Raw genomic sequence first — 144,179 nt, 5'->3', positions numbered from 1 at the left:
TGATGTGGTTGGCATTACCTTTTCCTCATTGTTCATTACTCTGAAGCCACAAAGTGTGTTTTGGAGATGTCCAGATATTTTGAATGTCAAAGTATGCTCACAAGAGTCATGAGAAATTTATTGTCATGGCTATGACTCGCCTTTATCATTGTTAGCAAGCCAGCAAGTAATAGGCTCAAGGAGAAATGTTCTCCTTGTAATTTCAACCAATTTAGTCTACAATCTACTGTCGGTTCAATAAACTCAAGAGCACAATTATTTCTGAAGGTGGGGTGACCTGTGTTTCACCAGTACCCAGGCAATAGCCAAAGAAAAATGAGCCTTGGTTCTGTAACATAATCTTTTATTCCTCAGATTGTCTCACCAATCATCCAATCCACAGACAGTGCTGTGGAATTTGTGGAGTTATCCTTGTGCGCTCACCCTGCCCTGTGGTTTCAGGCAGTTCTTAGTGCCTAGAGTGTCATCATCCAAGTCTGCCAGCCAATGCTGTTTCTAAAGAATCCCTGGTCTCTCTTTGCAGTTAATCATTATCACCTGCACATATTCTCAGCTCTTATCCTGGACACTTACCTAGGCAGGACAGCTGCTGTCCTCTCCTGACCAAACCACCCAGTTTGCTCCTAGCCATGGCTTGAATGTCTGCTTTCAGTTAGAGGTGTTGCTGATTCTTTTCATCCAAGAAATTAAAGATCCTCAGAGTTTTATAGAACACGGTGCACTTTAACTTCTTTAATAATAATTTTAATAGATACAAGGTAACATTTTGCCACACATATCGAGATGATTATTGTGGTCCAGGTGTCCTGTCTTTGTCATCTTTTTGTGTACATGTGATAAGAACACTTTAGATCTACTTAGCAAATTATAGTCTAGTATCATTAACTATAGGAACCAGAGAACAGCATGGTGAGTACACAAAGATGGGAGAAAAGAAAGTTACAGAGAAATTCTGTTTAAGTTAATCTTTCAGTGTCCCTTGTTCCTTAATTCCTGGCCTGGGAAACTGGCACGCAGTCTTGTTCTCAAGAGCAGTATGCCCCTCTGGAACTTACTCCAGTTAGTTTCTAAGACTTTTCTTGGCCAGTGCCTCTCTATTAGGGCAGCTAAGCATACCAACTACCAGTGATGTAGTATGGGTTTGTGGGCAGGAAAACCCCTTCAGAGAAGGCTTCAAAAGGCTGAAATATAGGGAACACATGGGAACAAAGCCCTTCTCTCCAGCTCTTCCACAGAGTTAATAGTGTGATAGAATCATGGACTTTCAAAGGTGAGACTCTTTAGCCTCGACTGAAGAGAAAATTTAGAAGAACAGAGGTGTCACCTTGGCTAAATTTTACCAAGGGGCTACAGAGAAGGATGTCATCTACATAATGCACAATCTTAGATTTTGAGTGAGACAGAGACAGTAAGTCAGAAGCCAGGACCTGTCCTGGTATAGACTGTCCCAGAATCCCTGCAGTAGAACAGTCCAGGTGAGTTGGGTAGATAAGTGGTTGTCTGTCCAGGTAAAGGCAAATATGTTCTGTGACTGGGCATCTATAGGGATAGAAAAAAATGCATTATTGAAATCTAGGACTGAGAAATTCGAAGTCCCCAAGGGGATAGTGGAAAGAAGTGTATAAGGATTAGCCACAGCAAGATGGAGTGGAACCACTGCAAAATTAATGCACATGGTGTGTTGAACTAGGCGATGGGTTCCATCAGCCTTCTTAACTACTAGTATAGGGGTGTTAAAAGGAAAAGAAGTAGAGCAAAGAAGTTTTTTCCTTAAGAGGTCAGAAATGATAAGCTTAAGTCCCCCGAGACTCTGGAGAGAGAGAGTATTGAGCTTGGGTTATATACCTGGTGAATCCAGTAATGGGATGACAACAGGTGAATGATGTATAGCAACAGAGGGGTTCTAGATGTCCCAGAGTCAGGGATCTAGCTGAGAAGCTGGTAAAGGAAACAACATGTTCATGTTAGTAGGTTGACTGTCTAGAAGAAGGAGTAGAAGGACAGCTGGCAAGCTTGGGTTTAAGTGAATAGGGGTAGCATAGAAAATAAAAGCTCCAAACTTAGCTAGAAGATACCTTCCCAATAAAGGGACAGAACATGTTGGCACTACCAAAAAGAAATGAGTTAGAGGTACACCCCTAAAAATGCAACTAAGTGGTGGGGTCTGGTGAAGAAGGTATAGTTGTCCTCCTACCCCAACAATAGAAAAACAAGAGGATGAAGTGGGTTCCCAAAACCTCATCAGGAATGAATAAGTGGCCCCAATGTCCAAGAGGAAAGATATGGGTCCCTCACAAACCGTGATGGCTACCTGAAGCTCCCTGTTAGTAATGGCAGTGGTCAGGTCAAGGGAGCTTGAGCCTCTTCAGTTATTCATAGCCAAGCCTAGGAGATCAGCCTGAGGGTTATCTGGAAGTGACGTTCCTCTGTCCTACATGGCATGAGGACAATCAAAAGCCAGATCTCCATCCTAATGGCACCTAGGACAAGACCCTTTGGCTTACAGAAGTTAGGGCAAGCCCTCATCCAATGACCCTGTTCACCACATTTGTAGCAGAAGCCTGGTGGTCTCTGAGCCTTAGAAAATCAAGGAGTCCAGGGCAGTGGCTGGGGCTGGTCTGATAGCCTTTGTCAACATATGGTATTTTTGTCTTCGGGTCTTCTCATCTCCCTCATCATGCACTTTGAAGGCCATTGCCAAAACTTCTCCCTGTGGAGTTAGGAGCTCGTCTTCAGCTTTCTAAGATACCTCTAACTTTTATATTGGGGTATCTCTGGGAAAAGAAATAGGTCATTAGAATTTGCTTTCCTTCTGGGTTTTCAGAGTTCAGATTAGTGTACTGCAATAAGGCCTTGGTGAGGTGTTCTAAAAAGTGAGATGGGTGTTTTCCATTTGTCCTGGATGACCTCTTGAAGTTTCTCAAAATTTACTGGTTTTAGGGCTGCCCTACGAAGACAGGATTACAAATTACAAATCTATCTCTGGCTACCTACCTAGAGATACCACCTACAGAATGATAATCCAACAAGGATTTTGGTCAGGTGCTGCCTCAGATCCGATTGGATATATTCTGTTTTGTCAATGTCATCTGCATGTGTTCTTGATTGTTCCCGAGATCACCTGCATTCATTAGGAAGTAAATAATTAGTAAGGATCATATGCACATTGTGGAAAGTCAAGCTATAAGTTTGAGCAATGTATTGAAACTCTTTAATAAAGGCAGAGAAGTTAGAGGTATAAGAACCCGGTCTGCTTTCTATTTGAAAAAGTTCACTCATCGAGAAAGGAACATGCACTCTGACAAGGCCATCTACCCCAGCAACTTCTCTTAAAGGAAGGACCAATGCTGGATCCCAAGAGTGCTGTTAATTATTATGGCTTCAGCATGTTGAGCTTAGGAAGTACTTAATAGATACTAGTGGATCTGAACTAGACAGAACCACATAAGTTGGACCAGGAATATGTGGTCATTAGCCAGTCAGTGAGAAGAATTAAATCCTTAAGGATGAAATGATGGAGGCAAAAGGTGAACATAAGGCCCATCATGCCTGCTTTCCTTCTCAAATAACTCTGGCACATTCCGGTTAAAGGTTGTATGCTGATGTAAGCCATCAGCACAATCAGTTCTAAACCCAGCCCTCTTTCAGAACATTGAAATGCAAGCAAATGAGTCAGGGTTAGTAGATTATTTGTGAGACAAAATGTGTCCAGAAAAAAATGCTTATTTCCAGTCACCATTTTATGAAGGTGACATATTACAGGCTCTTGGAAATGTACCTAAGCCTGTTTCCAGTTTGCCTCTGAAGTGATGTTCTAGTCAAGTTCTTTGGAGACCCATCCCCAAGGGGAGGGGCTGAAATATATGCCTTTGGCGGTGGATAAATCACTATGCTGGTATTGGCTCCTGTTTAAGACCAGCCCATTCTTTAGGAATAACAGTGACACTGTTTGACCAATCTCCCTTGTAACTCAGGTGGTGGCTAGGCACACCTAACTGCTCACTTTGTCCAAGACAAAATAGGTAGTTTCACAGCTAGATCAGGAAGCACTTTTTTCCTCAAGGAAACACTTTTTCTCCATGAACCTGCATGCTTTTTAAAGTCTGTTTTTCCCTGTGTGTTCAAAAGGATTGTCACCACTGGACACATAATCCTGACCTAAACAATGAATAATTTTTCAAAAGAAAAAAAGAAAAAAAGCTTTTTATATTTGAAAGACAAAAGCTCCGTTTAAATGTTTTAAGTGTTGTGGAGTTACAGATGTGTCTGAAGCCAACAGAGGCTGGAGTCCTTTCACAGGACTTCTGACTGAGGGGCCTGCTGGGAATTCCTCTAACATACTCACTAGGGGGCAGCAGAGAGAGGAATTGGGTGTGCTCTCTGAGGTGTTGTTTAGCCAGTGAAAGCCAGGAAACTTTCTTAAATGAAGCCCAGCTGAACAGAGAAAAGTTTATTTCCAGGGTCGTTTTACACAAATTCATTCTTGGAAGACAGAGGACTTGGTGATTAACACCCTTTTAGACTACAGAATGGTAATGAACTTCATATTAAAAACTTTTTTCCCTTTTTTCCTTTTTGATAAATATAGAAAACCATGGGGTTAATCATGCCAGTTTGATATGAGAGTAGCATATATCAAATGGTGTTGCCCATTCTTTGGAAAGTTTCTTCCCAAAGATTCTATTAGTCTCTCTCTCTCTCTGTCTCTCTCCTCTCCCTCTTCCTCTCCCCCCTCCCTCTCCCTCTCCGTCTCTCCCTCTCTCTCTCTCACACACACACACACACACAATATTAAAAAAAATGATTATTTGGCATTTCTTGTCCCTAAAAATGTGTGCAATAGTAGTTATGAAAATATTAGAAACTAGAAATCTTTTAAAAAGTTTTTAACTCTCCAAAGAATACATAGCTAATATTTTAGTTACAATGACCTTTGAAATTAAATTCTTCTCCGGGTTCAGTTGTAGAGATGTGTATTTCAGCATGCCTTATCTGGTGGGTCTGACTGTAGTATAAGATATTTGAAACCCCAAAATTAAATTGCTTCTGGGGTCTAGACAAAGGCTTCATGGCTGAGACTTGCTGATCTTTCAGAAGACCCCAGTTCTGTTTCCAACTCCCATTTCAGGAGGTTCCCAGCCACCTGTCACTCCAGACCTCTCCCGTGGCCTCTGAGGACAGCTCACTCATATGAGCATATCTACACAAAGACACACATTCAAGCACATACTCAGAATTAGAAAAAAATAAATGCTCTTAGCTGTAGTGTCAAACTGAAGTCTGTTTCATAACATGCCACAGTATTACATACAACTTGTACTGATCCCTATACACTTCCCTGACACACCCTTAGATCTCTAACTGGGGCAAATATCCATGGTATAAAAATACACTGCATGGTATAGAAAATATTGTCAAGAAAAAGGACTCAATGTGTTCAGTACAGACTCAAGAGGACTTTTAAATTATTTTTGATCCGCAGTTGATTTAATTCACTGATAGAGAACATGTAAGTATGGAGAATCAACTACATTCAGCAAGGAAATAGAATAAGAGTCAGGAATCCTAAATTTTACACTTGGAGGAGCTGCTGTGTGTGTGCATGTGTTTTTTTTTTTTTAATTAAACAACTTTATTTAAAAAAACAAAGATAAATGTACAGATTTTAAAAGCATTTTTGCATAACATTTTATAAAAACATTTTTGTCAGTACTTGATTTTTTTTTTAAGGTTTGCTAGTATACCTTAAAATCTGACTAGTTACAATGAGCATGAAGTACATGTAAAACAAGATGTAACCTGGAAATAGTCAAAGTATTCATGATGTATAAAGATTAAGCATAATGATTTTTCATTTTTTTGGCCTTTATTTTTCTTGAACTTCATATATTCTGTAAGTTGTTTCTGGGGTATTCAGAGCTTTCTGGGGTTAGTATCCAATTATCAGTGACTGCATATTATGTTTGTTCTTTTGTGACTGGGTTACCTCATTCAGGATGATATTCTCTAGATGCATTCATTTTCTTAAGAATTTCATAAAGTCATTGTTTCTGATAGCTGAGTAGTACTCCATTGTGTAAATATATCACAGTTTTTGTATCCATTCATCTTCTGAAGGACATCTTGGTTCTTTCCAGCTTCTGGCTATTATAAATAGAGCTACTATGAACATTGTGGTACATGTGTCTTTTTAGTAGGTTGGAGCTTCTGTGGGGTATATGCCCAGAAGGGAATAACTGGGTCTTCGGTTAGTACTATGACCAATTTTCTGAGAAACCACGGGATTGATTTCCAGAGTGGTTATACCAGTTTACAACCCCACCAACAGTGGAGAAGTGTTCCTCTTTCTCCCCATCCTCACCAGCATCTGATGTCATCTGGATTTTTGATCTTGGCCATTCTGACTGGAGTGAGGTGGAATCTCAGGGTTGTTTTGATTTGCACTTCCCTGATGACTAAGGATGTCGAGCACTTCCTTAGATTCTTCTCAGCCATTCAATATTCCTCAATTGGTAACTTTTTGTTTAGCTCTGTATCCCAATTTTTAATAGCGTTGTTTGATTCTCTGGTGTCTATCTAACTTCTTAAGTTCTTTGTATACCTTGAATATTAAGTCTCTATCAGATGTGGTGTTGGTAAAGATCTTTTCCCAACATATTGGCTGCCATTTTGTTTTCTTGACAATGTTCTTAGCCTTACAGAAACTTTGCACTCTCATTAAGTTCCATTTGTCAATATTTGACCTTAGAGCACAAACCATTGGTGTTCTGTTCAGGAAATTTTCTTCTGTGCCTATGTGTTCTAAGGTTTTCTCTACTTTCTCTTCTGATAGTTTCAGTGTACCTGGTTTAATGTGAAGATGTTTGATTCACTTGAACTTGAGCTTTGTACAAGGAGATAAGAAAGGGTCTATTTTCATTCTTCTGCATGATGAGTGCCAGTGGACCAACACCATTTGTTCAAGAGGCTGTCCTTTTTACATTGAATGTTTACAGCTTCCTTGTCAAAATTCAAGTGGCCATATATGTGAAGGCTCATTTCTGATTCATCTATTCTTTTCCATTTATCCACGTGCCTATCTCTGTACCAGTACCATGCAGTTTTTAGCACAATTGCCTTGTAATAGAGCTTGAGGTTAGGGATGGTGATTCCCACAGATGTTTTCTTGTTGTTGAGAATAGATTTCACTATACTATGTCTTTTGTTAATCCAGATGAAAACACACATTGCTCTTTCCAGCTCTAAGAATAATTGGTTTGGAATTTTGATGGGGATTGCATTGAATCTGTAGATTGCTTTTGGTAAGATGGCCATTTGTATAATAGTGATCCTTCCTGTCCATGAGCATGGAAGATTTTTCCATTTTCTGAGATCTTCCTTGATTTCCTTCTATAGTGATTTGAAGATCTTGCCATACAGATCCTTCACTTGCTTAGTTAGAGTCACACCAAGGTATTTCATATTGTTTGTGATTATTGAAAAGGATATCTTTTCCCTTATTTCTTTCTCCACATGTTTGTCCTTTGAGTAAAGGAAGGCTACTGATTTGTTTGAGTTAATTTTATATCCAGTCACTTTGCTGAACATGTTTATCAGCTGTAGAAGTTCTTTGGTCGAATTTTTGGTATCACTTACATACACTATCATATGATCTGCAAACAGTGATGTTTTTACTTCTTCCTTTCCAATCTGTATCCCTTTGATTTCCATTTGCTGCCTAATTACTCCAACCAGGACATTCAGTACTATGTTGAATAGGTAGGGGTAGAGTGGGCAGCCTTGTCTAGTTTCTGATTTTAGTGGGATTTCTTCAAGTTTCTCACCGTTAAGTTTGATGTTGGCTATTGGTTTGCTGTATATTGCATTTACTATGTTTAGGTAAGGATCTTGGATTCCTGTTCTTTCCAAGACTTTTAACATGAAGGGGTGATGAATTTTGTCAAATGGTTTCTCAGCATCTAGTGAGATGACCATGTGGTTTTTTTCTTTGAGTTGTTTATATGGTGGACTACGTTGAAGGATTTCCATATATTAAACCATCCTTGCATCCAGGGAAGAAGCCTACTTGATCATGGTGAATGATCGTTTTGATGTGTTCTTGGATTCGGTTTGCAAGGATTTTGTTGAGTATTTTTGCATCAGTGTTCATAAGTGAGATTGATCTGAAATTTTCTTTCCTTGTAGGGTCTTTGTGTGGTTTACGAACAAGGAATATTGTGGCTTCAAATGAGTTAGATAGTGTTTCATTTGACTCTGTTTTGTGGAATAGTTTGGAGAGTACTGGTATTCGGTCGTCAATAAATGTTAATAAATGCAATTGTGCACTGAACCCATTTGGACATGGGCTTTTTTCAGTTGGGAGGCTTTTGATGACTGCTTCTATTTCCTTAGGCGTTAAGAGATTATTTTGGTGGTTTACCTGGTCCTGCCTTAAATTGAGTATCTGGTATCTGTCTAGGAATTCATTCATTTCATCCAGATTTTCCAGCTTTTTTGAGTATAGGTTTTTGTAGTAGGATCTGATGATTTCTTGAATTTCCTCAGTTTCAGTTGTTATGTCCCCACTTTCCAATCTAATTTTATTAATTTGGATACTCTCTGTTTGTCCTCTAGTTAGTCTAGCTAACGGTTTATTAATCTTGTTAATCTTCTCAAAGAACCAACTCTTGATTTTGTTGATTCTTTGTATGGTTCTTTTTGTTTCTATTTGGTCAATTTCTTCTCTGACTTTGATTATTTCTTGCTGTGAACTCCTCTTGTGTGTATATGCTTCCTTTTGTTCTAGAGCTTTCAATTGTGCTGTCAAGTTGCTAGTGTATGCTCTCCTCAGTTTCTTTTTGGAAGCACTCAGAGCTATGAGTTTTCCTCTCAGTGCTGCTTTCATTGCATCCCATAGGTTTGGGTATGTTGTGTTTTCATTTTCATTAAATTCTAGAAAATACTTAATTTCTTTCTTTATTTCTTTTTTGACTATGCTATTGTTTAATATAGCATTGTTTGTGTTCCATGTGTATAAGGTCTTTTTGTTGTCTTTGTTGTTATTAAAGACCAGCCTTAGACCATGGTTATCTGATATGATGCATGGGAGTATTTCAGTCTTCTTATATCTATTGAGGCTTGTTCTGTGTCCAATTATGTGGTCAATTTTGGAGAAGTTGCCCATGAGGTGCTGAGAAGAAGGTGTAATCTTTTGTTTTAGGAAGGAATGTTCTGTAGATGTCTATTAATTCCAATTGGTTCATAACCTCTGCTAGTTTCACTGTGTCCTTGTTCAATTTCTGTTTCCATGATCTGTCTATTGATGAGAGTGGAGTGTTGAGGTCTCCCACTATTATTGTGTAGGGTGCAATGTATTTTTTTTTTTTTTAGTTTTACTAGGGTTTCTTTTATGAATAATAGTGCTCTTGTATTTGGAGCATATATGTTAAGGATGGAGAGTTACTCCTGACAAATATCCACTGTAATGAGTAAAAAGTATCCTTCCTTATCTTTTTTGAGAACTTTTGGTTGAAAATCTACTATATTCGATATTGAAATGACCACTCCAGCTAGCTCCTTGGGGCCATTTGCCTGGAAGGTTTTTCCCAACGTTTTAATCTGAGATAGTGTCTGTCTTTGTCTCTGAGATGAGTTTCCTGTATGCAGCAAAATGCTGGATTCTATTTATATATCCACTCTGATAACCTATGTTTTTTTTAAATTGGGGAATTGAGTCCATTTATGTTAACAGATATTAAGGAATAGTGGTTGCTGTTTCCTGCTATTTTTGCTTTTAGAGTTAGAATTTTGCCTGTGTGTCTTTCTTCTTTTGGTTTTTTTGCTTAGGAGTTTTCTTGTTTTTACTAGGATGTAGTTTCCCTCCTTGTATTGGGTTTTCCACCTATAATTTGTGGTAGTTCTGGGTTTGTGGTCAGATATTGTGTAAATTTAGTTTTGTCCTGGAATATCTTGGTCTCTCCATCTATGGTGATTGAGAGCTTTGCTGGGTATTGCAGCTTGGGCTGACTTTGTGTTCTCTTAGGGTCTGCATGATGTCTTTCTAGGATCTTCTAGCTTTCATAGTCTCTGTTGAAAAGTCAGGTGTGATTCTGATTGGTCTGCCTTTATGTTACATGACCTTTTTCCCTTACTGCTTTTAGTATTATTTCTTTGCTTTGGGCACTTGGCGTTTTGACTATTATGTGTCAGGAGGAATTTCTTTTCTGGCCCACTGTATTTGGAGTTTTGTTTTCTTCTTTTATGCTCATGGTCACCCCATTCTTAAGGGTAGAGAAGTTTTTTTCTATAATTTTGTTGCAGATATTTACTGTGCCTCTTAGTTGATATTCTTTGCCCTCTTCTATTCCCATTATCCTTAGGTTTGATCTTCTTATTGTGTCCTGGATCTCCTGGATATTTTGTGTTAGGAGCTTTTTGCTTTATCAACTTTCTAACTGTTTTGTCTATGTTTTTCTTGTTTTCTTCGGCCCCTGAGATTCTCTCTTCCATCTCTTGAAGTCTGTTATAATTGCTTACATCTGTGACTACTGATTTCCTTTTTAAGTTTTCTACATCCAGGGTTGTCTCTTTTAGTGTTTTCTTTATTGTTTCCATTTCCATTTTAAATGCCTTCTTCAATTCCTTCATCTTTTTGGTTCCGTTTTCCTCTAGTTCTTTGATTTCTTTGAGTGTTTTTCTTATTTCCTCTTTAAAAGCTTCTAATTCTTAATGCTTTTTCTCCCGTCCTTGTTTAAGGATCTCTATCATCATCTTGAGTTATGATTTTGGGTCTGAGTCTTCTTTTTCTGGACTGCTTGCATTCTGCTATTTGCTGTGATGGGAGAGCTGGGTTCTCATGTTGCCAGGTTGTCTTGGTTTCCATTGGGTAAGTTTTTTTTGCTTTCCTCTTGCCATCTTGTTGTCTCTGATTACACGTGGTCTTGTTGTCAGTAATTGGTTTCGGTCTCTCCCGTGTACATTGCCTGTGACCCTGGATCTCAGCTGTTCCTGGTGGCAGATGACTTGAGCATTTGGTCCACAAGCCCGGGCCCTCCGGGTGGAAACAGAGTCCCTATGGCAGAGTTCCGGCTCCCCGGATCCAATTGGGGGTGAAATGTGTGCTTTCCTGTCACTAGGCCCAGACCTCTCTGTACCCTGGCTACTCACAGTGCAGTCTCACCAGGCATGTGTTCCTGGATCTTTGCTGGTCCTGGTGGCAGATGTGCTGTGTGTGTTTGTTTTCTTACTGTAAGCACCCCCATTGGCCCTCAGAACTTTAGTATTTTTTCATCGCAGGAAAAAATAGAAACATAACAGTATCTGACAGTTTCACTTGGTGATTGTGTACAATAAAGCATGTCAAAGTGTTTCTAACAGATTTAAATAATTGTATAAAGTGTTCTGTTTTATTTTTTAAAATGAGCCAACAGTATGTTTAATAGAGGTTCAGTATGGTGTGGTAGAGGGAGTGCCTCTGTGGGCCCATGTTGAGGCATACCTTCTCCCTGAAGCACCAGCCATAAGATGTATATAGTATAAAATAGAGTTTATTTAGTTCATGGGAAATGGATATTTGAAGAGACAGACAGACAGACAGACACAGAGACACAAAGAGAAGACGCGAGGCAATCCAGGAACATTTGGAGACAAAGGAGGAAGGGAAAGAGGAGAAAAGAGTCAGGAAGAGAAGAGGCAGAAAGAGTAAGAAATCAAGGAGGAGAACAGCCCCTTTTCCAGTAATCCAGGCATTACAGTGGTGTGGAGCCTAGAAGAAATGCTAATATAAGTTTTCTATGTTTAAACAAAATACAAATGCAGGAAAATATGTAATAGAAATGCTAGAGGAAGCATGGTGCTTGTTTCTAAACTCTAAATCACACTCTTTGGAAAATGTTCCATTAGTGATGCTTTTACAGCAAAGGGTTGTAAAAATATAAGAGAAAGGGAAAGGGGGAGGAAGCAGGCTGCAGGCAGCCACAAGGCTGAAGGAGAATGTGTGTGGACAGACTAAATGTCTCCTGTGTTCCCTGGGGAGTCAAGATTCAGAGGCACACAGGGAAAAGCAGAGCCCATCTGGGAATACAAAACCAATTCTGAAATGTTTTTATTGGCAATAATCTGGCGATAAATGCCACTCATCTGTAGTTATCTTTTTAATCCTGTGATTTCTCAGTTGCTGTTGTTTTTTCAATAAAACTATAACTTTGGGGCATTTGATTCAATTGCCCTGTGACAAAAACTGAAGGTAAAGTAACTGAGAAATATTGCCTATGGCTTAATCCACTTTTTGAAAGACTGGGGGAAATAAACAATACCCAGTTATTGTCCAGTGTATAGATCTCTCTAATCAGACACAGAAGAAGAGGGCATCAGATCCCATTACAGAGGGTTGTGAGCTGCCATGTGGTTGCTGGGAATTGAACTCAACACCTATTAACCACTGAGCCATCTCTCCAGTCCCTGTTATAGATTTCTTATACGACAATCTTCTTTGTGATTTCATGTCATCATGTCTTATGGTGATGTGCATGGGAAATGTCTGGTATTTAAATACTTGGTCTCAGTTTGTGACCTTGCTTGAGTTGGTCCTGGAAGTAGTACAGCACTCCAGGAGGCATTGAGTTTATAGTCTCCTCCCACCTTCAGTTCCCTCTTGCTGTTTTCTGTTTGTGGTGGAGATTTGCACTTATGCTGCCTGATAAATACCTCTTACCACTGTGGACCCTCCCTCTAGAGACATAAGCCAAAATCAATTCAGTCTTTGGTAAGTTGCTTTTGGTCATGGTGTTTTATCCCAGCAAGAGATAAGTAACTGATACGAGTCTCATACATTTTTGGGGGGGATTTAATTTGGGAAATTGCCTTTATAAGAGAGGTATTTTCTGTATATGGAAATCGATTCCAGAACTCTTAATTTTAGCAAGAAAACAACAACAACAAAAGCAAAACTAATAAAAAAGAATATTATTTATAATTAATATAAATATAATATTAATATAATTTAAATTATTTATATCTAAACATCTCCACAGCTATCTGTTGCTATGTATTGTAATGCTAAATACTATCCCCCAAGATCTGGTTGCCCCCAACAAAGACTTCCTCAGGGAAGAGAAAATTCCCACATATACCAACTGCTTCTATGTGACCTTGCTTTTCAATTTAAACCCATTGGTTAAATAAAGATACCAACAGACTGTAGCTCAACAGAACAGAGGTAGGCAGGGCTTTGGTTTCTGGGCTCAGGGACCAAGGCAAAGATCATGAAGAGAAGAGGAGAAAAGAAAGAAGAGCAGAAAAGAGAGGAGAGGAAAAAGGGGAGGGGGAATGAGAGGAGAGGAAAGAGGAGGCAAGAGAAATACTCCATGGGGGTAAGAGACTGTAAGCACATGGACATGAGTAGGAGTGGCCCAAGCACATGATACTGGACACCTCGGGTTATTGACAGGGAAGTAGACAAACAGCATAGAGGGTTGAGATCTGCCCAGCTCTAGTGCTTTTAGGCTTTATGGAAATATAAAGGTTTTATATCTTTTATTTAAGGACTAAATAAACTATGGTGCGGTAGAAACTCTGAATTGATTATTATTATAACATGCAGCTCCTCCCCCCACTCTGAGGTATTTTCCAAAGTTCACAGCTGCTTGACACTGAATCTTGGGACAAGCTTTAATAATTTACTCCCTGCCCCAAAAGAAACAGTTGAGGCAGGAATCTATTGAAGAGTCTTTAAAAAAAGTGATAAAAATATTGAAGTGTGTCTTTCCACAGTTGATGGCTTCCTGGTGGGGGTCTTGTTGGAAGGGGAACATTTAGTTTTATATCTTTTGTTTGGGGACTAAATGAACTATGGCACGGTTTTAATGGACTGGTCACTGAGAATTTGTTTGGTCATTCTCTAGTGAGTATACAAACTGGACTTGTGGTGTCTTTTATTTGTTCATTTGTTTTTTTAAGGGGTGGTACAAGGTGGATCTGGCAGGAACAGAAAAAGAGTGGGATGGGGTACACTGTGAAAATTCCCAAATAATTATTAAAAATATTACATTGGAGCAAATGAAAATTTAAACATAACTATGATTTGGCCTCAATCAGAAACCAGTAGAAAGAACCCTGAGACTGAAATCACCATGTTCCTATCCTGGGTCATCTGTATATTGTTGTTTGCATACACAGTAGGACTCTGAAAAAAAAAAAAAAAAAAAAACAACCTTTTGGGAACCATGTTCTTAAACTTCAGACTGCTTTGCCCACACTCCAGCAGCTCTTGACTCACTAAGATGAAGATCTGCTGGGCTTAGCTTACACTGTAATGCCCTTTGCTAAAGTCATGAAATTTGTTCCCAGATAGAATTCTTAGGTAACTATGGAGCTCAGCTCCTGAATTTCTATTCTCTGAGTACCGCATTCTTTTCCTTTAAGTTTGTCTTCATATTTTAATTTTTTTGTTTTATCCCATGTGTCTGTTTGAGTACCACGTGTATGCTGTACCCACAAAGGCTAGGGGAGAGCATCAGATCCCCTGGGACTGGAGTTATAGCTAGGAGATGTGAAGGTCCATGATTCGCCAAGGAATGACACTCTGGACTCAAATAGTATGTAAACTCAAAGAGTGTTTTATTCTGCAGAAGTTCAGCATGCTGGGGTCTCCCATTACCATGGGGTGGAGAGACAACTAAGTGGGCTCACAGACTCCATTTAAAGCACCTTAGAATTTTGGGGTAGATGGGCTTACTCTATCTCTGAGCATTTCAGGAACCATTACTGGGGCATGGAGTCTGAAAACTGTTGCTGAGGAATCCCAGGGTAGGTGGGCTTTGTCACCCAGTGAGGTGGTTGTCTGGAGATTGCTGACCCATTGTCATTGTTTCAGGCAGGTGGTAGAGCAGTTTCTAACTAGGTGCCTGAAGCCTAGGTTTTAAAGCCTAATCTCCTGAGCTGCCAATCTGAAGCCTGTCCAAGAGTCAGGCTGCCTCATCAGAGCTCCCATGTGAGTGCTGGGAATTGAACCTGAGTCCTGTCAAACAGCACCCAATGCACTTAACTGCTTAGCCACCTCTCCAGCCAGTACTATGTTCTGTCCATTATCTAGAAATTATTTTCTCAACTATTTCTATCCAGTTGCTGTGTTACAGGGCCTAGATAAGGTGTCTAATTTCTTTTCATATATTTCTTTAATATTTCTGTTTCTTAATTCTCAGAAACTTATTTCCTAATTAAATTTTTCTATTCTCAGGACTATTGAATTCTCTGCTTGTTAATTAAAAAAATATACCCTCTGAATTTTTGTTTCATTTTAAATATGAAAACCACAGAACGAACCCATTTAAAATGTGTGTTTTTATGTTTTGTCAAGATAAATAATTTGTGATGTTTCTAAGACATCAATGTTTTTTTCAACTTATAAAACTCTGAAAGTCATTTATATAAAGTATTTATAAATTTTCACCTTAATACGTGTCAGTTTTCCTCTCAGATTCATAGTTAGTATTATATATAATTCTTCACACACATAAATTTATTCCTATACTGACAAAAATAACAAGTACAATTGTGTTACATGTTATTTCAATCAAGGAAACAAATGTGCTCTTTTCTGAGTTCTCAGTCTCATTGATAAAGGAATTTTAAAACAGATTCAGAAGGATGCTCTAAGTCTATTTTATTAGAGTTTCAGATAAGAAAAACAAGGTTGGAAGCTGCAAACCTATCTGTTTTCAAGAAGATGAAGATGAGGGGGTGGCTCTCCAAACAAGCCAACGTGGTCCACAGCAAAAGCTAGCAAAGCAGCTTCGTAGAGGAAGAAGAGACCTCGGTGAAAGTACACAGTGCGAGGGAAAGCATGCTCATAGGCTGTTGGCCACTATCTGAATAAAAATAAATTAAAACCATTTTAATTACCAAAAGCTCTGTAAGTAGGTAGGTTGAAGAAGGGGCTTCAGGAAAGAAGAAGTGCTTTGTCTCATTAGGGGAAAAATTGTTCCTCTCATCCCCTTGGCTTGTTTCTAGACGAGTTGACTTTCCTGAAGGGTAATCTCTTGGTCAGAAAAAAAAAACAAAACAAACAAACAAAAAAGCAACCATGGCTGCATTAACTCTTATTGGACCAACCAGTCATATGTAATATTCTTATCTTACCTCAGAATGTCATCTCTACCCAGGGGCAGGAGTAGAATTTAGATTCCATTCTTTGACCAGGAAGAAATAATGTTCCTTGATGTGCTTCAACATAATCCCAATATTTCCACTATGTGGAATATTTCCACCTTCTCACATAGTAGTTTAATTTCTAGAAAGAGGCGGTTGGAATGTTTCTCTTTTCAGTGTTTGCTGGGAAACGGGGTGAGATCCAAAGCCAGACATAAAGGAAGTATCTATTCTCAATGGCCTCCAAGGCTGCTAAGCCCTCTCTCTCCCTCTCTCCCTCCCTTCCTCCATTCATCCATCCATCCATCCATCCATCCATCCATCCATCCATCATCTATCTATCTATCTATCATCTATCATCTATCTATCTATCTATCTATCTATCTATCTATCTATCTATCTATCTATCTATGTGTATCTGTTTCTGTCTCTCTCTCTCCATATATATTCATCTCAACAAGCTATTAATCAAAATCTAAGGAGAAAATCATAATTAAAGGCTTTAATTAGAGCATTACCTTCCAGGTATCACTTTTCAGGCAATATAAGCAGATGTTCCTTTTGAGGGTACAGGTAAAGTTTAAGCAAGCAATCAATACTCCTATAAGACTTTCCTTTAGTCTGTTTCTTCTAACTTATGGGAGTGAACTTATTACATAAATCTGGAAAGCTGTGACTAGTCCCCAGAGACATGTGTCAGAAACTTTGATGAGTTTGTGGCATGCCTCAGATAACCAAGTGAGCTAACTGTCTCTCATGATATGCTCAGCATCTCTTGCTGGAACTAGGACTCTGCTGACTGACTTTGGCCTCTCTAGTGACAGAGACAGCCTTGGAATTAGGAATTATTGATGACATGCATTCAACATAGATGTCACATCCTCCGGGGAAGAGAAATCTCACAGACGTTTTTCTTCCCAGAATGCCTTGTTTATTGTGGAAAATGTCTTTTCACGGGATAGCTTACTTGTAAATCTTATAAAAGAGCCACACATTGGAGAGACTCCTTGTTCTCTCTTATAAACAAAAGAAATGATGTTTTGGTTAAGAATCTTGATAAAACTAAGAAAAGAACTTACAATATATGATACATCATTAAAAAAAATCATGAGCTGATAACAAATAAAAATATTGCCCTCTTCCTTCTGGCGGATTTACAGGACAGAAAACACAGCATGGCATTCAAGTCTCTTTAAGAAGTAAAAGAATAGCCAACTGCAAATGACTTCATATTTTCCTGATCCATTTAAAAGATCATTTTTATTTGTTGTCCAAATGGCTTTTTGTGGTTTTAGATAATTCATAATTACTTCCCACAAAATCCAATTAGCATTAAATACATTTTTAAATTTTGTTTCCATTAGTAAAATGTACTTCTGGATGAGTTTGCCTCCCCTCCACTTTCTCGACCTGCTTATTAGCACTCACTGTACCCGCTGTAATGAGTTCTTCCTGTACATTTCTGCCCTTTCTTCCTCTAGACTCCCTCGTTCAATAAAGTCATCACTTTGTCAGAACATCTTAGCTCAGGCTGCGGGTGAACTTCGTGCTCTGTCCTTTGTAGGTTAAGTCGTTCTTTGTGAAGTCATAGCTTCTTAATATCTGTGGCCAAAAGATATAGTTATAGTCATGGTGAGGACTTACCAGAAATAATTTCATAAACACAAATTTCACTTCTGCAGCAAGTCTCTTTAGTTTCATTATGGTAGTAATTTTAGATGAAATTTATAACAGTGGGCATATGGAATGTGAAGAGGTCACCTCCTATAGCCAATCAGGACCCCCAGTGAAGGGATAAAGACAACAATCAATACATAAAACTTTTGACCACAATTTGGTCCTGTCTACAAGAATTGCGGGGACAAAGATGAAGCAGAGACTGAGGGAATGGCCAACTAATACAAACCCAGTTTGAGACCCATCCCATAGGCAAGAAACAATCCCTGACATTATTAATGCTACTCTGTTGTATTTGCAGACAGGAGCCTAGTATAACTGTCCTCTGAGAGGCTCTCATTGGCAGCTGACTGAAACAGATGTAAAATCGGGCTGTAAAATGAATAGATAAATAAGTTGATGGGGAAAAAAAGTCACCGCTCCTAAAAACATTCTGTTGAAATTCATGGGTAACCAACTACAGAGGTGTTTGATTTCTTCAACATAGTACAGTTATCAGTTTTACTTTGAAATTTTGAACATTTTTCTGAGGTACCTTTTACTTAATTTGAAAAGTTGAATCATGTGTAGATAGACCTTTTACAGTAATGATATAACTAAGGGTGAGTGAAGAGCCATTCATCACTCAAATCTTGTACGTTAGAAGGTCTTAGTACCTACTGAGGAACTGAGATTTAAGCTGGTAGCTGACTTCCCTCCATTTGCACACAGCTGTAAATTAAATGCTATAAAGAGATATCACTACGTTTGATTGATAATATTGTAGAGTAAATGTTGACCTTCTGAAAGGTCACATACTTCCCATATATCTGTATAGCTGAATCCATTTATCAGAGTGTGTTTTGGACTATTGTGTTGGTAGAAGTGGGTACTGATCTGATGCTGCCCCCTAGTCACTGAGACCAGCTTGCAAATGACTTGGTCAGCTCACCAAATATAGCATGTTATCTTCATGTTCTCATCAATGTTTTCAGTAATCATTTTGTATTATAAGTCAAAATAAAAATTCATTTTTTCCTTTATCTGAAACTGTATCATCATTATTATCTATCTTGGACCAGCAAGGTGGCTCTGTGAGTAAAGACTTATGAACCAAGTTTAATTCCTCTGAACTCACATGACAGAAAGACAGACTAGACTCACATGTGTTGTCCTCAGACCTCCACATGTGCACCATTACACGTGCCCCTCATCCCCTGCAAATATTCACCTCTCTGCCACCAGTTGGTTTGAGTTTTCCTGTTGGTTACTTGGCCTCACTTTTCTGGTGAGGCATTCTGAAATATCCACTGGCTTTGTTGCCACTCACTGTTGTAAGGGGGTTTCATGTAAGACAGAGCCCTTGTGTGACTGGGACTGAGGTTAGAAAATATACACAGCCTTGAATTTGGGCTATGGTGAGGCCTGGGGCTATCATAGCCCTTTCAGGTAGAAGGGTCATAGCTGTCTCTAGTCAGACCTGTGGGTGCTGTCTGAACTAGAGGGTAATAAAAACCCCTTAGTAATCTGTATCATTGCATTATGCAAATTTCATTGCACTTAGAATGACATAGATAATGGTTATCATTTTTTGCATATTATTCAGTTATTGTGTGTGTGTGTGTGTGTGTGTATGTGTGTGTGTGTGTGTGTTGTGTAGCTTTAGCTACAGGAATGGGCCACCAGGAATGGGCCACACTGCTAGCCTCAATCCAGCTTCCCTTGAAACCATGGATAAAAGACACACACACACACACACACACACACACACAGTTCTTCAATTTCAACTTGTCTTTGACACTATTGCTAGGAATTATTTATCTCCCACTACCTCCCCCTTGGAAAACGCTAGCCTTTATCAATATTATTATCTCTGCACCTTTTCACCTGCCTTAAACTTTAGTTGCTCAGTTACAGCTAGTATCTGCTAAACATCCCTGACCTCCCTTCTGTAAGACTGGCTGGTGGAGTCACTCTGTTCAAGATCTCAGATGGCTTGTCACCTTTCTCTCTCTCAGAAGCATGGCAAACTCTTCTTTTTTCCTTCCATCTGTCTCTTGCCTCCAGAGACCCAGAAGTCACACCTCTTTCTTATGCCCAGCAATTGGCATATTTTTTTTACAAACAAATCAAGGATCAATTGGGGAGCAGGACCTTAGCATCAGAATGCCCCCTCTCTCTCCCCTCTCCCTTCCCCGCTCTTTTCCTCCCTCCTCTCTCCCCACCCCCAATGTGTGTTATACAAATGTATTGGAGGCTGGCAGGATGACAAGTTACAGAAGTCAGAGGTTTGGTCTGACATGAGACTAATGTACTATTATCTATGTAACCAAAAGGCTGTTCTTTTTTTAAACATACAAACATGTTTACATTTTATTTCTACAAGTATAAAAAAATTCTCAAAATAGTCTGACACATTATAATTTTGTTTAATAGTAAATACTTTTAAAATATTACCACAATACTTTCCCTGGATCTTCAATTTTTCTTCTTTTACAAATTATCTCCTATTTGGGGTCAGGCTTTTTGTGAATAGAGGGAGAAACTGCCCAAGTGTCTGTGACACAACTGTGTGCTAGTACCAGCACCTAGCCATTGCTAAGTCTGAGAAAATCGTGGCAGTTACTCATTTATTCAGTAGGCTGCATGCAAGCTCTGGTATTAAGAAGGCAATAGAAAGCTGCAGTATGAGCTGGGTGACTTTCTAACCTGGACCTTGATTTCACTGGCTCTGTCATACTGATCTCAACTCTAACATTCACGTCATAACTTTGTGTCTTGGGGAAAATGTTTACACATTTATAAGATGTTTATTGTATATGTACATAGTACCCAGTTTGATGGATGAAGATCCCTGTGTGTGCCCTGCTGGCTAGACATCACCCTATTCCACTGTCATGTTACCACGCTGGTCTCTCTAAGCATTTTAGATGGCACATCCACAGACACTTGAGATTCACAGATAGATAATTATATATGTAGATTCTCCTATTATTTTTAATTTGAAGTATGTTCAAGTATAGCAAAATGTACATGTGATATAATTTTCTATCTCAATGACTTTCTTAATATTTATCACCCAACACATGCATTGTTGTATCACCCTAATCCATCACTTTACCTTCTTACAAAGTGATGTCATATTCATTATACAGTACCTCCTGCTCTTTTTTTCTAGCCCCTCCTTTCTAGTACCTCCTGGCAACCTCCCTTCTATTTTTTGGTTTTATAAATGTTATTATTCTGTATACTTTGTACAGATAGAACCATAGGAGGTTTGTATATCTGTCATTATTTTATGTAGTATCATGTTCTTGAATTAATGCCTATCAAAGCCTATGTTAGATCTTTTTCCACAGTGGGGCTGTGTATAATTCTATTTTGATTGAGTCAATATTTTGTCATGGTCTACAACATGCTAATACATGTATCTAATTTTTGCTGTTGTAAATCCTTTCCTTAGGTAGTCATTCTAAACTTTACCTGTCCATTCAGCTTTCTTTCTGGACTTTTTCCATTGCTGCTTGGCTAGCTGGTTGGTTAATGCTGCTGGAAAAACTTTGTTCACGTTGTCTTAGCCACAGTGTATGTACCTGTGCATTCATCCTGAAGTGTGATGGTCTCCTTAGGGGAAGGCACTGCATTCTGGCACTATTTGAGGTATTTGTGAGGGAGCTCTTGGAAGTTATTAGCCATAAACCAGAGATATAATATAACAGTTTTCAGCTGATGATGAATTTTCCCACATCATAGGACATAGAATATTGAAACAAGAGATAAATGAATATTCAAGTAGGTGAAAACATAAACCCTGAGAACTTCCCTTTTAAAAAAGTATGTTTTCTAACACTTTAAAAAAAAAAAAAAAAACCTATTGCCCCACAGTGCCTATAGGCCTATGGTGTACATAGGGGGATGCGTGTATAACCTCAAATCTACGCATTCTAAATGGAGGTGGTATCATGAGGGAAAAAAGTGTACCTTACAGGGTTTTCATGGACAGTATGCATTTGTCCTGAAGAATTTGTAGTCATCTGTCTCTAAGTGCCAGTCCTTGGCTTTGGGCAAAAGCTGTGACATTCACTTAAATGACAGCTGCCTCATGGAAAGGGGTGAGTGAGAGGTAGTAAGGTTGTCTACAGGATGGAGACAAGATCCTGGACTACAGTTAGATCAAGATTCCATTTATATTCCAGTGATAGTGTGTCTAATTACCAGGTCCTGGTACAATTTAAGCTCTTCTATCCTATCTAATTCACTCAGCTGCTGGAGGAATCAGTAATACACCTAGTAAGTCTCTCTGGGAAGGAAAATGAGAAAAGTACCACAAAGTTTCTGTAGGAATTGAGTAAAACAAGACGCACCTAGGAGGTGTTTAAATTTTCAAAACTAGTTTGGCAACCAGTAATTTTGTTCCCATAAATGTTTACTCATTTGGCTTTAGACCACCTCTTTTCATTTGTGTTGACAAGGTTTGAACGCTTGTTTGTATTAGCTAAAATACTTCCCATATATTTTCTCCTTCTGTTGACATTTGCCACAAATCTATAAAGCAATGATAATTATTGTTTAATTAGAAATTTTAGATAAGAGAACGCTAATTAACCTGCTCAAGATCCAATGGTCACTAAGGAGGGAGCAGGGCTGGGGCTCAGCCTCCTCTTGTCCCATCTGTCTTCACGCCTTTGCTGTATTAGCTGTCATGAAAAATTGCTTAAAGTTCTTTCCTGTCATGTCCAACTTGACTGAATTCAGGTCTAAGGGACGTTCACTATTCCTCTGCGGACAACACACTATACTAACATAGAGGGAATCAATACCTTACCCCAGAGCACGAGCCCAAACTCGTGTCCAAAGGCTGCAAAGTTCAGGTATGTTGGAAATAGAAATCCAAGTGTAAAATTTAATTTGCACCTAAGAATTTCATCTCTATGAAATCTCATTTCTCCAATAGTGACTTATTAATCAGCTACACACTGAGCTATGAAGGAGTTGGTGTGTTTCACATAAGAATCCAGAAGGCAAAAATCTAGTATGAAAAATCTTTAGGCAAACGAGTAGAGCTTTGAGCCAAATGATGTGGCTGTGCTGGCATTTCTTTCCTGAATTTTCTCTCTCCCTCTCTCTTTCTCTCCCTTTTTCATTCTTTCTCTCCCTCTGGTGTGTGTGCCATGAAATCTCCCAGATACAGCCAAAAGGCTGGCTGAATACCAGGTCTTCCCCACTGCTGAAAACACCACACCACATACCTCACCTCCTGAGGGCCCAGCTGAAGCTCCCTGTTTGAGATAAACCTTTATGTATCATGAACTTATGCATATGCAGGAAGGAGGCTGTAGAGTAGCACTTTAAATGCAGCATCAGATGGCAAACAAAGTTTGCACAGTGCACAGCTGTACTAACCAACTCAACATCACCCAGTCCTTATTATAATTTCATTTCACTGGGGCCAAGAGGAATGGGGTGTGCAGTACAGTTTAAGACAAGAGAACAGAAAACCGCAGTCCAGTAAAACTGTCATCTGGGTGCATCGACCCAGTTGTCCCTTTATGTGCTGAAAGGATCTACAAGGTCAGTTGTCATCATGGGCAGGTGGCCCATAGCTTAGAAGATGCTGGAGAAGGCAATGCAAGTGTGCCAGAACTGCCGAGGGCAAACTGATTTAGTTGTTTCAGAAAGCAAAAGCCTTACAACCACAAAAGTTTGGTAAGGACCTGAGTGAATTGAAGGCATGGTGGAACGCTGCCTCTGAGCCAAAGCTAGCAAATTAGAAAGAACATCTGTGTCTTGGGCCAGCAAGATGGCTCGAATGGGTAAAGGTACTTGCCAACATGCCCTGGGTTTAAGTCTTGGGGCCCATATAATAAAAGGATAGAACCAATTCCCACAGGTTTTTGTCTGGCCTACACGCACACACATGCACACATACACAAATAAGTGAATTGGTAATTTTAAAAATAAAAGAATAATATATGAATACAGAAAAGTTGTACCACACGCCTTCACTTCTTACAGTCATATAATTCTTTTTTTCTTTTTAGCAGAGTTCATTCTTACTTATAATAGTACAATAAATCTATGTGGCATTTGAGGCATGTAGGAAACATGGTATTATTGTAAATATCCCAACCTTTTCATGAAGATGGTAAGGGACTGTGTGATGTTAAACTGTAATCGGGAGGAAGCCACACCCAGCAGTGCTGCTGTAATCGTGGGCTAAGCATCCTGCAGCAGGTACTATTCCATCCATTGTCCACACTTATTGTCCAGTCTGTATTCCAGGAGGTAGACTGATTTTTTTCTAGCTACCTCCACTGTACATTTTTATTCCCATTCTGTGGCATCTTATTAGATCATTTTTAGTAATTTATGGTTAAATTTGTTCTTTGTAGACAAAGAATTTCTGTAGCAAATAATACAGATTTATTCTTTTTTTTCCTTTCTTTGTATTATCTTTTTTCTCTTGAAATTACCTCCTCAAACCAACCCCTGTGGGTTGGTTTACAGGCAAGTGCCACCACATCTGACTTGGATATCATTTCCACAACCCTGCACTTTATAGGAACTATGGTGGTATTTTGTTATTGTTTGTTTTATTGGTTTTGTTTTGTTTTAATGAAATACAGCTTCTAAAATCTCCTTTGCAGGAAGACAGGAGCAGCATCGAATAGTGGGGAAGCTTAAGGATCCCCAGTGCCGATGACACAGTATGCACACAGTATGACACCTGCCTGTTTTATTTTTCTCTTCCCTTTTTTGACATTTAACTCCAATTGATCAATATTCTAGTAGACTAGATAATTTCTGCCTGCCTGGATGCATTGATCTAATTTGCAACCAAATCCAGCTTCAAACTCTCCAAACAGAAGGAACCCATAGCCTGCTAGAGACTGGCCAGTGTTTCCATTGCAGATAACTCTGGGTTAGGAATTAGGGGCATGTGTCCTTGTCTTTCAGCTCTCAGGACCTAGGTGCACATGCCTCAGTCTCTCTGAGTTACATTTAAAAGGCCTTGTTTTCTGGATGTCCTCCATCCCCTCTGGCTCTTGCACTCTTTCCACCTCTGCTTCCACTGGATTTCCTGAGCCTTGAGAGGGAGGAACTTGATTAAGACATTAAGACATCAGGTTAGGGCTGAGTGTTCTATGGTCTCCCATATGCATAAAATGGTCTCTTTGCATATTATCTGGCTAAGGGTCTCTGTATTTGTTCCTATCTGCTGCAGAAGGAAGTCTCCCTGATGATGGTTAAGCACTGCAATGATCTATAAGTATAGCAGAATGTCCTTAGGAGTCATTTTATTACTACAGTCCTTTAGTAGAACATAAATATTTGGTTGTCCTCTACGTCCATGGGCTCTCTAGACTCAGGTTTTTGATCACATAAGCACTGATGGGTATAAGTGCCATCTCATGGAGTGGGCCTTAAGTCAAATCATATATTGGTTGATTACTCCCAGAAACTGCCAACATTACATTTTAAGCAGGGCACCATGGAGATCAAAGGGTTTGTAGATGGGTTGGTGTTTATGTTTCTCTTTTGCTAACAGGCAGAACACTCTCCTGTACCAGAGATGCTGAATATAGGGGTAAAGGTTTTATATGTAGGTGACAGTTTATCATCTCCATCTTCAATGAGGTGTGTAGGTATTGTCTCCAGAAGTGGGGCTTATGAAGAAGAAATATCAATATAACCCAAAAGATGGTGGACAACATTGGATGGCATTGGTACACCTTGCCATTCCTCATTGGTCATTGTTTTCCCTTACTTCATAGGAAGAAATGCACCCAAAAAAACCTTGTGATGGTATTCTGGCAGCTTCTAGCAGCTTCTGATGACTTGGGCTGATTGGCAGAGCGAAGACATTTCTTGTTATGTCAGCTGATACAGACTCGTGTGGAGTTTTGCTAAGAGACTCATGTGGTGTATTGCTGAGGCAAGACCTGTGGGAGGCAAGACCCATGGGAAGATGCATGATGTTTAGAGAGAGTATGGATAGGACTCAACAGACAGTGATGGTAGGCTTGCAGAGCTAACATTGCAATAGTATGAAAAGTAGATGTTTAAAAATCTAAGCCTACTTGTTTCTTTAGTTAAAACTTCAAGTAATATATTGACTAGGTATAGAAAGAATACACAGCCCTGTTTTGTTCTTGATATTAGTGGAATTGATTTGAATTTCTTTCCGTTTATCTTGATATTGGGTCTATAACTGCCTATAACTGTAAATTGTATGTTTAGGTACGTTTCTTGCACCTCTGATCTATCCAGGACTTAACCATGAAGTTGTGCTGGATTTTGTCAGAGATCTTTTCTTCAACTAATGAGATCATTGTGCTGTATTTGTTTGACTTTCAGTTTGTTCATATGATGTATTTATTGACTTACATATGTTAAGCCATCCCTGCATCTCTGGGATGAATCCTTCTTGATCATGGTGAGGGATCTTCATGATGTGATCTTGGATTCAGTTTGCAAATATTTTATTGAAAAATTTTACGTCTATGTTCATAAGGGAAATTGTTGACTGGTTTTCTTTGGGTACTTATTTTTTTTAAGATTTATTTATTATATATAAGTACATTGTAGCTGTCTTCAGACACACCAGAAGAGGGCATCGGATCTCATTATAGATGGTTGTGAGCCACCATGTGGTTGCTGGGATTTGAACTCAGGACCTCTGGAAGAGCAGTCAGTGATCTTATCCGCTGAGCCATCTTTCCAGCCCTCTTTGGGTACTTATATCTTTATAAAATGAATCCAGCAATGCTTCTTCTGTTTCTATTTGGTGGCATAGCCTTGTAAAGTGGACATTTCTGGCTTAACAACTCAGTTGTGTCATGTGATATTTTCTGAAAGCTGTCTTGTGAAAGGGCATGTGATGTTTTGCTAAAAACAAATACTTGAGATGAGTGTAATGTTTGGAAATAATAAATATGGAATCCCACAACTATTTAAGAGGATGCTCTTGCATTGCAATGCTATGTATTGCTCCATTGGTCTTTGCTGGTCTTTTCTGGTCTTCACTGGTCTTCACTTCATACAGAGAAGCATGCCAAAGAAATTCTCATGTTATTCTGGCTGATGCTGGCAACTTCCACTGACTTGTGTCAGTTTGGTGAAGCCTTGTTCTTTCTGTTGGATCATGTTGCCGCTACTAATTTGTGTTTGATATTTGCTATTGAACTGGACTGCTGGTAACCTGACACGGGAAAGTGGAACCACCCCAGGAAACTACTTCTAAACAGATCTGAAATACCCGTTTCATATTAATCTTTCCCACACACACCTCTGGCCAGTGGGTTAGGAGGAAGGTTGAAACATACATTACTTTGTTTCTATTTCACAAGGGGTTATAGGTCTGTTTATATTGCTTAGTGGGTCTTGAAGTTACAGGATTTTATCTCAATTTTCTTGTCTTTTTTGGTACTTGCTTTGTGTTCAAGTATGTGGTCAATTTTGGGGAAATTTCAATGAGCTATTGAGAAGAAATATTCTATTGTGTTTGGCGAAATTTTTCCATAAATATCTTTTAGGTCCACTTAGTTTATAATTTTATAATTTTATAATTTTAGCAAGCTCCAGCATTTTACCACTTAGTATTTGTCTGAGTGACCTGATTATTGGTAATATTGAGGTATTGAAGTGTCCCACTATCAGTGTGTGAAGATCAATTTTGGTTCAAGGTGTAGCAGTGTTATTTTATAAATGTGGGTGTCCTTATGTTTGGTGAATAAAGGTTAGTAATTGCATTGTCCTCTTGGATTTTCCCTTTGATGTGTATGTAGTGTCCTTTTTGTTCTCTTCTGCTTAGTTTTGAAGTCTGCTTTTCCAGATACTAAAATGCCTATACCAGCATGCCTCTTCGACTCATTTCTCTAGAATGTCTTTTTCCATACTTTAATTCTGAGGTAATCTCTATCCCTGATGTTAAGGTAGGTTTCTTCAACAGAAAGATGGATCCTTGTTTTGTATCCATTCTGTTAGTCTGTGTCTTTTTATTGATGTATTGAGACCACTGATGTTGAAAGTGATTAATGAGTACTGGTTATTGATTCCTGTTATTCTGTTGTTGTTGTTGGTGGTGGTGGTGGTGGTGGTGGTGGTGGTGGTGGTGGTAATGGTGTATGTGTGTGTTTTCTCTCTTTTGGTTTGTTGTTCTGGATTATTTGATCCTTGTGTTTTCTTTGGTGTGGTTAATCTCTTTAGATGTGGAGTTTTCCTGGATATGGGCTGGCATCTGTGGTCTTGCAGAGTCTGTTGAAGATCTACCATTCTGGCTTTTAGCATGTCCACTGAGAAATCAGGTGTCATTTCAATAGGCCTGCTTTTATATGTTACTTGGCATTTTTCTATTGCAACTTTTAGCAATTCTTTCTTTGCTTTGTACTTTTAGTGTTTTTTATAACTAAATAACTAAATGCTGAGGAAAATTTCTTTCCTGGTTCATTCTATTTGGTGTTCTGTTATCTTCTTGTATTTTGTAGGCATCTCCTTCTTTAGACTAAGAATATTTTCTTCTATAATTTTATCAAAGGTATTTTCTGTGGTTTTGGTTTCAGTTTCCTCTCCTTCCTTTATTTCTAGTATTCTTAGATTTGGTCTTTTTATACTGTTCCCAATTTCAATGCTTGAGATACTCTTTCACCTCTTTTATTCTGTTGGTGAGCCTTAACTCTGATTTTCCCACTCAAGATCCTGCGTTTTTTGTTTCCAGGTTTTCCTCATTTGGGGCTTTCCTATTCTGTTTTCACTTTCAGCTCTTGAGTTGTTAAACTCACTTCTTTACACTGTTTCTTTGAGCTTTCATAAATTTCTTTAAGGGGTATATTTATTTCCTCTTTAAGGACCTCTATCATATCCATGAAAGCTATCTTAATAGATATGCTTCTGATCTGTCGCAATTCTACAAGGCCAACTGTGGCAGTAGTGCCAGCTCTAGGGGAGACAAATTGAATTTTTACAATTTAATCTAGGCACTTGAGCTTGAGATGATTATAGTTCTAGATACCAATGTTTTCTCTTTGCTGGGTAGGTGTTTTGTTCCCTGGTGTCTGTTGCCTTCTCTCATTCTTAAAAGAGTGTGGTAGCTGTGTGTTGCCCAGTAAGAAATCCTTATGAGATCCTGCTATGTGTGGTCACTGGAAGTTCCAGGTGAAATATGTTCCTAGGTACTAGGGACTGACACTTAGGAATAGGGAGTGGACTTGGAGTGTGGCTGAAAGGGTTAACAGGAGGGGGAAATGTATAATGTTCTACCAGAATCTGCTTAGACCCCGAGAATGGGAGGGAAAGGAGAGGAGAGACCATAATCTGGTCTGACACAGAGCTGGGGGTGAGATTGGAAGATTGAAGATGGAAGAGATGAGGAAGTGTGAATAACTAAAGCTTGCCTGTTTGCCTCCCCACTTTTTTGGCAGGCTTGGATGGCTGGTTCCCAGGCAGTTGCTGCAGGAGTTGAGGGCTGGAACTATAGGAGCAGTAGAGACTGAAGGAGATTTGTGTGATTTAACTGAGATGGGGGTGGGCAGTTGAGGCTTCAGTGAGTGATCTGCTACAAAGCTGGAGAGAGGGAGGCAACTGGGAGAGTGAATCTGGAAGAGAGGAAGAAGAGGTAAAATTCTTCAGTTAGCCTAATTGCTTCCCTGGCAGAACTGACCTTGGTGTTCTCAGGGATTCCATGATTTTTGTCCTTAACCTACACAAAGGCCAGAAATGAGGATAGAAACAAGAACATGCCTTTCTTTAGGAATTGGAGGTTTTAGTACTTTATAAAATAAACTAATAAATATAAATTAAATATAAATAAAATAAGAAAAATAAATCAATGCCTTGAATATTTCCTTAAAATATATTCATAGAGAGTTTATTAGTCTCTGTCAGGGATATAAAATTATGATAGATATTAGAGAAAGTTCATGGAAGTCTTTGACTTGACACCCACCCCATGCCACCACAATAAAACCTTAACAAGAGAAAAAGTACAACAGTGCTGCCTCAGCACATTTTACATGAAAACTTAAAGCAACCAAGAAGGTGAAGTGGGAAGGAGCAATTCCTATGCAAGCATAAGGACCCAAGTTTGGAACTCAGCACCCACATACAAACTCTGTCATGTGTAATATCAGGCCTGTGAGGTGCAGAGACAAGAGGATTGCTGGGACTTGTCTGCCACCAGCCTGACCCATATTTAGTGACAGATCCTCCTTGAGGAAATAAGGTGGAGTAATAGGGTAGGGCATTGCTGAGCTTAGGTGAGATGAAGGGTTGTGAAGAAGTGTGGATGTGGGGTGATCCAATGGTATATAAGGAGAGCTAGCAGGGCCTTCTGTCCACATTATTCTTGGCACTCTTGTTCTTTATTCTTCTTCTTTAGGGCATAAGGCAGAACACCTGCAACATGGGCAACTAAGTGCCTACTTTCAAGGAGAGGTAAGTCAGAGGATTCTTTCATTGCCAGTTCTACACAGAAAAGAGAGCTCAGAGAGTGTCCATCCTACTTCATCAATTCCTCAGTTTCCAGTGGAGCAGCTGTTCCTGTACCCCAAGTCACTGCTCTTTAGGGTCAGAGTTCAGTATGAGGTGAAGACGAACAGGAGCAGGCAAACTGATTTTGGTAAGTTTAGAGTTTTATGCTAAACTTACATGAATTCATGATGATTGAATTTTTGTAGCACTGTTTTTATATATTGTAATATGCTTGGGGAACTTTCTTGACACATTTTTATGAACTTTTAAGTACAATCATAAAATAGTGGATTTATTACATTTTAAACAGCTATAGCCAAGTACTTTGTTCATATCCCCCCAGAACCCCCATTATCTCTTCTCCTGGCTCTCATGTATCCTCTTCCTCCTCCCCTCCCCAGCAAAGTCTGATTTCTGCTTTTATCTCACAAACATATCACAATTTTTTTGTAGATCCCTCATGCATGAGAGAATATGCAATGGGTATCTTCCTGAGACTAGCTTATTTTGATTAATGCAATGTCCGTGTCTATCAATTTTCCTATCAATGCTGTGTTTTGATTAACCTCTCTGTACCCTTATTGAACAGTAAGCCAGAGACTCCTTCATAGGAATCTGCAATGGGATAATGAACCTCTGTTGTGTTTCCAAAGGGCAACTTAAGATATTTTAACATCAAAAGAAAGCACTAAGTGTTTGTTACCAGGAAATGGCTCTAGATGGTGACACTATGATGAGAACACATTATCTTGTCTCTGGTCCTGACACACTATCATACTACCCTGAGTCTTCTGTTAGGTTTGCTAGTAAATCTAACAGTCACCTGAAATACTAATAATTCATATTCAGGGAGAATGGCACAGCTTTTCTGACATGGTTCGGGATAGGATAAAGCTTTCTGTGCTTACAGTCATCTCTGCAGTACTTTGGCTTCATACCTCACAAGCATTTATGTCTACTTCATCAGAAACTGCAAGCCTGGAGCAAGAGTCAGGGGACATTACTGCTTGCGGTGGTTTCTATCAAGGTCATCCCAGCAGGGGAAAAGGGATGATGAGAATCTGCATGATTTTGAATACGTGTGAGCAAGTAGCAAACACTGCTCTGCTTCAAATATCATTGACCAAAGCAAGTCATATTGGCACATCTAGCTGCTCACAGTGGTAAATGCAGTCTTCTTTCTAGAGAGAATCAAACATCTGTGAGAAGCAATGTTGGTACAAGTAGAGGATGCTACCACATGAGGATGTGATTGCCATTTGTACTGATTTCCTTTCTGTTGTTGTAATAAAACACTCTAACCCAAAGCAACTTGGTGGAGAAAGGGTTTACTTGACTTCTACTTTTAGGTTCCAGTCTATGCTAAGTCTGGGAAAGAATCTGAAGCAGAGACCATTCTGTGTCAATTAACAACCAAGACAGTGCTTCATAGATGCGTCCATAGGATGACAATTGCTCAACTGAGATTCTTCAGAAGATTCTAGGCTATGTCAAGTTGACAATGCTAACTTGACAGCATCTGTTCTTTTAAACAGCTAAACAATGGTCAAAAATTTTTAGTATTGTTTTTCAGATAAGAGGGAAAATCCAGAAAGATATATCTTGCCCACTGTCACACAGCTAGCAAGAAATAATCTATCATTAAACTGCGCTCTTCTAATTCCAAATCGTCTCTTCTTTCCTCCCAGCAGAGAGTGTGTGTTGACTGTGTTTTCAGGGTTCACTTTTCTGGCTGTGTTGTTGGCTTGTCCGAAGAACTGGCTTCCATGTTGCCATGTGCATGGCTGTTCCAAAGCTAACTCTAGGAATGTAGCCACCGGAAACGAGTGAGGAGAGAGGCTGATTAAGTTTCTGGAAGCAGTGTGAAAATTTTATGCCTGCCACTGTGGAGTACATGCATCATCTGCTGACATAAGTCGGGTAGTTGGAATACAACCCTGCAGGTTTGTCACTCAGAAGCAATCTCTGTGAGATGTCCTGCCCCTCACCCACAGCTGAACATACTGAATATAGAGGCATTTAGTCGGTTTCTGCTCTTCTTTGGGAGGACCCAAAATATGCTGTCCACCTTATAGATCTTAGCAAAAGGTCCTCGGATAGGTTCATTTACTGTTCAAAGCTGTAGATCTAAGAGATATAAAGAGAGAGTCTCAGGTCTAGGTCATTCTTGGGGAGACTACTTTAAGAGTAGCTCCTGTTTCATCTTTATTTCTTTTCTCTATCCTCTGCTTCTCCCTTCTCCTTACTTTCTTAAACAAGTAGTTACTAAACTGTAGTAGTTTTACAGAGAAAGAGAAACAATTAAACAAACTAATCTATCCCCCATTTTCCTCTCCTCTCTCTCTCTATCTAATAACTAACCAACTATATGCAAGCATGCATAGGAAAGAACTTATTGACTGACCATGTGCTATGAAGGGGACTTTTAGATTTGCCTCCTGATATAAGCTGAGTAGTGTAATAGTGGCTGTTTGCACATAGGAGTGGCTGAGAACCCAGTAGCTGCTCTTTGTGTGAGGCCCCATGGTTTAGCACACCCACTCTGACACCAAAGTCCTAGGCCAGTGGTTCTCAACCTTCCAAATGCTGTCACCCTTTAATACAATTCTTCATATGATGGTGATCCCTAGTCATAAAATTATTTTCTTGTTACTTCATAATTGTAATGTTGTTACTTTTATGATTCATAATGTTAATATTTATACTTTCTGATGATCTTAGGTAACTCATATGAATGGTTCATTTGATCCCCAGAGGGAAGGGTCAAACCCATAGGTTAAGAATCACTGTCCTAGAGGATTTCTGGAGTCTCTACTTTTCAGTTCATATTGGGAGACAAAAGTCTCTGGGTTCTACTGCCAAAGGAGGGCAGCAGCTTCAGCTACAGCAACAGTGCAGATGAACATACAAGCAAAAGACAAAGTTGGGCAGTTAAAAAGAGGTAATGTTTTTCTCTCTAAGAACTTCTTTATATCTGGGCCACTGATGGAAGGTTCTGGCCATTCTAGGTCTTTCCCCCTCAGTATTTCTGGGAAACATGCTCCCAAAGCCACTCAGAGGTGGCCTCTTACCCAATCCCAGATCTCATCAACTTGATAGCAAAGTCACCATCATAGGAGATGAGTCCTAGATGGAGGAAGTGGGTCACCGTGGGAAGGCCTCTGAAGATTAGATTTATAGTCTAGTCCCTGATTCCTCGTTCACTCTCTCTGGTTGTGCTGAGGGATGCCTCTGACACAATTCCCTTGCCATAAGCTGAGCTCCTTGGCAATGTCTTCCTAGTCATAATAAACTAAAACTTTCAGAAACTGGGAGCCAAAATGAACCATCCATCCACTCAGTGTCACGGCAACACAAAGCAACTGATACAGGAAGGTAAGAAGAGGAGGACCTCCAAGGAAACCCCCACACTGTCCTGAGCATACCATGGGCAGAGGATCCAGTTGCAAGCTTGCTGCAAAGTTACATTTACCAGGTAAAAAAAATTATGTTCCTTGAGTCAGTGCAGGCCACTCCCAAGAATAGAACGCTGTTCATTGAAAAGGAAAATAAATATCTCAAAGAACAGAACCACACTGGAGCTACAGTAAGTGGTAGCACAGATTAAATAAACAGTCTACAGTGTTTCAATTCAGGAGGGCAAGAGGATAGCCTGGCCCATCCACTTCTGTGCTCGGAGTCTCCACAGGTTTGCAAACTGTGTCCTAATGCTGACTTATGGCTGACTTGAGCAACACAAAGAAGTTGATAAAGAAATTATTCAAACACTGGTCCAGACATTAGCAGACAAAGCTAAGGCTTGGAAGATTTGCAAACTGTGAGTTTCAGAGATCTGCCAATGATCCACTGAACTGTACCTTCTCAGTACTTAAACCAGGAAGGAACCTGAAGTTACAAGGAGATGGCTGACCATCCATCCCTGATCCAAGCCAAATTTGGGGTCAACAAGAACTTACGGAGATCTGGTGTGTGCAAAATGCCAGGTGTCCTATCAATCACTTCTGTGTATTATTTCCATAAATACCACTTTTAAAGATGAGAATGTTGAAGTTAGAAGTGACCATCACAAGGCCACTTGTCTGTTAAGAGAAAAGGCAGGATCAAAGCTCTCTGTCTCCAGTGGTACAGGTATTTTTGTCACCATGAGCTGTTGAAGGAGTCCCCTCAGATCTCCCTTCGGATGTAGACAGGACCTTCCCTCATGTGTAAGCGAATAATTTTGGATGAGTCATTCTGAAGCAAGCTTTCAAATTATTAAGAAAAAGTACACACTCTAACTTTCAGAGTTCAGGAGTTAAAGAAATATTTATAGTATCTCAACAATATGTGGTGTGGTTTCTGGAGTTATAGTGGTTGTGACCAGGCTCAGGGGAAAAGCAGAGTTTAAAAACTAAGTAAACTATATGAAGGTGTTTACTGATTTCTTTCATCCTAAAGAGTGCTCCTTTGTAAGTGAGATTCTAAGGTGCTTTCTGTATTGTTATAGATAGAGACTGAGAGGAGAGACAGAAATGTTGCTAAGATTCAACTCAGCGACACCAGGATTTAGGAATAATTTGTGGCCTATAATATAATTAATTAGCAGTTTTCAGGCCTTCAGTTTAAGCTCACTCTCAGAGACAGAGGTGGTCTCTGTGTGGACACTTTGACTTTTTGCCAGCAGCAGACATAAACCAGACCTTAGAAATGGAGGGACCATCTCTTTTCTCAAGTCTCTGTAATTTTTTCTGTTCTTCTATCCAGACTAATTTCTGTAGACATTTGACTGTCTACAAAGGACTGAAGCTGACATTTCTCATCTCCAGCCACTCAATTTTTTTATCACTTTGAAATATGAGATGCTACCTAGACCCTCCATCTTCTATAACTCCCATGAGTCCTACCTTTGGTGAACAGTAGCTTTACAATTCTAATCCTCAAAATGTGAATGGACTGTCCTTCTCACATTTTCTGCCTCACAGAACAGGCATGGAAGAAAAGGATTGTACTCTTTATGTATGCCTGAACTTGCATGTAGACATGGATAGAGAGATGCTTACTCATTCCTCTTTTTTTTTTTAATCTCACTTACAAACTGATAATAATTGAAAAGTTTGAAAGAAAAAAGTATTTGTTTACAGGAATTACAGACTGATGGACATCACCAAGTCTTTTTGTGAAGCATTTGATGGGGCTGGTATTTCTCCATAGTAGGAGTGTCCAGTTGATAACAGCTTATGGGTGATTTGACTTTTCTCTGTTTGGTCTTCTGTGTTTTTAGCAGCTGTGGCATAGAGACCTCCTTGTCTATAATCTACTTGTCTCTACATAGGGGAGAATGAGGTGTGGTCATAATAGATGCTTTAAGTTATGAAAAATCAGATGCAGCAACCACCCAAATAAAACCATCAGCACAGGCCTGTCATGGCCTCCTTGGAGCCACCAGGCACCTTTCCATGAATTTGCCTCCTTCCTCATTTTTCCTCTCTTCCCACCTTCTCCTTGATAGTCTGTGTTAGTTACCTTGCCCTTTCTCTGATGTTAAAATAATCAGACAAAAGTTGTTATTAAGAAAACAGGATTATTCTGGCTTAAAGTTCTAGAGAACTAAAGGCCATCATGGCGTAGAAAACGTGGGAAAAGCCAAATGCAGAAGCAAGATGCTGGCTGCTTATGTCATTCACACTTAGGAGTCAAAGAGTACAGGGAGTAGGGCTAGGTTATAAAGCTTCAATCTTCTCAACTCCCACCCCCAGTGATCCAGTTCCTCCGGGGAAATGCTGCCCCCTAAAGACTTCAGAATCTTCCCAAACAGCCCTACCAGCTGGGATGTCTGAACCATCATTGAGGTAATTTCATATCAAAGAGCAGCACTTTTCATTCCTTTCACCAGTATTAAAGCCCCATAGTCCCTCCAGTGTGAGGAAAGCTTTCGGGATGGAGGGGAAAGGCGCATTCACCTGGAAGGACCTACAGCTTTGGCTGTACATTCTAACCTTCCCAGAGATGCTGTCTGCCTACTCCACTCAGATTTAAGAGTACTTGATAGCATCCATCGAAGAAGGCCTGTAAGTATCAGAAGAATAGGTACATCTGGAAGCTGCAGAGATGGGTAAGAGGACCTGCTGCACTTGGAGAGGACTGGGGTTTGCTTGCCAGTATCCCCATACTGGCTCACGTATGTCTGTATGTAATCATAGTTCCAGGGAATCCAATGCTCTCTTCTGTCCTTTGCAGGCATCAAGCATGCAAGTAGAGTGGTGCACAGACATACACGCAGACAAAACACTCATACACATAAAGTAAATTTTTGAATTAAAAAATAAATGGGGGCTAAAGGTAATATTTTTATAGTTCTAGGGCTCACGTTCAGAGCCTTATGTGTGATAAAGAGGTACTTTTCTACGCTGCTGTATAGAAAAGGTAGAAAACAGAGAAGGGCCTACGGATAAAGACACAAGAGTAGCAGAGATAGAGAGCAGCCATTCAGTCCCCGACAGTGAGGCGAACTGGGATGTCAAGCACCTTAGTTCCACTTCACCATCGTTGTAAATACAGTGACACAATCTGTACCTGTGTGTCACTAATGTTTTCTTTAGAATAGTCTTTTCTCTCCTGTGTGGCTGGCATAACATTACTAGCAATAGAAAAATAAAGCAAAGTTGTGCTCATTCATTTTCTCTGAGGACAAAGATCATCCCTTAGCCCTCCATCCCTATGGCTTTCACTTGCCTCTAATCAACAGTCTGTGAGTTCACAGTGACTTATGATAGGCAGCCAAGGCCTTAACGCAGGTCTTCTATGTACTGTTAAGAATTCCTCAAGGCTGAGGGTTACCCCCCACCCCGACCCCCGAATGCAGTGCACTGGCATTTCTCAGGGATTCTTTTGGATTGGCAATAAAGAAGTTGTCATATTGAATCAATGTCAGGGAACAGACATCCTGTAAAACACATGAGTTTATATTGGCAAGAATGTCTACCACAGTCTGTCAAGCATTGTTTGTGCTTTTGTAACCAAGTACATTTCTGTTCTTTTTTTTTAAGGCAAACAAAAGAAGGTAACCTTTTCCCTACTATTAGGCAAGTTTTCCCAGTACCTGTCATATTAATATTCTCTGGTGTTTTGTGGTTCTTTGGGGATCAACTTGATGAGAGTGGAAAGAATGTTGTGAGATTGATTCAATTAGGAGAAAGGAGCTAAAAGGGGATGAATAAGTGTGGGAGAGCTACCCCAAGAAAAGTTCCTGGCTGGTGAGATAGCAGGCAGGCTGCCAGGGAAATTCCTGATGCTAAAATAGTGCTTACACTCTGGGTTGGCATACTCACTGAACAGAAAAAAATCATCGTGATTCTTTAAATAGGCTAATGAAATAGGCATGGCTTCTCTCTCAATTTAATGTTTTCTCATTGGAAGGTAGACAGTCACGTATAGTGGCATCTCTGGGTTTGGAAATGGATTCAGCTTCTTTCTCTTCTGAACCCATTATTCCACCTGTTAGGTGATTCACTTACATCTTTTCATCACCTTGACCAGTATTTATTGGAACACTCCTTGGAGCAAACACTTGTGGGTCATGGGAATACTCCAGTGATATAGACACATGGCCTGTACCCCTAGACAATTGGGAGTCATCGCTAACCCAGTAATACTAAGTTGGAGGAGATGAGACCCAGCTTAACCAGAGTGCTTAAGGTTAAACTATTCAAGGAGGATGTCAGGATGAAAACCAAATGGATCTAGGTCACCCTTTCATGAAAGGAGGACCTACTGCTTCTAGTGTTAAGAACCTCCTGTCTTTAAGGCAGATGGAGTGTGTTGAGTATACTTCTGAGGTCAGTCACCAATGCATACAGCTGCCTTTTCCTCAACAGAGCATCTCAGCATCAGCACCTGCTCAGACGCCAAGCCTCTGTTCATGTAACAGAAAGCTATGGCAAGAGTAGCTGCAACCCAAACCCTTGATTTTGGAGAATTTATTAATAGCTGTGCCATTTTTATGACTACAAGCATGGTGAATCTTATTCTACTTAATTTTATTCAAAAAAGCAGAAAATCACTGCCTGGTGACCTGCCAGCTAATTGAGTCACCCCTACCATTTTCAATTTAAGAACTGCTCAAATTTACAAACCAGCACTCTTGAGGCCAGAAATAATGTTATCAAGGTAGTGGGAGATAGGCAGGCTCTTGGGGAAGAAATGAAGTTGGGGGATGAAGCTAAAATGCCTGGTATGCTGGCTCAAGTTGCCAGTGATCCAAGCAAGTGTGCATTTACATACATGGCATAAGGCTCCTGTAGAGACATTTGAGGAATAGATGTAGGTTGGATTGTTCTTTGTTCCCCTTCTCAGTTAAAAAAGCGGCATCTCCAAACAAGAAAGTTGAGTAATAAGACAAATAAAAAACCAAACAATGTCCACCTGCCCCCCCATCAAAAAAAAATAAACCATGGGACTGGCTCCACCTTTTAGAGCACCTCCATCTCTTTCTGGATAGCTGAATTTAGTTAGCAGAACTTATCTGTAGCAGCTCTCAACATCCTGTAACTCAGTGTCTTCTTTGGGAGTAAGAGAGCATTTGCATTAACTAAGCACATATCCCTCAACCAAACATATACTTACAGAGATAATTAAAAACAAATGAAAATTTTTAAAATAGAGCAGTCCTGAGTCAGGAGAAGAATTTCATGAGCAAAAGCAAATGAGAGAAAGGGGAGGAGTAAGAAGGAAGGAAAAGAAATAACTCAATAGAGGACGGCAAGCCTCGCTGCAAAACTACTTAGACGTTGGAAAGGTCTGTGTTCAAGAAATTGGTGGAGATAAGGAAAAAGCAGAGGTAAGCAGACTTAGAATTAAGCAGGGTCTTTTGTTTTCTTCTCGTGTGGCTGTGATAAACTGCTCTGACAAAAGCAAGAGGAGAACTTACTTGAGCCATGTTGGAAAGTCAATGCGGTGGGCACTTGTGGAGGCTGCTCACTTGGAATTGTCAATGAGGAACAGAGAATATAGATTGCTGTTCGGTCTTCTTTCTCTGCTCCATACATTCTCGCTCTGCTGTCCAGGGAATAGCCCACCAACAATCAAGATGGTTATTCCACATACCAATGAACCTAACCAAAATAATTCTCTACAATCATGCCTGAGGCCCATCTCCCAGGGGATGGATCTCTATCATGTCAAGGTAACAATTAACATTAACGATCAGATCAGTCCTCAGATTGGTTCTTAGCAAAGATGACAAAGTTTGATAATATTTTTAAAATAGCACAAAAAGAAAGTCATTAATCAAGGCACTTTTCAAATACATTGGTACGAGCAGCAGGTAGGTATGCTAGAGCAAAGTGGAAAAATCTTTGCTGTAAGCTGCAGATGCTATCCAATGCTCCTCTTAGCCTTTCAGTTGGCAGAGCTGTGTGTCTGTTTATACATTCCAAAGGATTTACCCAGTATTCACAGAGATATTAACTTACATACAGAGGAGGGTAATAAATAGCTATTAGGAGGGTTAGAGATGCCCCAAGAGAACTTGGCTGTGAACTTTGCCACATTCCAAACTTTCCACAGTCACTGAAGCTGTGTTTAGTAGTTAATCAGCCTTGAAGGAGGTTCAGTAGGCAATGACACATATTTTCAGGACCTTTGTTTACAGTATATAATGATGCTATTGGAAGTTGGATGATGGTGTGTGAGAACTAATCTGTACTATTTTGGTAACTTTTCTGGAAATCTAAAATAACTACAAATTTATTTTAAAATTATCTTTTAGTAAGATGGCTATAGATGTGATATATATATATATATATATATATATATATATATGCTTCTCTTCATGTATGTCTGCATGTGTATATGTATATATATATGTACATGTGTATTCATATATATTCATGTGTATTCATGTATATATGAATGTACACAATATATATAGAGAGATAGATAAATATAGATGTAGATATTGATGTAAACATACACAAACATACTTTTTCTTAAACAGCAGCATTTATTTCTCAGCTATTAAAACAAGAAGTTCATGATCAGGTGCCAGGATCAGGTTCTGGTGAAGGACCTCTTCTTAATTTACTAAAGGCTTTTTGTTGTTTCTTTGTTCAATGTAGAAATTATATCTTTTTGTTTATTTTCCTAAGGACACAGATTGAATTCATGAGGATCAGTTATCTCTCCCTGGCTCCAACAACTAATCATTCTGGGAAGGAGAGTTCCAGTCATCACAAACATTGAATCTACATTGATCTGAATTGCCTGTTGAATCTTCAGTAATATACTTAATTGAGTTGAAGGTCCCAGGCTTTGGAGATTGAATGAGATTAACAATAGATCTCTTGTATGTCACACGTGTATTTCAGTATATGAGTGAAAATTAATTTTATACTAACCCCTGACACAACGTGGGAAATCTGTCCAGGCCAATAAGGCCTCTAATTTTCGACCTCAGTATAGGGTCTTGGAAATAGTTGTGAGAAAATTATCCACACACCTTGATCATTCTGGAAGAAAGCTTCTCTCCAGCCCAGTCCTGTTGTTGTACATGGATCTGGTTGGTGCATCAGAGTTTCTGCATGGAACTTTGCTTATCTCTACTGATGCCCTCTTGGCAAGGTGTTTATGTTTTTTACCATTCTGAGGGCTATTAAGACCAGCTTTGTGCACATCTCTTTTGTATGTGTACAAGTTATTCTAGGTCAAGAACAATTTTACATGGCTCTAGAGATTTACCTGACTGGGGTGACAAGGGAATTTTAAAAAAGACAGATGTGGACATAGAAGTTAGTTAGGTTTGTTAGTTAGTTTTGAAGATGTGGGGTTTTGAATAAGAAGCTGCAGCATAGATTTCCTCATAAAACCTGGTACAATGAAACTATTAGAGGAGAAAGTGGGCAAGAGCTTAGAACACATAGGCACAGGGGGAAAAATTCCTGAACAGAACACCAATGGCTTATGCTCTAGATCAAGAATCGACAAATGGGACCTCATGAAACTGCAAAGCTTCTGTAAGGCTAAGGACACTCTCAGAAAGACAAAATGGCAAACTACAGATTGGGAAAGGGTCTTTACCAATTCTACATACAATAGATGGCTAGTATCCAATATATACAAAGAACTCAGAAAGCTAGACTATAGAGAATTAAATAATCCTATTAAAAATGGGGTACAGAGCTAAACAAAGAATTCTCAGCTGAGGAACATCAAATGGCTGAAAAGGACCTAAAGAAATGCTCAACATCCCTAATTATCAGGGAAGTGCAAATCAAAACAATCCTGAAATTCTACCTCACACCAGTTAGAATAGCTAAGATCAAAAACTCAGGTGACAGCAGATGCTGGTGAGGACTTGGAGAAAGAGGAACACTCCTCCACTGTTGGTGGGGTTGTAAGCTGGTACACTCACTCTGGAAATCAATCTGGTGATTTCTCAGAAAACTGAACATAGTACTACCTAAAAACCCACCCATTCCACTCCTAGGCATATACTCCAAAGATGCTTCCATCTATAACAAGGACACATGCTCCACAATGTTTATGGCAGCCTTATTTATAATAGCCAGAAGCTGGAAAAAACCCAGATGTCCATCAACAGATGAATGGATACAGAAAGTGTTGTACATTTACACAATGGAATACAACTCAGCTATTAGAAACAATTACTTCATGAAGTCTGTAGGCAAACGAATGGAACTAGAGACAATCATCCTGAGTGATGTAACAAAAGAACACACATGTTATGCACTCACTGGTAAGTAGATACTAGCGCCAGAAAGTTTGGAATACCCAGTACCCAAGAAACAATTTACAGACATTATGAAGCTCAAAAAGAAGGAAGGTCAACATGGGGATACCTCAGTCCTTCTTAGAAAAGACAACAAAACTTTCATGGGAGGAAATGCAAGGTCAAATAGAGGAACAAGGATTGAAGAAAAGATCACTCAGAAGCCACCTCACCTGGGGATCCACCACATATGCAGTCACCAAATCCAAGCACTATAGCTGGTCCCAAAAAGTACTTGCTGGAAGGAACCAGACAGAGATGCCTCCTCAGGGACTATACTAGAGTCATATAGATACAGCTAAACATGTTTGCAGCTAAACATAGGTCTGAACTCGGGGATCCCAGTGAGGTTGCTAAAGAAAGGACCTAAGGAGCTGAAAGAAGTTACCACCTCATGGGAAGAACAACATTATCAACCAACCAAACCCTCCAAAACTCCTATGGAGTTAAACACTAACCTTTGTGTGCACTTTGAGAGACCTGTTATCTAGTTGCTTATGTAGCTGAAGATAGCAATGTCTGGCATCAATATGAGAAGAGTCTTTTGTTCCAGAGAGGGCTCGTTTTCCCAATGTAGGAGAATGACAAGACAATGGGGTGGAGAGGGGTATCAGAAGTGAGTGCATCTTTGTGAAGGCAACTGGAGGGGAAGCGGGGATGGAAGTGTGGTGGGGTAAAGGGATAACATCTCAAATGTGAATACAGAAATATTTAATAAAAAGAAAAAAATATAAATACATAAACTATCCAATAAAAAAGACAATAAAAAGTTTTTATTTCAGTTTTACTTTGTATTTTGTCTTCATGCATTTCTGTGTACCACATGAGTCCAAGGCCAGAGAATGGCACCCAATAGCCTAAAAATGTAGTCCCCCTTGTGAATTTCTATGTGAGTGCTGGAAATCACACTGCATCCTCTAGAGAAGCACCTCATGGTCTTCACCAATGAGTCATCTCTCTAGCACTTTCACCTGATTCTTTTTTGTTTGTTTGTTTGTTTTATACAGCTAATAATTATGTAAGATTCAATACGTTTTAACATCTGTAACAAAGCAGTTAGGAGAACATATATAATAGCATAAAGTGTAGGTGAAATTAACTAGAATGTTGTTATCATGTTCCAATGAATAAAAAAGTCACAAAACACATTTTATTGTGATAAATGCAATGTCAACAAAGTACAATTAACTATTTTTTCATATAAAAATAGTGAAAATTCAAAATAAAAGAAAGGGAGAAATAAATTCAAATGTTAATAATTTCGTAAAAATGGGTAAATTGGTTTTTTTTTTTTTTTTTTTTTTTTTTTTTTTGCTGAAGTATGAAATGATGCTGCCTTTTGTAGTAACTCATCATATGTTGGTTAGTATATCAGCATTATGAGCTGGGGACTGAGTATTCAAACTTATGAGCTAATAAAAAACCTTTTATATTCAAATGATAATAACTATTGGCATTTTTGTTGTTTTATTTTGTTTTGTACTCTGATAGAAAGAGCAAGGGGTAACATTAACTTCCCTTTATAGATACAGATGCTTTTGAATGTTGATATTCCCGCTTTTACCACCTAAGCACTAGGAGTAGTGATATGTGGTACCACATCCAACTAATACTAAAGACAAAACTGATGTAAAGTATATCATGTCAAAGACTACCATGACTAGAGATGGGTAAGACAAACTGAACAATGATGGCAATGACTTTCATAGTGATAGAAATAGTGTAATATTCTCATAGCAATGGTGTTATAGCATAATCCTTGTTAGTATTCACAGAACCTTTACTAACTTGAAAAGAAAATGTATGTGAATTATACTTCAATAGAGTTGACTGTATTATTGTTGTTGTTGTTGTCGTCGTCGTCAGAAGAAAAAGAAGAAGAGGCTACAGCACCTGCTGCAACCCCAGCTTCAGTTAGACAGGGGAATGGGGTTATTGCATGGAGATGAAGAAGCAGGTCGTGTTACTAGCTACAGATAAACAAGGAGGTGGAGTTATTATATACTCACAGATAAACAAGGTTCAGTTGGTGTCTGTTAAAAGCAGTCGCTGTAGGAAAACATTCTTCATGCCATTGTGGAGGAGAAGCTATGGTGGATATTTCTGCATATTCTTGCAACATTCACATTTGGATGGGAGGAAGGCTTTGCCATCCTTCTGAACCTCACGCAGGAAGCTTTGTCACTCCCATTGGCTGAGGCACTGGTCTTTAACCTGGCCATGTCAAACAATCCATTTTTACGTGGGAATTGTTTTCTTACATAGGTCCTTTTCTGAAAAGAAAATATCTGGGTCATGAGGTCCATACTGTTCATTTTCACTAGACTTTGCCAAAATTACTTTCAAAGTGATGTTATATACACCCACCAGAAAATGGTGAGTCCTTTGACTTAATTTTGTTGTTATTCTTGCTGTTGCTATTTTTTTCTTACTGATTTCTAAGCATTTTTTGAAAGTTATTTCAATATAAAAATACACTTCTGACTTATTTGACATTTCATTTTCTTCATGGTAACTTTTATGTAAAATATATTAATATAAAAGTTATATCAAAACTTTCCTTGTAGGTTTGTGCTTTTCTATTTTTTTAAAAAAATTAATCTTCTATTCCACAATGATTGAATGAATTTGTTAACTTTGTTTCAAATTTTCCACTTCAAGGCTTCCTCCAGTAGCATATGGGAGTGGGTGCATTGACCCACAGCCAGATATTATGCAGAAAGTGTAAATTGGAGATCTCCATCAGGTTCCTCCCCTCGGAGATTGGAGAACATGGTTGAAGATGGGGAGGAAAAACTGTAAGAGTCAGAGGAGATGGAGGACACCAGGAGATCATGATCCATTGAATCAACTAAACAGAGCCACACATGAGCTAAAACAATAAGCTGAAATGGCAAGCACAGGACCTTCATGGGTCCTCTACATACATGCCATGGCTGTGAGCCTGGTGTTGTTGTAGGATTCCTAACAGTGGGGGTGGGTATATCTCTGACTCTTTGCCTACTCCTGAGACTTTTTGCTTTCTATGGAGTCACATCAATATGAGGACTTTCACCTTGTATCTTATTTTGTCCTGTTTGGCTGTCATCTTTTGGAGGCTTGCTGTTTTCTGAAGAGGAGACAGAGGAGAATCTGGGAGAGAAGTGCGATGGTATGGAGAAGTAGGAGGAGTGAAGGGAGAGAAAACTGCAGTCAGGATTAATTTTATGAGAAAAGAATGTATTTTCAATTAAAAAAGAAAAAAATTCTCTTTGGATTTGTTTCCAAACCATCTAGAACACACTTCAATTGGTGCTGTGTGTTAAGGAATCTGACTTTACCATTTTGAAAATCAATAGTCATATTTAAAATGTCTATTCTTAGACTAGTGATGGACAACCACCTGAAACTCCAGTTCCAGAAGACATGATCCCATTCTGACCTCCATGGACCCTTGCACACATGTGGTGCACAGACATACATGCGGGCAATATATCTTTGTACATAAAGTAACAAAATAAAAATTTTAAATGTAAACATTCGCTCTCTCACCACTGACTTCTAAAACTACTTCTAACTTACAGTATCTGTGTATCTGTGCGTGGGCCTGTTCCTAGGTTCATAATGTCACTCTGCTGGTTCATTCTTGTCTGTCGATGAACCCAGCTTGGATTGCTAGTATTGCAGGCTTTCTGCACAATGAAATTAGACACCTGATTCTTTTTTCCTGTAGGTGGTTCATTGTGCAGGCTCTCAGACTTTGGGGGTTATTGTAAGATGATGTCTTTATGCACAATGGTAGCCACAAGATAAAACGAGACCTGTCATTGGATGGGAAGGAAGGATGGGCTGGAACAACGTTTTAGAAAGAGAAGGAGGAACCAGAGTGAGGAGAGGAAGCTGAAAGGACATAGAGGCAGATGTGGACAGTTCTTTCTGTGTGTCTCTGCATAGATACAGGTTCTTATGAATATTTTATAAAGGATGGGGTATACAGGATAATTGGTGCTGTTTAGATGGGAAAATTATATCAATTGCATCAGAGTCTATTGAGTGGTGTTTTCCTTCATGTGGCAACTTAATTGAGTTCAAGAAAAGGTGTAGTGAGATGCACCAAGCCTGCCATGGAAGTGGGATGCATGGGCCTGGTGAGGTAGCAACTCAAGGGAATTATGAGTGGGTGCAGCATGGCCACGAACTACCTGGGTCAGAGAGTACTTGGGGACCAGTGTGGAGCCACTGAGATAAATTAGTGTTAGTTTCATATGGCTCTATGGGGCTGAAACTAATGCCAGAGGCAAGGTGCCACACTGGAACAACTTGCAAACCCCTGGGCCAGAGAGTACCTTGGGGGCAGCATGGAGCTGTTGAGATAAAGTAATGTTAGTTCTTATGGTCCTATGTGAACTAGTGTGGGGGTGACCACATGGGTAAGGAAGAGGAGGCAGGGTAGAGCAGAGTGGTAATGCACAAAAAAATGGTCACACCTTTTAAAAATATTTACTGCAACAATTATTACCCAAAGGCACAGGGTACAACTTCTTCTGTTATACTGAAGAAGTTGATAAAAAAGGACTCTGGTAGATTGAATGTTCCCTGGGAGTAAACTATCGCTTGTCCAGTCTCAAATAATAGACAGATAATGTATTCACATACTTTATTGAAGCTAGAGTTTTGAAGAACACCAGACAGGCATTCCAGCCATACCACACACTGCCTGGTCTCTGCAGCTTTTTGGAACTTTGATGTGAGCCTCCATGACTGATATGAATTTATGTATACTTACAAATAAGCACTGTGCAGATGCCACTACCAAGTTGTGCTGCCAGCTCGAGACCTAACCTGGCCTCTGAGGACCAAGTTTCTGAATGGCTAAAGTTGGGGAAATGATTCCCTATGCCATACAGTGGGTTTTCTTGTTGCTTGACTGGTTTTCCGAGCAAGAAATTCCTGGAAAGACATGTTCTATTCAACCATTCTTTTCTTGGATATTCTCCTGTCAAACAAATAGTTTTAAAATACTTTCCCAGGAGCCTAGACCCTTCAGTGGCTGAAACATTTCCCGATTTATCATTTTTAACATCCTGGTGCAAGATTTCCCTTTACCTTGATAATGTCTTTAGCAGTTATAGCTGCGCTCACCCTACATGTCTTCCCTGTTTTCATCCTTAACATTGTCCTTGTTCTAGGTATTAACTTCCCTGTTGCTGCAACAAACACCATGAAAAAAGACAACTTTGAATAGAAAGAGTTTCTTTTTGGCTTGCAGGAGTCTGTCATGGTGAGGAAGCAGAGCAGCAACCATCTGGCTTAGCTGCAGAAGAAACTGAGAGCTCACATTTATACCCATGAGTACATTGCAGAGCAGAAACAGAGGATAAGATATTAAGCTTTCAAAGCCTGAGTCTGGTAACATTCTTCCTCCAGCAAGGCTGCGTGCCCTAAACCTCCCCAATTAGTGCCACAAGCCGGGGACCAAGTGTTCAAACACAAGACGCAAGAGGGACACTTTTTCCCTTTACACCACCAAACTCACAAATCTATTCTCTCTTATCATAAATCTGGTGGTGAGCCTCGAGCAATAACTATTCCTGCTACACACTGGATACTATGGTGTCTTAAAATTTTTCTTCCAATAAAATCAATCTAAAACTTGAATCTAGCCACACTCATATGTAAGACACAGACAGAATACAATGTAAAAGCTTTCTAGTCCAACCCCTTGTTGTACCCTGAAACCTCATGAGCACAGCCTTTACTGTCAACACTTTTACTGGAGTTTTGATCTACACTCCCACCAGAATAGCCTGTCATGCTTTGTTATAGCATTCTTGGGTCTCTTTAGCCCATATTTTCAAGTTCTTCCACATTCCTCCCCAAACAAGTCCCAGTGGCCTAAGAAACATGTTTTCAGGATTGTTGCAGGACTCCTGGTACATCTGTGTGCCAATTTAAAAATAACTTTTCACCCTACGATAAAATCCTTGACAATTATCTAAAGGGAGTTGAAAAGATTTGTGAGAGGGTACAGTCCATCAGGGTGGTGAAGGAATGATGGTAGGAGCAACCCACAGCTGGGGTTTCTGAAGCGTGGGGTAGCAGCCAATCAACAGCCAACAACCAAGGGTATCCTTCATTGTTGGTTTTCCTTTTGCTCCTCTTCTGAGCAGTTCTCTCATCTTTCCAAGCCACACTCAGGTCTCCTCTATGCCCTCCTTAGCATTCCTCGCTTAACCGTGAGCTAGCCTTAGCATCTTTTGCTGCACTGTGAGTTAGCCTTACCATCCCCCACTGCATTGTGAGCTAGCAGAGGACTGTGTTTCTCCTTTACAGCAGCGTTTGTCTCACTGCACCACAGTCTATGACTTGTTTGTTTGGTGCACCATCATTAGAGTAGAACAAACACATATCATTTTCAAATGTAAATATACCTTACAAAGACTGTGGTGATTTGAATTTATTTGGCCCAGGGAGTGGCACTAATAGGACCTGTGACCTTGATGGAGAAAGTGTGTCGCTGTCTAGTGAGCTTTGAGACCTCCCTCTTAGCCACGTAGAATCAATTACTCCTGTGTGCCTTTGGACCAAGATCCAGAACTGTCAGCTCCTCCTGCACCACAACTACCTGAGCAATGAAATGCTCCCCACCTTGATGGTAATGAATGGAACCTCAGAACCTTTAAGCCAGCCCCAGTTAAATGTTGTCCTTTATAAGTTTGGTCATAGTGTCTCCTCACAGCAATGGAAACCTTAACTAAAACATATACCTAGATATTTCTGAGGCTATTTGGAATAAGATTGTTTTCCTCATTCCTTTCTGGCAAACTTGTGTTTTGGTACATTGAAAAGCTACTTGGTTTTGTATGTTACTTTATATCCTGCTACTTTGCTAAAAATGTTTGTGAATTCCAAGACTTTAATGATAGCCTTTAAGGGACTCTAAAATACAATATATCATTTGCAAGTGGGGGTTATCTGATTTCTCTCTTTCCTATCTGTATTCTTCTTTGTCTTTCTTTTGCTTTATTAATATGAAAGCATTAAAAAAAATTTTAAAGAAGTGATGATTACAATTTCTTACTGAGTTACCTTGAACTATATCTGTCACCCAGGAAAAGCTGACTTAGAGATATTTATCTTCATCTACAGATATTATTTGTTTTTTCCTTCTTGCAAAATGTCTGTATCCCAGCTGGACCCAAAGTTGTGTGTGTGTGTGTGTGTGTGTGTGTGTGTGTGTGTGTGTGTGTGTGTTTGTGTGTTTGTGTTTATTTTTTATCTTTATTTATTTTATCCTGTTAGATATTCCATGCTGGCTATCATTCCCAAACTAAAACTGAAGGAGGAAACCTCAGATAGAAACAGCGTCATGTATAGATATAAATGTCATAAGCTGAATAGAAGTCTGGCTGGGTTACAGTTTCCAAACACACTGTTAGTCACTAAAAAGGTGGTGACTGTTGTTACTTCTGCTCAGTGAGCTGCCAGGACACCAGGGCACTAAAGCAAGTAACTCCATTTCTTATTTCTCATGGTGGAATTTTTCAGCTTGCTTGTTTTGTGATTGGCAACAGCCAGCCTATGCTCTGGTGAAAACAGGCAACAAATATTGTAAGTGGGGGACGTGGATGGGTATTTGGAAAGTTACAGAGGAAGAGGTAGCAGGATAGAACATGGGTTATAGAACTTTGTGAGAAAAAATACACTGGAGTAAGTGTGGAAATACCACTGCCCAGAGGTTCTCTACCACAGGAAAAAGGGGAAGAGATTGAGCCAGAGGGCTCCAAGGTAGAAATGCAAACTTGCACGGGCTGTCAGACAGCAATGGCTAATGAGTGGATCTCTTGCCCCCACAACACATTCCAAGTCCTGGCTCTTCAGCAAGAGAAGAGGAAGAGAAGTTTTCATTTAGGGACTTGTGATTTTCCCTGACTTTGGAGGTGGTTTCATCTCTCTTGTTCTTTGCTTTTGGGTTGGTAATATATGTACAAACCTACATATATGCAAATAATGAGCTAGGTCACATGTATCTTAACTATACTTAAACAGGTTATATATTTGTAAGAGGCGGCGCATTTTTCCTTCCCATAAGCTTTAGAGACAGAGAAAGATGTAGCTAATGAGAAATTAGTTTGTCTCATGCACATGAAAAAAATAGAAAAATATCTAACTCAGTGGGACTTGTCTAATTAATGTCATAAGGCTGCCCCGTGGCTTATCCCTTCAGGAAGCTTCTTTCAGTCATGATGACCTATGAGTGAATCCTGTACCACTCTGAGGCCGTGGCTGAGATCTACAGGACATGTCACTGTTTCCATGGTTGCTGCAATGGGAACGCATGCGAGTACAGGGTCACGCTGTGTTAAGGACTTTTTGCTTATCTTAAGCTAACAATTTGCTCAGATGAAACTCAGCCAGTTTATTCTGTACCTAGCCCTTACTAGAACACAAAAGTTTTATCTCTTAGGTGGTGAAAATGTGATCTATAACAGTCAATGAAAAATTTATACCTCAAAGTACAAGACATAGTAGCTGGTGTTGCATGTATAAAGATGCCGCAAAGTTAAAATTGTATGTCCCAAAGCCTGATTATGTCCTATGTAAGCTTGCTGGAACCTGGTCACTGAGAAGTAAGATATAGATACACAGATTACATCACTGTCTAGGTGACAGACATAAGTCATGGACACACTTGCCACTGTCGGACTCTGGCGTTTAAAAAATGGTAAATGACATGTCTCTGCCCCATAATCAGTACTTATTGTTTGAAATATGGCTGGATAAATATTTATTTCATTGAATAGGAATCTGGGAGTCTCTATAACAAAGAAGGTGACTGTCAACACCATATGTTAGCTATGTGTATTTGAAGCTAAGGTCATACATAGTCTTTGAAAGAGTTATTTCTATTGGCTACAACTATTCCCCAAGAAAATCACTACTTGTCATATGCTACTCAGTTTTTAATAGATTGTGTAGATTGCTTAATTCGGTCACTCATTTAAGAAATATTTGCTCAAGCATTCTTAGCCTCCGGGAACAAACAGCAGTCAGTGTTACTTAACTCAAGGCTTTGGTTTAAATTCTGTCCTGTGGTAATAATTAAAGACAATGAACCTGAATGTAAAGAAGTCTCTTTGGGGCTGGAAAGGTGATTGAGGGATTAGGAAAACTTAAATTTCTGGCAGAAGACCTAGGATCAGTCTCTAGCACCCTATATTGGGCAGTTTACAACTATCTGCAACTCCAGATCCAGGCAACCCAAAGTTCACACACATGGTTTATACACACACACACACACACACACACACACACACACACACAGAGAGAGGGGGGGGATAAGAATAAAAATATAAAAATTAATAAATCTTTAAGGGAGCTTCTTTACCTAGGAGGCCCACCAAAATTCTATGGGATATAATCTAGACAGAAACAGGCTTTAGAAAACACCAGTTCAATAATCAGTCCTCCACAAGAGTGAAAAATAGGAGGCTTGAAAGAGGCTCTGAGACTAGACAAAAATGCAAATTCGTGCCGAACTTAGACCTAACAATTCCAGACACAATGCTTCTGATTTTGACCCCAGTTCTTTCCACTACCATGTGAGCACAGTGACTCCCAGCTTTTCCCTCCCCACACACCTTAGGGAGAATCTAGGTACTGTGCTTCAGAGTTTTGGGGCCAGCCCTCAGAATGTGCATACATAAATAGCATTCGATATTTTATTTTTATCTCTCCTTTGGTAAGACCTCTGACTGACTGAACTGGTTAACATAAAATTAATTTCTGAAGTAATAAAATTTTTATTTGAAGGCAACACAGCCTTGTGGGGTGACTGCTGAATCCACTAGTCTTCACCAAAGGCCTTTCAGGTTGACTCATCAGTATAAGTCATCAGACCACCACAGATCTGTGCATAAAAAAAGATCAACTTTGACGTCCTTGTGGATATTACTGTTAATCCACTTTTTATCTGCCTATTTGTCACTCACAGCCTCTCTGCCACATAAAGAGGTTTTCTACCCTCCTTTAGAGCAGTCAGTAACACCTACTTCCCTCATTCTAGACGTCTTAATCTAGTTTGGGGGCAACATGTAATGAAGAAGAGTCAATCCATCTCACAGTTCTGAGGGCCAAGAGGCTGCACTTGGTAAATGATATTTTCTAGCGTATTTTATTTAAGGTGTCTTCTAACACTGTGCATTACACGGCAAGAGAGAGTGAGCGTGCTAACTCACTCTCTCATCCTCTTTTTTATTAAGAAAATTCATACAATATATTTTGATCTTATTTTTTGCCTGAGTGAATTGCTCCCAGATCTATCCATCCATCTATCTTTCTGTCCGTCCATTCATTCGTCTGTCTGTCTCTGTCTCCGTACCCCTCACACAAATATAAACATACAAAAACAAAAAGAGTCAAGAAACAAACACAAAAAAAATGGCAGAAAAAATGAATATAAATAAGCAAAGACCAATAAGATAGCCAATGACAAAACAACATAAAAGAAAACAAAGGCCCCAAAAATATCATTGGGTCCATCTTCTGTCAGCAAGTAATGCCTGGGAGTGGAGCCTCCCTGAAGCATGGTTGGTATGCCCAGTAAAGACTCCACTGAGGAAAACTGACTTTCCCCTTTGCCAATAGGTTCCCATTGCATACAGTTCATTGGCTAGGGATAGGACCCTTTTCCCACTTCCCACTCAGTGCTAAAACCTCATCTGTCATGAACTCATGTGAGTTTTGTGTGTGCTGCCCCAGTGTCTGTAAATCCACTATGTGTATCAGTTCTGTTTTCCCTTAGAGTTATTTATCATCTGGAGCACAGCCACACAGATTTCCATCATGGCTCTACTCCCACAGCAATGAATAAATGTTCCCACTTTCTGCATACTTGCCAGTATGTGTGATATCATTTGGCCATTCTGACTGGTGTAAGTTAAAATCTCAGAGAAGTTTTGATTTGCATATTTCTGATGAATAAAGACATTGAAGATTTCTTTACATTTTCCTCATCCATTTGTGTTCATTAAGAATTTCAGAATTCTTTCCTTACTTTTGTGCTCCCTTTTTAATTGGCATGTTTTTGATATCCAGATGATTTTTTTTAGTTCTTTATATATTCTTGATACTAACCCTCTATAAGATGTATAATTGGTTAAAAAATCTTTTATCATTCTGTAGGCTGCCATGTTGTCCAAATAATTGTGTCCTTTGCCATATAGAAGTGTTTCCTCATTTACTAATGGTTGGTCTTAGTGACTATGCTATTGGTGTCTTACTGAGAAAGCCTTTCCCTGTGTCAATGAGTTCAAAGCAACTGCTCTTTTTCTTTTCTGTCAGATTTGGGATATCTGGTCTTATGTTGAGGTTATTAATACAAGGTAGTTGGATTTTGTATAGGCTGATAGAGAAGGAACTGTTTTCATTCTTCCATATGCAGACAACCAATTTGACTAGCACTGGTTATTGAAAACTGTTTTCTCTCCAGTGTGCATTTCTGGATACTTTATCAAAAGTCAAGTGTTCCTACATGTGCAGATTTATGTCTGTATTTTAAATTTGATTCCGTTGATCAGTCTGGTTTTCTGCTAATGCCATTAAGGTTTTATTACTGTAGGTAAGTAGTTAAGTTTGAGGTCCAAAAGAATGATACCATTAGCAGTTCTTTTATTATTCAGAATTGTATTAGCTATACTTTTTCCTTTTTTACTTATATATTTCCATATGAAATTTAATTTTTTTTTCAATTTATGTGAAGAATTATGTTTGATTTTAATGAGGATTGCATTGAATCTGCAGATTGCTTTTGCTAGGATGACTACTTTTACAATAAAATAATCCTGTAGATTGTTGTCTTTATGTAGGTGAAGGCAGACACAAGATAAAACAAGGCCTGTGATTGGATGAGAAAAAAGATAGGTGGGAAGAGGGATTTTTGGGAAAGGGGAGAAGTCAGGAGAGGAGGTAGACGAGGAAGATAATTTTCATGTGACTTTAATTAGCAATAGGTAACAATGAATATCATATTTTTGTCTTGTTTAGGTGGGCATATTGTATCTTATCAATTGTATCTGAGTTTATTTTGTGGATGTTTTGTGGATTTTAAATTTACTGGGAAAATCTGAGATAAAACCATTGCTAAATTACAAGTATTTGGAGTCTTGAATTTGTTGGGCGGGTAGAAGTTGTGACGGTGACCACAGGTGGCAGTTTCAGGGAATGTGAAAAGAGTCTGAGACAGATAGCTGCTGAGACCTCTAGAGTCTTAATTTTACCTGGATACAGAGCATATGACCAGAGTTTCCCACTGGCAGGGAGACAGCCAGGAGTGAGACTAGCCAAGAGGACGGCTGCCACTGGAACCGGCCACCACTAAGATGAATAAACCCCAATATTTTAACACTTACCACAACATAGTCCTACTGATGTTGAACATGAGAGAGTTTCCCATCTATTGATATCTTTTTCCAATGTCTTTTATTCGCTTGGTAAGAATTATCTCAGATATATTTTAGAAATTATTGTAAAAATATATCTCAGATATATTTTAAAAATTATTCTGGTTTCCATGATTTCTTTCTCAATCCATTTGTATATATGACAGCTACTGATTTTGTGAGTTAATTTTGTATCTTGTTACATTTCTGAAGTAGCTTTGGTTTTCTGATGAAGTTTTTAGAATATTCTATGTATAAAATCTTCAAATAACAATATTTTGACTTCTTGCTTTCTATTGTCTCCTCCAGTTGTCTTATTACTCTAGCTAAGGCTTTAAGTAACATATTGAATAGATGGGAAGACAGTGAAAAACCTTGTTTTGTTCCTGGTTTAGTGGAAATGTTGGAATTTCTCTCTATTTAGGTTAATGTGTCTCTGAGCATGCTGTAATTGCCTTTATTAAAATAAGGTTTGTCCCTTGTATTCCTGATTTTTCCAGGACTTTGTGTCAGATTTTGTCAGAGATCTTTTCTGCATCTAATGAGATGAATGCATGATTTTGCCTTTTAGTATGTTCATGTGGTAGATTATAGTCATTGATTCACATAACTTGTACCATCCTTACATCTCTGAACAACTTAATCATGGCAGATGATTTTTTGATGTGTTGCTGGATTCACTTTGCAAATATTTTATTGAGACTTTTTCATAAAATCTATTGGTCTGAAAGTTTTTTTTGTTGTTGTTGTTGGGTCTTTGTGTGGTTCAGGTGTTGGTGGCTTCATACAAAGAATTAGGAAAGGCTTCTTTGGTTTCTATTTTGTAAAATAATTTGAGGAGTATTAAAGTTAATTCTTTGAAGTTCTGGTAGAAATCTGTGCTAAATCAGTCTGGCCCTGGGCTTTTTTCTTTGCTTAGGAGACTCATAATTACTACTTCTATTTCACTAGGGGTTATGGGTTTATTTAAATTGCTTGTCTGATCATAATTTAACTTTAGTAACTTGTATCCATTTCTTTTAGATTTTCCAGTTGAATTTAGTACAAGTTTTTTTTTTTTTTTTTTAAGTATGCCTTCATAATTCGGAGGTACCTGCTCTAATACTCATCCTTTTGTCTCTATTTTCATTCATTTGAATCTTCTCTCCATCTTTTAGCTAATCTGGATAAGGGTTTGTCAACCTTGTTGATTTTCTCAAAGAACCAACTTTTGATATCATTGACTGCATTGTTTTGTTGTGTCTGTCCCATTGGTTGTAGCCCTCAGTTTGATCGTGTGTTGCTATCTACTATTTCTTCCTGTTGTTGTAGAGCTTCATGCATGCTGTTAAGTTACGAACAGGAGATCTCTGTAGTTCTATTATGTCAGCACTTAGTGCTGTAAACCTGCCTCTTAGAACTGTTTCCTGTAGGTTTAAATATGTTGTGTTTTCATTTTCAATAAATTCTAAATGTTTTTGATTTTCTTCTTGATGTCTCTCTTAACCCATTTTTCATTCACTGATGAAATCATTCAATTTCCCATGAATTTCTGTACATTTTTCTATTACTAACATCCAGCGTTAATTCATGATAGCCAGATAGAACACAGGATATTATTTTGGTTTTCTTCTGTTTGTAGAGATTTGCTTTGTATCAAGTATGTAGTCAATTTTGGAGGAAGTTCCACGGGTGGTGGAGAAGAAAGTAATTTTTTTAATGTTTAGGTGGAGTGTTCTGTAGATGTCTGCAAGATTCATTTGATTCCTGAAATAATTTAATGCCAGCATTTCTTCAGGTTTTACCTGAATGACCAGGTAAGAATGGGAAACTGAAGTCATCCCTTAGCGATGTATTTGCTGGCTAGAGTTATCTGAAAGAATGGAACCTTAATTGAGAAACTGCTTCTAATAGCTCCTACTGTAGGGCATTTTCTTACTGATGGAGGAGGGGCCCAACCTACTGTGAGTGGGGCTGCCCCTGGGCTGGTAGTCCTGAGTTCTATAAGAAAACAGGCTGAACAAGCCATGAGGTTCAAGTGAGTAAATAATACCTCTCTGTGGCCTCTGCATCAGCTCCTGCTTCCAGGTTCCTGCCCTGTTTGAGTTCCTATCCTGACTCACTTCAGTGAAAAACAGTGATGTGGGCGTGTAAGACAAATAAATGTTTTCCTGCTCAAGTTGTTTTTGGCCATGGTGTTTCGTTGAAGCAACATTCTTTGTTCTGTAAATTTAATGTTTTGATTATCATGTGTCATGTAGAATTTTTATGTGATTCTGTCTATTTGGTGTTCTGTAAGTTTTTTGTACCTTAATAGACACATCGATTTTTAGACTGGGGGATTTTTCTTTTTCTGTTTTGCTAAAATATTTTTTGTGCCTTTTCATTCTTTGTTATTATTGTTGTTTTGTTTTGCTTTGTCTGTCTTTTCCCTATCTCTATTATATGTAGGTTTTGTCTTTTTATACTGCCTCAGATTTCCTAGCTTTTGCCTGTGACTGGACACGGACACACACACACACACACACACACACACACACACACTTGACTAACCATTTTTTTGACAGGTATCCATTTCTTTTACCTTATATTCAACACCTGACAGTCTTTTTCCGTGTCTTGTAATTAGCAAGGTTTACTTCTGAAATTATTGTCTTGAAAGACCCCCCGGAGGGTATCTTCCGTCTGAAGAGACCCCTCCCAAGGAGCAGCGAGACCACTCACTTCGGATGCAAGTAGCAAGAGGTTTATTCACACAGGTACCTGTGGGCACACAGTCTCTCAGAGGACTTGTGCGCCGGACAAAGGGGCAGTCCCCTTTTTATAGGGCTTGGGGGGCAGAAGCAAGGTACAGAAGCAGAAGCATAGCAACAGGGTTTTAATTGGTTAGTTTAAATGAAACCAGGGTGAACTGGGGACAAGCCCCAAGTTTTCGGAAAGGGCGGCCTTGGCCCCTCCTCTGGGACAGGGTGTTGTTTTTCGTCCTTGTCTCAGCATGTATGGCAAAATATTGTGTCTTTACCCCGGTCCAGGTGGTCAACTACAGATATCTTGTTTGGCAAGGACTGTGCTATTTCTTGGCTGACTCTCAGTTTAGCATTTTTCCATCTCTGTCTAATTTAAGCCTTGCACAAAATGGCGTTACTGCAGCTAAGGCAGAAGGGGGTCTTTCAGTCTTACATTCTAAATTTTTATTTCCAGTTTCAGTTCATGCATTCCTTAGTGATTTTATTTCTACATTTGTGCCTTAAACTGTTTCCATCGTTTTTATTTCATTCTTTTGTTTGTATTCTCACTTTGTTCTTTAAGGCATTTATTCATATCCTAGCTAAGGTCCTTGAACATATTCAGAATTGCAATTTTGAAGACCTTGTCCTACAATCCAGCTAAACTGAATTTCTCAGGTCACACTGCAGTAGGGTTGCTCACTTCTGTAGGAAGCATCCTATTCTGGTTGTTCATGCTGGTGTCTTTGGACTGTGACCTGGGCATCTGGAGGGATGCTATTTGAAGTGTTTCTTGGCATAGGTATTTGGTCTTATCTTTGTAGGGTAGGTGTTCTGCTCCTTGGTTTGCCCACTCTGGGTATTATGCACATGTGATTGCCGTGGGGTTCCTGGTAGTGAGTACTTCTACACACCAGTAACAATTAGAACTGGAGATGGCCTAGGAGGGAAGACTGAAGGAGTGTGGGGAAGATCTAAGGTCAGCATCAAGAGGCAGAGTCTGCAGAGAGTGATAGTTGGTTGGGAGGAGGAGATCCTACACACAGTCTGCTACAGGACTAAGAGGAAGTACGGTGAGATCATAATGGAAGAGGAAATACAGTAAAAATTTCCTCCTTCCTAGCACACTGTGCCCACTGGGGGATCCCTGGTGAAAGGTGTCTTGTGGATCAGTGCTATCTCAAAGAAATGGAGATGTCCAGAGGGAAAGCCCAGAGGGTTAGTGGGAAAGAACTGGGTCTGCACCAAGGGGCAAAGTCCCCAGGGGAGGGTGTATGGTGGGAGGAGGGGTTCCCACAGACAGGCTGCAGTGAAAGATGAGTACAGAGAAAACAAGGAAAGGACCCGAGGAAGCCTGGCTCTGAGTCAAGAGCCCTCTCATTCTCTTCTTAGAAAGCCACTGATGCTGGCATGGGCCCCACCCTCGAGACTCCTAGAGCTCCAATTACCTCCTCAAGGTCCAGTCTCAAATACCATTAACATGTAACTTTAGCTTTATGTTTCCAATTCACGAATTTGGAATATGTAATAATACTAAGAGCATGGCTCAGCTTAATGGTAGTGAAATGACAGAGAACACTCCATTACTACTACTACTACTACTACTACTACTAACTGATGCTGCTGTTACTACTACTACTGCTACTACTACTACTACTACTACTACTACTACTAACTGATGCTGCTGTTGCTGTTACTACTACTACTGCTACTACTACTACTGCTGCTGCTGCTGCTGTTACTACTACTACTGCTACTACCACTGCTGCTGCTGCTACTACTACTTATATTTTAAGATGACTCGTTAAGTACTTTCCATTTTGTTAAAAATAGATTCTTTTGTCACACAATATATCCTGACTATAGTTTCCGCTCCCTCTGCTCCTTCCGGTTCCTCCCCATCCTCATTCCCCTGCAGATACACTAACTTCCTGTCTCTTATTAGAAAAGAACAGACGTCCAAGAGGTAACAACTAAACCTGGCAAGAGAATGCTTTTCTTACTCTGAACTAGGTTTCAGGCTGGGGTAAACGTACTCCTATCTTAAAGTCAAAACATCATGGGAAACCTGTCTCTGGTGAAGTATGTGTATTGGAATGGCTATACCAAAAGAAATATTTTGCTTAGGTGTTGAAACGAAAGGTCCCTTCTCTGATATGGGAGCTTAAAATGAACAGCATCGGGCTCAGGGGCCCAATTTTCTGATGCAGTGGGGAGATTCTATCAGTGAAGGCACCTGCTTTTTCCCTGGACCATCTGCTCAGTGGCTTTAGTTTAAGATTCTAGTACATGAATATTGCTTCCTCTCACAGCATCTTGAAGCCGCTACCTTTCATTCTGTAGATGGTTCATGAGTACGAGGATATTACTTAAACTTTGCAATAGAAATCAGGGTACAGTCTGCAAAGTCCCACACTGACCTGCTCAAGCGGTCCAATACTATGTCTGGAATTGTAAGCTTAATATGCAATTCCCTGAGCAGTCACAAGAGTATTCAGGGATGCCGGATAGTACTGGGTGCCCATGGCTTCTTCAGAACACAAGACCCCTAAGCTTGGCTCATAACATCGTGTCTAATTTGTAATTAGCAGCACACTGCTATTTACTTAGTTCTGAGTTTCTATGTCTGTGACATAGGAAATATATATTTGGAGGAATAGAGAGATGGCTAAGTGGTCAAGAATGCTCTCTATTGTTTTAGAGTATAGGAGCTCTGTTCCCAGAACCTATGGTGGGTGCGCTTCAATTACTTAAAACTGCAGCTCCAGTGATCTTATGCCCTCTTCTCTCCCTGAGCACTCCTAAATGTGGGAGCGTGCATGTGCACACACACACACACACACACACTAATAAGTCTTTTAAAAAAATAAATAAATACATATTTAGTCTTAGTTTCTGCTTCCTGGTACAAGAGCTTTATAAACCTTTCAAGTTCCCCCATTCCCATGGTTGACTTTTACATGTAAAAAATAAAAAAAGTATATGGTTTCTTAGCTAAAGTTAGGATGGAGGTTGAGATTGTCCAAGTGTCACCCTGATGACTAGTCCATGGGAGCTTTGACAAATGCCCATTGCCACAGACAAAAGAGGAGTTGAGATTGACTTCAGTCACCAATGGTCAATGATTGCATCAACCATGCACAGAGTATAGGACTTCCATAAAAACCTTAGCTAGTGAGCAGTCTGGGGCATTGGGAGGCAGAGCACCTTGAGAGGAAGGGAGCTTTGCACCACTTCCTGTATTCCAGCTGTGTCTTCATCTGACTATTGACCCATACACATTCTTTGCTTTACTTGTATGTGTGTGCATGTGTGCAGGTGTGGAGGTGTGCTTGCCTATTCGGGTGTTTGAGGAAGTCAAATTGATGTCATAATGTCTTCCTCGGTTATTCTTTCCTTCCTTTTGTTTTTTGGATAGGGTCTCTCACTGACCTGGAGTTTACAGTTTTTGTTAGATGGCTGGCCGTAAACCCCACAGGATCTACTCTTCCTTTCCCTACATGGATTCATAGATACATGATGCACAGCTACAAAGAAATATGCTCGACTTTTATACAGTTCTACATATCTAGATTCAGGGGGTCCTTAGACTTGAATATCAAGCATTTTACCTATTGAATAATCTGCATTCTCCATCCATGTTCTCTTTATAGTTATTTATTTCATATAAACTAATGACATGTGATCGTTGCCTTGGCTTCAGAGAGATGCGGCACTTGCTAAACTTTATGGCGAAGTTGTAGGAATCGGCAAGTTGTTGTCAAATCAGAAATAAATGTGTGAAGCCTTTGGAGCCTGTGTTTGTAATTGAAGTGGAGCCAGGAATGTGAGTTGAGCCATTAATCTGTAAGATCTGTACTAACTCCACATAGTATCAGAATGAAAACTGAATTCATGCCCATCTCTTTCAGTTGTGTTTGAACAGGTTACCCTCTCTGAACTTGATATTTGAGACTGGGGAGGGAGGAAAAGAACAATACTCTTTTTTCTAAAGTACCTAATTAATTAAGAATTAAGGCACAATAGTCAAAGGAAGACCAAAAACAAAAAAATAAAAAAAAAAAAACCCAAAAAGCCAAACTCTGCATAAACATAATGGAGAGAGAGAATAGTGTGCTCATGCCAACCAAAACACTTTCCTTTAGTGAAGTTCAGAAGCTGCAGACCCACACTCTGACCCTGTGGTTGAATTCTCTATCCAAGGTTAGTGGCTTCTGGAAAAAAGGGGGTCAAAATAGCTCAGGCATATTACTTCTTAGAAAAGAGAACGGCAGATCAACCCAGCCCTACTATCTTCTTCCTGCCCCTTCTTCAAATTGACTGACTTCTTGTCAGGACCAAGGAGTAGAAGGAGTGAGAGGAATAAGGTATCTGTGCCAGACTTCTCTACGATGCTGAAACATCTGAAATAAATCTATTCATGAAGAGGAAAGTGTTGGTTTGGGCTCATTGATTCACATGTTCAAGTTCCTAGTTGTTTAGAATTGATTCCTTGCGCATGTGCGGGTGTAGGACATTATGGTAAAAGCACGTGGTAGAAGAGGGCTTTGCGCCTCATAGAAGCAGACAGGTGGGAGAGAAGAAAGGGGGAGAGGGAGGGAGGGAGAGCTATCTGAATACTCTTTAAAGACATCTCCAATGTCCCTATTTATTTTTTTAGGTCTTGTTTTCCCACTACCTCCCAATAGCATTATAGGTTGGTAGTTTCTTTAACATCTGAGCCTTTAGGAGGTTTTCAGGGGTGTCACTGCCCATCATGGGCTAGGCCCTTCCACAGCAATCATTAATAAAATGGCCCACAGACATGACCACACATCAATCCAATAGAGACAATTCCCCAGCTGAAAGTCATCTTCTATCCTGTGCTAGGTTTGTGTCAGGCTGGTGTAAATATACCAGCACAGAAATATTTCCAATTCCTTGTAGCAGTATCTAAGTATGGGGGCTTCCAGTAAGTGGAAGTAAACACCAGAAGTTAAGAAAGTCTCTGATACTCATTTCTTATCCTTGTGATTGGGCTAATTCTCATTCCACATGAAGATTACGTGGGCTATAGAGAATTCTATACTTCAAAATGTCCCCCAATCAGTAGGCACCACCCGTCTCCCGATGACAATCCATCCAGTCTTTCCCTCAGTGCCTCTATCTCACTATTCTTCTCAGAGCTTGGAAGAGACAACAACCCGTCTTAAGATATTTGAACTGCCTCAATAGTTTTACTATAAATATTTTTACATTCTCAGAATCATACCACCCTTGCTTGCTGACATTCCTCTATCCAGCAATAAGGTGTGTGGGGTGGGGTATAGGTGTGGGTGTGTGCTCTGGGTGTGTGTTCTGGGTATGTTTAATGGTTAAAGCTTTCCTTCAATCCATCTTTCTGTAAAATCTGAGAGGCTTATGTAACACATTCAGTAAACTGACGATGTAATTTCAAAAAAATCAAACTGGAAGGTTATTAGACTATAAAGGGAGGATGACCTCATGCCAGTGCCTTTCATGTGAGATGAGAAGACATGTTCAGAAAGTGAAATCACCCGAAGGTAAAAATGATCACACGCTGGACTTTCAGTCAGAGATCTTCAGGATGATGGGCTTTGTAAGTCCCTGCTTTCCCCAAAGTGATTTTCCCCAAATATCTTTTTTTATTTTGTGTTTCCAGGTAGTCACCTTGTTTGTGCGTTAGAGTTCTGTAACAGGTTTACAGACAAACAGATGTGCTGTTCAGGCCTCCTCGAGAGACAGTGAGATTCTTTCTTTTAATCCTGAGAACAGTGTGTGATAAACCAAATGTCATACTGAACATAAGACTTGGGAGGGAATCCATATATAAAGGAGTTGATTCAATTAAAAAAAGGTTGTAAATGTGAACTTGAATATTCCCGTCATGCTGAAGTGATCCCACTGAACCACAAATCAGAGAGTGCACACTGTCCTCGCAGTAAACCCACCTATGACTGCTCTTGACACAGGATCTTGCTCTCTGTCTAAATGCATTGCTTAGAATGAGGAAAAAAAAAATGGCTAAGTTATCTACCTCTTTGAGCTGGCTGGCTTTTTTTCTTGTCATCAAGCAATTCTGTCCCTCCCGGAGACCTTGTGCTTTTGATTTTACAAGCAAGCCACATCTGGAGCTCCTGTGGAGCAGGCCATGTACCAGAGAAGACAAAATTATGTCTGGCTCTTCATATTGGAGGAAAATGGTAGAATCTAGCAGCTTGTTAAGAAAGTGGCTTCCCCGAACAGCACTGAATTTAATCTACGGTAATGCTCTCCCCACCTTGACTGCCTTGTGTTTGTTACTTGTTTGTTTGGGTCCATGCAGCTATTCATGTAATAAGTGGTTGCTGAACACCTGCTATGCCAACATTACTCGAACCCAAGATTGTATATTAAACAGAAAATAACAAGCTCTTTGTCCTCATGAGACTTGGAGCCTTCGGATGTGTAAAGCAGTTAAGACATGAAGGATCACTGAGATACACGTAGACAGCGCTCAATGTGTGTCCTGGGACAGGGATAGTGAGTGTCCTGTGCCTTCTACAGAGAGAAGCTGAAGTACTTGAAACTCACAGAGTCACAAAAATAAGTACTTAAAAAGTGGCTGCAGAAAGTTTTCTTCACTTCCACATTAGAGATTTAAATATTATGGGTTGATAGGGACACTCAGTGGCCACGATGACTGGAGAGGTCTTGGAGGACAACTGACATTTCCTGCTGACTCTGTCTGAGTGACAAGAAAAAGACACCAAACCTCCAAAGGAGAGACAAGAGACAACAAAGACCAAGTTGCCAAGGCACAAATGAAAATATAAAAAGAAAACCAATGTGGATCTAGGCATAGTGGCACACACCTTTAACCTTAGTACTCACCCCAGAGGCTTAGGCAAGAGGATCAGAAGTTCAAAGCCTGCCTGGGCTTTATGGAAAGACACTATCTTAAAAATATAACCAAGTGCACAGGTGACAGGAACATTGAAAGAATGAGGCACAAGGTAAAGTTGAATTCTGTGGCTAGATCAAATATGGCTTTGGAAAACTGTAACAGGAATTTGAAATTATCATTAGTATTAATACTACTATGCAAATGCATAAAACAAGATGCATTTTAAAACACTTCTTTATCATCATTGTTTATATGATTCTTTATTAGATTTGTCCAAAAATATAGAGAAAAAATGGATGCACTAAATAAGGGATTTGGAAATTAACCCCAGGATTTTTAAATAATACTAATACATAAAAAAAATGGTAAGTGTATGTAATAAAAGTATCTGTATCATCTTCTATGCTATCTGACAAGTTATTTTTTAAGTGTTTAAATTCAAGATGGCTGGAAGGCCTTGTGGGTATGGCCTTGTTCACAGTAGCAACACCTGCTTTTGTACGAGGGCCCTGCTCTCAGCTCTGCAGTAAATGCTTTCTCCTGTTTGCGTTTTTCTGAAATTGGTTTGCCCCTGCCAATCAATATATCTACGTACATTCTACCAAAATATCAGGGACTTTCAGAAGTTATCATTGCATTTCCGTATCTCTCTGGGAAAGGGCACTGTGATGTATAGGGTTATTTATAATCTTAGCCGAATCCAAAGTGGGTAAAATAGATGGTTTTGATGCAGCTATGTGGTTTCTTGGCAAGGTGTTCGACATTTGAGAACATTTTCCTTTTACTCAATGTACCCTAACCCTGTCAGAGTCTCAGTTAGCTCCTGGATGCTGGCCCTTGTAGATTTCTTACCACAGATAGCACTTGATACGGAGCCTGCCCTCCTTCTCAGGTTGCCTTCCACTGAATGAACCAGCCAATTTTGGAATCTTTATTACATTGTCTTTGTAAAAAACAAATAACATGTTCTGTTTCTAGCTAGAAAGTCATGGTTCTCTAGGATACTGCAAGAGACTTTTGTTTTCTAGTTTTCTTCCCTTCTTGTCTTGTGGATGACATGACACAACTGTTTGTGAATTGATGGTTTGTCTCCTTTTTTTATTTCTCACAAAATGTGATATGCAGTATGAATGCAGAAATACAACTGCTTGGAGCTCTCATATCTCAGTGAGAGTCCTGGCAGAAGCACATGGATCACTTAAGAATGGAGACTTGAGAAGCATCCAAAGGAGATTGTTGTAAAAGGTGACCATTAACCCTTGGCCTGGAGGAATGAAAGAATGCCTGCTAGTATTCATTGAACCATACATGAACAGAGAAGAACAGCCAACAAGAGCTGTGGCTACCTGCAAAAGGAAGTGCCAAAGTCACCAGGGAGGGTGCAGCTGAATGAACACCTTGGCTTTGTGCTCTCTATCTCTGTCAGGACCTGGTCTTGGTTTAAGGTCACTAGAAACAATAGGAAAGGGATTCTTTGATACAGCTTCCATCTTCTGGGGTACATGTAGAGTGGAGAAGGATAGAGAAGGAGGAGGAAGCAGATGCTATTCATTACATATTATGTGGAAAGCCAAGCCAGGAGCCTGTGTTGTTCAAAAATGTAATGCATGAAAATAGCAGAGCTCTCACTTCCTCAAAACTGTCCTCATTCATTCACCAAGTATCTGTTGAAGGGCTCAGATGTGCCAGGAAAATGTAGATGAATTGAGCCAGATTCTCTAAGTCTTTTTAAAAAGTACAACTTTATAGAATCTTAGAAACATTAACTCTGAAAGGACACAAGCAATGTGGTCAGGTCCAGAGGCTAAGCACACATCTTTGAAGAAATTTATTCATGGAAAATATTGATTAGCTAATAAAATTTTATAAAGAGCAAGATCTTTTCAAAGGCTTTTGAGTCTTATCATGCAGAATTACCTGTATGCTGTTTAGATAGTGATATTTTTAACATTTTGTTTCATACCATTGATAAAATATTTGGGTTTTTTTTCCTTCTACCAATCTAGTTCTGACATTATTAGATTTTGTTTTGGCTTAGAAATGAAGTAGATTCTCTCTCCTATTCCCTTCAAGATCGTATGTTGAACGCACAGTTCCAGACTTATGGCACTGTTGGGGGTGATTGGCTCAGGAGGGTGCTGATGTCATCAATGAGGAAATGACATTTCATTAAAGAGTTTCTAGCTGAATGCGTTGTTACAGAGCTGAACCTTGTTGGAGGAAGAGTCTTACTGGGGGTGTGCCTTGGAAGAATATCTCTTGATGTTAGCCTTTTCCTCTCATTTTCTTGTCTTTGCTTCCTAGACATAATGGGGTGAAGAGCTTTTGTCCACATACTCTTGCCATGATGTTCTTGGTTCCAACCCCACCCCACCAATCCCCCCCAAAAGAAACTCAAGCAGATGAACATGGGATAAAAACCTCTTAAATCCTGAACTGTACTAAAAACTCTTCTAAGTTTATCTGTCTTGGGTATTTTGTCACAGTAATAAAAAGTTAACACAGATGTTTCCTCTCTTTAACCAAGTAAGTGGAAGACTTTTCTGCATGCTATTGCATTCTTCTGTCTCAGTGGTTCATACTTTAATAACTATGAGTTATTAATTTGGGTATAAATTCTTCAGTGGCTCATAGCTCACTATAGTAATTTGATTTGGGTATGGATTGTTTTGAGGAATAGAGACTAAACATACAAGGGCTGGGAGGGATTGAAAGAAGAGAGAAAATACATAGTGCCTATTTCAGTATATTTTTCTAATTGTCAATTTCAGGGCATGGCTGACACATCAAGCTCTATTTGTGCCTATGGGGGGAATTATAGTTCATACAGGATTGAGTTCTAGCTGCAGTTTGAGGTACTCACTAAAGTGCTACCACATAGATACCATAGACCTCATGGATACAGGAGTCCTCCGTAGTTGGTGTTAACGTTTGCTTTATATAAAAGAGGTATTTGGGCGAACTATGTGCGCTTTTCCAAAGTGTTTGGGCCTAAACTAATACTTGAGATAGTGATGAAGCAAAACGAAATTTGATTAGAATTAGTATATATGAAGGTAAATTAGAGCCATTCATAAGTACTACCCTTGTTTGTGGGTTGTTATAATGATAGGCGATTTAAAATACCCTTAGAACCTGTCATAAACAATTAGTTAGCTGATTAGCTGGAGCTGTGGGTGTTTATAATGTATGGGCTGCAGGGCTGCAGAGGCTTTGTGTTAGCATTTCAGCATTGCTTCTGACTGCCGTTATGTTACCCACTGTAGTCCCATGGAATAGAATCAACATATTCTCTGCTGAACACTGAGGAGTCTGTTTACACACATTTTCTCTGTAAGCCATGTAATGTTGTTGACGCTAAAAATAGAATAAAATTCAGGAGATTAAACATACCACTTGAACAGGCTCAGAGGACAGCCTCATCATTGTGGGAAGGAGGAGGTAATACTTGATGTGAGTGTTCCGCTTTGGGCTCTGCTTCTTGAGACTCAAAGTGGCTTCTCGGGAACCAGCATATGTTCTCTGCCAAGTGGCTAACACCTGCCCCTAGAGCAAAGCTCTCTCCTCTCCAGGATTTCATTTCCATTTTTATTGTAAAATAATTGCTCTTGTTTTTAAGTTTTATTCCAACTATGAAATCCCATGTGTTTTCTGTTAAACAAAAATATTGCATAGTCCCCATTTGAGTGTCAAGTTCTCTAGGACATGATAGCCCAAACAAATGTACACATTTCCAGTTTTAAAGTCTGATGTAAATATTGATTTTGGGGCAAAATGATGATTGGAAAAATTTGTAACCTCATATCTCCTTCAATTCTTGGTAGTATTTTTAGCTCAGTCAGGCCTTTGTTTTAATTTATGGAAGTATGTGGAAACAATAGAGAAAGCAAGGTTTCTTTTCATACGTGAAAATTTTAGCCAGTTCTAAAGGTAAATGAAAAAGACCAAAAAAGCTGGTGCAGAAAGGCTATGAGTTTATTGCAAAATATGTACAGACTTGAGGCCAATTTAACTTGACATCCTCATGTCAGAGTTGTAGAACCTCAGAGTACCAAAAGCAAACATGTAACCATTCTGAACATTGCTAGCACACATCTGCCAAGGGGGCTGCTCTTCCCTTTATCTGTCCTTCCTCAGAGTATCTTGTGTTCTAACATAAGCTTGGCTACACCATAACCCACACCCTAGATGAACTGACCTCTTGGAGCAAAGTTTGTTCGCAACAAACTGGGTGTCAGAAAAAACAGGTGGATATAGTAGCATAGTGGTAACAAAGAAAAGCACATTTCAGATCCTGGATCTAAGTAATAAATAAAACAAAAGGGGAGAAGAAAATCTTAAATTAATATTTATAGTAATTTTCTATATTTTTAATTGTGTATTAAGTTATTTATACCACTGTATTTCAGAAGTACATAATATTATATCGGAATTTTTCCTTAAAATTGTTTTTCCCCTAAGTTTTGATACCTTGAAAGATGTATTACAAACATTTTTTAAATCACTGTTTAGAAGAACTGAAGTCCAACTGATGGTCAACAAATGTCAGGGTTCCAACAGGAGACAGGGCACTCATACATTAAGACAGTACAGGGTGGTTTGTACGGGAATTGGTTACAAGGAAGTATATATCATAGGTTTTAGGATAGAACTGAAGCGTACTATTCTGAATCCTTTGTCCAAGGGGAACACAATCAAGTTTATTGGAATCAGAAACAAGAGGGTTAAATAAAACCATCAGTCATGCAGCCTTCCGCCAAGACACATGCCATCTTGCAGTAGGGACAAACTCAGACTCTCTTTTCCTCAGCCCTCCTCCTTTCTCCAGGGTTCCACATTTGCTGAATTCAACCAGAGGCTGTAAGACTGAGCGCCGCATGGAGGCCACAGGTGATGTTTGGCACATTAAATTGAAAGGATTAGCTTTGCTTCTCCCCAGAGTTGTGTAAACCCTAATTATGGCGGCTATGAATGTGGCCTTGTTCAGAAATAGGATCTTTGTGAACACAAGCAAATTAAAATAAAATCATGATAGATTATGGCGAACCCCAAGTTCAATGACTCCTTGTCCCTTTATGAGAAGGAGAAATTCTAGGCATAAAAATGTTATGTGATCATAGGCTAAATACAGCAATACAACTGTAAGCCAAGGAGTGCCAGCCCCAACAGGGACTCACCAAATGCAATGAAGGTTCTTCCCTAAGATGGTAGAGGAGCAGTAAGGCCCTGCTAGATTTCAGACTTCTAGCCTCCAAACCATAGAAGAACAAATTTCTATTATATGAGGCAACCCAGTTCTTAGAAATTTGCTGTGGCACTTCTTGTAAACTAGGGAATACATAAACGTCATGTCATTCAGCACTGTCTTCACACTACTGGATTCCCCTTCCTCAGATCCTTTGGTTTAATCAATCATGGGTCCCAATGCAGATCACATATGATGTAATCATGAGGTGGAGATGTCGTGATGTGAGGGAGGATGGTGTTTATTCAGACTTTTAAGAATCCTATCCAAAGACCCCTGGGATAAATACTGGAGTGGTCCCTTTCAACTGGTTTTTGTATGTCCCTTCAGATTTTACCCCATGCATCAGAAAGTGGTACCACAAAATGGATAACTAGCGTCTGAGTCTCTAACAAAATCAGTATTCCAAGGTTCATATGCTGCTTTCAAAAAGGTGAAAACAGCTGGTACGGGACATGCAAGATGGAGGGATAGATTACAAAAGAGTTCATCATATTATGAGGTAAAGATACTGAGGTAAGAGGAATCTGATCATAAAGCCACACTGAACTAAATAAGAAGACACCCCATCTCATTAATAAAAATAAGTCTTGGTAAATTTAAAAGAATTCTATAATACACTGTATGTCTCCTTTATACTAGCCATCAATTAAGGTATAAACCAATTACAGAAATTATTGTGAAGACTTATCAGACTGCTTGGCCATTTTATAAAGCATTTCTGAACACCAGTAAATTAAGGCAGAAATCACACGTGTATAGGCATATTTTTATAAGTTCTTTCTGACCCCCATAGTATTCCAACTTCTGTTCTAATGGTTGTACCAAACAAAATAATGTACTCTAATCAGCAATTCTGTAAAACCATAGTCAAACATTTCCATATTTCTTTCTCATCTGTTTTTATGTGGGCTATGTGTAGTGTGTGTGTGTGTGTGTGTGTGTGTATGCATGCTAACATTTGTCTAGTTTGCATATGTGTGTGCAGGTACCCAGGTTGATGCTGGGTATTTTCTTCAATCATGCTCTACCTGATAGACCCAAGTAGTCTTCTCTTTTGAACCTAAAGCTTGCCACTTGGGATAATGTAGTTAGCCAGCCTGTTCCAAGGATCTCCTATCTCTACCATCCACACCACAAAATATGGGTAGACTTTCATGCCCATCGAACATTTAGATGGAACAGACTGATTCCACCTGTTAACAGACTGGTTTTTTGGAGATCTTTCCTAGGGGTGGGTCCTTGGGGGATCCCAACACCACCACCATGTGCCGCCCCGTGCACATTGGCATATGATATTAACTGGTGATGTCATAGTGCAAGTCTTGTTTAGGCGACCATAGTATTGAGACTTCATACCTCACAGCTGATATCCTGGTCCTCCGGCTATTGCAAGCTCTCCATCCCCTCTTCCATGAGGTTTCCTGTAAGTTCTACAGTAGATGGATCAACTGGGATTGGAAACCCCACAGTTATAAATTTTTGCAGTAGTCTCCAACTTAAAAATATATGCTTCTTTTATGAATAATGAAAGCTACACTTATCTAATGATATAAAAATGAGATTTTAAAATGGAGTTAGAAATTATACTGCTGTGGGGGACAGTAGCTTATCTTCAAGGGTCTGTGACTTTACCAGCCTCTGGCAGTTGATTAGGTTTAAGGTGCTAGGCATTAATTTCCTCCTATTTAATGAACCTGAAGTCATAGCAGACATTTGTTAGTTGTGCCCAAGGTAAAAATGCCACTACTGCATCCTTGGCTACACTTTGCTGGGCTTGTCATTGTTACATATCATAATGCTTTACCTCAGACTGAGGCTATTGGTTGCTTTCTCCCTAGACCACATGGAAAGAATGAGTTGATGCAATCATATTGGTAGAATGACAAGTATCTCGACAAAGTATAAACCCAAACCATTCCATCACCCTAGCAACTAAGACTTCTGAGACATCCCAAGAGTATATACTTGACATGGGCCTGTCTTAACACAATAAAATTACCTTTTCTTGGAAGGACAAGACAGTCAGCCAGTGACCTGATTCTATACGAGAACAGATTTCAGCTCTATTGATGTCAGGTAAAGACATATGTCAGAAAGGAGCTTGGCACATTGTAAATATGTTGTTCACAATGTCAAGTATAGTCAAAACATAAGGCCTTTAAAGAAGCAGAAAAAATGTGACAGAGAAACTAAGACAAAAAGTAGTAAACAGAAATAATCAATTAAATGTCACACATTTGAGATTTAACAGGCAAGGGCTTTTACGGTTACTGAACATGTATTAGTCATATAAAAAAAAGCATGATACTGAGAAACAAGGGATGTAAAGGATATATCAAACTAAAAAAATGAACATTCCCCTCTTCTGCAGTCATTAAAATATAATATACATGTGTCCCTTTTCTTAAGAATTAATTCAACTAGGCCTGTCAATCACCTAGAAAAACAGCCCCACAGGAAGCTGCCCCAGAAACTTCAAGAACCATATAAAGTCCTTTTTCAAGTAAAAAATCTGAACAGCACCAACTCTCAGGAGTGCTCCACTCTCTGAATCCTATTTTCTAAACCACAATCTCTAATAAAGCCTACTTTCGTCACTGAAAAAGAGAACTAAATAGAAACTTAGTAGTGAATGACTACAATTTAGAAATAGAGTTAAAATAAATTTAGAAATTAAATGACAATGGTAGATACCTCCCTAACTATATGGAAACATTGATTCACCTGTAAACAAGTCAAAAGAAACTAAATTCTAATGAGTCAAGTACACACTTACCCACATACACACACACACTTATACACACACACATTCACACATACTCAAACACATGCACACAAACATACACATGCATGTACGTACATATGCATACGTACGAACATACCCACATTCACACATACTCACACATAGTCATACACACAAATGTACACACATGCACTTAGAGAGCTACATAATAGCCATACTCCTAAATATCAAACAAAATTCTAAAAGGAAACTGGGGGGAGTGGAGACATTAAGATACAAACTTCAAGAGCAAACATGGATGCTAACGTTCCTCAAAAATTCGACCAGAGAACTTCTATAGCTGATAAACAACTTCAGCAAAGTGGCTGGATATAAAATTAACTCAAACAAATCAGTAGCCTTCCTCTACTCAAAGGATAAACAGACTAAAAAAGAAATTAGGTAATCGAAACCCTTCACAATAGTTACAATAATATAAAATACTTTGATGTGATTCTAACCAAGGAAGCAAAATATCTGTATGACATAATTTCAAGTCTCTGAAGAACAAAATTGAAGAAGTTCTCAGAAAAGAATGATCTCCCATGCTCATGGATTGAAAAAAATTAACACAGTAAAAATGACCATTATGCCCAAAGCAATTACAGATTCAATGCAATCCCCATCAAAATTCTAACTCAATTCTTCATAGAGTTAGAAAAAGCAATTTGAAAATTCATTTTGAATAACAAAAAACCCAGGATATCAAAAACAATGAAAGAACTTCCAGGGGAATAACCATTCCTGACCTCAAGTTGTATTACAGATCATGATTTTTAAAAAGCAGCATGGTATTTGTATTCAATGGAGCAGAATTGAAGACCTAGAAATAAATCCACACACCTATGGTCACTTGATCTTTGACAAAGGAGCTAAGAATATTTACAGGAAAAAGGACAGCATCTTCAACAAATGGTGCTGATTCAACTGTCAATCAGCATGCAGAAGAATGCAAATAGATCTATTCTTCTCTCCTGTACAAAGCTCAAGTCCAAGTGGATCAAAGATGTCCACATAAAACCAGGTAAATTGAAATTAATAAAAGAGAAAGTGAAGAAGAACTTAGAATACATAGACACAGAGGAAATGTTCCTGAACATAACACAATGGCTTGTGCTCTAAGATAAAGAATCCACAAATGAGACCTCATAATTTTGCAAAGCTTCTGAAAGGCAAAGGACACTGTAATTAGGACAAAATGGAAATCAACAGATTGGGAAGATATCTTTACCAATCCTACATCTGATAGAGGGCTAATATCCAATATATTAAAAGAACTCAAGAAATTAGACTCCAAAGAATCAAATAATCCTATTTAAAAATGGGGTACAGAGCTAAACAAATAATTCTCAACTGAGGAATACTAAATATCTGAGAAGCACCTAAAGAAAAGTTCAACATTCCTAGTCATGAGTAAAATACAAACCAAAACAACCCTGAGATTCCACCTCACACCAGTCAGAATGGCTAAGATCAAAAACTCAGGTGACAACAGATGCTGGCAAAGATGTGGAGAAAGAGGAACACTCCTCCATTGTTAGTGTGATTGCAAGCTGGTACAACTAATCTAGAAACTAGTCTGGCAATTTCTTAGAAAATTGAACATAGTACTTCCTGAGGACCCAGCTATACCACTCCTGGGAATATGCCCAAAAGACACTCCAACATATAGCAAAGACACAGGCTCCACCATGTTTATATCAGCCTTACTTATAATAGTCAGAATCTGGAAAGAACCCAGATGTCCTTCAACAGAAGAATGAATATAGAAATTGTGGTTCATTTACACAATGGAGTACTACTCAGCTATTAGAAACAGTGACTACATGAAATTCTTAGGCAAATGAATGGAACTAGAAGCTATCATCCCAAGTGAGGTAATCCAGTCACAAAAGAACACACATGGTATGTACTCATTGATAATCGGATACTAGCCCAAATATCTTGGAATAACCAAGAAACAATTCACAGACCCTATGAAGTTGAAAAAGAAGGAAGATCAGAATGTGGATGCCTCAGTTTTTCTTAGAAAAAAGAACAAAACATATACAGGAGGAACTACAGGGACAAATGGAGGAGCAGGGATTGAAGAAAAGATCATCCACAGACTGCCTCACCTGGGGATCCACCCTAGCATTATTGCTGATGCCAAGAAGTGCTTACTGGCAAGAGCCTGATATGGATGCCTCCTCAGAGACTCTGCCAGAGTCATATTGATACAGATGAGTTTGCTCGCAGCTGACCATCAAACTAGACATGGGGACCCCAATGAAGGAGCTAGAGAAAGGACTGAAGGAGCTGAAAGGGGTTGCAACCTCATGGCAAGAACAACATTATCAAAGAATTGCTTCCATCATGTTGGCCTATAGGCTTGTCTGTGTGACATTTCCTTACTTAATGTTTGGAGTAGAAGGCTCCACCCCATTGTGGATGGTACCATTCCTGTGTTGGTCATCCTGGGTAAATTATAATAAAAAAGCAGATTGAGCAAGTCAGTAGCAGCATTCCTCTGTGGTCTCTGCTTCAGTTCCTGCCTTCAGGTTTATACCTGGCTTACATCAATAATGGACTTGTAGTAAGATGATATAAACCCTTCTTTCAGAAGTTGCCTCGTGGTGATGGTGTTTATCACAGAACCAAAAAGCAAACTAGGAGTGTGACCAAAAATGTGATCTTTGACATAAAAGAGGAACAGTGTAGTGTAGGCGCCAAGGAAGATGGTTATGGTGAAGGAGAGATGCTTCCTGTAACAGTGTGATAGGATAAAAGAAACCTGTACCACCTCCAGACCAGCTGCATGTGTTGAGTATAAGAGGGATCCCAATCTGAGAATGTCACCACAAAAAGCCACAGCATCAACTGTTCATCACTGTGAGACAGGGAAAACCAGAGGATAAAGGAAACATTTAATGAAGAAATTAAAGTAATAAAAGACAAAATTTCAGTCAAAAAGATACAGCACATTTATACCTTTGCACTCTTAACACCAAGGTAATCAAGCAGAAATAGGGAAAACCCTACCAGGCTTTAAAGAAATAAATATCACTTTGGGTCAGTAAAAAAGAAGATATATCAATGCCTAAGTCCACAGCTCGGCTGGGTGTTAATGCGGCAGCTGGTAGGTGGTGGAGTGGTCCTCTCCTGAGAGAAATGCACTCCAAATTACGGGAGATGTTTTCCATTCACAAAGAAGCTTATGAAATTACTCCATTTTCGAGAAAATAAAGGGACAAATAGAGGAGCAAGGATTGGAGAAAAGATCATCCAAAGACTGCCTCACCTGGGGATTCATCCCCTATGCATCCACTAAACCCACGCACTATTGCTGATGCCAAGTAGTGCTTACGGGCAGGAGCCTGATATGTATGCTTCCAGAGGCTCTCTCTGTCAGAGCCATACTGATACAGAGGAGAATGCTAGCAGCTAACCATTGGACTGAACACGGGGACCCCAATAAAGAAGGTAGAGAAAGGACTGAAGGAACTGAAACGGTTTGCAACCCCATGGGAAGAACAAAATTATCAACTAACCAAACCCTCCATAGCTCCCAGGGACTAAAACACCAACTGTTGAGCACACATAGACCCATGGCTCCAGTTCCATATGTAGCAGAGAATAGCACTGTCTGACATCAATGGGAGAAGAGGCTTTTGGTCCAGTGAAGGCTCATTTTCTCAGTGTAGGGAATTTCCAAGGTTCTGAGGTGGCAGTGAGTGGTTTGGAGAGGGAGCATCAACATGGAAGCAAGGAAAGAAGAAGGGGGAAATGGGAGTCAGGGGAAGGGGATAATATTTGAGCTGTAAATACAAAGAATAGCCAATAAAATAAAGACAAAAAACAAAAAGAAAAGGGCCAGTTCAGAAATATGGCCATATTTTATATTTATGTATTTATGTATGGATATATATTCATTTTTTTTACCAAAGTGCTAAAGCTATTTAATAAAACTTTACCACATCCAATCTGGGAAAATTGGTTATACAATAAAAAGTTAAAGTTCGGTTTCCACTTCATATGAGACATAGATATTAGAGCTAAAAAGCAAAGCTAACTTTGAGGCATCAAAGATACTTGAAGGCATCTGTCAGCAACTACAGGGCGGCATCATTAAAATCTTGGCAAAGATTTGTTTTTATGGAGGATATCTATCAGAAGAGTAAAAGCAAATGAGGAAACTTCACCAATCAGAACCCATAAAAATTATCAAAAGGTAATAGTCATTGGAAGATGAAAGACCATGTCAGGACATGCTTTTAAACTCTACAAAGCAACAAACAAAAGCCAACGTTATTAAAAATTTGAAGTATAAAACAAAGCTCTGAAAAGGCTCAGGTGAATTTTAGCCCTGAACTGCATCCTAGTTTACAGAATATTCTTTTTTGACTGCTGGCCTCAGGCCATTTTCTGCTTTCCTGATTTTCTACCTCTTGCCCTAGGATGATTCAGGCACCGTCTCAGACTCTCACCAGGTAAAGAAGCAGGAGAGGCAACCTGTTATAAATTTCAAGTTGCTGTAAATAACATGAAGCTTGGCTCCTGACACTTATTCCAAAGGGTCTCTTTCTCCAGTGAATGCCCATAAAAACTTCTATAATGAGGCTACAGAAGTGGCCTTGCTGCATTGAAAAACAAAGTTAAAGAGAGAATTGAATAGATACTTCCTCAAAAGTGCACAAATGACCAGTAAATACCACTAAGAGGGCGATGAATAAAGCCCCGTCACTCTGGAGCACATTGCCCTCCCTCCTATATATATATATGTATAGGTATGTGTATATATATATATATATATATATATATATATATATATGTATAGGTATGTATATATATATATATATATATATATATATATATATGTATAGGTATGTGTATATATATATATATATATATATATATATACACACACACACATATATAATCTGCACAAAGAAAACTTTACCTCGGAGAGGTGTAGAAATTTTTTAATGTTTATTTTAATAAAAATAAATTTATTATTCAGAAGATATTTTACAAATCAAATATAGCATAATATAAATATTGCAGTGGTAGACCTTGACAGTACTGAGTTCATGATTGTAATAATTAGTATTTCAGAGAAAGATTTAACACACAGAAGATGAGAGACTGATTCACAAGGAAAAGGTAGAAAGTCTATTTCAACACACATCTGAAGGTGAGTCTATAAATCCCTAATTTAAATATTTATTTAAATATTATTAAATATTTATTTTAGCATATTAAAATACTAAATATTTAATAAAAATATTTAAATAGGACGCCTATTTTTAGATCTCCGATAACCTGCAAGCCTGGATTTTAGTCACTGGAATATCTTCTTATAGAGCTAGGTCTATTGGTTACTACAGTTTACTGGATAACAGCGATCCCAAACATTGAATGCATGTTGACTACACTTGGTGTATGAAACATGGTTAAGTATTTTAAGCGACTTCCTATCTGCACTGGCCTTCTGCCTAAAAATATGTTTGTGTGCTGTATGACTCTGCTGAGCATTTTGCCAACAGTAAAGTACAATCGAACTAAAATCGTCATGTAGAAAAGGCAGCGCAGCTTAAACGTGTTTCAAGGTCTTTATTTTCCAGGGACTCAGCTGTGCTGCTCAAATTTCATGTGTGCTCACCTGGACGGCACACGCAGCTGTTGAGTTCAAATTCACCTGCCTGGTACAAGAAAGTCTTCAGAAATACAATGACATCTTCACTTTCCAGACTAATTAAGAAATAGAAACCTCAAAAGGCATTTTGTAAAAAATGATCATGGGCCTAGGGTATTTTAATCTTTCTGCTAGTTTATTATTCTAATATGCACTGACAGCATTATCATCACCATAAGCAGCCAGTGAAGATCTTCCCAAGCCCATAAAACTCCATCCTTCTAAGAGTAACAAGTTTTTCAAAATACTCTGGTTTGAAAGGGGGGCACATCAGAGAGGCCATTGTACTTATTCCCAATGGGATTTAAAGATCAAGTGTGTACACTATGCAGATGAAGGGTGTTCTCCTCTAATGGATCCTTTGTGTGCTCAGGAAAAAGTGTGATTAAATAAAAGTGCTACAGTGGAGCCAAAGATTAAGACTATGGTTCTCCAGCCATGAGTATTAATCTCATTAGACAACCTTCATTTCTGTGCCTTGTAATTGGCATCATCATCACATTAGACGTCATCCCAGGCAAGAGTTACCTGCTTTTCTTTCAGCCAATTCTGTAGATCTCATTCTCTGTCAAAGCTTTTTACTTAATTAAAGCAGCAAAAAGAACATTTTTGTACTGTATATCTTTTCTCCCCTACTGTTTTTTCCTTTTTAATTCTTCCCTCCTTTTTTATTACTGTGTGTGTGTATGTGTTTGTGTACTGTCTGTGCACTTGTATATATGTGTGTATTTCTTAAAGAAGGTAGACACTGGAGATCAGAGGTTAACATCTGTGTCTTAACTAATTAGTTCTCTCCTTTACATTTTAAGAATCTTGCAAAAGACCCTAAAGCTCACTGTTTTATGTACACTGGTTGGATGCCCCTGTCTAAGCTTTTATCGTGCAGACATCACGGGGTGCACAGTTTGCCTGATTTTCTACAGGGGTCTTGCAGACCTGAAGACATACCCTCATACTTACGAGTGAGCGTGTTGTTGGCTGAGAAATCCTCATAATTCTTTTTCTTTATTTTTCTTACTTTGAGACAGGTTTGTTATGTAGCCCAGATTCACTTGGAACTCAGTGTCTTCCTGCCTCAGCTTCCAGAGAGCTATGATCTCAAATGTGCCATATTACACGGGGCTTTGTGGTTTTGCTTTTGTTGTTCACAGATGTATCCCAAGTAGCTATGACCATAGTTGGCATGGAGTCTTTACTACATATGCCAACTAAATTATTAAAAGGAGTGAGTAAATAGGGGATGTTGTTAGGGAATTTTTTTAAAAAAACCAAAGTCTGTGAGAGGTGACAGTTTTAATTCTGGCCTAGTCATACCTCAATAGATCTCTATAGCTCATTGATAAAGCATATATATGTTTAGGTATCTTTGAATCTATAGATATAGTCTGCAGGATGTCCATATTAATAATACAGGTATAAGAGAGACATACAGAAATAATGTAAGTTTGAAAGAGGACACTGGAGAACATTTCTTCCTGATCCTTTACCTTTTGTGCATACTTACTACTTTCATGAATTCTTTTTTATGTATCTTTTTAAATTAACATATGTATCTAGTTTGGTTTTTTTTGTTTTTGTTTTTGTTTTTTAGCTACATGAGTCACTAACAGAAAATGCACACTGAGTTCTGAGAAGACACCAGACTTCTATAAAGAAAATAAGAAGAGCCCCGCTTTCTGAGGAATTCAAGAAAATCTTACGAATCTGATTATTTTCAGTTGCTTGCTGTATAGTTACATTCCTAGACTTTCGTCACATCGCAGAGTTATTGGTGTTATTTAGTCTGTAGACACTCACAAGACTGAGAGATGTAGGTCTGGTGGGATTGTTGCTTCGACAATGGTCACTTGCAATGCATTAAATTCAATTGAAAGCAGAAATCACAACTATAAATTTTATTTGCCAGAAAAACTAAAAAAAAGAGACTGCAGCATTTCTTTATTTCCCTTTACCTTTTTTTAAATATTTAATCTTTATAATATTGAGGAAATAATTGTTTTTGAAAGCAAACATGTGAAAGTATTTATGCAGATGATCATGCACTACTGGCAATGTAATCTTTATCCTTTAAAAAAAGAAAAGAAATTTCGTTAGTTTTATGCAAATAAAGTAACTGAGAAGAATGAAGATAAGAAAAAGTGCAGCTTCTTTAGAACTGGAGACTTTAATTTGTTTGCGTACCCATCTTCCCCTGCCCTGTGTGTGTAGAGTGCATTATGACCATGAGTCTAGTAACAGTGCTGATACTTAGTGTCTTAGTAACTTTGTCAGTTCTTCTGAAGCCTATGGCGTTTACCCCGTGAGGTGGCAGTTCTATCATCTCATTCACGGGTTCATAAACGGAATGAGAGATGCATAGAGACTGTGGTTTTCAAGAGCCAGTAAGTGGTAAAGATCTCTGAGCCTGTAATTCCACAACCTTGAATGTCCCTTCTGTGACTGGATGGACCCACCTGGCAAGTTACTCACAACATTCTCTGCCTGGAAGTTTCAGTTTAGAGTCACCCAGCGCAGAGGGAACATGCCCCTCCCACATACATATGAACACAGCTTTCCAGATGAAAGTTGATACTAATTCTGGTTCTCATGCATAGGATTACCAGGATATATATATATATATATATATATATATATATATATATATATATATATATATATGAGCATTGTGCTGAAAAGATCTGAGAGTTGGCTAAATGCATAATGAGGAAAATAAGAGCCACTGATACAGTGCAAAAAGCTGAATGTGATGCATTTTCTTTACATATTATCAGTGTTAACATAATATCTCGTTTCTGATCTGCTGTGATTATAAAGATGTAAAGGATAATACTGAATCAGGAAAAACATAAGAGAAAATAAGCATTTATTAGATGCTTAATATAGCCAAAACTACTTGCTCTTCATTGGAATGAGGTGCCTTTAACATCCATTCATTCACTCATTGGGGATTGTGGTGGAGAAAATTTCAAGTTAGAGATGAGTATTTACTAATGAAATAGTCTGCACATAGGGCTGTGCTTGGGTCCAAAGGTGGATGTGGTAATGGTTTTTGGCTTGGTGACAGTGATGGAAATGAAGACAGAGATAAACTACAAAGAGAAGGATGACTATGGAGATGAGACTAGAAACTGTGGACTTTTGTTGAAAAATGCCCCATGTATTTGAATACTTGGTCCCTAGTTTGTGGCACTATTTGGGGAGATTATGGGATCTTTAGGAGATGGAACCTTTCTGGGGGCAAGTATGTCAATGGAGGAGGGCTTAGGGAGTCTACCACCCTGCCCCACTTCCAAATCATTCTCTCTACTTCCTTCGTACCATTGTGATGTGATCTCTTAGCTTTTGTTCTGGCTGCCAGCTGCCATCCGAAAGTGATCGAGTATCACTGTTAGAAACAGTCACTCCCCATCTGAAAAATTATGTTTTACTTGTCTGGCCTACTTTCCTAACTAAAATAGAGCCTTCATGAAGAGTCTGATTAGTTTGCTTTCTTTCATCATCAGGGTCTGGATAATGACCTAACAGAGTGGGCACATATCCTGGCTGGGCAGATAAATGAATCAATGATGAAATAAATACTTTGTAAGTCTTGTGCTATTTCCCAGCCAGGTGTACATGATAAAATATACTGCTGTTTTTTTAAATTATCCTACAGTCCATTCAGTATGAGAGAGCAATAAAGAAACAGAAAGTCCCCTGTGAGATATGAAGGTTGCAGAGACTCTAGGAGTGCCTTTGGGTTGCTGCCATCCACACACAGCCACAAGAAGGAAGATGGGCCACCCTGGAAAGTACAGAAGCACCTAAGGGGATACCTGAGCAACATAGTGTACCTAGCTAAGAAGGCAAAGAAAAACAAGAAAAGAGGAAGTAAGGGGGTATACACACACACACACACACACACACACACATACACACACAAAGGCAGCACAAAGGACTCAAGGAGTCAAGTAATTTCTACAATTTAGTTTTCAGGAGGAAACTCAGGAAAGTGTATGATCTATTTGACACACCGAGTCAAGATTCAATTTTATATTTATTGCTTCAGATACCTCATCTCTTCTATTATGCCGTGTGTGTGACTCATGGACTAGAATCTCCCAGCACACCAAGCACCCACTTCTACTATCTACAAATACTCTATGTTGCAAGATTGGGTGTCTGCCTATCCAGTGCTAGCTACAGAGACAACATATATCTTTCACTACTTCATAGCCCACCTGGGTCATCTTGTATAGACTTCTTCTGTGTCTTTCTGGCCAAAGAAACTATAATTTGCCTAAGTTGCTGGTATTTTTCCTCCTCTCTATTTATTGTTTTTATGTAACCATGCTCTTCCTGTACTCTAGAGTTTTCAGCCTGCCCTTTACCTCTGTGTCTTCAGCAGGTATCTCATTTAAATAGAGCATAGCAATCTCTACAGCTAAGAAGAAAAGTCTCTCCCAATCTGTTCTGAAAACTAACAATGTTCGTTGCCAAGAAATACCCTCTAACAGATGGTATCCACCAATCTAAATACTTATCATCAACTGGGACCTTAGGATGTTTTTATACAATAGTGACTTTCCCAAGAGTCATTAAAAGTGGCTCTTTTTGACCATGTTCTTTCATCAAATAACAAGGTACCAAGGTTTGAAGAATTTGGGGCCCAGTTTTGGCCATGCTATGTAGAAGTCCTTAGTCATTTTGAGTCTTAGCTTTCTAATGTGTGAAATAGTAATAGGGATAGTAAACCTGACTATTTCATAACTTGTGTGTGGGAATGTGTACATATGAGTGTATGTGGGTGTACATTTGAGCTAGCTTTGTTTGGCATGTATACACACACACACACACACACACACACACACACACACATTTGAAAACCAGAAGTCAACCTTAGGTATTTTCATTGATCACTTTAAACTAGGTTCTCTCAGTGAACCTGAAACACACTATTTCTGCTAGCCTGGCTGGCCAGCAAGCCACTAGGTTCTTTATATCCTCCACACTGGGAATCCAGGAATGTGCCACTACACCCAAAATTTTGTGGGGGCTAGGAAGCTAGCTCAAGATTTTGGCTATTGGCATTAACTCAGAATTGTACCACTGTGTTTGTTAAGATTGCAGCAGCTGGGACTGCAGGAAACAATTCATCTTGATAATGGATGCACAGTAAAGTTATCTTTTATCTGAAGATTAATCCAGGTCAATAACAAGTCTCTGCCAACAAGAGACTCAGAAATCCAGGCTCCTTCCCACATGAGTATCTCGGCATATTGCTTTCAGACTTTCCACCCTGAGGGGGAGTGTTTGTGTGAAGGAGACACATCAGCTTTTGAATGTCAGGGTTTGAGGTAACACTCTTCACCCCCGTTCATATTCTGTTGGATAGAAACATTGTATGTCTCTCTTCCACCCAGGTCTTGGTGATATCACTTTCTTGGCTTGCAAGGATGCTACAGAAAATCTATAAGGAGAAGTAGAGTCGTCTATCACATATGCCTTCACTGAGCAAAGTTGGGTTTCTTTGCATACAAAACAAAAGTAATTGTTTCTTCTGCCCCGTGTGGACATTGTACATATCAGTGAATACAAAACACTGAGCATATTCTTTGGTGACACATAAGTGCATAGTCAATGTTGCACAGTATTATTTTCTTATTGATGATGAGTTTGGCCTGATAGCCACTTATGTGACAGGTTGGTTGCAACACTTCGCAGTTTACTTTTGAGTTGTTTGGGAATCCTTCAGCATTGCTTGGGCAACCTTAAGTATAGCACCAGTGTCATTTTCAGGAAAATTTGACCTTTTCCCAATAACTACTAAAGAACAGCCTCCTTCTCCTCCTCTTCTTCCTCCTCTTTCTTCTTTTCTTTTTCTCAACAAATAAGGGACATTTTGAATAATTTCTTTGTTACCATTTTTACTGGTTTTATTGGGTATATTTTATTTACATTTCAAATGTTATCCCCTTTCCCTATAGTCCTCCATATCCCCTATCTCATCACCCCCTCCCCCCTGCTTCCATGAGGGTGCTCATCCACCCACCCATGCCCTCACACCTCCCCACCCTAACATTCCCCTACACTGCAGCATCAAGCCTTGGCAGGACCAAAGTCTTCTCCTCCCATTGATGCCCTACAAGGACATCCTCTGCTACATGTGCAGCTAAAGCCATTGGCTCATCCATGTGTACTATTTAAATAGTGGTTTAATCCCTGGGATCTCTGGTTGGTTGGTATTGTTGTTCTTATGGGGTTGCAAATGCCTCCAACTTCTTTCTCTAAGTCCTCTATTAAGGACCCAGTTCTCCATTCTGTGGTTGACTTTGAACATCCACCTCTGTATTTGTTATGCACTGGCAAAGCCTCTTAGGAGACAGCTATCTATATCAGGCTCCTGTCAGCATGTACTTCTTGGCATCAGCAATATGGCTTGGGTTTGGTGGCTGAATATGGGTTGAATCCCCAGGTGGGGCAGTCTCTGTATGGCCTTTCCTTCATCTCCTCCTACTATGATGCCAACTCTCCTGTAATATAAATATACATTTATTCAAAGTCCAACTGAAAGTGCATTTACAATGTGATATTTAAACGGTCATAGTGTCACCTACTAAACAAGACAACAGTCTGAACTTGAGCAACTGCAGCTTGCATTTGAAGCCATCTGGAGTTCTCTTGCATTGGTAACTCAGTAGTCAGTAAGATAAAGTGGATGCACCTAGAAGATAGGGAAACCCTCAGTGCTGCACACTGATTCAAGACCTTCGAGGCAAAGCAGGGGAGATCAACTCATCTTCTATGTTCATCCTGCCCATTGTGTGGCATTAAATTCTGCCCTTTTGTGGGGCCAGCATTTGCAAATTTTATAATCTCAGAAAACCAAATATAGAGTGGGACCATCATCGTAAAAGATGAACTGCAAAGGGATAAAGTGGTCGAAGGTGGCATTTGAGGTAAGCATCCATCAGATGGTGAGTTAGGGTACAACATAATTACATCTAGATTTTATTATGTATTCAGATCTTTGCTAATGGTCACCTTAGCTATAATCCTTTTACATTAATTAGCCATTATTTCTTTTGTTGGGCCAAGTGATTAAGAATAATTTTTCAGCTTATTTTTTTTTTAAATCACAGAACTGTGAGAGGTGAGGAAAAGTTCTGCTTTTCCAGGAGCAGCTGAATGGACAGAGGCAATCAGAGGACATGTGAGAGAGTTCTGGTGTCTTTAGATTAGATATAGTGTCTGGTGAATCAGGAGGAAACACAGGGTGAGGGAAAAACTTGCTATCTGAAGAGAAAAATGATGACCCTCCTTGAGCCCCAAGTGGAGACACAGTGAATTACTGTGGAAATATTTTGCAAGCCCCCGGGCAAAAGCACAGATTCAGGGAAGACATATAACACTCTAAAACCTTTTGCTGGATGAATCCATAAGGGAGCTACAACTTACGAACTCTCTCTAATTGGTCTCTGTTAGTCTTCCTTCCTAATACTGAATTTTAAAAGGAAAACCTGGGTTTAAGAGAAAATAATATTTTATGTCTCTGTGTTCTTACATTGTTGGCAGATTGTTACACCAGTGTGTGTGTGTGTGTGTGTGTGTGTGTGTGTGTGTGTGTGTGTGTGTGAGTGTAGGTAGGTAGGTAGAGTGGGGTAGATGGGGGGCAGTGCGTGTAGAAGTAGAAGGATGAAGTGGGAACCTATGTGTAAATAGGGGGTTGGAGGAGTAAGGGGTGACAATGTGGGGAGGGGAGTATTTAGGAGTGGGAAAGTGAGGTGAGGAGACGTGTGTATGTATGTGTGTGTGTGTGTGTGTGTGTGCACGCGCGCGCGCGCGAGAATGTGTTTAGTTCATGTCGGCCTACTCTCTTAAATGAATTCTGTTCCTTTCTGTCTTTATCTAGCTCATTCTCCCATTGAGAAATCTGCACTTTATTTTTTTGTTGTTGTTGTTATTTTGTTCTTTTGTAAAATCCAAATAGAATATTGTCTATTTGAGGCTCCCATGAATGAGACAAGAGATTGGGGATCAATGCAAAAGCAAGAGGTTTATTAATCCAGTGCATGGGGGTGGATTACATCCAGAGGAGAGGCGACCCCGAAAGGCTGTTACAAGCAGTTTTTACACTCTTTAGGGGTACAGGTTACATCAGCAAGGTTATAATTTAAATTCATTGGCTAAGCATATTAGCCTTTAAATCTATTGGCTAGCAAGCATGTGACAGGCCACGGGATCAGAGGGTCAGGTGACTATCAGTCAGTATATTCTGCAGTTTTTCAAGAATGTTCCTGCTCCTCCCAAGAACTGTGGGTGAAGAATGGAACTTGGCCTAGCCTTGACCTGAGGAGGTGGGTATAAGGCTGGTGAAAGCCCCTAGGGTCCTTGACATTGGTTGACTTTTTTTGGTTTTCTGCAGTGCTGAGGGTGGACCCAGAGCTTTTGCATTCTAAGCAAGTGCTTGACCATTAAGGTTCATCCCAGTTCCCAAACTTGTGCTTTTCTCACCTAAGTCTCTGCCATGGCCAACTTATTTACATACTAAATGACATTTAATTTGCAACCTCACAAAACAAACCAATATACCTTCATGAGAAAGTGCTTTGTTGCTATTTCTTCAGGGTCTAAATTGTCTCATGCATGAAATATGCTAACTATTTGCAAAATGAATAAATTAAAATTTGCTAGAGTTGTTGTTGCTCTGATTTGTATATATAATGCACCCATCCCCAATGCTCTGGAAGATTGGACCTCAGGGTGATGGCAATGAAAGATGAGCAGTACACCTTGAAGACATGGGGCTGACAGGGACAAATTCACTACCATCCCTATGAAGAGGCCATTGATGACCTTTTAGAGTGGGTTAGATCTAATGTGGTAGATCTCTTTTTTGAACAGTAAGTAGATTGCTACAGAAGATAGATGCTGGCCCCTCCATGGTCTCTTGATTTCTGTTGTCCACATGGACTTCTCTTGCATGCCCTTCTCCTACATGATTCCGAATTGTAAAACAGAAATCAGATAGGGCTACTTGAGTTAATCTATATTCCTTATAAAGTACCACACTTTGGATATTTTGTTATGGCATCACAAAAATGGACTAAAACAGTCTATAAGGGTTATGACAAGGAATTGGTTCCAGGACATGTAATTTATAATGAAATCCATGGAACAGCAAGTCCTTTATATACAATGGCATAGTCTGTGTTCCCTTTTGTATTCTAAATCATCTGCTAATTGCTTTTAGTAATTCTTACCATGTAAATACTATGTACTGTATTGTAAGGGAAAATAAAGGGCAAGTCGGACACACTTAATGCAGACTATGTTATAGGACTGACTGCACAGCACACAGTAGCAACAATGCAGTTTTTATCTACAGTGGATGATATTTACAGTCATTCTACCCACAATGTATCTGATCTTGTCTATTTACGGTAGCTGGTCTTGTTAATACAGAACGTGAGAAAGAAAATATTTGCGATTGACTTGACATAAAGAGGACAGAAAGAGTGCTGTGAGTGCACAGATAAGGGAGGTCTTAGCTCCCTGAAGTGGGACAAAGGAGATCTTCATGGACTGTCAGCATCAATAAGGGATACAGAGAGGAGGGAGCCCTGCCCATTCATAAGCACTAGGTCAAAGGTCATGGGCAAACTGAGAAACTGTGAGATGTAAAGCAGACATGGAGGCAGGTGGCAGGGAGGGAAGCTGCCCCGGGCTTGGACGGCTGTACTAAAAGTTGGAGCACCTGTATAGATCAAACCGCAGCGCTCATGTTCTGGTGAAGAAGAATGTTACTAGCACTCAGGGTTGTATCCAGATCTGACAGATGAGGGAGAAGAACTCAGAGAACAGACAGTGAGTGCCCGAACTAAACTAATGTCAAAAAATGCAAAGAGCAGACCTGAGAGCCAGGGCAGATGGTGAGGTCCCTCTCTTTGTTGAAATCATGTACAATTGTTCTGTCTGCTTGCTTGCTTTTTGTATGATAGAGAATTTTTATATTTGTATTTCACTGAGGCAGCCTCTTTCAATTATTCTTATTCTAAATATCAAAATGCAAAATCGGAATCAGAAAAAACAAACAAACACACAACAAAACCTATGGCCAAATGTCAGTAATAGGGTCTGTTTGGGCTTACTTTCAGGCCATCAGGGGAAGGAAACTAAGGGACCCATCTCCTCAATTTATAAAACTGAAGCGGAACACAAACTAGAAGCGGCATGTGGCTATAAACTCTCAAAATCCACCCCCAGGGACACAGGGACATCGTTCCTCCAGCAAAGCTGCCCGTCCTCGTTAGCTCCCCAGGCAAGGCCAACAACCGGAAACCAAGTGCTAAATTATCAGGGCCTATGGGGGACAATTGCATTCACATTACAACAGTAGTTATAATTTTTCAACCAGAAAAAGAAGCAGGCATGCGAAGGCTGCAGGAGATAATGTTGCTTTATAACTAAAAGCCAAGAAAATTTAGGTGTTTTAATGGATAAAAATGGACTCAGCAGTCATCCACTACTTATTGGTTTGAAATTGTATTGACCTTCTCTTTAAAACATACAGGACCTGAAGACAAAATGTTGGTCAATGGGGGATAAGAAATTGCCCTATACGTAGTAGTAGCTAAGTAAAAGTGAACCAAATAAAAGCATAAACAAGGTCTTCTTTTAAATCTGTATTCTAAACCTTTAAAAATATAACAGAACTTTTTGGCTAATATCCACTTATCAGTGAGTACATACCATGTATGTCCTTTTGGGCCTGGATTACCTTACTCAGAATGATGTTTCCTGATTGCACCCATCCAATACCCCCAGCACATTTGTAGAAGAAGGCTGCCATGTCTGGCCTCAGTAGGAAAGGATGTGCCTAACCCTGCAGAAACTTGAAGAACACAATGGGGGAATATGAGGGAAGGGCTGTCCTCTCAGAGGTGAAGGCGAGCAAGAATTAGGGGAGAAATTCTGCAAAGAAAACTGGGAGGGGCAGCATTTAGGATGCAAATAAATAAATTTTAAAAATATAGGAAGCCAGACATTATGGCACATACCCTTTACCCTGGCTCTGGGGCAGCAGAAGAGGGCAGGGCAGGATGTAGGCTGGGGGATAGAGAGTGGGTCAAATGTATGGTTCACAGGACTTTAAAAGAGCTGCCCTGCCTTTACCCATTCTGAAATAACGTTTCTGTTTCGAGGAAGTGTGAGAAAACACAAGGACTAATTGATTGGCTCAGTTGCAAGGGTGAAGAAGTCAGATTTGCTGAGACAGTATGCAGGTCACAGTGCCATGGCAGACTGGGTATTGCTGGGTCTTTTCCATTTCCTGGTGCCTTTCCTCCCTCGCGACTTGACAAAATGCCCCTTTCCATGCACTTCCCTCTGCAAAACACTTCAGAATGGACCTCATATCTAAAACTGAAAATTTTGAATGTTCCAAAACGCCAGGATTTTTGAACACTAACCTGAAAACACAAAGAAAATTCTATACTTGACCTCATGCGGCAAGTTACAGTCATATAGCAGTTTCTATTAAAACCTTCAGTCTCACTAAGACACAATACTTTGAAGGGGAAGCCTTCAAATAGCCAATGTACAAGCATTCTATCCTGAAAGGGAGTTCAGCAAGCAAACCACTTAGGAAGTAAAACTGAGCAGATTAACTAAGTCTCTCCCTCCCTAAGCACATACAAGCTATATGGCCTGTGGAGAAGTTGAGCTACCCAGAAGAGGTTTAGAGTAGCCAAGAAGCTTGTAAGAAGTAGAGGCCAGTTAAGCATCCTGGAAGAGGCTCTGATACCTGAGATATGAAGTTGGAACGTAAGGGTTCTTCAGAAAGTCAGTTGTGCTGGATTCGCTGGGGCAAACATGTGAAGGAATGCTTTCCTGAAGTGGACACAGGTGAAGGGCTAAGGCAGAGTCCTGAAGGATCATTTTGCTAATGCAGACAAAGGAGAAAGGATGTTCTGATTAAGCAAGCACACAAAAGGATGCATGATGAAGGATTCTTTGCTAACAACACCAATGTATTGGCCTTTCTTACATTGCATAGTTGAGCAGCATTTGTCAGGACTCCATAGAGAGAAACACACCCAAAATTTCTGGTGGTGTGCTGTAGTTTCTGGCTGCTTCCTTGGACTCAGACTGATTGACAGAGTGATGTCAGCTGAGACAGACGCATGAGCTGAGGCAAGACATGTAGTAAGACAAGACCCATAAACATCACGTGATGTTTAGAGATATATACATAGAACTTAATGGACAGTGCTGGAAGCTGAGCTTGGCTTGTTTACAGAGCTAGCTGTTTAACATTTGTTGGTCTCGTGTCTTTGCTAAGAGAGGCAGAGCAAAAAAGCTCCTGGTGTTCCTGTTGGTTCCGCCTACTGACTTGTGCTGAGTCTGAGGCTTGGCTGTCTCTACCAGGTAGTGACTCTGCAACGTATTCCTGTTTACTATCCCAACTCTACCAAACTGGACTGCTGGGGTATCCATGAAATGTTGCGAGTGGATCGAGCTGCCACTGCTGACCTGTGAGCTGAACTGCCTATTTCCAGACAACACAGACGGGAGTTGTTCCAAAAAAAAAAAAAAAAAAAACTTTTAAACAGGTCCACTTCCCCCATATCCTTTTTTCCACTACCTTTGGTAGGTGGTGGGCTAAAAGAGAGGTTAAATCATTTAAAAAACCATCATTAAAAGTAAAGATTAAAAAAGTTACAGAGATGCCTAGAAGGACACGATCCAGCCTGTTGAGCTGCCAGCAAGCTGTGCAGAGAGCTCTAGGTTACAAGCTTCTGTGAGCTGTCACTTGAGTTAGAGTGAGTTTCAGTAACACAGCTGTTCTTGAGTCATTTCAGCTCCTTTAAGTCATCTATCATCCTTGTTCTTATAAATAACATCCATAAAGCTCATTGGTTCATGATACGGTTCAGGAATTTGGTAATTCCTTACTTTGGTGAATTGTCAGTTCCTTGTCTGGGATGAATAGATATTTGTTTCCATCTCCCTAGGAAAAGTGGCAAAGCAGATGTACTACTAACAGTGGTGTGTAAAATTTATTCTCAGGATACATGAATAAGATGTGTATTAAACAAGATGAAGTTCACATTTACACTTTAATCCCTACCCTGAAATAACACTTTATGTATACAAAAAGTATTTGAAGTTGTATATAGCAAACTCCAAGACAGTGCTCCGGGTGAGCAGCTCAAGCTATCCAGCCTCCCAAGACCTGACAGAGGATTTTATCCCAGCCACTCAAAGACCTGTGGTTGTCCATTGACTAGCACTCTGGGCGAAGAGTTCTACTCTGGAAGAGAAATGGACCTGTAAGGCTGTCTTAGTTAAGGTTTTTATTTCTGTGAAAAAACACCATGCCCACAGCATCTCTTACATAGGAAAACATTTAGTTTGGCCCGGCTTATAGTTTTAGAATAGTATGCAGGCAGACATAGTGCTGGAGAAGGAGGTGATAGTTCCGTACCTTAATCCAAATAGAGTAGAAGGAGACTGTGTATCACACTGAAAGTAGCTTGAGTATAGAAGACTTCAAAGCCTATCCCGACAGTGACACATTTCTTTCAACAAGGCTATAGCTACTCAAAGCCACACTTCCTAATAGTGTCACTCCCTATGGACCAAGTATTCAAACACATCTGTTTTTTAATGTTTGGTATGGGAGCCATTCCTATTCAAACCACCTCAAAGGCAAAATATGAATTTTCATTTTCTATAGAAGACCTACAGCATCAGAATGTTAAATATTCCCATACAGTTAGGGATACCAGCACAGTGTGAAGAAAGAACACGTTCTTCTCCTGGGCTCATAGATGAGATATTTATGGCAAGAGACAGATTAACAAGAAAGAAAGAACATACAGTCTTTGTGTAATTTAAGTTTTACATGACACAGGAGCCTTCAGAAATGAACACTCAAGAAACACTCAGACTTCTGTTTCTTTGCTAAGCTTGATAAGAATGGACAGACGTGTGACTGGATAAATATGGGCACAGTGATCTAATGGGGATAAACCAAGGGACTTTGTGGTTCTGCATCCCTCGTGGCATCTGTGTCACTGAGGAGGTGGGTGACAGTTCTGAAATGAAGGTTTCAAGACTAGGAAATCAGAGTTTTCTCACAGCCAGATTCCATAGGAAGGAAGATGAGGTCACAGGGACCATCCTACCTCTGCTATTGTCTCCAATGTCAGGTCTCCTATCTGAAGATGACCTACCATGAACCCCATCAACACCTCTATTCATACACATCTTCCTGATATTTTTTCACTTCAATTCCTAACCCAGAACATCTTTTCAAGCATCTTTAGTGTACAGCTTAAAGTAATCGGGTTGACCTCTCTCCTCACCCCCTCCCTCCCTCTCTTTGCCTTTCTTCCTTCCTTTGTTTTTTTTTCTTCCTCTCTGTCTAACTGTGTCTGTCTGTCTGTCTGTCTCTCTCTCTCTCTCTCTCTCTCTCTCTCTGTGTGTGTGTGTGTGTGTGTGTGTGTGTGTGTGTGGTGTGTCTTTTTTTTTCCCCCTCTCTCTTATACTCTATCTTGGCTTTGGTTAAGTGAAAGATTATGTTTTTTCTTTAATGAAGTTGTAGGCCAGTATTTTTATTCCCAAAATGAAGTCCTGTATATAGAGAGAAACTGAACTGAGCAGAATATTTTTATCTCTTCTGAATTTACCACACTCTGTTGTCAAATGATTCCCTAGACAACCAGAAGGTGACAAGAACTATCACTCACTGAAAAAAATTTAAAGAAATATTTATTAGAGTTAAAGAAACCTAACCCAGTTTGACTCATCCTGATTCATTCTTAATTTCAAATATAAATTCAAAATAATATAATAAAAACCAAAGAGATAAACATGATTAAAAGTACATCATTTCTTTCATTACATGATACACTTCACTCTTACATCTTTAGTTTATAATGGCAAAATAAGAGATGACAATTCTGGCTTTTAGAAAGTATATCTAAGTTAAAAAATTTTAAACTTACTATTCTTATAACCAGCATCTTGATATTCCTCAGAAGTCAAAGCCAATAGCAGAGGAAATTACACTGTGCTGAACATGTTCAAGTCACATTTTTATTGCTATAAATTGAAAAAAATGTATAAAGTCTCATGAGAATTTCAGAATTCGTATTGGAAGCCTTTCTGTGAGTTCCATAAAACACTTCAAAGGTAAAGATTTATATGGGTCACTAAGGACTTCTATAAAGTCCCATAAAGGTTCAATTTTCATAAAATATCATGTTAATACATTTCCAGTTTATTTATCTTTGTGATTTTCCTCTAGCTGTAACCCAGCAATCAGGCTGTCCTGTACTGTTTATATTGCTGTTGTATGGTTAGCCAAATCCAGATCTGTGGATTTGTGGTATTTCGTTTGCCCCCTTTAGGACCCTGCAGTCCAAAACTAATATTTGAAATGGCATCAAGTCACAGGCTGGTGAAGCTTCCAGCCAGCATGGCCATTTGTTGGCAGTAGATCAAAATGAACTTCCAAATATTTCTAATTAAAAGGGATACACAAGCTCTGTAATTTCAGTCAGCTTTCTCAACCATTACTGTATCTATCAGTGGCTCTGTTTCTCTTCCTGGGTATGTTGTAATGTCATTGGCCTAATTAGAACTATAGAAATGTAGTTTCTCATGTATTTTCACACCTATAAAATAACTTTGGAATGTCCTTCAGGACTTTCTTATGTGACAAAGTAGATTAAACAGATTTGATTAAGCCAAGGAAATCTGTCCCTTGTTAAGTGACAGAAGATGGTGTATATGGTTAACATCACCAACAAAGGGCATTGAGCAAAATAAACATGAGTTTGGGGGACAAGTTCTGGAGTCTGTAGGTTAGTTCCTTCTGAAGGCTGTGAGGACAGATGTTCTAGCCCCAGTCTTTGGCATGCAGCTAGATAGTTACTGTATTAATCAGTTCCCTGTTACTATAATGATCTGGGAAATACTTAAGTTATAAAATCTGTCAGTTAACATTTAGCTCACAGTTCATGGAAGTTTCAAGTCCAAGATGGTTTGCTTCCACAGCTCATGGTGCATTATGCCACAGCAAACCAACTTACATCACCAACCTGGAAGCAGACAGGGGAGAGAAAGAACTCTACAGCCCTCAAGTATTCAATCTCAATGGCCTAGAATCCTCCCGCTAGGCCCCACCTCCCAAAGGCACATCATCGCTTCCTTGCACCACACAAGCTCCTCAATTCCATATCGCACCATCCTCTCTCTCTGCCTCTGCACGTTGTTCTCTCTCCATACAGGTCCATTTCTGTGTTCAAATTTCCCTTTATACAGTACAGGTACAGCCTGAATTACCAATGGTACAATTGTATGTCTATATTTGTATTTTACATGTACCTTTGTAATTTTCCAATATCTTTTCAAAGAGATGTTAATCCATTTCTGGCAGTTTGAGCAAGCTTCAGGTCCACCTAGGAAAAGTGTCTGTATAAGTCTCTAGTTGTGTGTAATCTACAGATCCTGAGGATTCATGACAATTTCAGGACTTATAACCAAATTATGGTCCTATCATCCAAACCTCTGCTAGGCCTTCAACTCCGTGGTAGCAGAATACAGGGCTGCATGGCACTTTTCATATTCATCTTTTTTATGGATGTCCAAACTTAGTTCCACCTGGTATCTGACCAGGGTACCAATCGACAACTAGGCATACAATGGGCTGAATATCACACCTGGCCTTACTTCTTAGACTGTAAGTATGTATGGTACGGGAAGCTTGTGTCACTATCTCAGGGTTATTATGCCTGTTGGGATGCAGGTGGTGAAAGGCAAGATCAAAGACAGCAGCAGCAATGGGCTTTCTAAACAACCTTTTCATATACATCTTTAGTACAGGGTGGGTGCTGCCTTCACAGTGACCTAGAGTCATATAAGATGTAATCTTTAGCCATTGAAGCTAAGGATGCCTGTGTCTATAAGGTCTCTAAAGAGCTTGCTGACCTATTACAACTTGTCTTTTAAAGAGGCTCTTTTTTTTTCAGCAAGGAAGGTTAACAGTGCCCTCTACACAACACTAATGTCCTATCTCTGACTGCATCCATGACCATCACAGTGGGGAGCATGGCAGCAGACAGGCAGTAAGGCACTGCACGGGTAGCAGGGACCTTACATCTAATCCACAAGCAAGAGGCAAAGAGGGGGAGCTGACTAGGAATAAAGGGGACTTTAGAAACCTCAAATCCTCAAATGCCTAGTAACACACATCCAATAACATGGCCACACTTAATTCTTCCCAAACATTTCCATCAACTGGAGACCAAGTTTTTAAATATGTTAGTCTAAGGTGGGTATTATCATTCCAACCACTAGCTATCATGGTATGTTTTTCCAAGGAGTTGTTAGTGGAGCTCTAGAAGAGGTAGCAGTGGTCAAAGAAACTACCTCAGTATTCAACCTGTGCTGTCTCAGTGAGCCTGTGCCTACTGCCCACTGAAATATGCATATTACATTGTCACTGCTGATGGACAGCCAGGAAAGCTCACAGACACCCTCCCTGTGAAATCTAAAGAGCAGATGCTGTGGTACTGATGATGGAATCCAGGTGGATTCCAGGAAGGGACTGTGGAGTTGGAGAAGAGCACAGGGGAAAGCAGAGTTTACCATGAGCCTGCAATCAACCTGCCAGTGGGGGCTGATATCTAAGACCCCTTGAGCTTATATGAGCTCTGCGTTTTAGAGAGGAGCTATCCGTTAGACTGTCCTCAGCATCTAGCAGACACCCTGGCTGCCCTCCTCTGTAGTGTGCCCCCTACTTTCACTCCACCCAAGGCAAACATTTGAAGCAATGGGGATGAAAAGATGTTCTCATCATTTCTGGCGTGCAGCACAGGATGCTTCAGTATTATGTAGCCTTAAAAAAGAAATTTAGTTTGCCCTCTTATCATATTCATGAAAGGGCTATTCATATCTACTAAAATTAAGGAGGATCGCACAGGATGGTAGGACAGATGTGGGCTCTATGGCTTCAGAAATCTACCCCAGAGGGATGACAAGCAACTTCCAAATAGTTGAAAAACCAAATGACAGCTTCAGAAATGTGCTTTCTACCAACCCAAAGATAGGAGAGGGAAAATAATTTCTCACAGGATAATTATGTCTTGTGCGAGAAAACAGAGGGAATTCTCTGTAGAGTAACAGATGAGGATTTCCTGAAGCATCACTATGGTAGCCAGATAGAAGTGTTCCAGGAATGCTTGATGCTGAATAGGGTACGTTTTTAATTGGAGACAGAAACACCTTTAGAGATGTCTTCCCTTCATTGATTCCACATTTATTTTAACATAATTACAAAAATAAATGGCCAAGACAATCTATGGGAAAGTGTATAGCTTTGTTTCTATGTGCAATATCTATTATAAAGGAGAATAATTCTAAGTATTTCCAGATGTGCAAGTACATGACTATAAAATTCAGTTACACAAGAGAGTCATCTGAAACATGTTGCCATCACTGAGGTACTTTGGGAAAGTTGCTGGTTATAAATTTAACATTTAAAACATAATTATCATTTTTACAGAGCTGTCATAAGTGGAGAAATGAAAAGATACCACTTACATGAGAAGGAACATTTATAGCAAGCAAAAGAAACACAGACCTATGTTAAGAGACCCTTGCCAACTCTGTTGAAAGCTGTTTAAGATAGTCAGGTCCATGAAAAAAACCACTTTCTACTTAAGACAGGTCATTATAACAATGATGATTCATAAATATTCCTATCCCCCCAAAAAAGACATATTTCTGGAAAAGGAGAGTAATGGAAACTATTGACCATTAAAACATTCTAAAACTATGGTAAATGAAAACATATTAGCAATGAAACCAAAATGACAGATCATCAGAATAAAAGTCCAGTAATTGACATGAACTTATAGAATCGTGTAATACTTCAAGTGGAGTTTCAAATAGTCGAGAGAAGTGGAAACAATTGCTGTCCATTTTAACAAATAAATGTAGATGAGATTTTTGTCCCATTGGTCAATCCAAATCAACCCCGAGTTTGAGATGCAACTTATTCACTCAGCCTATACAAAGTCCTGGGTTCTGTCCCTGCACTGCAAACAGCAACAAAAGCCAAGGATGAAGTGCACATATGGTTTGAAGTTTGAGCTCAGTAGTATAGCACTTGCCTAGCATATACAAGGTCTTGCGTATTTATCCACAGCACGGGGTACATGTGCGCAAGCACACACTCACTATAGGTTATCAAAGGAGTGAATGAGTTTTTCCTTCATTTGAATCTTAATGGGAAAACCATTTTAAACAATTATACAATGGTACGACATGGTGGCACTTGCCTTTAATTTCAGCATTCAGGAGGAAGATGCAGGAGGATTTCTAAATGTGAGGTCACCTGGTCTATGTTAGTGAGTTGTAGGTCAGCCAGGAATAGAGTGACACTATGTCTCAAAAGAAAGAAAAATAAAGAAAAGTTGATTGCTAGGATCTGTAGGTGGTGGTGGATGGATGAATGGATGGATGAGTAGGCTGGAGAGATGGGTCAGTAGGTAATAGTAATTCCTACATAAACATGAAGGTTTGAGATTGAATACCCAGCACCCACATAAAATATAGGAATATCCATATGTGCCTGTAATGTTGTAGGTTCTAAGATACAATAGGATCTTAGAAGCTTCCTGGCTAGCCAACCTAGCCCTGCACTGATTATCCTGAAGGACTACCAAACTATAATCAGGGTTTTGTGTGAGTCAGCCTCAAAGCAGTTTCAACACCTAAACAGAGCACCAGTTAGACATACAGATATGTGATTACAGCAAAGAAAGCAAAGAGCTGTTTAACAGTGAGTGGACTTGGTCTGCTCGGTTGGAAGGACTCTGGAAGGAATAGCTCATTTCCTTTCACGTCTTGGGACATGTAGAATGTAATTGTGTGTGTGTGTGTGTGTGTGTGTGTGTGCGTGTGTGTGTGTGTGTGTGTGTGTGTGTGTGTGTGTGTGTGTGTGATTTGACTGGTACAAAGCCCAGAACATCATTGAGGTTCAGCTAACTTAGAATGCAGTTCATTCATTTCAACTGTTCCCTGGGGATTTAGAGACCCTCACAGAGATGAGCAACTATCACCATAATTCATATCTGTTTCTCAAACTAAGTTCACTAGCTCACCATGATAACCCTACCTTTCACCATACTTTTTTCCTACAAACTATCCTATTCTAGCTCTCTCACATACCTGGATCATACAACATATTTACAACTAGCTTCTTTCACTTAACATAATGTTTTCACATCCACCCAATATGTAGTCAGTATCAAGATTATTCCTTGATATTGTCAAAGAATATCCCATTGGTGAGGGTATGCCATAATATTACTTATTTACATAATAAATCATGGAACTATGCATCTTTCTACATTTTTACTATTACGCTGTTGTAAATATTTATGTGTGCCCCTATGTGGATCTGCCTTCCATTTCTCCTAATTACATACCTGTGAATGGAATTTCTATATCACATGGAATTCTGGGTAGCTGCTGAGGTGTTTTCCAAAGTGGCTGCATCATCTCAGAGATCTACCATGGTGCAGGAGACTTTAACTTCTCTATCCCTCACCAACATTGATTATCATCCGTCCGCATTTCAGTCTATTTGTGAAGCATTACCTTCTTGTGGTTTTAATTTCACTTATGTATGCACGTGAGCCTCTTTCCGTGTGCTTATTGGCTGCCTTCGTATCTTTGGAGAAGTATCCCTTTAGATCTTTGGCTCATTCTTATAATTGAATTATGTATTGTTTTACAATTGAAGTGCAAGGATGTTTTGCATATGTTAGGCATATCTCCCCTCTCAAATATATGATTTTCAAATATTTACTCATTCTGGGGATTATATTTTTATTTATTTTCAATGGACTAATTTGCAGCGCAAAAGTTTTAATTTTGTTGAAATCTAGTTACCTAATTTTTCTTTTGTGCTTTTGGTGTTGTGTCAAAGAAAGTATGATCTAATAAGTTCAGATCCATGTATATGTTATAGATAAATCATCATGTATATCATACATATCATATATATATTAGTTTCTTTTGTATCACATAATGTACACATATCACATTTTACACACATACACACTCATATGCACACACACGCACACTCGCAGGTATGGATTGGAGTATTATTTTTAAAAGAAAGAAATCCCATCATTTCTCATTAAGTGGATGAAGGTAGAAGACAGGAGATTGTGTGAGACGGGTTAGCAGAGTACAGTACAATTATGAGACGGGTTAGCAGAGTACAGTACAATCAGGGGAATGTTGAGTGCCAGGTCCAGTCCCAGCTAGACAGAAGGAATGAGCTTGGAAAAATCGGAAGCAGAGCATAATGCCAGTAGTTGATACATTATAAACTTAAAATTAGTAAAGGAGCTGATTTTAGACGTGTGTGATATGATATGCCTGTCAATTAGCTTGATTATAGTGCTCTTGTTTTTAGCACTGTATGCCACAAATGCAAACACATATTTTTTTAGTTCAGTAATCCTGGAAGAGAAATTCTATATGAGATGAAAAGGCTCAATTTGAAGGGCTATACCTCCCCCCATCCATTTCCCTTTAAAAGTTTGATGTCACTTTGAGAGCTGATGCTTTTGAATGAAAAGGGGTCTTGAACCCCACCTTATTATATAAATACACAGATAACTAAGTGTAGTAGAAAAAACAGCATTCGAGAGGGGAATGAATTATTAAGGAGTTCGTATCCCAGTCGTTGAGACCGTAGCTACCATCTACTGAGAGGCAGCTCTACAGTATGTAGATTAGGTCATTCTTAAAATCAAACTGCCTATCTTCAAGGTTAGGACACCTAGGCCAGAATAATTAGTTATGTCCCGGATGTCATGCTGTTTGCCAGTGGCAGCTGTGGCATCCAAAGCCAAGTCTACCTGAATGTAACATCTAATGGTATCTTATAGCCCTGCTACAGATCCTTCTTCTCAGAGGGATCCTAGTGAAATTCTGTAAACACTGTGTTAGGGGAGCTCACATATGTACCTTTGCAAATAGGTCACAATTATCTTCCTCAGAACAAGAAAGACCGATTAGCACATTCTTAGCTTGCTGGGTGTACTTCAAACTAGCAGCCCTGTTCACTTCTGCAAGGCTGTTATCTGTCATCACGGGTGATCAGAGGTAATGGTGAGAAACCATGGCTTGCCGGAAAAGCCTGCTTGCCTGTCTTGTGTTGTAGGCTTCAGGTTAGTCTCAAGCAGCTATTTTTTAGGATCACTGCCGATCAAGGAAGGACATACGACTCGAAGAATAAACGGAGCTTTTCGTTTTGCCTCTGGGAAGAAGTACAGCTGCATCCCCACCTGTGTTATTTGTTCGGCCATCTGGACCAGTCCTAGAATCAGATGTCAATCAGCCTCCAAAGTACATGAACAATGTTCCAAAGCATTGAAAAGAAAGAAGGGCCATGGCTGTGGTAGATTAAAATGTGGGTTAACTCCTTCACCCCGTGGAAAAGGCATTATGTTGACTCTGTGTATGACTCCCTTGGCTGATAAAGTTTGACATAACTATCTCTTATATCTGAGGAATTTCTTATTAAGCACATGGTATAGTGGAGTGTTTACTATCAGCCAAGGCACAAAAGCATGTGTATGAAGGACCTGGTTAGCATCAGTGATTGGCATCCTAAGATGTAGCCTCAGAGCAAAGACAACAATTTTAAAGTCCCAGTCTTCTTGCCTATAAAATGAAGAAACTGGTGACAGACATGAAGTATTGTGTGGCATTTAAGGGCTTCAACATTATTCGTGCCAGGTTTCAAACCCTTCTTTCTTTGTCCTTTTGAGCCTCTCTAAAAACCTCAGCATTTTCTTCAAAAAAATAGCTCTACTACAAAGCATTTCTGAAGATCAATTAAAATGACATGTAGAAAGTTTATAAAAATTGAACCTGCCTTCTATTATATACTAACTGCTACAAGAAAATATATACATTTTTATTGCCAGTGCTACTGCTGATACTATATGAAATACCTTCTGCAGTACAATTCCTGCTATGAAATATAAATTGGCTTCATTAGGTCTCCTACCACTTTATAGTTTGAAAGAGTATCCCACGATAGTCAAAATGAAGGCAAGGAAATCCTGTGGCTCATTTTTTGGTGACTTCTGGTATAACTGTTTTATTTTCTTCTCCTTGGCAGTTAACATGAGAATTTGACTCTTGGTCCTCAAATCGCACAACAGACAGCACGCCTCCCCTTAGACAGGGAATTCCTAGACCAGATGTTCACTGACTTTGATGGTCAGGAAGTGGTATACCAGTTCCGGACTACTTGCAGGCAAAAATGTACATTTTCAATTTAGAAACATCATAGAAAACAGAAGCCAAGGCTGTTTCTGTCAGGAGAAATTGGCTGATTTTACGGCACCCCAGCACTTCGTGTCTGGCTCCCCATACTCACTCAGAAGTGAGATCTAGTTTGGGGGAAGTGCTTGGCTGGCTGGCAGGCTGGCTGGCAGCAGGGCACATTTTATAAAAAGCAAGCGTCTGGAATGAAGATGTCAACTGCTGTCCCAGCAACCGTTTTTTTTCCACTTTTACTTTCAACCCTGAAACTAAATTAGAAACACTAACAGTCCCTCTGCAAATAAAAGGTTAAAAAAATTAATCACTTCTGAACTCTGATTAAAAAGCATGGGCCAGTGCAGCTGAAACTCCCATGTTAGAGTCATAAGGAACCCAGAGATAACAGCTCAAATGACTTTCCTAGGTAGGGACATCCTAGATCAGATGCTGTTGGGTCAAGAATATATGAAAGTCACCTTTTCCAAGCTATCCTTGAGAGGTCCTTGAATAAACTTGGAAACACCTTTGTACTATATCTGTGTTCTTGTAGTGAGGAGTTGTCATTTTTTCTGCTTTCTCTCTACTTTAGAACACGAACAGCAAACCCCAGTGACATGAAATATTGTAGGAAATGACCATTGGTCCTAGTCTCATGTGTTAGGAAAAAGATAGAGTAGGGGATATGTTTGATGGAAGAGTGGGAAGGTATGGGGGGAAAGGCGAAGGCCTCTGTCAGACCCATGTTGAGGCATCCCTTCCCACTGAGGGGCCAGCCACAGGACAGTATAGTATAGAATAGAGTTTATTCAGGGCATGGTGAAGGGAACTAAAAGGGTAGTAGGGGGAGGGACAGGGACAGGGAGAGGGACAGGGACAGGGAGAGGGAGAGGGAGGGGGAAAGGGAGAGGGAGTGAGAGTGGGAGAGGGAGAGGGAAAGGGAGAGGGAGAGGGAGAGGAGGGGAGAGGGCAAGCGGCCCCTTTTATAGTGCCAGGTAACTGGGGCAGAGCATACATGGCTGTTGCCAGGTAACTGTGGGGTTCACTTTACAGAATCCTAACATCATTACAAAGTGCCGTTGTTATGTTCAAAAAATGCAGATTCAGTTGGTTTATAGAGAAGAAACTGAGGCCAACTACCCTTCAGAATGAGCTGTATTAGGAGAAAGCATCCCAACTATGAAGACCATGATAGGGCCTGAAGGTAAAAGAGCCATTAGGAGGAGTAAAGAGAGGATTGTATCAAAGACAAAACAACATGGTCTTAAACGGGGAAATAAAGAAAGCTTCCCTTTAAAAGCAGGAGCGGAGCTTAATTTAGAGTGATAAGAGGCTGAAGTAAGAGTAGAGAGACTGCCAGAGGGGACAGCATAACCAGGAGACCTGAAATGGAGGAAGAGGTTGTCAGAGCAATATTGTGTGAACAGGAAATCAGCTGCAGAGAAATCTCTTACTTTTATGCCTTCTCCCCAGAAGGTAGCAAGCCTGTCCATGACTCGGGGGCATTAGTCTTTTACCAGAGCACCAAATATAAGAATAAACATTTGTTTGCACGTTCCTTCCACTTCCACAGAAGGTAGAGACCAGAACTTCAGGGGAGGCAAGGCTTGATTTTGTCTTTTTATTTTCTTTGAGAACTTTATACATATATGCACTGTATTAAAATCATATTCACCTCTGCCCTTTCACAATTTCCCCTAGACTCTTCAACACTGAGAAAGAAGAGAGAAGAGGCACCCATGAGATCTGTGACCTAACACATTGGCCCACTGATCCCATGTTCCCCCAATTTACCAGGGGTAGCTGCTCCAACTCTTGGATCTTACCAGTCCATGAAGGGACTGCCTTAACAATTCCCCAAACCAAACGTTTTCCTGAGGACTCAAGTTCTCATAACATTTTATGTACAAGAGAAGATTCGTAATTGCTCAGTCAGTGCATATGTAACGCAACTGTGCACTCAGCCCTTTCGTAGGTACAACAGAGATATCAGAGAAGCAACTGTTAATACATAGTTAAAGGCATAAAGAGATGGAGGGGATTTAGAAGGAATGTAATAGTTGTCAACTTGGCTGGGTTTGTAATCACACAGAAGGCACACCTCTACATTAAAGTAACTTCAGGTGAAGAGCACTCTCTGAATGGAAGTGCTACTGTCCTAGAGTCCAGTGACCTAGACTGAATAAAGAGAAGAAAATGGAAAAGAAGCAGAATCTCAGGATCCATCCTCACAGCTCCTAAGCACGAGCCCACATTGCCAGTTGCCTCTGTTTCTGCTTCCATGCCTCTCCATCTCTGATGACTGGTTCCCCTCCAACTGTGAGCCAAATTAAAACCTTACACTTCCTTGTGTTCCTTGTGTCCTGTTTGTGGTCTGTGTAATCGTAACAACAAGAAAGCCACCAATATAGAAAGAAATACAAATCTGTGGATTCCAAAATATCCTGGATACTGAATAGCCAATGGCTCTGTGGGGAGACAGGAGAAAGAAGCAGATATTCGCTGTCAGGTTCTTTTGAAGGCCTGTGGCTATAGACCAGCTTGTCATGTATAAGGCCATAGGTTTCATCAGCAACATTGAAAAGCAGAGAAAAACAGATAAAAGTAAAATTGTAGCAAAGACAGTGTTATCATGATAACTACATATACTACATTTTGCAGCACTAGCCAAAATATTTTGAGGGGTCGGGAGATGGCTCAGTGGATTGAACACTTGTTGCACATGCATCAGAAATGGAGTTTGGATCCCAGCACCTGTATAATTGCTGAGCAAGCATAGCAGCCTTCCTATAGTCCCTGCACTCAGGAGAAAGAGACAGCGTGGAACGGCTAACTGGATAGATCAGACAAATCAGTGAGCTCTGGACCCCAGTGAGAGACCTTTCCCTAATATATAAAGTAGAAAACAAACAAGGAAGGCACCAGACATCAACCTTTGAATGCTACACTCATGAGACTACACATGCAAATATGAATACTTGTGCAACACAGAGAGACACACATCATGTGCATACATGGCAGTTTGTAAAGAGAAAATTGATTTTTTTTTAAAAGGAAAGGATGAATGAATCAATTGAGAAAAAAAACAACTTACCAAAAGAAGGAGAGGTATATTTAAGCTCACAGTTCAGAGGGGCTCAGTTTGTGGTCACTTGGCTTTATTTTTCTCAGGAGTAGGAAGGCAGTGCATTGTGATGCTGGAAAAGGAGGAAAAGAAAAAGGCAATTGTCCACTTTGTGGTGGGCAGGGAGTAGTCCGACAGGGAGGAAGTACAGCAAGATACTGTCCCTACTTCTTTCAGTTAGACCCCAACCCCACTTCCAACTGTACTATCACACACTGACTGTACCAAGGGATTTGTTCTTGAAGTCAGAGCCCTCATTATCAAACTGTCTCTGGAAACACCCTGAAGGTGCACTTTCCTAACCTGCAAGACATTTCTCAAACCAGTCAGGCTGACAGTTAAGATTAGCCATTAAAGGAGGTCAAGAGAAATCTCTTGGTGGCTATTTTTCTTCACTGACCATGCACCTAACTTTCACTACAGGAAGATGGGTGCTAGGTCATTTGCATCAGATAGGTGGTAAAGTCCCACCGTTTCCTCTCCCAATAGAATAATTACTAAAAGAACGATGATTATACATTTTAGTTCATGAGCCTATCTGCTTCTAAAGATTTTTCTCATTTGTGTTTTATAAGGAAATTTTACAATGGGTATCCTTGGAAAAATATGTTCTTTCTACAAAAAGCCCCTTCTTACTCCTCTAGGGATGTTTTGTGAGCTGAGATACAGAAAGAACCTCAATTTAGTTATGAGAAAAACACATTGGAAATGCTTTCGAGGTTTGTCAAACTATTACTGAGTCAAGTGCCAGCCTCTGTCCTTCAAGTTTTTGGAATGTTATAAATGTATTTAACAGTGAAGTTTCTAAAGCACTTTCTTCTCCTTGCTTAGAGCCAGAAAGAAGGCAAACAACACCTTCATGTTCTATGTGAAGAGACAGCTTCAGAGAAATGAGGTGACTTACCCAAGGTCACACAGCCGTTAAGGGTCAGAGTTAGTTAAGAGGCTAAATCTTCACTGATTTCACTGACTGTTTCTGCCATGCTATAATGGCCTCAAGTGGGAGAGAAGAAAGGACAGAAAGAAAAAAGCAAATTAAAAAAAAAAAAAGGAAGCAAGTCAAAAAAGTGGATGTGTGCTCCCTCGATCAACCCCAGCTTTTTAAAACCAGATGAGGAAAGTCTTCTGTTCGTTAAGGTCTCAGAAGTGCTGTATAAAATGAAAGATGATTGAACACCTGTGAAAGGTTTCAGTGCCCGGCTCTCTGGGGCCACAATTTAAAGGTAATGTTATTTTCTCTATTAATAGCTGTTCCCAATGATGTTTCCTTTTTAAATGAATGCAGATGCCAGGTAATTTGGAAGAAGCCAAATAGACCAGGAGGGATAGCTCAGACTGCTCATTCAGCAGACCTCTAATTTGAAAAGAGAGCTTTGGGGATGCTTACAACCACCATGGCCTCTCTCAGGGTCATTTAGATGTACACTAGCTACTATTTAAGAATAACATCTCCTATTCTGTATCCTTCAGAAAAATCTCTGACAATTACTGGTATGATTCCTCCATCCGTCTTTCCCTGAGTTTCTCCTCCACTATCCATTCTTCCAAAACCTTTTACTTAAGCTTGACTGTTCCAGTACTGATGGGAATTAGATAACACATTCTGCTTGTAAACGCTTAATGACTATCATCATAGTGATCTGAAGAATGGAAATGTCCTTCGTCTAAGAACAACGCCTGACATTCAGAGACCACCCCAAGTCTCACACCTTCCCCAAGTTGCAGCTTTATTCTGCAAGAGCCGAGACTGGCCCCCTGCCACCTCCTAGAGTAGTGGTTTTCAGCTTTCCTAATGCTGCCACCTTTGAGTATTGTTCCTCATGTTGAGATGATCCCAAACCACAAAATTATTTTCATTGGTACATTAAACCATGATCTTGCTACTATTATGAGTCCTAATGAGAATATCTGTATTTTCCAATAGTCTTAGGCAACCCTTGTGAAAGGGTCATTTGACCCCTAAAGGGGTCCTAACCCACAGGCTAAGAACTACTGCCCTAACACCTTTCTGACCTCTCTCAAGCACAACAAACCTCAAGACTCCTGGATTCATGGATAATTATTTTTAACTCTTCAAATCAGGAAACAAAGAAAAAGAGTGTCCCTTCTGACACTGAAGTGGTTCTGAAAAATGGTATAAATTAGAGTGAATTCCTCAGTGCACAGAGTGTTTCATGGTGAATTCCTGACAGGCATTTACATATGTCTGACTCAATTATAACTTGGTCTTTTTTTATTTAGTTACGTGTATGTTCGTGTGTGTGTGTGTGTGTGTGTGTGTGTGTGTGTACTCGCGCTCACGAGCGCATACACCTCTGTAAGTATATACCTTTGAGACTAGAAGACGCCATCAGATCCCCTGGAGCTAGAGTTACAGGAGATTTCCAGCAGCCTGATGTGGTGATAGAAACTGAACTCTGGTCGTCTACAAGAGCTGTGTATACTCTTAACATGAGCCATCTTTCTAGTCAATAATGTTTATTTTTATATGTTACATTAAAAAATTCCAATTTTGACAGACAACAGTCACATATATTTTCTTTTTAATAATATTATAACTAAAATTTATTCTAGTGTTATTTTTAAAATGTTAATTTGTAAGTTGAAAATCCTCATACCATCATTAAAATTTTACCCTATTGATCTTGTGTAGAGTTGTCTGTACAATTCCATCCCTCTGTCTGCGTCTAATGTCAGCCCCATGTTCTTTTTTAGATATTAATTTGTTTTTTTTAATTTATTTATTTTATAAAATATTATTATAGCTCACAAATTTTGTTACATAATAATATATGATGAATACACATACTTTTTTCTTTTTCTTTTTCTTTTTTTCTAAGAAGGACTGAGGCTTCCACATTTTGGCCTTCCTTCTCTTTAGCTTCATATGATCTGAGAGTTATTTCTTGGGTATGCAGAGCTTTCTGCGGCTAGTATCCAATTATCAGTAACTGCATACCATGTGTGTTCTTTTGTGACTAGGTTACCTCACTCAGGATGATATTCTCTAGTTCCACCCATTTGCCTAGGAATTTCATGAATTCATTGTTTCTAATAGCTGAGCCCATTGTATAAATGTACCACACTTTCTGTATCCATTTCTCTACTAAAGGACATCTGGATTCTTTCCAGCTTCTGCCTATTATAAAAAAGGCTGTTGTGAACATTGTTGAGAATGTGTTATTATTATATGTTGGAGTATCTTTAGGGTATATGCCCAGAAGTAAAATAGCTGGGTCTTCATGTAGTACTATGTCCAATTTTCTGAGGAACCACAGACTGATTTCCAGAGTGGTTGTACCAGCTTACAACCCCACCAACATTGGAGGAATGTTTTTCTTTCTCTATATCCTCACCAGCATCTGCTGTCACCTGAGTTGTTTGAAATCAGCCATTCTAACCTCTATGAGGTGGAATCTTAGGGTTGTTTTGATTTGCATTTCCCTAATGAGTAGGGATGTTGAGCATTTCTTTAGATGCTTCTTGGCCATTCAGTATTCCTCAGGTGAGAATTCTTTGTTTAATTCTGTACCCATTTTTAATAGGATTCTTTGATTCTCTGGAGTCTAACTTCTTGAGTTCTTCATATATTTTGGATATTAGACATCTATCAGTTGTGGGATTAGTAAAGATCCTTTCCCAGTCTGTTGGATCCCATTTATCAATTCTTGATCTTAGAGCATAAGCCATTGCTGTTTTGTTCAGGAAAATTTCCCCTTGGCCTATGTGTTCTAAACTTCTTCCCACTTTCTCTTCTAATAGTTTCAGTGTACTCCTGGCTTTATGTAGATATCTTTGATTTACATATACTTGAGCTTTGTACAGGAGATAAAACAAGGATCGAATTGCATTCTTCTGCATGCTGACTGCCAGTTGAACCAACACCATTTGTTAAAGAGGCTGTCCTTTTTTCATTGAATGTTTTTAGCTCTTTGTCAAAGATTAAGTGACTATATGTGTGAGGGTTTATTTCTGGGTCATCAATTCTGTTCCATTGATCTACCTGCCTATCTCTACCAATACCAATATAATTGCTTTGTAATATAGCTTGAGGTCAGGGATGGTGATTCCCATAGGAGTTTGCTTCTTGAGATAAGATTTTTATATCCTAGGCTTTTTTTGCTATTCCAGATGAATTTGCACATTGCTATTTCCAACTCTATGAAGAATTGAGTTGGAATTTTGATGGGGATTGATTTAAATCTGTCGATTGTTTTTGGTAAAATGGCCATTTTTACAATGTTGATTCTTCCAATCCATGAGAATGTAGCTCTTTCCAACTTCTGAAATCTTCTTCAATTTCCTTCTACAGAGATTTGAAGTTCTTGTCATGCAGATCTTTCACCTGCTTAGTCAGGGTCACACCAAAGTATTTCATAATCTTTGTGACAATTGTGAAGGGTATATTTTCTCTAATTACTTTCTCAGCATGCTTATTCTTTGAGTATAGGAAGGCTATTGATTTGTTTGAGTTAATTTTATATCCAGCCATTTTGCTGAAGTTGTTTATCAGCTGTAAAAGTTCTCTAGTAAAACTTTTGGGGTCACTTAAGTATACTGTCATGTCATCTGCAAATAGTGATGTTTTGACTTCTTCCTTTCTGATTAGTATCCCTTCGAATACCTTTTGTTGTCTAATTGCTCTAGCCAGGCCTTCCAGTAGTACATTGATAGGTAGGGGGAAAGTGGACAGCCTTGTCTAGTCCCTAATTTTAAATGGATTGCTTCAAGTTTCTCACTGTTTAGTTTGATGTTGGCTACTGGTTTGCTGTATATTGCTTTTACTCTACTTAGGTATGGGACTTGGAACCTGCTCTTTCCAAGACTTTTAATATGAAGGGATGTTGAATTTTGTCAAATGCTTTCTCAGTATCTACAGAGATGACCATGTGGTTTTTTTTCTTAGAGATTGTTTATATGGTGGATTATGTTGATAGATTTCTGTATATTAAACCATCCCTGCATCCCAGGGATGAAGCCTACTTGATCATGGTGAATGATCATTTTGATGTGTTCTTGGATTCAGTTTGCAAGAATTTTATTGAGTATGTTTGCATCAGAGATTGGTCTGAAGTTCTCTTTCCTTGTAGGGTCTTTCTGTGGTTTAGGAATGAGAGTAATTGTGGCTTCGAAGAGTGAGTTGGTTAGTGTTACTTCTGTCTCTATCTTGTAGAAAAGTTTGGAGAGTATTGGTATTTGGACTTCTGTGAAAGTCTGATAGAATTCTGCACTGAACTCATCTGGTACTGGGCTTTTATTCTTGTTATTGTTTGGGAGGCTTTTGATTGATGCTTCCATTTCTTTAGGGGTTATGGAATTGTTTAGATGGTTTATCTGATCCTGATTTAACTTTGGTATCTGGTATCTGTCTAGAAATTTGTCCATTTTCACCAGATTTTCCAGTTTTGTTGAGTATAGGCTTTTGTAGTAGGATCTGATGATTTCTTGAATTTCCTCAGTTTCTGTTTTATGTCTCCCCTTTCATTTCTGATTTTGTTAATTTGGATACTCTTTCTGTGCCCTCTAGGCAGTCTGGTTAAGAGTTTATCAATCTTGTTGATTTTTCTCAAATACCAGCTCCTGGTTTTGTTGATTCTTTGTATAGTTCTTTTTGTTACTACTTGGTTGATTTCTGCTCTTAGTTTGATTTTTTTTTCCTGCTGTCTACTCCTCTTGGGTGTATCTTATTCTTTTTGTTCTAGAGCTTTCAGCTATGCTGTCAAGCTGCTAGCCCCTAAGATCCTTTCTTCCATCTCTTGTAGTCTGTTGGTGATGCCTGTATCTATGACTCCTGATTTTTTTTTTCTTAGGTTTTCTATATCCAGGGCTGTCTCTTTTGTGATTTCATTATTGTATCTATCTCCATTTTCAATTCCTTCACCTGTTTGGTTGTGTTTTCCTGTAGTTCTTTGAGTGATTTGTCCTCGTTCTCCTCTAGTTGTTTAAGGAAGTTTTTCATGCTCTTCTCAAAGATCTCCATCATCATCATGAAGTATGATTTTAAGTCTAAATCTTGTTTTTATGAAGTGTTGGGAAATCCACTACTTGCTGTGGTGGGAGAACTGGGTTCTGATGTTGCCAGGTTGTCTTGGTTTCCATTGCTTGGATTCTTGCAATTCCTCTTGCCATCTTGTTGTCAATGATTGTAGGTCATCATTTTGTTTCTGACTGGTGCTTATCTCTCCTGTGGGTCTGAAGGCCCATGGGCTTAGGAGCAAGATTGTTCCTGGGTTTTTGGCTCTTTGTGGGCAGGCAGTGAGTTCTGATGGCAGTTACTCAGTTCTGTCTTCATGGGCTCAGGTGTGAGAGCTCTTGTGAGGCTGTGATGGGAGCTCAACCCTCTGCCCACAGGTCCTGAGTCCTAATGGTGGAGACCCATGTCTTTCTCTAGGCCCAAAATGACCCTTTTCCAGAGAGCACCATGCTCCCTGCACTCCGAGAACTCCCTGTGTTCCCACCCCAGACATCCAGCAGGCCTATGTATCAGGCTCACCCTTGGTCCAGGTGGAAAAGCACCTGTGCAGCTGATCTGGGAGCTCAGCCTTCTGCGGGTAGATCCTGAGTCCCAATGACAGAGACCCAGCTCTCACTGTGGGCTGGAAAGGACCCTTTTCCAGAGAGCACCATGCTCCTGGTGTTACATCCCTGGACCAGGTGGGAAAACACCTGTGCAGCTAATGTGGGAGCTCAGCCTCCTGCAGGCAGATACCAAGTCCAGATGACAGAGCTTTTTTTTTTTTTTTTTTTTTTTTTTTTTTTTTTTTTGGTTAGGGTTTCTATTGCCATGATGAAGCACCATGACCAAAACAACACAGAGAGAAAAGGGTTCATTTCTTCTTATAGCTCAAGTGCATCATCTAGGGAAATGATAGCAGGAACTCAAGCAGGGCAGGAACCTAGAGGCAGAAACTGAAGCAGAAGCCATGGAGGAACACTGCTTACTGACTTGCTCCCCACTGCTTGTTCAGCCTGATTTTTTATACCATCCAGGTCTAGCTACAGTAAACCAGACCTGCCCACATCAATCACTAATCAAGACAATAATCACGACATGCCTATAGGCCATTCCCAGGAAGGTAGTTTCTCAACTGAGCCCTTCTTCCCAAATGACTTGGGCTATATATGAACCTCTGGGAGTGGGAAGGAGTTTTCAGGGTCATGGCAAAATCATTACCTATAGTTTAAATTTCTGTGAATGCAGTATGGAGAGATATTCCAGGAACCCCTGGTATTTTCTGGGTGGGTTCTTTCCAGTAAAGAGGAGGTTGAACCTATACATCTGCCAAGGACTACTCGACCTTTCTCAGGTAGAGTATGGGGGACCAGGCTCCCCAAGAGGGAAAACCCTGCTGGTAAAGGCAGTACTCCATTTTGTGCCAAGCTCGGAGGATGTGGTATATTTCAACCTTAATTAGCAGGGATTTCCTCCAACACGAGTGGACACCTTAATATAGAGTCTAAGTGAGAAGACTGTTTCCCACCTCTCCCTTCAGGACCTTCTTCTTCTGCTGTTATTAGATCAGTTTGCACAAAAGCCTCCAACATCCACACACTATGGTAGCTCCCAACACTTGGGAGGCTGACGTAGGAAGATCAGGAAATGGAGGCTAGCCTTGGCTACGTAACAAAGCTGAGGCCAGCCTGCACTACATGAGATCCCGTCTCAGAATGGTAAGACAAGAACAACTCCCAACTCCAGACATCCCTTTGTTAGTTTGAACTGATTTTCTGGGTCTTCCTTTCAAGTTTATTTAATAGTTCCCTCCTCTTCACTCTGCTTTCTAGAAGGAAGTTTGATTATTAGTTTTTAAAAGCCTGGCTGATATGGTTTTCCAAAGCTATTCTTCTTTGTTGATCCTTCTTTCTAGCAGTCACTTTTTCTTTCTGGACACACTGCCTTCTGCTTCCCTCCTGATGGCCATAGTATCATTTCAAGTTCTGTGATCTTTCAGAGGCCCATTGTCCTATGTGATGTTGACCTTTCTGTTATGTACTAAGGTCCATGTCATTCAGGCAGTAGTGTCTAATGAGCTTGCCTGTCAATTATTTGATAATTTGATAATGGGAGGCAAATATAGAAGAGTCATGAATATGGCTAGCCTGAGCTACCTACCAAGTTCTTGTCTCATAGACTAAGTAAATTAATTTACAAAAAGATGGATACATATAAACCTATTATAGTATACGTAGACCTTTAAAAGAGTAAAGTAATATTTTGAGGGGGCCATTAGATCTAACCATTAAGCTTCAATGTCAGATGACTAAGAGTCAAATAGCAAGTGTTAGTTTCATCATGGAGCTGCCTCCAGAAATCAAGAAACAAAAGGAAGGAAATTACTTACATGTCTCACTGTTTCATTTACAGAATTTTGTTTAGTTCTCTATGTGGAGCCCAGCTCTCTATGAACATGCCCTTACATGCTGGTTCCCTCAAGTCCCAGCATCCTCCAATGAGCACACTTTGGGTTTCCTATGAAAAGGCTGAGTAATAGACAGTTTTGAGGCATCACCAAAAGTAGCTATTCTTTCTCTGAGCTTCCTCCATTGACTCAACACCTTGTTCCCAATAGCTTCACCATCATTGGATCCACCAGGAAAATGGCTACACAGACATTTGGCTCACCCTTGCTAGACATTAGTGTCTTACCTCTCCCCATCCAGCGTTACCAGCCCTTCTCTCCTTCCTCCTTTTTCAAATGTGAGTTAATGTTTTTTCTTCTGTCGCTCTCTCTTCCAGTCCATATTTTGCTGTTTTCTCTGCACCACATCTTCACTCTCTCCGGGCTGGTCTTAAACTCAGAACCCCTCTCCCTTGAATTCCCAAGTACTTCGTGTTTCACAGTGTCAACTTCCTCCAGCTCTCCTGGACTAAAGACCTCCTATTTTTTTAGACAGTGGGTGTGGTTTATTTGCTGTTTTGATTGAGAAGTTAATTCCGCTCTCAATAGCAGCCAGTTTCCCTACCCAGAAATTAAAGTTATAAGGTCAATTGTTCAAAGTTTTTTATGGTTTAAAAATAAACCCATGTTTAAACCAAATGTAGAGAAAAACTCTAGTTAAAATATGCCAGAGAGCCAGGGAAAAATTAAAAATAATAATAAACAAACAACAACAAAAACCTATGTTCAGATAGAAATGTTTTTAAGCTATCAAAGACATTTATCAGCCCTATCTGCACAAGATCTGTCTCGACACCTTTTGAAAATTCACAAAATTTTGATCAATTCAAACTTCCATCTAAAATTATATTTTAAATATTATCATCTTCATTTTAGAGAATATTTCCTGAGTTTTTTGGAAGATGTGACTGATTTATCTGCTTTTGAACCATAGTAATTTTTTAAAGAAACCATCATCTAAACTCAGAGAAATTTCATCTCATGGTCATGTTCAGTACAGACAGATTATAAGTTTTCCCTGAATGTTTTTTTTTTTTTTCAAATTAAAAAAGCTATAGATGACCTTTAAATCAAAGGTTAATTTTGATTCTGCAAGATTTTACCACAACCATAAGCACACAGAGGCAATATTTTTAGAACATAACAACTTAATAAGATAACAACTGTATTTTTTTTACCCTGTAAGAACTTTGACATTCATTTCCTACAGTCAGAACAGCTGGCTTGTTATTTAGCCCAGCCTCTTCCACTTTCCAGCTGGAAGTGTGAGCCTTCTACTATGCATATTAAGAGCATCCCAGTGTGTGAACAGTATATGCTCTGAAGAGAATTTTAAAGAGAATGACACCAGGCTCTCTGGTGTTCATCATTAGGCATTTCTTGGGTTTGCTCATGAAACTTTCAGTTAAGAATGCAGAAACACCAGCCACACCTTCAGCTACAGCCACTCTAAGAAAATTCAGTTTGGTGAGTTCGGCTGAGCCTTAAGACACAAAGACAGATAGAACGATGCAGAAACCAAAAAACAGTCGTGCATGGCTGTAGGAAGAAATGCTGGAGACTGGAGACCCGTCGTGTTGAGGATCTAACTTCCTGCCTTTTATGGGGGGGGGGGAGCCATTTCCTTAGAATAACTGACACAGATACTGCATGAAGCCCAGCAGAGACCTATAATAACAACAGTGCCCCCAGCTATATGACATAGTTCCACTTTAAAACAGTTTTCATGTCTTATTTCTTTTTTCTTCAGTCTCAATAATCCTGTGGATCCTAACAGGTCAAGAACAAGCTACCATTTATAAAGAATGAAATAAAAAGGAAAATTGGGTGCCGGAAAGGCAGTACAAAATTCCCAGTACTGAAGGGCTGATGATAAGTTGCAGGCCCAGCAGCCAGGTTCTCTGGAAGTAATCTAAGCACTTCTCCAGATAGAGATTAGTGGCCTGGGAGGAGGAATCTCGAGACTTTTTGCACTTTGTGGGTGTCTGGTCCATTCTGCAGCTCTCCTCATTCCACTTGGACATGCAATGACCCGAAGCCTTTTCTGTTCATGGATGATCAGAGGCACACTTGAGGAACAAGAGCATCTCCTAAGGCTGCCCTCATCTGCACCCTCCTTCCATTACATGCCATACTGCTAACCTAGAGCCAGGAGAACAAACCCATAGTCTGACGACAGAGACTGTGAAGAACGGAGATGAGAAAAGCAATCACCTGTAGGCTCCCTCCTGACACGGAAGCTCATCAACAAAATGGACGGGGTGCCTCGCTATCCTCCAGGCCTGACAGGAAAGGACAGAAAAGAAGAAGTTAAGTTTAGAAGGCGGGGCTATTAGGGAGCTCAAGGATAAGAAGCTCACAGCAGTCACTTGTCCACACCAGGTTTTCTGTCCCCTGCCACAAATGATGCCAGGTCATAGATGAGGAGATGTTCTTCAGTTGAGTCATGTGTTTCCTGGTAGCAGTCTCTGTTCTTATTGATCTTTTCCACACTCACCAGGACATTTTTCTGTCTTGATTACCTGGTAAGAGGGCTCTGGGGAATACCTCTATCTAGGAAGGAGAGCATGCTATCTGCCTTCTTGTAGACTGTTAATTAGCCCTTAAAGTTCTTTTAGATATGGGTGTCAGTGGTTTCCCCGGTGTAATTACCTCACATTTTTTGAAAGCTACACGTGCCTAAGTCACACTCACCACTCTTTTAACTGTGGGTCTCAGAGGACTGAGAAGTTCTTGGAGCTGAATGGTCTCTGAGGATCCAAACACATACTCTGTGCAGAAGCACTACTCCTAAAAAAATTTCCCAGTGGGGACATTTGGATGCTCACAGAAGTATGACTATTTTGGTCTCACTGCAGTGTCTGTCTTGAGATTGTGTTGTACTGATAGCCCTGTATGAGGCATCTGAGGCAGTCTCTTAATGGTGATATTTCCCACTAGGTAATAAACAGTTTCACTTCTCCAGCCTACAAGTTGCTAAGCGTCTGTTTTCTTCTACTTGCATACTACCATTGGTAATGTTCTGATTCTCCTAAGAGTCTACAGAAGGAGCAGCTCATCCCATCAGTGTTTGGCCTCAGAGGCTTCTTGTCAATTATAATTTATTACTGATATTTTCTGTACCCTGAGTTCCCACAGAGGACAGTATTGTCAAGTGGCTTGTCTGTCACATGAGTAGATTACTGTTCCTCATCCTTCCCCAGAGCTTCCTTATTGCCTCTATGATCTCAGGGTCAGTGTTGCTCATTAACTTTCGATGACAGATTTCCACTTCTGGGTACCAGTTTCTGTGTTAGTCAATACTGGATACATAACCACCAAAATGAAGTCCTCCGTGACTAAAGCAGGAAGTATGCGAGCATCCCCCAGCTTTGCAAACTGCTTGGTGCAGTCCTGGGTTTCTTCTTGGACTCAGGTTTTTTCTGTTTTCTCATTCTCTTTGTATGACCTGGGTCATATTTGTTTTTCTGGTGAATTGCAGAAGGGATGATCAGACATGGAAAATGCCATGCAGAAGTTGTCAGCTGTCCCCTTTCCAAAGCTGTACATACGCCTCTTGGAAGAAAGAGAAAGGACATTTTTCAATAAAAGCAAGCAATTATAGAAGAATAAAAAAGTAAATAACATACATGCTTATATAAAAACATCAGATGCCGCCCTGCAAATATGTGTAATCTCATTCCTACATCCCAGTTCATAAACTATATTACATAAATAGAAATAATTTTCCCCCAAAAATAATTAAGACAAATCATGAAGTTTGCCACGCACCTTATAGTGATATTTTCATATGATCATGGAACTTATTCTTCTTACTGAATTCCTTACCTGAAACTCATACTCAGTAATGGTGCCCTTACTTTGAATATTTTTGACCATCTATTGAATGTCTCTCGGATGTAAAGGTTTTCTAATATATAGGCCAGATTCATAAAGCTGTTGAGAGACATAATATCTTATGGATCCCTTCTAATATGAACTTTCTGGTGCTGTAACGAGGAAATAGAGCTATCAAAATTGGTTATATCACACTTATCTAGAGATTGAAAGTGAGCACCAGTGTGAGAGTACGCGGTGCCTCTTTCTGGGTATGGATTACCTACTTGCAAGACTTCTAGCTCCTTCCGTTTACCTTCGAGCTTCATTTTCACAGCTGAATAATATTTCACTGTGTGTATGAACCACGTTTCTGTTGTGCACCTGTTCATTGATAGACATCTAAGCTGCCTCTGCTCCCTGGCTGCTGTGACTAGAGCAGTAATGAACACAGACAAGCAGGTATCTGTGTAGGAGGCTATGGGGTCCTGTGGGTATGTCCCCAGGAGTGGTATCGCAGGGTCTCCATGCTGATCCCATCATGGCTACAGTCTGCACTCCCACCAACAGTGAGTCAGTGTTCCCCTTTCCCTACATTCTCTCCAGAGTTTGTTGCAATTCGCTATTTTTTTAATTATTCTATCTTATGATACATAATTTTCTCCTTCTCTTTTCTCTCTCCAAACCATCCCATATACCCCTCCTTGCTCTCCGTCAAATTCATGACCTCTTTTAGTTGTTGTTACATACATATATGTTAATATATATGTATATATACATATACATTCCCAAATACACAAAAACAACCTGCTCAGCTTTTATAATGTCATTTATATGTATGTTTTCAGGGGCTGGCCTTTTGGTGCTGGATAACTGGCTAGTGTGCTCTTTCCTGGGGAAAGCTATTTCTTCTGCTCTGAGCATCCCTTAGAGGCCTGTAGTTCTCTGTGTAGGGATAAGGCCTTTTGGCCTTCCCCCATTAACATTACCCATGTATGTGTGGTTCTTGTCCAGCCCTTGCTTAGGCAGTTGTGTGGGTAAGACTTCTGACAGTGCTAAGAGATGCAGTGTTTGCTCTTCTGGCTCTTACAGTCTCCACCTCTCTTCCTCACTATCTCTGAGCCTGGGGTGTAGGAGTTGCATTGTACATATATCAGTGGGACCTGCTGTCATTTTTAGTCTCTGCTGTTCCAACTGGGGTAAGATGAAATCCATTCTTTTTGTAGGTGAGGGTCAAAGAAGACATAACAAATACATATGTAAAGTACACAAACTATGGTGAATGCCACAAAAGAAACAAGATGACGAAGTATGCTCACAATGTAAGTTTTACCTACATTTAATAACATCAAGACATGCCTTAAATACATGAGAGCTATGTATTTTGTTCAAGCATTTATTATGTAGCTGGTTTGGTTTGTAAGAAGGCATGGGATTTTTTTTTTGGTTTCAAGGCATAAGGAAATAAAATCAAAATTATACTGAGAAATGACATTGACTCTTAAAAATTTAACATGTGTTCTTCGTCACCCTGATCTGCGAACGTGTTGTAACACTTTGCAGACTGGTACCATATGGAAATGTCTTGTGCAGAGATTCTTGGGAACATTACTTAGTATCTTATTGAATTATACCTCCCTTGATTATGAAATAGTGATTACTGGTATGACCGATTAAAAGAAAAATTCCCGTTAATTTTTTTTTAATTTCTGGATTTTTATATAGTTCATTAACTTGTCTAGAAAAATCACAACAATCTTTGGTATATGAAACATACATTCAGTGACTGCAATAGAAGCCTTAGGCTACAGCAGTGGAATAGATTCCACCTCAGCTTTGCACAAACGCAGTGTTCACCATTGTGGAAAGAGATGTATCTTTGCTCACATATCTTAAGTTTGTAGCTAGGGCTCCTGGCAACAGCCAGAAGAAAGCAAATAGATTTACTTCATGTAAATGTTATATGACCCTGGAAGCTTTATAAAGACCCAAAGAAATAAATAGGTAAACTTACACTTGCTAAAAAAGGGAGTACTGATAGAGAAACATGATGGACAAGGGGGGGGGGGACCCAGTGAGACCTAAACTTGGAGATGCAGCTAGTGTCTGTTCAGACTCTTCTCTCAAGGAGCCATGAGAGAGAAGAGCATCCCTTCAGCCTTCGGGAGGTAAAGTTTCAGGTGAGAACTGTGTGACCCACTTGGGAAGAAGACAAAGATGTGAGTGGTCTTTTCTCTTTGCTGTGCTGTGAGATTCCTTCACCTGAAAATATTCAGTATTCCAAGGTGGCATATCTTGAGGCAGAGTAACCTAAGACAATCACCATCGGTGATTATAATTCAAACATCTTACCAAAGTTGTAGCAAAGATGTGGGTGTGTGTATGTGCATATGTGCCTGTGCATGTATGTGTGTTCGTGTGCATTTCGTACATGCACATATGTGGGGGCAGGTAGAACAGGACTAGGTTTCTCTGAAATTTAAAGCTTTCTCCACAGATCAATAAGGGAAATGGGACAGTGTATGGCAGTATAGAAATTTATCATTTTAAAAAGGGTTTAAATTGAAGCCCATTCATTTTGAAGACTTCAATCTGATTGGACTAGTGGCTTGTCCAGGATCTGCACTGCAATGTAGCCATAATCTGGTTTCCTGGACATTTGTGAAATTGGGATGCATCAGTTGTGGGAATTTCCAGATACTGACTTTGTGAAATGTGTATCATAAAAGTAATAGTCCTTCCAAAATTTCTTGACTCTAAAATGGCCTATCTTGCTGAAATTACTTGTTGATTATCAGTCTTTACTGGGGGTGATTACAGATCAGCCCCTCTCTCCCTAGACTCACCTCTATCCTCAGCTGAGACAGAGCTAAGATTCATCTAATGGAAGTTATACTTTTCACATGTTTGTAAGAGAGGAATGGTGAAATGCTTTCCTTATTACTGTCTCAAGACTCATGATGATGCTTCTATAACAAATGACAGTTTTTGGAGCGAAACAAAGCAAATACAGTGTGAAAACTGCATTAGCCAATATGGACACACTTGACAAAGGACATGCTCTCTAGGTGAAGGATATGAAAATGGATCTCACTGAGCCACTGAGATATAGAAACATCAAGGCTTGACCTTCTACTCAGTGCAACACTGTATCATGGGACTGATCCTGCCTGCCCTGCGATAACCTTGAAAACTCACAAATATAGCCTTAGAGAAATAGAAAAGGGATGTGGGGGAGATCAGACAAAGTCACTGAAGGAGGTGGTTTCAGCTGTGTACTGATCTTACGTTAACCACCCACTAGGATCAAAGAAGAATGTCCTATATGTAAGATATGCTTAGAGTCAAGCAAGGCCAAGACAGGGAGTTCCATCATTATTGGAGGTCCGCATGCAATGTGAGGAATAACACCCCCAACAAGGATGTAGAGGAGCTTTCACTGACAAGATATGAATGAGAAGTCTGCTTAAGGCCATTATTGCCCCAACACTGTGAAGTTAGAAATCTTTACTGGCTCCTTAAAATGGATGTGGACACTTTGGTTTGTGGCAAGGTCAGACAGTATATGCCCCTCTATTGAGCTCAAAATTTCTAGCAGGGCCATAATGCAGTGCAAGAGGACCAACAGAAACCAGACCAACACTGCCTACATTGCAGGACAATGGAATAAATGATCTCCTAACAGTCTCATGTCCCCCTTCTTTGCTTGCACGTCATTTAAAACCTGCTAGCAGTCACTTTCCTCCAATGCAGCTAGGTCTTACTTATATTCCAGGAAGTGTAAGCTCAAAACATAGGAAGTCCTAGAAATTCTGATAATGTGACCTCTTCTCTCTTCATCTATGCGTTTCCCCAGTCCACAATCCCAGTGAAAACTGCTTGTGGAAGTGTCATTTCAGACTCTCCCAGTCAGGTTTGTCTATCTGTAGCCCACCTTTTCAGTGTGCTGAAGAGGGCAGGTCTTCTGAGTCTTCACAATTCCAGTTTGTCTCTGAAGCTTTGGGAGAATTAAGTAATGATCTTGAAATTGAAGACAGCCCTGCTTCTCCCTGCACAGTGCAGAGAAGTATGCAGCAAGTCTCACCAAGCTCCAGTTCATGGGCGAGGGAGAGAGAAGATGTGTGAGCTGTAGGTTACTGCCAGTCTAACCTGACAATGAACACATGAACACGCTGCATTCCTGACCTATCAAAACTTTTTAATTCAGTTTATTTTCATTCATTTCTTGACTTTTAAGTCACAAGTTCATTTACTTACTTCAAAGCTAAACATGACCTCAATGACCTTTGACTTTTCATATGACACCCATGTTTAGAATCAAGGTTGAGGTGCTAATGTGTGTGAGTTTGAGATGGGTTAGATAACTCATGGCAAAAAAAAAATATCAAGTACAGTAGACACATCTCTTATATTGACATTAGTTTTTAGGGCAACTCTTGACATTCTTCTTATAAGTAATCTGCCTCTTCCCTGATACTTAAGTCATGCCCTGGACAAGTAGTACCAATAGGAGAAATATGAACGTAGAGGAGAAGGAGATTTTGTTATTCTACATTCATAAACCACTCTGTAAACCAAGTTCACAACCAGGCTTGGTGCTCAGGTTAAGAGAAATTCCAGGGCACAGTTAAGCATGGCACCACCAGGGGGCAGTATAAAGCTGTGTCCACTAATCATTTCAGTCTTGACCCAAATAAAAGTCAAACTTCATAGCCTTTCTGTCTCTCAGGAGAGCCTCATTAAAGCCAGGAGGCATCATTGACACTTTCAAACTGTGGGAAGTTACTAAACCTGGATAAAACCACACTCTCCGTTCACTGTAACATAGATTTCCTCCTCAACCAAATTCAGTTTCACCAAAAGCCAGCTGTAATTTATTTATTTATTTTTATTGATAGTCTAACATGGCTATTTCTTATGAACTTCAAGATCCCAAACATTAATTTATGATTTATAGCAATATAATATCCATTCCTAAGCTGTAATTTTTTAAAAGACCTTGATTTTTCTGTTTCTTTCAAAATTCTGCCTCTAATTTGCATTATTTTTTAAAGGCACCCAAGGCCAATAAGGGCAGAGTGATTTTTTTTTTTTTTCACTCTTGCAATGTGTCTCAGTCAGGGTTTCTATTCCTGTACAAACATCATGACCAAGAAGCAAGTTGGGGAGGAAAGGGTTTATTCAGCTTACACTTCCTTCCATATTGCTGCTTATCACCATAGGAAGTCGAGACTTGAACTCAAGCAGATCAGGAAGCAGGAGCTGGCACAGAGGCCATGGAGGGATGTTACTTACTGGCTTGCTTCCCCTGGCTTGCTCAGCTTGCTTTATAAAACCAAGACTACCAGCCCAAGGATGGCACCACCCACAATGGGCTGGGCCCTCCCCCTTTGATCATTATTTGAGAAAATGCCTTACAGCTAGATCTCATGGAAGCTTTTCCTCAACTGAGGCTCCTTTCTCTGTGATAACTCCAGCTTGTGTCAAGTTGACACAAAACCAGCCAGTACAGTATGTGTCAAGCCTTTGGAAACAGGGGTCCACAGTTTGGGATTCTGTGAACGTAGAATCCTCCAAGGACCCTAGGAAATAACCAGAGAGTCCGTGCTCAGGCCTCTGAAAACCCAGCAAGCAAAGGCTTAGTCAGTTTCCAAACTGGGATATGAAACCGTGGAATCATTTTGCAAACAGGCACAGCTTTGTAAGCTGATGTCCCCACGGTCTCTGGATTTGGGGTGAAAGCTTCTGGGTCAGTTTCCTACTTTGTCAGTCCCGTCACAGCTGAGTAGGGCGCGTCATGTGCACAGCACAGGAGCAGCGCAATCTGAGAGAATGACTGCCCGTTAGGAAGACTTTCCCCTTGTAGCAGAATTGTTACAGCTTCCTTAATAATATTTCCTTCAGGTGATTTCACAAATAGATATGACGTGCGTGACTGAGGATGGCCTGGTAGACATGCTGAGTTTATTAGAATGGGAATGGTTTAGACTGAAATGAACACAACGGTGTCACCACGTTATGAACCAGGCACTGCCTACTTATCCAGTGTGTCCTTATACTAATATATCCGAAGAGCAAAACAGAGAAACAGAGCCCTGATTTTTTAGAAAGGTTTAGGTAGGCATTTGCAGACTTTGAATCCTGATTCCTGGTTTGTTTCTGACTTTAGAAAAGTCATTGAGGCTCCTGTCTCTTATTTCTCTTGAGTAACATAGAAGCCATAAAATGGACCATCTCCCTGGGATGCTGTGATTAATGTCAGGAATGAAAGAAATAGAAATACATTTCACAAATGCAGATTAGAATTGAACGCTGATGCAGAGCCCCAGCAAAGCGGCAGGATTCTGTTTTATAGAGTAGTCTCCCTTTCCCTCTGACCTCCATCTTCTGTGTATTTATGGAAGCCCCAAGGACATCATCTAGCAGCTATTGGCTTTAAACCAAGCTGACACACAGTCTTTACTGGCAATGTTGTATTCTTCAGGATGAGGGGACGGCTGAAGTCCGTCAAACTGGAGCTTAGGGAAAAAAGGGCAACCTGGATTTATTACACAGGAAGAAAACAGCGCCCTGTGCTTGTGTTTACCTATGTAGACAGAGTCTCACTACGTAGCTTTAACCAGCCTGGAACTTGCTATGTAGACCAGGTTGGTCTTGATAATCATGGTGTATCTGGTGGTTTACTTGAAACTGCTAATCATAAAACCAAAGTCCTTTAAAAACTGCATTTACTGTAAAGTTACTTTATAAAATAATCACAAATAGAGGAATTGATAGTAATTCATTTTAAATCTCAATTTATGGCAAAATTTAAAAATTTTCAAGAACAGAGCTGGTTGTGAAGGCACACGTTAACAGAATGCACTGAAGAGGCAGAGGCAGGAGGATTGCCAATTTGAGTTAAGTCTGAACTGACTTGTAGGGGCTGGGGAGATGGATTAACAGATAAACCATTTGCTGTGCAGACATGAAGACTAGTGTGATTCCCCAGTACCAGTGTAAACATGAGCTGGTCTCTGCCGGCTGCCTGGAGTCCAGCCTGTGGAAGGTAGAGATAGAATCCTCATAACAAGCTGTCCAGCACAGCTAGCTGAATTAGCAAGCTCTAGATTCCAGTAAGAGACCCTTGCCTCTATACATAATGTGCGGAGCAATTAAGGAAGACACCAGACAACCTCTGGCATCCTCCCTGTATATGCATGTACCAACAAGTTTTGCAAACATACATGTACATATATGCACACATATGACAGACTTGTACTTAAGTCAACAAAATAATTTTTAAAGACTAGGACTCTGTGAGTTTTAACTCTGATGTGTGTTTTTCTCTAGCAGGCAGGCTATCCCTCAAGGCTGAGTGCACAGAAAGTAAATGAACTGAGCTGCTGTTGAACTTATAACATAGCATTTTGGCTAAACTGAAGTTGCTCACATGGGAAAAGGTAGTTTCTATTAAACAGATTGTGTCCTCCTTTAATCTGAAGTGTCCATGACACTTCCAAATGTGAAGACAGCAAGAGACGCCAATGCATGAGAAACCCAGCTACTCCTCAGAAGTCCCATGTGGCCTGATGCCTACAAAGCAGGAAAACCTGGTAAGCATGACTAAGAATAGTGAGCCTAGGGCTCTGCCATAGGCCTGTAGCTGGGGTTTCAGTAAGTATTTTGTCTTTTCTGAGCTCTTTCATGACAGAGAAGCCATGTTTGAGGTCCCTATCAAATCATAACGTTCTACTATGCAAACAAAACAAATAGAAAGCTCCCTGGGATGGCTGTTTTTGCAGAAAGTATATATTCTCACAGATTATCACAAGTCCCCAAAAGCCCATTGTAAAGAGGGAAAATAATGATTACCACTCAGTAGAAAATATGAGATTAATTTAATAGCTTTATTTGTTGGTTTGGACCCATATTCAACAAAGAACATTACTAATCATTTCTTCTGGTTACTTTGGATAACTCATATATGACAAAAATAAGAACCAAATCCTTGGGTGAAGTGGAAGTTGCTCTTCATGTAATTAACTTGTTGTGGGAGTTCATTTTACTGTGAAAAATCATCTATAGTGGGGAGTGACAAAGAGAGGGTGTCTCAGGGTTTTACTGCTGTGAGCAGACACCATGACCGAGGCAAGTCTTATAAAAGACAACAATTAATTGGGGCTTGCTTATAGGTTCAGAGTTTTAGTTCATTATCATCAAGGTAGGAGCATGGCAGCATCTAGGCAGGCATGCTACAGGCAGAACTGAGAGTTACAGGGCATCTGAAGGCTGCTAGCAGAATACTGGGTTCCAGGCAGCTAGGATGAGGGTCTTAAAGTCCACACCCACAAGGACACTATTATTCTAACAAGGCCATACCTACTCCAACAGGGCAACTCCCTGGGCCGAGCATGTAGAAACCATCACAGAGGCACAGACTGGATAGCTGCAAGGGGGCATTTGCCAAATGAGATGCCTCTGTCATATCTCTTTTCCTCAGTAAAATCCATGTATACATTTACACTGAATTCTACATACACAAACTTATTATTTCCAAGTCCTTGGTTGTCTGATGCCATTTTGGTCTTGACCTAAACACAGAAGAAATTAAAGCTTGTAGTTACCAGTACCCATGTGTCTCCCTCCAAGGGCTGTGTCTGGAGGCCCAGTTTCTCTTTCAACCTTGTTTTATACTCACAATAGTGAGAGATGTGGGGAAGGCAGAGCTGGGCTCACACCTGGAGTGGATCCTCATCTGGGGATATTGGCTGCAGGTGTTCATTGCTCCCTGAAGCTGGAAGAGAAGAGGACAGGGTTGTTTTCTTTCCTGAAACCAACCACTCTGCTCATATTCTGAACCCTGTCTGTGCCAGTGCCTCTGGAACATCATTTTCATGATTTCTTTTTTTTATTAGATATATTTTATATTTACATTTAAATGCTATTTCCTGGTTTTCTCTCTAGAGCCTCCCTGTTCCATCCCTCCTCCCCTTGCTTCTATGAGGGTGCTCCCCCACCCTTCCACCCATTCCCTCCTGCCTCTCTGCCCCTTCCATTTTTCTTTTTCTCCTTCAAACACGGGTGAAATCATTTATATTTTAAAAGAAAAGAGGAAAAAGACTGAAACAGGCAGGACTTCAACACAGCAAAGCCTTCAAACATGGTCTTACCTTGGAACCTTTATCTTCTAGTGATGTATTTGACTTTCATGAACCATTTAGGCAGACCTTATCCCTGAATTATCCTTAATTCTCAAAATGTAATTCAATGAAATAAGATGTTGGTGCAGAAAAGAACTGCAGGAGATTATCTGGTCTTTAAAATCTCAGGCATCTGAGGCCAGGTATGTTTTCCTGAAAGGATTTGTTTTGAGATACCTTTTCTTTTCTGCCTCTCCCTTGGACTCAGTGCCAGTGTGAGCATGTGCAAGACTAATAGAGAATGAAAATGCTACAGTTCCTGGAGTGATTCTCTGCATTGTAGGAAAGGTTTGAGACCCACAGGCAGAGAAAGCTGTGCCTTGGAATAAATCTTCAAGGATTTCCTCGAGCTCTCTGGTCCTTCAACCATGCTGGATAGTTAGATACTATTTGGCTTCCTAAGACACTCTGCTCTGAATTTAATTATAAAAAACAAGGGGAGGTGCTCACTTCAGCAGCACACATACTAAAACTGGAACAATACAAAAAAGGCTACTGTGCAAGGATGACACGCAAATTCATGAAGCATTCCATAATTGTTGGACCCTTAGGCCTCTCTGAAACTGAGCCAAAAACCAAAGAACATACGCTGGCTGTACCTAGGCCTTCCCGCTCATACAGAGCAGATGTGCAGCTTGGTCTTCACGGGGGTCCTGAACAACTGGAGTGGGAGTATCTCAAAAGCTGTTGCTTGAATGTTCTTGTAGTTATGATGCCTTATCTAGCATCAGTAGGAGAGAATGCACCTAGCCTCACAGACTTGATGTGCCAGTGTTGAGGAATACCCATGGGGGGCCTGACCCACTCAGAGGAGAAGAAGGGGAGGAAGAATAAAGGAAGGATTATGAAAGGAGGTAGTTACAAAGGCTCAGTAGGTCAGATGTAAAGTGAATAAGTAAAAATAAATTAATTAATTAAATAAATAAAACAAAAAAAACAGATTAAATAGAGAAAGAATAGAAATAGGAAAAGAAAGATAGAGAATTACAAAGTATCTGAAAGTATAAGTAATTGATTAGGGAGTAGCCAGGGACAGCACTCTTCTGGTTTCCATCTGTGTACTGGAGATAAGAGTGTGCCACCCAAATCTTGCTTGGAGAGAGCTGGTCTCCCAGGAGTGTTGACACACCCAAGGTTAAAATGTTAGACCACTTTTATCAGTCCAATAGCCAGCCAAAGAAAGAACAGCTGGAGCCCACAGGGCACAGGAACCATAGAACAGCCTAGGATAGGATCCTTCAAGTTCCTAACTGTGCCCCTGAGAAAAGCATAGCCATAGCTCTCCGTGGCAAAATCCTGATAAATGAGAGATGGTCTCCCATAAGTACTAGCACACCATAGATCGCAGGTTCACAGACTCATAGAAGGGACAAACTCCAGTCAGAGGCAACAAGACCTGCTAACACCAGAGATAACCAGATGACAAGCACAAGAACCTAAGTAACAGAAACCAAGGCTACTTGGCATTTTCAGAACCCAATTCTCCAACCACGGTAAGTCATGGTACCCCAACAAAATGGAAAAGCAAGATTCTGATTTAAAATCACATCACATGGTAATGACAGAGGACTTTAAGAAGTACATAAATAACTCCCTTAAAGAAATATAGGAGAAGACAGGTAAACATAAAGAAGAACTTAAGGAGGAAACACACAAGTCCCTTAAAGAACTACAGGAAAACACAACCAAACAGGTAAAGTAATTGAATAAAGCCATTCAGGATCTAAAAATGGAAATATAAACAATAAGGAAATCATAAAAGGAGACAACTCTTGAGATGAAAAACCTAAGAAAGAGATCATGAATCATAGATGCAGACATCACCAACAAAATACAAGAAGTGAAAGAATCTCAGGGGCAGAAAATACCATAGAAAATATTGACACAACATTTAAAGAAAATGCAAAATGCAAAAAGCGTCTAGACCAAAACATTCATGAAATCTAGGAAACAATGAGAAGATCAAAATTAAGGATAATAGATATACAAGATATTAAAGACTCCCAAATCAAAGGGCCAGTAAATATTTTCAACAAAATTATAAATGAAAACTTTCCTAACCTAAAGAAAGAGATGACAGTGAACATGCAGGAAGCCTACAGAACACCAAATAGATTGGACTAGAAAAGAAATGCTTCTCATCACATAATAATCAAAACACCAAATGCACAAAATAAAAAAAAATATTAAAAGCAATAAGGAGAAAAGATCAAGTAACATATGAAGGTGGAACTATCTATCATAATTACAGCAGATTTCTCAACAAAAACTCTAAAAGCCAGAAGATTCTGGGCAGATGTCATGCAGATACTAAGAGAACGCAAATGCCAACCCAGACTACTATACACCGCAAAACTCTCAATTACCATAGATGGAGAAACCAAGATATTTCTTGACAAAACCAGATTTACACAATATCTGTCCACAAATCCAGCCCTACAAAGGATAATAGATAGAAAACTCCAAGACAAGGTGGGAAACTACACCCTAGAAAAAAGTCAGAATGTAATCTTTTTTCAACAAACCCAAAAACAAACATATTTTCACTTCCAAAAACAAAAATAACAGGAAGCAACAATCACTGATGCTTAATATCTCTTAACATCAATGGACTCAATTCCTCAATAAAAAGATACAGAATAACAGACAGGATACGTAAACAGGACCCAGCATTTTGTTGCATACAGGATACACATCAGTGACAAAGACAGACACTGCCTCAGAGTAAAGGGCTAGAAAAAAAAATTTTCCAAGCAAATGGTCTCAAGAAACAAGCTGGAGCAGCCATTCTAATATTGAATAAAATCAACTTTCAAACAAAAGTTGTCAAAAAATCAGGAACAATACTTGATACTTGTAAAAAAAAAATCTACCAAGATGAACTATCACTTCTGAACATCTATACTCCAAATTTGAGAGCACCCACATTCATAAAAGAACTATTAAAGCTCAAAGCACACATTGTACTTCATACAATAATAGTGGGAGATATCAAGAACATACTCTCATCAATGGACAGATCAAGGAAACAGACACTAAACAGAGACAAAGTATAATTAACAGAAGTTATGGACCAAAATGATTTAGTAGATATCTACAGAACATTTCATCTTAGAACAAAAGAATATATCTTCTTCTCAGCATCTCGTGGTACCTTTTCAAAAATTGACCACATAATTGGTTACAAAATAGGGCAAAGCAGGTGTAAGAAGATTGAAATAATTCCATGCATCCTATCAGATCACCACAGATTAAGGCTGGTTTTCAATAGCAACAAAAACAACAGAAATCCCATATACACATGGAAGCTGAACAACTCTCAGTAAGTTTTTCAGGGAAGAAATAAAGAAATAAATTAAAGACTTTTTAGAATTTAATGAAAATAAAAGCACAACATACCAAACTTATGGGACACAATGAAAGCAGTGCTGAGAGGAAAATTCAGTTCAGAGCCTCCAAAAAGAAACTGGAGAGAACATACACTAACAGCTTAACAGCGCAACTGAAAGCTCTAGAACAAAAAGGAGCAAATATACCCAAGAGGAGTAGACAGCAAGAAATAATCAAACTCAGGTTTGAAATCAACCAAGTAGAAACAAAGAGAAACATACATACACAGAATCAACAAATCCAGGAGCTATTTTTTTTAAGAAAATCAACAAGATAGATAAACTGTTAGCCAGACTCACCAGAGGGCACAGAGAGAGTATCCAAATTAACAAAATCAGAAATGAAAAGGGAGACACAACAACAGAAACCAAGGAAATTCAAAAAAATTATCAGACCCTACTACAAAAGCCTATACTAAAAAAAAAAAAAAAACTAAAAAATCTGGATAAAAACACATACCATGTACCAAAGTTAAGTTAGCATCAGGTAAGCTATCTAATCAGTCCCAAAACCCCTAAAGAAATAGAAGCAGTCATTAAAAGTCTCCCAACCACAAAAAGCTCAGTACCAGATGGGTTTAGTACACAATTCTATCAGACCTTCAAAGAAGACCTAATACCAATACTCTTTAAACTATTCCACACAATAATAACAGAAGGAACAATACCAAGTTCATTCTATGAAACCTCCATTATGTTTATACCTAAGCCACACAAAGAACCAAAAAAAGAAAGAGAACATCAGACCGATTTCCCTTATAGATATCCAAGCAAAAATTCTCAATAAAATTGTTGCAAACCAAATCCAAGAACACATCAAAATGACCATTCACCACAATCAAGTAGGCTTTCTTCCAGGAATGCAGAAATGGTTCAATATAAAGAAATCCATTAACATAATCCACCATATAAACAAACTCAAAAAAATACACAAGAATCTCATTAAATGCTGAGAAAGCATTTGACAAAATTCAATACACCTTCATGTATTTCAAGGTCCCACCTAAACATAGTAAAAGCAATATAAAGAAAACCAGTAGCCAACATCAATATAAATGAAGAGAAACTTGAAGCAACCCCACTAAACTCAGGGACTAGACAAGGCTGCCCACTTTCTTCCTATCTAGTCAATACAGTACTCAATGTTCTAGCCAGAGCAATTAGACAACAAAAGGAGGTCAAATTGAAAAGTAAGAAGTCAAATATCACTATTTGCAGATATGATAGTATGACTCCAAAAATTCCACCAGAGAACTCCTACAGCTGATAAACAACATCAGCAAAGTGGCTGGATATATAATTTACTCAAAAAAATCAGTAGCCTTCCTCTACTCAAAGGATAAATAGACTGAGAACAAAATTATAAAAATGACACGCCACATAATACTCTCAAATAATATAAAACACCTTAGTGTGACTTTAACCAAGCAAGTGAAAGACCTGTATGACAAAAACTTCAAGTCTCTAAAGAAAGAAATTGAGGATTATCTCAGAAGTTGGAAAGGTCTCTCATGCAAATTGGCAGGACTAATATTGTAAAAATAGTCATCTTGTCCAAAGTAATCTACAGATGTAAATGCAATCCCCATCAGAATTCCAACTCAATTCTTCAGTAGAGTTAGAAAGAACAATTTACAAATCCATTTGGAATAGCAAAAATTCCAGGATATTGAAAACTATTCTCAACAATAGAAGAACTTCTGGGAGAATCACAATCCCTGACCTCAAGCTGTATTACAGATCAATTGTGATAAAAAAAACTGCATGATATTGAAACAGTCATGTAAATCAATGGAATAAAATCAAAGACCCAGAAATGAACCCACACACCTGTGGTCACTTCCTCTTTGATAAAGGAGCTAAAACCATCCAGTGGAAAAAAGTGCTTGTTCAACTGGAGGTCAGCGTGTAGAAGAATGCTTGAATAGAGTCATTCTTATCTCCTTATACAAAGTTCAAGTCTATGTGGATCAAAGACCTCCACTTAAAACCAGATAAGCTTAATCTAATAAAAGAGAATGGGGAGAAGAACCTAGAACACATGGGCAAAGGAGAAAATTTCCTGAACAGAACACTAATGGCTTAGGTACTAAGATCAACAATCCACAATTGGGACCTCATAAAATTGAAAAGCTTCTGAAAGGCAAAGAACACTGTCAAAAAGACAAAATGGCAACCAACAGATTGGGAAAAGATTTTTACCAATCATACATCCAATAGAGGGATAATATCCAATATATACAAAGAAGTCAAGAAGTTAAATGCCAGAGAACTAAATAGCCCTATTCAAAATGGGGTGCAGAGCTAAACAAAGAATTCTCAACTGAGAAATACTGAATAGTCAAGAAGCACCTAAAGAAATGTTCAACACCCTTAGTCATCGGGAAAATGCACATCAAAACAACCCTGAGATCCCACCTCACACCAGTCAGAATGGCTAATATCAAAAACTCAGGTGACAGCAGATGCTGGCAAGGATGTGGAGAAAGAGAAACACTCCTCCATTTTTGATGGGATTGCAAGCTGGAACAACCACTCTGGTAATCAGTCTGGCATTTCCTCAGAAAATTGGATATAGTCCTACCTGAGGACCCAGCTATACTACCTCTGGGCATATACCCAAAAGATGCTTCAACCTATAATAAGGACACATGCTCCATAGCATATGCTGTCCATAGAAGCCTTATTTATAATAGCCAGAATCTGGAAAGATTACAAATCTCCCTCAACAGAGGAATGGATACAGAAAATGTGGTATATTTACGCAATGGAATACTACTCAGCTATTAAAAACAATGACATCATGAAATTTGCAGGCAACTAGATAGAACTAAGAAATATCATTCTGAATGAGGTAACTCAGTCACAAATGAATATACATGGTATGTAGTCACTGATAAGTGGCTATTAAGCCAAAAGCTCAGACTACCCATGGTAAAACTCACAGACCCTACGAAGCTTAAGAAGAAGGAAGACTGAGATGTGGATGCTTCAGTCTTTTTGAGAAGGGGAAACAAAATACTCACAGGAGGTAGAGAGTGGGAGGGATTGGGAGGAAAAGAAGAGGAAGTGGGGGGTTGGGAAGGATCAGGTATGGGAGGAGTAAGGGCTGATATACAGAGGGTCAGGGAATTGAACAGAGGTATATAGCAATGGACAATGGGAACTTTTAATGGCCACCAGAAAGTCCCAGATATTAGGAATGCACAAGGCTCCCAAGACCTAAAGGGGATGAGATTAGCTGAAATCTCCAACAAAGGGGAGGTAGTATCTGTAGAGACCACTTCCAAATGTTAGGCAAGGCTCCCAGTTTAAGGATGGGGCCACCCACTCATCTCCAAATTTTTAGCCCAGAACTTCTTTTTTCTAAAATAAATATGGGGACACAGTTCAGAGCAGAGACTAAAGAAAAGGCCATCCAGAGGCTGCCCCACCTGGGGATCCATCCCATATACAGACACCAAACCCAGTCACTATTGTAGATGCCAACAAGTGCTTGCTGACAGAAGCCTGATACAGCTGTCTCCTGAGAGGCTCTGCCAGAGCCTGACCAACACTGAGGCAGATACTCAGAGCCAACCATTGGACTAAGCATGGAGAGCCCTATGGAGGAGTTAGAGAAAGGTCTGAAGGAGCTGAAGGAGATTACAATCCCATAGGAAGAAAAACAATATCAACTCACCAGACCTCCCAGAGCTCCCAAGGACTAAACCACCAAACAAAGAGCACATGGAAAGACCCATGGCTCCAACCACATATGTAGCAGAGGATGGCCTTATCTGGTGTCAATGGGAGGGAGGCCCTTGCTCCTGTGAAGGCTCAATGCCTCAGTGTAGGGGAATGCCAGTTGGCTTAGTTAGGAGTAAGTGGGAGGGTGGGAAGCACCGTCATAGAAGCAGGGGAAGGAGGGATGGGATATGGTGTTTGTGGGTGGGAAAACCGGAAAAAGGTGATAAGATTTGAAATGTAAATAAATAAAATATCTAATAAAAAGTTATTGATTAAATCACTCTAAAACACTAGAAAAAGGTTCAGATTCTGCAGGCCAGCTAATTATTCATTTTTCCAATTTGTAATCGATCTACACATTGAAATTTTAATTTTTAATTGCTAACTTATTAGTTACTTATATATGAAAGTTTGGCTCTCTTAAATATTATATTTTTCTTATATTTTGTTCTTATATATTATATATTTCTTATAGATTATATTTTGAATATTATTTATATATTTCTTATATTACTATACATTATATATAATTATATTATACATTTCTTACATATTATTTAGACAGTAATATAATTTAAATATCTGTATCATTAAATATATATATATAGTGATTAGACAAATAGAGAAAATAGTATAACAAAGGAAAATTTTACTTAATATCTAAAAGATGAAATTAATTTTAAGAATTGTCTGTTGCCATCACATTGTGAGATTTTAACATATTTTAACATATTTACTACTTTAGGGTTTCTTGAGCTGACTTTATGTAATTAGTATCATTAGATATATTAGAATATCAGCCATCATTTCATATTTGCTAAGAATTTTTTTAAGTAATTCATGCATTTTTTTGAATTGTACAATGATTTTTCTATAAAAGCCATTTACCAATAACTGTAAATAAATCTATGAATGAATGAATAAATGAAAAATAAATAAATAACAAAGAGAATGACTTAACAGGGTCTGACACATTCAAAGGTCTCAGTGCCTTTTCCATCTTTTGTATGTGCACCAACCAAGAGCTGCAAAGAGAGAGGTTTGCATGCATTGAAAATATTTTTATTATGTGAGCAAAGATAGAAGTATGATTCTATGAAAAAGAGGTTAATGTTATTTTTTCCTTAAGTAACGAGAAGCCAAATGTAAGTTCTAGAATTAGTGTCTTGCTATGGTTCTTTGTTTAAACAGTGCAAATGTTGCAAGCAGATAGGGAGGCAGTGATAAAGTTACAGTCCACTAGTATATATAGATACATTTCTTTTTTAAAGATTCCAAACGGAACTTCTTTCTGTGGGATAGTTTTAGCCTCCTATTTCTGAGACTAACACCTTCACCAAAATAACCATTCATTCTTCCTACCCACAAATGCTGAGCAATTGAAAAAGATACATTGTACCACATCTTAGGAGGAGGATGCAGAAGGGAATGGGGGAGGCAGTTGTATCGTTCCTGGTGATTGACATGTGTAGTCTGCTCCTTGATTTCTATGGGAAGATTTAGAGACGAGAATGCCCCAGGTAGTGTTTCTAATTTCGAGAAACAGACTGTGGTTTGGCCTAGGAGACTGTGGGCTCACAGACTGCCCATAACTGAGCCTTGGGCTCCAGTCAGAACTAGACTGGCTGTGAAAATAAAGAAACAGCTACTGTATGGGCAGAGTACGTTCCTCTGCTGCCCACCACTACACCATACTCTCAAATAATCGCCACCACTCAGCCCCACTGTCTTTGCACCATGGCCCTCACTACTTGGAGTAGAGCCAAATTAGCCACCCAGACACTGCCCACCAAAGGGACAGGGGCGTGGGGGTAACAGAGTTGTCCCCTCTTAGCTTCCTTCAACAGTGAGATGCTGAAGCAGGTCTCTACAATGGAGAGAATGTCCCACTTATGGAAAGTAATTCTGAATGGTGGACCCACCCCCATATTCATTATAGAGGGCGAAATATTAGAATAATATGGTAATGAAAATTCATGTGCTCTCTGTTGACTCATTAAGATTACTGCAGAGCTCACAGCATTGCCGAAAGTATGTTTAATATCTTCTAATACTCTCTAGTGTTCTGCACTTTTAAAACTCAGTTCAGGAAATGTACACGTCTTAGTCATTTTTCCTGTTGCTGTGATTAAATTATCCCACAAAGGCAACTTAAGGGAGAAGGGGTTTGTTTATTTTGCTCATAATTCAGAATATACTGCATCACACCAGGCAAAGTTGAGGCAGTAGATGAAAGCACCTAGTTCCATTGTGTCAGAAGAAAAGAGCAGTAAAAGCATCTTGCTGCCCAGCTTTCTTTCTCCATATATACAAATCAGAATACTTGTCAAGGAAAGGTGTGGTCCACCATGGGTGGGTCTCCCCACCTTAATTAACTTATCAGCATAATTCCCCACAGGAGTGATCAGAGGCCTGTTTCCTGGGTGATTCTGAATTCTGTCAGGCTGATAATTAGCACTCACCATCAGAGTAGACTGTTAAATATTTAATGTCAAGTGTCTAGTAATGCAACATGAAGGTTGATGACCATTCTTGTTTCCTTTCTATTACTGTGATAAGATACTCCAACCAAAAGCAACTTGAAGAGAAAGGGATTTGTCTGACCTACACTTCCTGGTCACAAGCAGTCTTTGAAGAAAGTCAAAAGCAGAACCCAGAGAGGAATGCTGGCTTGCTCTCTGGCTCATGCTTAGCCCAGAACCACCTAGGAATGGTGCTGCTCACAGTGGGCTGGGCCTGCTCCCATTAATTTTCAATGAAGACAATCTCTCACAGAGGCGGTCACAGGTCAATGTCATCTGGACAATTCCTCGACTGAGGGTCCTTCTTCCCAGATGACTCTGGGTTGTATCAAATTGCCAACAATAACTAATCAGTATCAACTCTATGCTATGTAGTATCTTGGGGCTCAACAAACTCTTAAGCACAAGAAGACTATAGTATGTTAGTGATTTTGCTGCCAAGGTCACAGTAGTTGAAATAAACATTACCTTATTTATATTTTAAGTAACATAGATCAGTTGATAGAACGTAATTATTATCAGTCATCTCTATGTAACAAATGGAGTTACTTACAATACTTCTGAACTGCTGATGCTGTCTCCTACTCCTGTCTGGATTTGTTTAGCATGCTTAGCATAATAATGTCTGTGAGAGAAAAGCCATTCAATGAATTGTTGTTGAATGGATGATTTAACTATATAACAAGCTTTGCTTTTTGTATTTAAAAAAAAAATGACTACAATACATTTTCTCAGCAGAAGAGCTCATATTCTAGTGCAGACAATAAGTGGAAAGCATGTGCTTTGGTAGCATGTTATAAGTGACATGAACTGGACATTTAAACTTATAACTATTAGATGAGTCATTTACCACACGGGTCACAAGTATGTATTCAGTGAGTGAGACAACGAGGTGCAATTGTATGGCCATTATTATCAGTTCCATTTTACAGATGAGAAAACTGAGTCTGCAAGTGATCGGCTGGCTTGCTCAGACCTGCCATATATAAAGTGGCAATGTAAATGCCAGGGTCCTGAGGAACAGGGTGAAGGCTGGGTGTGTGGTGGAGAAAAGCTCCTGGGTGTAAGAAACACAAGTGGACCCATGCTGGGATGATGCTCTAAGTTCAGAGAGTTGCTATGATAAAAACTCTGATCAACAGCAATTTAGAGAAGAAAAGAACTTGGTTCATTTTAAGGGAAGAGTTCATCACTGAGGGAGGGTAGAGCTAGAGCCATGAGTGATAGCTGCTTCCTTGCCTGCTTTCTGGGTGCTCACAGGTTCTTTCTCTGCTGGCTTTCTTACATAGCCTAGAGCCGTCTATCTAGGGATATTGCTGCCTACAGTGGGCTAGGATCTCCCACACCAATCATCAATCAAAGCAAACTCTTACAGACGTGACCATAGGCCAATCTGATCTGGGAAATCTCCCAACTGAGACTCCCTTCCATGACTCTGTGCTGTGTCAAGTTGACAGCTAAACTTAGCTCAGACAGATGATGTCTAAATTCAGACCTGGTTGTCTCAGACAGACATTCCTAATCACTACATTCCACTGTTTTTCAGCAAGGAGGAATTGGCTGTGAGTCTAGCAGGAGAAAACCTGCTGCTCTGAGGCCCTCAAAGCTGTGTAGAGATTTTTCTTTTAGACATTGACATTTAAGATGAAGAGTCTGCTAAGCAAGCAAAAAATACAAATGAAGGGGGCTTTCACGGTCCTTTCAAAGATATGAATGTTATTTTCTGCTTGATGGGAGACAAAGAGTTGATCGAACTTGGGATTGATATTCTTACTTCTGTTCTTGATGGTCCTCCCAATAGCGTTCAGTCAATCTCATAATCATTCACAGCCCCCTCCCCCACTCATTCTTAACCTCTCTTATCCCAGGAGCTCACCTTGAACAGCTCTAGGTCACATGCTTTTTTAGACTTCACCACGTCTGGCCACTGGGGCACACTACTGAACCCACAAAGACAGCTTGCCCCTCTCCTAGACGGGCAGTATTCTTGCTACTCCAGCCCTCTCTTACAAACCAACCTGACGGTCTAGAGATGGGAGACCATCTGATAGCTCTGAGCACCGTCTTCGCCTTCATCAAATCAGCAATGACTAGCAAAAGCCTAAAGCGATTTGTTGAGTAGCAGCCATGTTTTTAAATCCTCTCATTTTTCTACTCTTTCAATAACTTGGGTGGGTGGTAGTGTTTGGTTGTTGGTTGGTTGGTTGGTTGGTTGACTTTTCTGTAGTAGTTAGTGTTTCATGAGCACAAGGCTGGCCTCAAACTCACTATGTAGCTGAGGATGATCTTGAACTCCTGATCCTCCAGACTGGAATGGTAGCTACACATAAACCTTAAATAGTATTTCTTTTACTCTGAACATTATTCACTATTTTGTATTTGGGAAAATACTTGGGTTTTGTTCTTTTATTTCTGTATAGTTAAAGGAACAAGATTTACTCCTCAGAAAAGATTATGTTATAAAAATAGATGAGTTTAGATGTCTATCAATGGATGCATACCATAAAGAGAACATTGCCTGTATTCATGCTATTTTATTCAACTGTACAGATGAATGAATTGTGTCATTTTTAAGAAAATAGATGAAAGTAGAGACCATCTGATAAGCCTATGACAAGAGAGTAAAGATGAGAGTATTGGAGAAGAGTAGGGGACAGTGGAAGGAAGGGGGAAAGAGTAATGGAGGATCAAAGGATGTAATATGCTTGAATGACTATATTATGAAACCCATTAAATGCATAATTAATACATAATATTATTTTTAAAGGTGAACTTTACAGTTTCTTTTTCCATAAAGACAATGCTGTCATGGGATAGTGGTCTAATAGCTGGCTTGTTACTCTGAATCACAGGATATTTCAGCAGTTTGGCTAATACATAATTTACAAGTTAAAAAATTTGTTTATCGATACTAAGTGGTTTCATAGTTCTTTTATTTCAAGGTTGTCTTGTTTGTTTACAATAATTGGGAGTTCTGCTGACTTGTTAATATGTATCAATATTGTCTTTCTCAATTCCATAAACTAAGTGACAATAGTCAAATTATTTCAGACCCTTTAATTCTATTAAAGGAAAAAGGGGGGCTGTTGTTTGTGGTTTTGTTGTTGTTGTTTGGGGGATTTTTGTTGTTGTAGATATTTGTTTGATTTTTGTTTTTTATTTATTTAAATCAAGTGCTTTATGTAAGTTCTTTTTTAAACAACTGAAAACTGATGGCACATTATCGGTTTATGTTAGGGCACTCCATGATTGGACAGTAGGGAGGTAGGCAGGGAAAGGTCTAGGAAGGCAGATGAGGAGGCAGGAGGTGAAGATTGATGGAGGAGGAGATGGAGGAGATGTGTCCCTGTCTCTCAGTGCATCACTAGCTTGATGAAGCTGTTATGATTATTTCTAAGGGTTTCTATGGGTCTAATTTGTCTTATCTGGATGAGCAGTTTATATCTTTTTCTGCTGGTTGTGAGCTTATTGTGTAGAGGGTCTGTAGGTTGAGAATATAACATATAACCCTGTTTGATAAGTTGATGAATGTGAGTCATGTTTGTACTGGGCTGTGGATAAAACACACTGGAGAGGTTGTAGGCCACCTGGGACAGAAGCAGGAGTGGGTCGAATGAATTGTACCTGAGTTCTTAGAGGCGGCCTGGAGGGCCAAGATAGAGATCCCCGCAGTGCCAGATGACCCCGTGAGGCCATTTTTAGTAACATAACCAAAGTTACCCCTGTTTGGGTAAAACTGAATAAAAAACTGTATTGCGAAATTATTGTGCTTTTCAATTCTGTGCCCCAATGAGTTTGAATTCTCCAGAATTAACTTACAGAATAATATTATGAAGATAATTAAGCAATGGGTCATTATTATTAATTACTTCCCAATAAGTCCAAGTAATGAGAAAATAATTAAGGCATGCACTTCCCTGTGCTGTTTCACATTGCCTGATGTATACACACAGGGTGCCTGCTGTATACACACAGGGTACCTGCTATATACACACACAGTGCCTTCTGGGGATACACAAAGTGAATACTGAGTACACACACAGTAACTGCTGTATATACACACACACACAGAGCCTGCTGGGAACACACACAGTGCCAGCTCTATATAATATAAAATTATATTATATATAATAACTTCTGGGGACACACAGAGATCTGCTGGGAACACACACAGCTCATCTGCTGTCTTACTTCTTACATTTCACATTGTTCTTCTTTTTCTCATACAGTGGTTTAAGCATGTGGGGTGAAGAGAAACATAGCATCCAGGGAAAGAAAAAGACACTTATTCCAATCTTTAGAAAAGAAGGAAAGTATACCTGTTCATTAGGAAGTAGGTGAACTCAGTATAAGGCCTTGTGTAGAGTCATGGGAGGTGGGGTGGCCATGCCTGAGGACAAAACTTAAGGAAAAAGAAAGGTAGAAATATCTCAACACTATTTGTCTCAAACAACAAACTTGCACACAATCTGTAACTATTACCAACACTAACACACAGTAGCTGCTGAGACATTACTCCAGAAGGGCATAGATTTGGTTTTGAGGCCAGACTTTGCCTCTTGCAATATGATTTTGAGCAATATGTTTTATCTCCATGAGTTCAGCAGGCTCAGCTGCAAAGTGACCCTAACATTGCTTATGGTTACAGCAAGGATGTAGGCAGGAAGCAATGGCTGACAAATCATAGTTACTGTCTTATTGTTGGTGTGTACTTCCCATTTAAGTCTCTCTCTGTCTCTTTGTCTTTGTCTCTGTCGCTCTGTGTCTCTCTGCATGTCTCTGTGCCTCTGTGTCTGTCTTTCTGTTCCCCCCCCCCGTGTGTGTGTGTGTGTGTGTGTGTGTGTGTGTGTGCGCGTGTTACTGATTGTTTACTTATATATAAATGTTCATATGTTTGAGTGTGGTGCTTAAGTGCCACAATGCACATGTGGAGATCAAGAGACATTAGATGTCCACCCTTGTTCTCTACCTTGTGTGGGTTAGAGTTACTTATGTTCACTGCTGCATGTGACAAATTACTTGGTCCATAAGTTTCCAGAGAGATTCTCTTGTCTCTGTTTCTCATTACAGGAGCATTTGGATTACAGACATGCCCTACTTTATGTAGGTTCTGGAGAGCTGAACTCAAGTCCTCATGATTATACAGAAAGTGCTCTGCACATTGAAACATTTCTCTAACCCTTGATACATTATTTTCAAGTACCTAGCCCCAGTTAGTTAGGAATCACTAGATATGACCCTCAAGAATTTTACTGCAAAGATCCCCAAGCAGTAGATTGGTACTGTTCCAATACTAATTTAAAGCAAATAAGTATGTTGTGAATATTTTATTAACCATCATTTGTTGATATAGTTACACAAACATGTAAATGGAAAGATGACAGAATCTGAAACCTGATCAACTCGGATTCATATTCTGGGTCCATGATACACCAAGAATATAGTTTATTGACTATAGAGAGTCTATTGTAGTTTAGATCTGAAGTATCCTCCAAAGACCCCTATGTTAGAGGTTGGTCCCCAGCCAATAGTACTGTTGAGGTGTTGGAAAGTTAGATATTCAGAGGAAGAGATTCCCTTGAAAATAATTTTGGAACCTCAGTTCCTTCCTTCTTCCTCTATTCTCTCTCTCTTCCTCCCTTCCTCCCTCCCTCTCCCTCTCTCCCCCCTCTCCCTCCCCCCCCCTTTCTCTCTCTCTCTCTCTCTCTCTCTCTCTCTCTCTCTCTCTCTCTCTCTCTCTCTTCTTAGCTGCATAAAGTTAAGAAGCTTCCTCTACCATGGTCTCCCACTATGCCTCATAAACCCATCTCAAACCCAAAGCAAGAAGTCATAAACTGAAACCATAGCAAATTTAAACCTTCCCTCTTCATAAGTTGATTATGTCAGCCATTTTCTCACACTAATGGAAAATTAGCTCATTTAAGCAAAAGAGAGACTCAATTAGGGGAAAATATACAAAAAAAAAAAAGAGTAGATCTGATCAAAATACATTGTCTACACATAGGAAATTGTCAGATACCTTAAGGAGAAAAGTTAGATATTAAGAAACAAACAGGCAGAAGAGAGTATGTATGCAATCCCAAAATGAAGTGGTTGTAGATTATAGAAGCTTGAGTGCAGAATGACAAAGGGCTCATTCTATACCCTGTGCTTTATTTTATTGGTAATGAAGCTAAGCCTCTGGGCTCAGTGTCTCAGAGACACACATCTCAGGCTTCCCAATACTTGGATCAATCGTTTGTCCTAGATTATATATAGTATATAGAGGACCATTTTGGCTCCAAAGCCATACTTTTTAGAAATAATTAAATAAGAATTTAATTGTTAAATTAATAATTAATTGAACTCAGTACAATAACTAACCTGAATTCCATGAGCTAGTCCATGTTTTGGAAGTGTGAATAAAAACCCAATGGTGTTTTCCAATATATTTTAAATTTGTGGTCAGTGAGATTTTTCATATACTTGTCCACAATTTCTTTCCACTTGAAATGTGTTTTTCTGGATCCTAAGAGAGATTTATAGCAACAAATGCCAGTGAAGAAAGCACTGCTCTTCTCAACAGCTGGCCTATTCGGTGTGCACCAAGTTCACTGCCATCAGCTAAGTCACCCCAGCTTCTAGTCACAGGGAGGTCACTGGTAGGAGGGGAAAAATGGAATGTTAGCTTCAGTTTTCCGAGGCTTCCCAATGACCCTAAATCCTCCCTACACATGTGTGCCTATCATCCTTGGCCATAGTTTCTAAATGCTTGAGGCTGGACAATTCTTTGTGATGATCTAGCCTCTAAATTTGTTTATACCCTCACATCCTTTCCCCCTTTGCCTGGGATTTTGGGACTGTCTTAGTCATAGAATTCAGTCTCTCTGTGTGCTGGGTTCTTTGAAGACAATGCATAACAGTAAGTCACAGGGGACTCAGCTTCTCTGTGTCCTTCTCATGTCCTCTTGCACTCAACCTTAGAGGCCGGCTGTTGTTTTCATGGTTGATCTAGTTTAATGTGTTCGCCTTGCCTTGCGCTATCCATGTTTCTGTTAAAAGAAAAAACAAACGATAGAAAACTGCGAGTTAAGAGCACCAAGTCTGAATTGCTATGTGTATGATTCCAATCTGTCCCATCCCATATCTTTGCTCTTCCTTTCTCAGTCGGTCTGAGACTCTAATTATTCACTTAAAAGTTACTGGGTGAAGACTTACCCTATTGTTTGTATTTTACATATGGAAATACCAGAATCCTAAGTTTGTAGCTGACTACACTGTGCCACAGAGACAGCGATGGGACTGCAGCCCAGAGCCCCTGAAGTTGCCCTCAAAGGATCATTCTACTTATCTGTCAATCCCTCCTCCACCCTACTGTCTTCTCAGATGACTCCTGACTTTATCCTCCTCCACCCTACTGTCTTCTTAGATGACTCCTGAGTTTATACTGAATCATGAGATGAGAGGACCAATTACTAGGCAAAGAAGTTTTTGTAAAATTTGGCTTCTGTAATTCTTTCCTGAGCCCAGGGAACCAAATGTCTGAGTCAAACCATGAAGCTTGTACTCCTTCTGAGATGCAGCTGAATATTGCTTTATCTGTTATTTATTGGTCTTGTAGATGGTGTCCGGAGCAGATGTGCTATTTTCTAGGATGAGTATTGTGTTAGTTGACATTGATATGCCTAACTTTCTATTCAGACTCTGGCTAGAAGCCATCCTAACTTCTACAGAATAAGAAAACATTTAAGGGCTGTGCTTTATTTTTTCTTTTTGTTCAAATCAGTCTGCACGGATGGTCTTTCATCTCTAGACCAGAAATGGCCTCCTGAAGTTCCAACTATAGCAAGATTCATTCAGCCTGAGTTTTCACTATAAACCCACCAGATCAATATTACTGGACCCACAAAGGATGAAAAGAGAACAGATCTTACCACAATATCATTCTTATTTAACTTGGTACTTGGTTTATCTTAATTACTTTTTGCATAGTAGCCCCCTCCCAACCCCTAAGAGAACAACTTAAAGGAGAAGGGGTTTATGTGGGCTCACAGCTTTGTCTTGTGCAAAGCAACAACGTAGCAGAGTGTATGGCAGAAGACACCTGTTCACTTCCCGAAGAAACAGGAAAGAGCCAGGGATAGGATTTCCCAACAACTTGGTCTCAGTAGCCTATTACCTATAGACAGGTTCTACCTGCAAAGTTTCCCAAACCTCCCAAAACAGTACCACCAGCTCAGAGCCAAAAGCCCAACAATATAGCCTGTGTAGGACTATCATGTTGAAACCCAGACCAAGAGTCAGACACATCACAGAGCCAGCACACTGGAGAGAAGGCAGGTTCTGGATATGAAGTTTTGGGAATCATTGATAGGAAGCCATTAACCTGTCCTTCAGTAACTCCAGAAGAAAGAACTTACAGCTTCCAGGTCAGTATCAGCTCTGAGACCCAAAGTCCCCCCGGGTGACCAGGCTTACAAAACAGTGTCTGAGTCGAGAGACCAGAGTATGCTTGGAGTCATTGAGATGCTTCAGGGCTGTCAGACTTGATCAGAAAAAGGCCGATTGTGAATAAGGGGCTTTATGCACTGAAGCCTAGAGTGGTTGGTTCTGTTCACTCCAGAAGCTGCCAGACCTCAGAAGTGGAGCTGAGAGGCTTCTTCACCCTGGTGATTTACTCTGATTTCCCTTTGTACACATATGGATTCTATTTTCTACTGTCTTTATAAATATTGTTGTGATGGTCTCTGCCAAGCTACCTTTCTCACCCCAGGGAGAAGCCAAAGAGCAGACATTCCCGCCCCACCTCCCACTCCCTCCCGATTACATACAACTGCAAGGGGCAGAAGCAATTTGGCTAGTCAAAGTGATGTGTGTATTTGAGTCTTTAAAGAACCAGACTAAGCTCAGAGTCAGGGGGCTTCCATAAATAACCTGTGTCCCTCTCTGTGTGTGGTTGGGGCTGG

The sequence above is a fragment of the Micromys minutus genome (assembly GCF_963924665.1).
Source record: "Micromys minutus genome assembly, chromosome: 6".
Taxonomy (NCBI): Eukaryota; Metazoa; Chordata; class Mammalia; order Rodentia; family Muridae; genus Micromys; species Micromys minutus.
This window is presented reverse-complemented; position numbering follows the sequence as displayed.